At 40.9% G+C, this 135700-nt stretch overlaps 4 protein-coding genes across 6 annotated transcripts in view; 3 read left to right on the top strand and 1 right to left on the bottom strand.

Moving 5' to 3' along the window:
• dse (dermatan sulfate epimerase) overlaps positions 1-9910 on the top strand; it is a 24885-nt gene extending 14975 nt beyond the window's left edge. For both annotated transcript variants that reach the window (XM_030404546.1, XM_030404547.1), the window contains 3 exons: positions 599-838; positions 5357-5564; positions 6525-9910. In XM_030404546.1, the coding sequence (XP_030260406.1) occupies positions 599-838; positions 5357-5564; positions 6525-8271 (2195 nt within the window). In that variant the 3' untranslated portion in view covers positions 8272-9910. The remainder of the gene's footprint in view (positions 1-598; positions 839-5356; positions 5565-6524) is intronic.
• Positions 9911-14723: 4813 nt separating this feature from the next.
• ndufaf4 (NADH:ubiquinone oxidoreductase complex assembly factor 4) lies at positions 14724-20052 on the top strand. Its single transcript, XM_030404554.1, has 3 exons — positions 14724-14912; positions 15060-15181; positions 17888-20052. The coding sequence occupies exons 1-3, from the start codon at positions 14756-14758 to the stop codon at positions 18191-18193; spliced, it is 585 nt and encodes a 194-aa protein (XP_030260414.1). The 5' UTR covers positions 14724-14755; the 3' UTR covers positions 18194-20052.
• A 1740-nt stretch (positions 20053-21792) lies between these two features.
• gpr63 (G protein-coupled receptor 63) lies at positions 21793-33016 on the top strand. Of its 2 annotated transcripts, XM_030404553.1 has the most exons (3): positions 21793-22308; positions 28307-28363; positions 28518-33016. In XM_030404553.1, exon 3 carries the CDS (start codon positions 28633-28635, stop codon positions 29863-29865), a length of 1233 nt encoding a protein of 410 aa, XP_030260413.1. In that variant the 5' UTR covers positions 21793-22308; positions 28307-28363; positions 28518-28632; the 3' UTR covers positions 29866-33016. The 2 variants fall into 2 exon arrangements, with proteins under 2 accessions (XP_030260413.1, XP_030260412.1); XM_030404552.1 differs by lacking the exon at positions 28307-28363 and having other exon boundaries at positions 21794-22308.
• A 12424-nt stretch (positions 33017-45440) lies between these two features.
• ufl1 (UFM1-specific ligase 1) lies at positions 45441-59449 on the bottom strand. The gene is made up of 19 exons (XM_030404548.1): positions 59373-59449; positions 59022-59167; positions 58861-58889; positions 58680-58777; positions 57929-58043; positions 57660-57790; positions 57400-57458; positions 56814-56960; positions 56209-56384; positions 55928-56107; positions 51049-51175; positions 49853-49975; positions 49508-49628; positions 49251-49417; positions 48390-48520; positions 48103-48183; positions 47927-48012; positions 47612-47792; positions 45441-45902 (listed from the first exon to the last, which is right to left on the bottom strand). Exons 1-19 carry the CDS (start codon positions 59447-59449, stop codon positions 45684-45686), a joined length of 2394 nt encoding a protein of 797 aa, XP_030260408.1. The 3' UTR covers positions 45441-45683.
• Positions 59450-135700: the final 76251 nt, after the last annotated feature.

The raw sequence follows: 135700 nt of genomic DNA, 5'->3' as shown, positions 1-135700 counted from the left end.
TATGTGCCTAAAGTCTGATGCATTTCAGGTATTTGATATGTAATCTGTACAGATTTTGACAACCTATAAAAATCATACCAACTGTCAGCCAATCATATTTCTGTTTTGATTCCACACTATTACCAAAGGTCTGTCTAGACCAAATTATTTACAAATGTGGATCTTATACAGATTATTTAGATTAGTGAGAATCTGCCATCAGGGTGTGTTGAAGATGTAGTATCAGGCCTGAGGAAAGAAGCTGCTCTGTAGTCTGGTGGTACGGCAGCAGATATCTCTGTATGTGTTGCCGTGGCAGCAGGGTGAACAGGCTGTGGCTGGGGTGGGTGTTGTCTTCTAGCATCCTTGGGCTCTGTGCAGACATCTCACCGATATCACTGATGCTCTGTAGATAGTACCACTGATGTTCCGGGCCGTGTTAATCACGGACTATAGAGCCTTCCAGACCTCGAACTAACCATGCCAGTTTGTAATGTTACTGGTCAGACTGGTCATGCTTTCTATTGCTCCACTGTAAAAGTTGACAGGAACTTGGCGCCTGGTAATCTGTATTCAGCCTGTATTTAAACTGAAACCATTTCAACTTCCTGTGTTGCAGGTTATCTCCAGGAGGCCTACCTGTGGACCAAGCAGGTCTTGTCCATCATGGAGAAGTCCATGGTCCTTCTGCAGGATGTGACTGATGGCTCGCTGTATGAAGGAGTGGCCTACGGGACCTACACCACCCGCTCTCTGTTTCAGTATATGTTCCTGGTGCAGCGCCACTTCGCTATCAGCCACTTTGACCACCCCTGGCTCCTGAAACACTTTGCTTTCCTTTACCGGACCATCCTGCCCGGTAACTATCACGTCACCTGCTGTGGCCTACACACATGTTCACTTTTTAGAAGCGGTGAAGTTTATGTGATCAGTTGGCTCTGCATGGATATACAGTGTTTAGGCAGCCAAATATAGAGCAGGTCAACAGTCTGTACATAAATGTTTTCTTTCCTATGAATGGCTGACTCAGTCAGTTAGTCCCAAAAGTTGGATACATTAGATAAGATGTGAAAATAACCTTAGGCGGCCACATTGGCGCTGATATGGGGTATGCATGCGTGTAGTCATTACCTTCCTGGATGCCTTTCAAAGCTGAGCTGAGACCTGCAGGGGGTGGGGATCAGGGGGAGAGCAGCAGTGGAGGAGGGGCCCTAGGTCAGGCTTGGACATTTCACAGCCCCCTGCCAACAGTTCTGAATTGTGGCTGGGCAGCACTGCTGCACTCAGAAAACACCTCTAATTACAACACCCAGGAGAGCCATGATTCTGCACACAGTTGACACAAAGCAAATGGTGATCACAGAGTAAGCAACACTAGAAAAAGATTACATTTTCTTTAGAAAAATAATGTGTTGCTAAAACATTGCAGTTAAAACACTTGAAACAACTTAAAAGTTGAAATGTATATGTGAGTAACAAGTGTAAGTTAAAGTGTTAAGGGGGAAGGAAGTGTGAATGCTGAAAGAGGTTGCTGTTAGATCCAATGTCAGTTCACTGGTGATAAGATGATGATGCATTCAATCTATAAAGTTACAGTAACCACAGCTAACAGATATATATATACCTTCATGGTCAAAAGTTTTCATAAAGTTGTAAAGAAAATGTATATCCTGGCAGTCTTGAGTTCGAATGATTGACCAAATCTCAAGTCAAAGTCAAAAACTGTACATACATTAGTTCTAATATTTGGTTAAATGTCCGTTGGCAGTTCTCACTTCAGGTGCTTTAGATAGCCGTCCACAAGCTTCTGGTCATCATCTGGATGAATTTTTAACTGCTCCTCTTGTCAGAATCAGTGAAGTTCAACTTCATTTGTTATATTCCTGGCACAGACTTGTTTCTTTAGCACAGTCCACATGGTCTTGATGGGTTTCTATTCAGGACTTTGGGAAGCTCATTCCAAAAGCTCAGTTGTAGCTTGATTAGTCCATTCCTTTACCACTTCTGATGGTGTTTGGATCATTGTCCTCTAGGAACACCCAAAAGCACCCAAGAGCCAATCTTCTGCTGATGATTTCAGCTTTTACTGAAGAATTTAGAGATAATCCTCCTTCTTCATAATTCCATTTACTTTCTTTATAGCAGTAGATCCACTGGCAGCAAAACAGCCCCACAGCACAACACTACCACCACCATGTTTGACAGTAGGTCTGGTGTTCTTGGGGTTAAAGGCCCCACCTTCTCTCCTCCAAACATATTGCTGCTCACTGTTGCCAAACAACTACATTTTTGTTTCTTGTAACCACAGAGGTTTCCTCCAAGAGATTTTTGTTTTGTCTATGTGATCAGCAGCAAACTTCAGTTGAGATCAGTGTGCCACATCTGGTGTAACGACTTCTTTCTTGCACCGCAGCCTCATGATCATGTTGATGCAAATCACACTTGACTATGGACACTGTCACCTGTATTCCAGCTTCTTTATTGGTTTTTGGTTGACTCTTACTACTGACCAGTTTTCTCTCAGCAGCAGGTGATAGTTTGCGTTTTCTTGCTGATCGCGGCAGTGACACAATTCTGCCATGTATGTTAACGTTGCTTATGCTGGTTAACATTATGTCACCGGTACAGTAAAGTATGATGGGCACATACTTTAGAAGTCAGCTATTTTTACATTTTGTTCCACAATATTGCAACTACAAAGAAACTTGATGCTGACAAAAACACACCGATACCAGGTGATACCAGTGACATTTTACTATTGACTCTCAAAACCAACTCTCAGAATTCTTACGCAGAGATAACTAAAATAAAAATCTAATCATTTAGGAACAGACACATTTTTTAATTATTGACTCACAATCACGAAAATGTTTTCAGGAATAGAGATAATTTTTCCTCTGCAAGCTCTGTAGATGTACAGTGCCTTGCAAAAGTATTCACCCCCCTTGAACTAAACCACATTTTGTCACGTTTTAACCACAAATGTAAATGTATTTTATTTGGATTTTATGTGATAGACCAGCACAAAGTGGTGCATAATTGTGAAGTGGAAGGAAATTGATACATGGTTTTAATTTTTTTTTTTTTTACAAATAAAAAACAGAAAAGTGTGGTGTGCAAAAGTATTCAACCCCCTGAGTCAGTACTTTGTTGAACCAGCTTTCACTGCAATGACAGCTGCAAGTGTTTTGGGGTAAGTCTCTACCAGCGATGCACATATAGAGACTGATATATTTGCCCATTCTTACTTGCAAAACTGCTCAAGCTTAGTCTGATTGGATGGAGAGTGTCTGTGAACAGCAATTTTCAAGTCTTGCCAGAGATTCTCAATTGTATTTATGTCTGGACTTTGACTGGACCATTCTAACACATGAATATTCTTTGATCTAAACCATTCCATTGTTGGCTGTATGTTTAGGCTCGTTGTCCTGCTGGAAGGTGAAACTCTGCCCCAGTCTCAAGTCTTTTGCAGACTCTGACAGGTTTTCTTCCAAGACTGTATTTGGCTCCATCCATCTTCCCATCAGCTCAGACCAGCTTCCCTGTCCCTGATGAAGAAAAGCATCTCCACAGCATGATGCTGCCACCATCATGTTTCATGGTGGAGATGGTGTGTTCAGGGTGATGTGCAGTGTTTTCTGCCACACAACATTTTGCATTTAGGCCAAAAACATCAATTTTGGTCTCATCTGACCAGAGCACCTTCCTCCACATGTTTGTTGTGCCCCCACATGGCTTGTGGCAAACTGCATGGCTTTGTTTCAACAATGGCTCTCTTCTGCCACTCTTCCATAAAGGCCTGATTTGTGGAGTGCATGACTAATAGTTGTCCTGTGGACAGATTCTCCCACCTGAGCTGTGGATCTCTGCAGCTCCTCCAGAGTTATCATGGGCCTCTTGGCTGCTTCTTTGATTAATGCTCTTCTTGTCCAGCCTGTCAGTTTAGGTGGACGGCCATGTCTTGGTAAGTTTGCAGTTGTGCCATACTCTTTCCATTCTCAGGTGATGGATTGAGCAGTGCTCTGTGAGATGTTCAAAGCTTGGGATATTTTTTCATATCCTTACCATGATTTAAACTTCTCCACAACTTTATCCCTGACCTGTCTGGTGTGTTCACTGGGCTTCATGATGCTGTTTGTTCACTAATGTTCTCTAGCAAACCTCTGAGGCCTTCACAGAACAGCTGTATTTATACTGAGATTAGATTACACACAGGTGGACACCATTTACTAATTAGGTGACTTCTGAAGGCAACTGGTTGCACTGGATTTTATTTAAGGGTATCAGAGTAGGGCGGCTGTAGCTCAGTGGGTAGAGCTATCCTTGAGCAAGATACTGAACCCCAGAATTGCTCCTGATGTGCAGTTGGCACCCTGTGGGGCAGCCACTGCCATCAGTTAGGGTCCTGCAATGAGCTGGCGACACATTCAGGGTGTACCCTGGCCTTCGCCCATGAGTACAACTGGATTTGGCCCCAGTAAGCCCCGCAACCCCTCAGGGGGATAAAAAGTGGCAACATCCCGCAACCCTCACGGAAAAGCGGAAAAGAAAACGAACGAACGGTATCAGAGTAAAGGGGGTGAATACTTTTGCACAGCACACTTTTCTGTTTTTTATTTGTAAAAAAAAAATAATAATAAAACCATGTATCATTTTCCTTCCACTTCACAATTATGCACCACTCTGTGTTGGTCTGTCACATAAAATCCCAATAGAATACATTTACATGTGTGGTTAAAATGTGACAAAATGTGGAAAAGTTCAAGGGGGGTGAATACTTTTGCAAGCCACTGTATTATTTGTGAAAAATGGTTTGTCTACAAAAATGTTTTATCAATATGACCATTAAGTACAGTACTTCAGTAAATGTGTTTGGTTACATTCCATCAACTAAATGTTGGCAGCGCTGCTCAACATTGCAAATAACCTTTGCTGAACCTGCTATAGCATTACCTTCTTTTCTGCAGTACATTTATCAAAGAGTTTGTTCATTGTTTAGCCACTGTGTTTGTTGTCAAAGTGAATGCTGACCAATGTGTGACTGTGATTGGATACGGTAGTTTCTAAGAACTCTCACACCCCCAGAGCCCAGTGTTTTCTTACATAATTACAGACAAGAGTGAATAGTGTGAACAATTTGCGCATGGTTTGGGACTGAGATGGGTCACAGCAGAGGGGACGGAGGTTTATGTAGGTGGGAGCCAAGTTTCGTGGCATGTGGTATTGTGTAGAACTTAACGAAGAATTCACATAGCGGTTAATTACATGAGCACACAAGCATTTTATTTGTGTGACCATTATTTAAGATATTCAAATATTTCTGGATGACAGCTGATCACCACTGAAGTTGTGCTCTGTCTTTCCACTGTCTCACCAGGATTTCAGCGCACTGTGGCCATTGCAGATTCCAACTACAACTGGTTCTATGGGCCAGAGAGCCAGCTGGTCTTTTTGGACCGTTATGTGTTGCGTAATGGCAGTGGAAACTGGCTGGCAGACCTGATTCATCAAAACAGGGTGATGGAAGGGCCAGGGCAGGCTGGAAAAGGCCAGCGATGGTGTACTCTCCACACAGAGTTCATCTGGTGAGCTTCTTAATTTGGTTTCATAATGTTTAAAAAAAAAAATCACTGACAGCTGTTTTTTTTTTTCTTCTGTTTAGAGCTGTTATTAAAATGGTGATCAACCAAAAGCTTTTCTGTCTCACAATATTGTATGGATGACTTTTGGTACTTTCACAAAATATTAACACAGTGATATTTTTGATCAATAATCATCAGTCATATGGGTATAATGACTAAGTGGGGCAAGTATTGGAACAACTAGAGCATCTAGTAAGTTCAAAAATGACACTACTTAACTGAAATGCAGCCTTTAAAACCAGGAAAAGTCAACCCTTCCAGATATATATAACAATATTCAAAGTCTAAGACAATATATAGTCTCATATCACAATAAATATATATAGTATATACCGCCCAGCTCTATCCTCTCACTTATGTAGCTACCTCTTATCAAGAACATGTCTGATAAAAACTTTCAAATAGCACTGGTGAAGAAAAACACCACACTCATTAATCATACACAGTCATGGACACTACAGTGACAAGTTCAAGGGGCTTTCCTTTGTTTCTATTCTTGTGCACTGATTTTATTAGCTGAGGAGCAAATCAGAGGGATTTCTCTCACCGACTGGCTCGGCCACAGATTCTACATGTGCGGGTGGCCAAAAAGCTTCACACAAAGGCAGACTCACTTCAGAGAGGACTCACTGATGGCTCCTACACCAGGTGTATCAGCTGCCTTTAGGTTCAGTTACACAAATTACCTTGTGCTGCAGACATAAGAGAAGTATTGGGGTCTTAACCTGTTGTATTGAAACTGTGAAGTGGCAATGATACAGCTGCTCTCTCTGGGTTTTTAAAAAAGAATTCTGGAAAAACACAAGGAATCACATTACTATGTTGGATGTAAATAGGGTAGGTTAGTATGGCGAGAAAAACATCTAATCGATCTGATATCTCTTCTCTTATGGTATTGTGCAGGTATGACCCAAGCCTGTTTCCCAAGCCTCCATCAGATTTTGGGACATCCCAACTCCACTACTTTGAGGATTGGGGCGTGGTGACATATGGCAGTGCATTACCTACAGGCACCAATCACAGCTTTCTCTCCTTCAAGTCAGGGAAGCTGGGGGGTCGCGCCATCTTCAACATCGTCCACAGGAACAAGTACAAGGAGTGGATCAAAGGATGGAGGAACTTCAATGCTGGGCATGAGCACCCTGATCAGAACACTTTCACTTTTGCACCCAACGGTGTCCCATTTATTACTGAGGCACTGTACGGACCCAAGTACACTTTGTTGAATAATGCCGTTTTGTTCAGCTCAGCCATGTCAGGGAGTTGCTTTAAACCATGGGCTGGACAAGTTACTGAAGCTTGTGATTCTAAATGGTTGAAATACAAGGTGGGGCTGGCTGCTGATACCCAGGGCAGAGTAGAAGCTGCTATGGAGAGACAGGGAATGGTCTTCATACGTGGTGAGGGACATTCGGCTTATAATCCAGAGCTGAAGATCAGGAACTTCCAAAGAAACTTACTCCTTCTTCATCCACAGCTCCTGCTCCTCGTGGATCACATCCACCTGGATCCAGACAGCCCAACGAGGGCAATGAGTGCCTTCTTTCACAACACAGAACTTCCATTCCAGCGTACAAAGATAGATGGTGTTCATGGAGCATTTGTATCACACAAGGAGGATAAGTATAAAATGTTCTGGATGGATGACACAGGCTACAGTAACAAGGGATTGGTAGGTTACTGGAATTACCCTCGAGGGTACCCGTACAATGGCTCAAACTATGTGAACGTCACAATGCCATTGAGGTACCCTCACACAAGGGTGGCCTACATTTTTTTTGGACCAGGCGTGGATATACAGAGCTTCAGTCTGCGTGGCGATGACACGAGAGTGGATATTTATCTGGCCACCAAGGATCACACCTACACCATCTACCTGCTGACCGGAGAGGCCACCAGCAAGCCTCTGTTTGCCATGGTGCTGCTGGACAACAAGAAGATTGTTTTTGAGAAAGCGGCGGCTGTGATGGACAGCTCGCCTGAGGAAGTAGAGGAATACGTCAACGTGATGGAGGATAACCTCCAACACGTCAAGCCTGTCTTCCAGCAGATGGAGAGGCACATCCTCGGGCGAGTTCTCAACAATGCCAGCTTCCGTAAGACTGCAGAGCGCCTCCTTCAGTTCTCTGACAAAAAGAAGACGGAGGAGGTCATTGAGAAGATGTTTGCTATGTCCAAGAAACAGGGCAAGAGTAAAGGGGGGAAGAAAGTGAACCTTGGAGAGAAGCTTTCTGAGAGTCTACCTGACATTTTTGCACAGATTGAGTTGAATGAGAAAAAGGAGAGACAGAGGACTTCAAAGCGTACTTATGAGGACAGTCCAGAGGAGGGAGATGCAGAGTCAAGGGCCTTTATAGATTACACAGATGGCCGCAAAAACAGGAAGGGGGCATTTGTGAAGGGCCGCAAATTCAAAGAGGTTCACATGATGGCAACAGCAGGGAGCGAGGGTCTCTCGAGCACAGCCTCCTACATTAGGCTGTTTCTCCTCCTGAACACTGCCACCTTCTTTCTGCTGCTGGCTGTGATACTGACTCGCTTTCAGAGGGGTCGCAGCCTGCATACGCAGAGGTGTTTCTACACCATCCTTCTGATCGACTGCTTCATCTTACTGTACCTCTACTCCTCCTGCTCTCACACACAGTGTTAACATCATGAGCTGTCTTTGTAAAGATCAAATGAGCTGTTGTTAATGTTGTAAATGCACCCCACACCTCAGTCTGAGCCAGATCTTATGACAATATATTTGGGTTGCTTTTAGGAAAAAGAAAATCTGAGATTTTAAAAAGCTGTCACAAGGATATTTTGAGAAAAAGGTTGTACATTTTCCAGAAAGAATTTTAAATGCTAGGAGATTAAGTCATAATCATATAAGAAATAACTCACAATAATTCTGATAGTCTTGATGTTAGAGATGCTTCTTCAAATGTTTAATTCTTCGCTGTCTGCACACTCTTCTCATAAAATTGTAATCTCTTATAATATTTATATTGTTAAAATTTTGAACTGTAACATTTTTACTTTTCCCTGAAATTATTACCTTTCACTGATAATAGAATTAATTATATTTCAGAATATTAATTTGTCTTATTATTCTCAATTTTAAAGTTTTGAGTTTTTATTTTAGTATCCTGACCTTTTCTCGAAAGTACAGTATGACTAAATACTCATAACAGTGTGTCTTTTATCGGGGCAAGTCTTTTGCCTTCTGGTGGATCACCATGGGATCTTACTTCAGAAAAAATATGATAGTGAATGATCCTGTTTGAATTGTTTAAGGAATTACAAATGTGTTTTTCTATGTAAAAGATCGTTTTTCAACTTCAGAAAGTCGCAGTTTGGCTTAAAGTGAATCAAGTTTAAGACTTTGAAAATACCGAATTATAAAGACTACACAATGATCAGTTGTGTATGAGACATAATCTCATAATCTAAACATTGTAGATTCAGTCCTGTACATTATCTAGCTCACAGAACTGACTACCTCTCCTTTTGTATAACTGCAGCTGTCAGTAAGGCCAGACTTTTTCAGATTTTCACCTTTTTCAATACTGTTCCTGTACTAAGATGATGGCCATGTTCTTGTTGGTTTTACCGTATATTATATATATTTACAGAGCGAGACAGTGTGGTTCACTGAGAGGTTTTACACTTAACTAAATGGTATTTTACTAACTCAGTGTAAGGGACTTTCGTGACTTGCAACATTATCTTTAAAATGGCAAACATCATATGTGTAATTCACACAGCGTTTACAGTAGTCAATGTCTCCATCCATTGACTACTGTACATTTTTTTTTTTTTTAAATAAGGTCCCATTGGGCACAGTAGAAGGGGATGGCCGTGCCTTTCTAATTTTATCTTACAACTTTTTCCACAAAAAATTATGACTTCAGAAGATATCAGATTATTTTTCTAACAGTGACCCTTATACTCATAATATCTATTGAGATCCTAACGGGTGTTCAGGAAAAACAACTGATTCCAAATAGGAATTGATGAATTGCAGAGATGAAACCAGACCTCCTCTGATGTAATAAGCTTCTGTGGAGCTTGAGAACCGAGTCTGTGTGAAGTTTGTTCTTTGTAGTTTTCAGAGGTCGTGCCTTGTATCAAAGATCTCAAGGTTAGCCACTATAATACAGTTGCCTCATCTGTACTTGAGATTTGTCCTGTCTACATAGTTCTTAGAAATACATTTAAATGTATATATGTGAAAGCAAGATATATTTTTATGGTCACTTTTTTTTACCATTTGTAAATAAATTTACTACATGCATAGATATGTATCCAGTGTGTGATGTGTCAAGTGAATGTGAGAACTGAAAAAATAGATTAATAATGCAACGGCCAAGACCAATCTACACACTGCAACTTCAACTAAAACAAACACATTAAGAGGACATCTTCACCACTTTGACAAGACATACAGTTCATTCAATATTTAGGTTATACACAAGGTCAGTAATCTGACAAATACTGTGAATTTATGGACCCTTTTCACACAAGACATTTTCAAGTCTGTCAGGACCAAAAGCACAGTTGTTAATATTCGGATTGATGGCCGGATTCCATTTATTTGCTTCTGTCCTATGGTCCTGATGTTAAGTACTGGCTCACTGTCACAGCTTGAATAGAAAAGAGCCACTCTGTCACACCAGTACTTTCCTATGAATAGTCAAAATGTCTGCTGTGAAAAAGCACCTAGCACTAGCCTTTACTATAATTACTAGCATGCTTATCTGTCCTCCTTTATGTGTAATATATGGCCATATTTATTTCCCAACATTTAAAAAAATGATCAACAGATTATCAACAGAGTGTGAGGAAAACAACAATGTTAATGTCTGTGTGCTGTGTTGCAGTCATGTCTACAGAAGTGTGCATGCTAACCAGTGAGCCCCGGCCTGTCATGTTCCATTATATTACTTCGTACCTCAGATAGTATTTTCAGTCTGGAGACGTAAATGCAGCAAGTCTGCTACTTATTCTAATCAGTTAACAAAATATACTCACAAATTGTCAAAGAAGGAAATAGTTACATGTATATTCCTTATCAAAAAGAAAAATACACCCAATACATTCAAGTTTCTCTCTTATTACCATACTAAGCGGATTGCTGCATTAACTCATCATAAAACACACAATTTAAGCGTAAATGAGGTCAAATCTTTTTTTTTTTTTTTTTGGCTTTATTGATGGAACAGCTGAAGATATGACAGGAAACAGGGAGAGAGAGGGGGGGAGTGACACGCAGCAAACGGACCCAGGCCGGGAGTCGAACCCGGGTCTGCTGCAGAGCCACAGCACATGGGACACGCGCTCTACCCACTGAGCTAAACGGCGCCCCATGAGGTCAAATCTTACCTTAAAACAGTCCTGTTTGTCTTTTCACAATCACCTCTGGTTTGGTTGGAAAAAAAAATTCCATCAACAGTAAGATGTAAAAATATTCCAGCTCTACACACCATCTTCCCACGCTGCTGATGCCAGACTCCTGCTTGCACTTCATGCCTCTCCTTTCTCCACCAGCTGTGTCTTCTCATCCCTGGAGTCACAGTCACAATCAGAGCTGCTGTAAATCACCTCTCTACTGTATTCCCTGTCTTCAAACTGGCATCTGAGGCTGTGTTCAGCCATGTTCATTGGAAGGTAGTCGAGCCCAGTTGACCCTAACACTGTTGCCCGTGGTGAGACCCTCTACCCGTCACCTGAGGTTGTGGTACGGCAGACCCCCTCAGTTTATAGAGCCACTTGGCTCCACAGCTAACTGAGCTAGATGCTAACAGCAGCCACAGCAAAAATAGCTACAGCGAAGAGTACAGTGAACAAAATGAAAAAAATAGTATCGTCAGTTTGGGGATCCTACTACTTCAGAATTACTGAGCAGGTCAGAGGAGCTCAAGGAAAAGCCTTTCATATCTCATGGAATCCAAACAACAGTGAAAATATGCCTATGCATTTCAGCCACTGAGGCCTTCATCAGGGCAGGTCGAAAAATGGCCGCCTTTGGCCTGTTGATCTGAACAGGATGTTTACTGATGTTGTCAAGACGATGGTGTGTGTGGGGTTAAATCAGAATAAGCTGCAGTATGTGTGTGTTAGTGGAAAAGAAAGAAAATGTCACCCAGTGTGGCTCATTAATGTGTTTTAATAGTTTTGGACAACAATGGGACTCTGTAGCACAGATGAAGAAGAACATCTGTTAGTAGATGCATTCATTGTTGGTTGTTGAAAATTATAGACTATCACTGTCTTTTGCAGTGTGTTGAACTCTCGTAGCCACCAAACTTTTTAGACGTAGAACATGAGCTAATATGGTTTTGAAAGGCAGCTCAGAGATCACTTATAGTCACACTGGCTCTCAAATATTGTTGCATCCTCTATAAACACACCCTAATTGTGTTTGTGAAACACTTACGCAACTTACTGGTGGAATCAGCGCTACATTACAATAAATGTTAGAAATCTGTTTGCAGACAAACAGATTTTATTGGGAAATTCTTGAAGCCTGTCTGGGCAGTGATGGATTCCTGAACAGCACACTTTTTTTTTTTTTTTTTTAATTTAATGACAATGTTGATACACATCTGTTGTAACTCTGCAAGTCAACACAGTCTAGACAGTGGACTCGCCCTTCAAGCCTCACGTGCAGAAGAGTGCCTTGGAGCAGTCTTATTTAAGTGTTTCTCCAGGCAGTAAATAACATTGGATTGAAATCATAAACAGTAATCAAAAACACTCCCATGCAAACAACCAATCGGGGATCTGTATTTTATCACCAGTAGAATAAACTCATTTTCACAGCAATTTGGTGTTTTCTGTTTCTTCATTTTTTCTTTTGATTTGAAAGTAACATAATTCATGTCTACCACTGTTTGGTCTTGTTGGGTTTTTTTCTGGGTTTTTTTTGTCACTGAGGGAGCCCTACCGTGTCCAAACTCCTGCTGTAACTGAGAAGCATCATTGGCTGAGAACCTTGGCCTCTTGTTGACTTTGTGACTTTCATCAGCTCCTCACTCCAGAGTCAGTGCGCCAGGGAGTGAGTGAAATGAGAAGAATAGCTTTCCATTCCTTTCCTCACAAAAATGCTGTGGGTTGTTTTGTTTTGATTGAGCAGATAATCACTTCCAGATGTGCTCCATATGGCTTCCCTTATATTAAAAGTGACCTGTTGTCTGGCCTGGTCAAACACTTGAGGATGGACGGAAGTGTTAACAAATTCATGGTGGTTGTCTCATTCAGAAACCTCACTGTGACAAACAGGCGGATGCTCAGTTTGCATTTGTGTATGAGACCAATGCTGATAAAACATGAACCTCAGCAAGAGGCCCACCATATTTTAACGATGAGGCCTTTTTGAATTTGATGTAAAAGGCTGCCCTCTGCTGGCTGGCCATGTGACTGTGCATAAACTGAAGATTGTAAGAATGTGTGTTTCACTTGCCGTCTATCACTATAGACAAAACTCAAATATTTCAGATTTTAGTTTATTAGATCATTGTTCTTCTTTTGTTATTTTGTTGTAAGCAAAGAGGGCCTTTCCCAATGTCAAATCATGGCTAGACACAAGGGGTTTGTGTTACAGTTTGTGCATGCTGTCCAGGAAAGACAGTCACTCAAATTGTTAAACTGATGCATCATTTGTAATGACAAAATATTATCATTATTACATTCATAATACGTGCAAAATAAATAAATAATAATAATAATAATAATAATAATAATAATAATAATAATAATAATAATAATAATAATACAAAAAAACATTTAGAAAAGACAGACCATCTGATAACACCTACACCATATGCGACCCAGAACCAACCCCCGGGTGTCCCAGTCTGTGGTCCAGCCCGCCTGAATTGAAGAAATGCAGAGGGCAACTCGTTTCGTAGACGTTTCAAGTGTTTCAGGCCGTGAATACAACACTCCGCGTAGTGTGGCAGGAGCCTACCCACAATGCAGCGCGTTGTTTTGAAGCATGGCTGGCGGTGCTGTCAGAGTGCCAAGATACCCAGTCTGAAACACGTCCTACTCAACTGTGACACGTAAAGTTGACAATGAAAACCGCAGACTTAACCCTGTCCGGACTGGCTAATACTTGTTCATTTTTCTATCAAATTCAAACGCCAAACCCATGTGTTTAATTTGCCATGCTCAAAGATTACAATGTCCAGAGGCACCACATCGACAAACACCCGACTTTCCGGACAAACTCCTCGCGATGGATCTGAGAGATCAGAGACAGCGCAGAGTTGGACTGCATCTTCCAACAGGAGCTGAACTACGATGGTGCGGACATGCACCACTCAGGAGAGAAACAGCTGCTTTGTGGATTTTGGAGAAGAAGAAAAGGCCATTCACTGACTCTGAAACTGTTACAGATTGTATGCTGGCCATCATGGATGAAGTGATAAATGATGACAAAATGAAAACGAGTGTGACATCTGCTATTAAAAATGTACCCCTGTCAGACACGTCAGACATTCGCAGGGTTGAAATTCAGGCTACAGATGTATTTGTTATGCTGTTGAATGAAGTGAAGAAAGATAGATGTGCACATTTTGTTTTTATGCACTATGAGTTATGCCTGGGTAAGATGTGACCAAAATGATTATTGACACAATTTCATTTTATTTTCTCATTCTATTTATTCTATTTTTATTTAAGTGAAAAAATATTTCCACTACCACCTCTGTTTAATTACAGCTTTGTTATTGTGTTTCTATGCACTTTTTGATGTGCCTTTCTCATGTTACCAATTTTAAAAGGGAGACTATGAATAAAAAGTGCATATTTTTCATCACATTGATCTGTATTGGTTTGAAAGTTGTCATTACCAGCTGCTTACTGGGCGTTTAACATGTCTGGCCCGGCTACATTTTTCTTGATTTTTAAATTTGGCCTAACTGAATTTGTAATTGAATAGCCCTGCTCTACTGTATACAGTAGGCTCTACTGTGAGACAACAGAAACAGACGGTTCTGTAATCGTGTACTTTTAAAGCAAAGAACTGAAGAATGTTCATTCTTCCAACCACATGGTGTCGCTGCTAATTTTATATCCGCCTTTTTTGTGGAATGGACCTGCTCGCTCACCGTCGACAATTTGAACAAACTTTATTGTCAGTGTCTATGCTTGGTATCATTTCGAACATGGGGGCACGCGTAGCTCGTCTGTTCAGAAATGTCAACCTAGAAAACAGAGTTCACCGAGAAATCTCCAAGGAAAAGCCGCGAGCAGCCCCCCGACACGAGCCCACCGGCCCGCCCTCCGCCGGCAGCACTGAAGGTGAGTGACTGTAGATCCCGCTAACTTGTGTAACTGTCTCCTCGAGGGTCATGGCAGGCCGATTCATCCTCCTCAGGGATACGAATTAAGTTTTGGGTGAAACGTTGGACACAGTTTCCCTGTTAACGAGCCCGTTCTGTGTTTCAGAAGCGGACACAGTGAACCAGAAGAGCGACCCTCTGCTGGCTAACCTGCAGTCTGTGTTCGTGCAGTCTACAGACCCAGCAGCAGCAGCAGCAGCAGCATCAGCGGCAGCGGCAGCAGCAGAGGTCAGGCCGGGACACGGACTGTGTCCATCTGCATGAATTGACTCATTAGAGATTAATCCCGTTCTATGGTTGCTTATTTGACTAAAGTCACACTGTGACGGCTGTTAGTCGTTAATCGTTCACTTTTTCATAAAAGCCTGAACTGGGTACAGCTGTACAGTTAGAGGGCGTGGACATTTTCAGAGATGGAGCCATCGCAGTATCGTATCATATATCATATCATATCATATCATATCATATCATATTACCTAAACCAAACATAACACAGAAAAGCTGATGTCTTCATCTGTGTTCTGCTGGTCAAGGATAACAGCGATGACCTACATTATAAACTGTTCAGGTGACAGGGTTCTCCCCAGAAATTCTTTGTATAGCGGCGCACCGTCTGTCGGGGGGGGGGGGGGGGGTGCGCGACCGCTCGTCAACGTCAGTCCGGGGGGGGGGAGACACGGACGTACGGACAGCCGGTCATCAACTCCGTCAGCCGGGGGACGGACGGACGCTCATCGCCGTCAGCAGGGAGCTCCTAGCCGTCAACCGGGGGACGGCGGACGGACGGACGGACGGACGGACGCTCGACACTGTCACGCGCGGAGTATAGCGGCGCTGACCGAGCGGTAGAGCGGCGCAGCGCCGCTGTTCCACCGTCTGGGGAGAACCCTGGGTGAAGTGTTAAAGCTCAACTGTAGCAATGGGAACACACCAGCCACGATGCCCATCGACCTTACTACTCACTCATCATCATATAATCATGATTACATGTGTACACACACACATAAACACAAACACACTTCCAAGGTGAAACATAACCAGCCACACTGTCATGTGATCACAGTATCAGAGAAACTTGCACAGACTTTTTAATAACATTGTGAATGAACCATGACGATACACCGACTTTAAATATATCCATTTCAATATTCAATGTGAACTTGGCAACTCAGCTAAAAGCAGCTACAAAGAACTTTTATTTTTTGTTGATTCTGGCCCCTGTGGACAAGTGGGTTTGAGCACGCCCTCCTTGTGTCCTAAAGATCTTGGCCTGACCCTGATCCTAGACATCATTTGGTACTGCCCTGGTTTTACCCCCACTGCCCTCTGCTCAATGATGTTGTTGATGTGATGCTAGTAAAACAAATATCAAAGCCGCGTCAAGGGTGGCTGCTCAGTCACGTCATCCAGAGATTCAGAGTCTCGTCTATTTCTACCATGACACGCTTGGTTCTTTGCAAAAATCAACCTGAAAACGACCTGTAGACTGTCATATCCATATCATGCTAGCGTTTTACTACAGTGTTAATGTCTGTCTGTTGGAATATATCACAGACATGAAGAGAATACACAAAACAGGTGAGGAAGACTTTCTCCCTCTCCGTCTGAACCCTGACTGCTCCAGTGGCTGGAAGATGAGACCGTGGTTGTACTGAGGAGCTTCCAGGCCAGACTGGGCACCTGTGAATGTGATCAGGGTGTTCCTGGAAAAAGCTTTGCTCTCAGTGAAACTGCCCAAAATGAATGAAAGTTAATAAAAGATATACTTGGAATATTGCCCTACATTTTAGTCACTGTGTTAACAGGTTTCTTGAAAAAAAAGGGTTAAAGGTGTAGCCATTGATTAAGGGAACGACTGTTGATATTTGAATTAGCTGCCAAACAGACACACCCGTCCATCATCATGGTGCGGTGACACCTGGGCTAGTTGCTGACCGAAAAAATACAACATGCAAAAAGGACAAGATTGTTTCCCAGAACCAGCACGCTAGCTCCAAACACCTGTACTCACAACTCCTCTGACACTAAAGCCAATATTACAATAGAGCTAAACAGGGCTAAACTGCACACGCTCTATGAGCACGATGCAAAAGCTGTGGAAGATCATTATACACCCGGGAGGTCGAACCTTTTGTTCTTCATGCACCACTGAGCAGCTTTCATAGGAATAAATGGGGCTCGTCCTCTGATGCTGTATCCCGATTTTCCCTAGTGTCATGCATTTGACATTTTATGGCCTCATTAAATTGGTATAGCTTGCATGCTAGCAAACAGTTGCCTATTCACACGTGCAGCAGACAGGAAGGAACACTAGCAGTCATGATGAATGAAAGTCCAATATTCTTTTAGCTCTGTTGGGGCTCCACCAACCCCACGGAAAATATGTGTCTCTTCAGCTAATAAATGCTCCTCTGTTGACCACCAGTCGCTTACTGTAGCCATCTGCCATTTGGGGCTGAGTAGGTTGTGTACAGAGCTTTCTTTGCTGAAAGCAGTCTACTTCAGATAGAAACCAGGTTTATTAGAGCAGTGAGAAAGAACAAGAAAAAAGTCCACTCCTCAATTGAAATTAGGACTGGATAATATATTACTATTATATCATTATTGTGATAGGAGAATACATGTGGTCTTTTTTGGATATTGTTATATTTGATATAAGTGAAGTCTGTTATTGGTTTTTAAAGGATGCATCTGAACTTACTAGACTGTTCTACTTGTTCTAATACACTCACAATCCACTTTTGAAGCTCTACTTGCAACCTGGTTACGATCCACCACCAAGAAATGCAAATACTTGTAATTTTCCCCCATCTTAAGATTTTGTTCAGGAGTACTTCCCTTTATCCATTTAGTTATGACACACAGCCAAGTGTGACTATAACAAAACAGTAGGGTTTTCTCAGTCTTTATTCCCTCTGCTTAATCTTCCAACAGGCATCAAAGACAGTGGCGGTGAGTAAAGAAATGGAGCGGCGGCCGTTGAAATACAGTTTACCAGTGGACGGGTATGGCCTGGCGGAGCTCACAGACGTTCCTAAAGGCAAACTGACCATCACTGAGGCTCTGAAGGCCCTGGGCAGTCACCAGCAGCAGCCTCAGGCATGGACGCCAGAAAAGATCGCTCAGGATTATTCTCTGGACTTGAAAGACACAAAAGCTCTTCTGGAGTTCTTCATCCCCTTCCAGATTCAGATCATACCACCCAAGACAGACAGTGCCAAGCAGATCAAGGCTTCTTAGGACTGGACTGTTGGAAAATGATAGACGATAGAAAAAATTTGACCTGATATATTTATGTACGTCAATAAAATGCATTTGGAGTGTGACCAGATGGAACTAATAAGGCAGACTTTTCAAGCCTGGGGTTTGAACCTTTATGTGTGGCTGTTTATGTAGGAGGAATCAGGGGATATCATAAATCTTAATGTATTGATATTTATAATGAAAAATGAATATAACAAAATGAATAAATCAGTCGAAATATGAATCTTAATTGTGTCTTTATAGATTGAAGATTCCTATAACCTTTTATCAAATACCAGAGTATCTGGCATAAATCACTTCAGTTTTTGAGTATTTAGATTCACTGTCATAAATTCATATCCCAGGTCATATCAGTTTGTCAGACGTAGGTGCAAACTACGAACACAACTCATTATGTAATAACAATGTTATGTCTTGAAAACGTATCGTATCTAGAAGTGAACATGTATCTAACAGTGTGATCCTACCCTCTCACTGATGGTACACAGTACAGAAACAAACGATGGGGGCAGATCAATGATTTTGAAGGTAAAAAAGTTGTATTATGTTGCTTCAAATTGATAGTTGAACATTTTGGGAAAGCTTTGAGACTGAGATGGAAAGATGGGCACCTGTCTCGTATGATACAACAACAAAGATATGGTTAGCCTAGCTTAGCATAAAGACTTAAAGGAAGAAATAGTCCAGCACGTAACTTCCTCTAAAACAACAAATGATTTACCCTCCAGTCCTGTGTGTATACAGATTAAATGAATGAGTGCTGTTAATTAGTGAACTTTAGTGTTGGTTGGCGTACTCATTAATTTTGGACAGAACTTGGCTTTGGTTTCAGTCAACTGAGCAGTCTTTTTTTTGTGTGGTAGAGGTTTGTCATATTCCGACTCCATTTCAATATAGTTGTTTGACATCTGTGTGTGTATGGCTGTTAGCTTAAAAACCGAGCATGTCTCGCTCTCAAGGCAAATATTAGCATTCAGCAGAGAGAGAGATTTCAGTAAGGTAGTTGTTTGTCCTTCACACAGCAGTCTAGCAGTGACATATTTTGGAGGCTAAAAAGATGTTGGTGTTGCTCCACTCAGGGTTCCAATGGCAGATTTCTGATTGATATTCTGTGCTGGGTTTTGGATAAAGAAAGGATGTAAGGTCTGTAGCTAGCAAAGACTTGATTGCTTTTCTGTTATAGATGGCACTGTTGTGGGGCGATGGCAAATAGTGGTCTTTGAGTAAAATCGAGACTGCCAGCAAAAATGATTTGTCTCCTTGACTTTGATGATTAGTCATGAAACTACCAAAGCTAACAGTGGAGCAGATAGCAGGCTCACAACAAACATTTTGACTTGATTTAGGAAAATTACAGGTGTTGCTTAAAACATTAACAATGACTCAGTTCTATATACGGCAAAGGCAGGACATGTTTATTTATATAGCACCATTCAGACATGAGGCAATTCAAAATGCTTTCCAGGGGCATAGACTCAAGTGACTCAGTAAACCGGACAGTGAGCCTGCATGAACAATTTCAGGAGCCTGAAACTGAAGCAGCTAACAGAACTCAGCCATCTTTATTTATTTAACTTTGCCTTTTGTATTGTGACATATCAAAAGTCTGTTGCATAGTTTCTCTCACAGAGAGCACCAACAAGTAGGGCTGGATAAAATATAAAATAAGATATAGCTATCGATACATTCCTGAACAATCCTTTTTTTCAATACCAATTCTGTTTAAGTAAAAGATTACATGACAGATACACATGGTGAACCCTGTCTCTGGGTGTAACCTATAATTTTTCCTGCATGTTTTAAGTCACCAACACTATTACATCTTGCCACACCAAGCTTATTATTATTATTATATTGGCTCGGTGCTGTGATGAAATTAACTCCTTTCAGGTGTTGACATTTGGTATGAAATTACAAGGCATTTTTGATACTTGGTAGTATCAAGGCTAGCTTATTATGTGCCATAAAAGTATCACAGTTTGATACCAAGCCCTACAGACAAGTGAACAACGTCCTGCCCAACACATCTTGGTCACGACAAATTTAAAGGGTCCTCATCAAAAGGACATATATACGGAAAAGCATAAGGGCCACTGTAAAAACATTTTAAGAATTATTCACAGTGGCTCTGATCTCTTCTCTTTAGATACAAATTTCTTTAAATCAATTTATTAAAACTCCTATATATATATATATATATATATATATGTATACAGCCTTAAGGCTGTAATGCACAGTCATTGTAATTTATGCTGAACAAATGTGAAACACATTATTTTCTGCATAAATTGAAAAGCCTGGTGAAGTATTATGAATCCTAGTGCATACAGTGTACAAAGGGAAATCCACTAAGGAAGAATACAGTAACCTTTAATCACTTCAGTGTATGATCAACCCATGATCATTCTGTTTTCATTCTTACGTCAAAGTTAAATATAATTTTCTTTCAAACATTTTGTAGCTGCTGTTCTTCCCAACAGCTGAAGTAGCCTGTATGAGTGGAGCTCTGTCTGAATTTTAAGCATTTATTTATATGCTTTCAAAAAGCTGGAATAACTAGAGCTTCAAGAAAACTGGAATGAAATATGAAAATATACTTGTAGATGATAAGAATGATCTTGTGGCATTTATTCAATGAACATATGCACACAAATAAAAGACTGTTGTTATTTTGGGCATTGCATTCCTTGATTTAAAGTACTTTTCTGAGATGTGTCAACAAACACTGTTTCACCTAAAACCTGTGAGTCAACCAGGAGTCCTTCATCAAAGTATTTCAGTATTGTAACCAGTCAACATCAACATTGTGTTGAAATTTTATTAAAATTGTGTTCATTTCTGTAGCCAAAGCAGACCAAAACACAGTTATAAATACTGTGATAACTTCTGCAATAACATCATCATAACAATAATAAGTTCCTCACGCATCCACAAGTGCCCATAAGCAGCGCTTCCTCCAACCAAACCACGCCCATTTGCGTAGAGTTGTCGTTTCTATTGGACGGTGGTGAAAATGGGGCGTAACCCACAAAAAAGTCCACTTTTTCTCATGCAACTGGCTTCTGTAGGTGTCACTTATCACTCAGTACAAAGCTGCGTCAAGGTAACTGCAGAGAGCACGCATGCTGTCTGAAGCGGTGCTGCTTTGCCTTCAAAATAAGACAGCCACTTTATAACGGGAAGAACTTTGTTCAGATATCAAAAGAACAATATGTGTAGTAGGTATGTGTTAAAATAAATATATTTTTCATTATTAAGCCCTTTCTGACGCACGGATTCTGTAGTATTCTTAACTTAGTCTTAACTTGCATGATTACTATAGCCAAAAGCAGCATTTTGCTCCTTTTACTACCCAAGCAGAGATTTTTGCACTTAAACTTACCTTGCAGGAAGTTGGGGGGCAGCATTATGACTCCTGCCTTCGTAGCTATTTCCCTGTTTCGTCCCCTATGTTTTTGAAATATCTATTTAGCTTAACGTTGCAGAAAGTTTTTTGAAAGAGGAATCGCACACAGAAATGCACTTCTTCTACCGACCGCTCATTGTATTTTATTGTGAAAGCCAAGATAGGAAGTGGTATTTGTTTAGTATCGGTGCCTTGCGGCAGCCAGCCCACGGTGAGTGTAGTTTGTAATAGTGCAGTGTTAATTTGGGCCACATACATACATACAGTACGTAGGTTGGTTACATTAGGTGCTGGAGGATGGGCCGCTCGCACATCACATCTGTATGAAGGACGGGGATGAAGAGAAGCCTCGAGCTCTCACGAGCCCCTCGCTGCCCGGCCTCGCTCCTGCTCCTGCTCCTCTGGGAACACAACGAGACGTACAAAATGCGGATTTTACTTCACCCACGGGTCCAGTTGTGTGGGTACTGGCATCGCCGGCTGTCGCACTGTTGATTAAAATGACCCTAAACAGGGCCTGAAAAGCTTTCTTGAAAAAGCATCACTGGCCGACTTGTATGGTGGAAGAACTGTTTCGACTACACCGAGGACGAGAAAGCATTTTGGGCGGCGAGATGCACCATTTGGAGGACTGAGCCTCAGCAGTTCAGCCGCCCCTGAGCTCCAACATGGGAGAATGAAGCAGGTAATATCAATGGAAACCGTCTGAACGAGGCAATTCATTTGTTATTTCCCATAAATGTTGGCTAAATTCCGAAACGAAGGCGTAAACGTAGGCTCTCTCCTACAAACACCCACTGCCCTCGTCGTCTACAGAGATGTAACTCTCTATGGACTCTCCATGAATCATTCTGTTTGTCGTCTCAACCATTTTGGTGACATCTCAGCGCTACAGTCCAGGATGTATAATCAGCGCAGTTGTTGCAGAATAACCTAGTTCACATTCATATTAAACGACAGCCAGTGAACTGCTGAGATTGGCCTGAATTGCTCTTATTTGAGGGTGATGAAGTGAAAGTATGAATGAGGTGTAATTCTATTAGCCATTGATTTTATTTGCATGTGGGTCAATTTTCAGGACACCTCAAAGCTCATCTCACAGATGGGTCCATCTCTTGTTGAGGAGCTCTGATGTGCAACTGGAAATGTAATTACATCTCTGAATGCTTAATGCTGAGATTGAACTGCCACAGAATCCATAGCATTGAAATGTTCTAATTTGAAAAAGCAAGTTCTAGGCCTGTGTGGTTTGGATTCCTTCAAATTTCCAAAAGGTAAATAGCAATTTCAAAAAACACGATTTCAAGCACTTGAAGCAGGCCCACAATTCATGGATCAGTTACTGAAATCAATTTTTTGTATCTAAAAATTCACATTAAAGGTGCTATTTGTAAGAAAAGTTGATTTTTGATTCTCATTCCCAACTTGTCAAGAACTGATGTTTCGGGTGGCGGCCCACCTGTCCTTCATCCCAGAGCGTCAGTTTTTCTCAGTTTGGGAAACGCAGAACAGACACACACTTTGGTAATACTGTTTGAACTGTGCCATGCATTACACATATTGTGTTTGTCAATTTAAAAGATTTGAAATAATTTTTAATCTTGAGATAGTTGCAGTTTTTTAAAAACTATTCAAGTATCCATCCGTTCCATCCATGGATGGATACTTGAATAGAGACTGGGAAATCATGTTTTTAGAAAGACTACAAAACCAAAGTGACTTTATCTCATTTCCTTTTCACTAAAACTCATAAACGAAACCCGTTTTTTTTTCCTTTCCTTTAGTGTGCTATGTAGGTTCTTGTGCATTTTAAATGTCTTGAAAGTAAAAAAAGGCCAAAAACAGGAGCTCCTCTAACCCACAAAAACACCTCATAGGTAGTTCCACCTTTAATTCTGCAACTTTTTGACATCACACTATGTCACTGAATTATGCCTGCGTACTATAAGTGAAGCTAACTGTAAGATGAAAACACAACAGAGCTGACCAGAGTCAGGGTGGATTGTGCTAATCAGACGTTTGTGAGTTTACCAATCGAGAGATGGGAGTGTGTTTTCAATACACATAGATTATTTCACAATTTCAAACTCTCTGATTTAATTTCTGACATTGACAACTTCTCCATAGTAATCCAGCCAAACTTGATTCAGGTGGGATTATCGCAGATTTGCTGTATTGTTTCAATGCAAGTTGGTCATGTCAGAAGTTTAATCAAATTAGCTCAGAGAGTTTGAAATTTATGTGACAGAACAACATTAATACTCCACAGAACCAACATTTGGATGCAAGAAAATAAAAACTAGTGGAGAAATTATTTTTTAAAAATGGGAGATTCTTCATTTTGGTTAAAAGAAGAAAAAAAAGACTTCCTATTATTAATTTGATAACTGTAGCCATTCAGCAACAACCATTGAAATGAATACATGTTGCCAAGTTTCCTCAGGGTCTCTTGGATGTTCAGGACCAATTTCAATCCAGTCCAGTGAAAAAGTAGCAATTGATGAGGTTTAAAATATAAAATGTTGAAATTTAGCTCGGAGGGCCAAATAAAAAGAATAAAAGAATAAATCACAACAATAACCATGTTAATGCATACATCAAATAATAACTTGGTGGCCCCTGAAGTACCTCTGAGGACCCCTGATGGTCATAGACCCCCTGTGTGAGACCCAGGCTTTAAGACTTTTTAAAAACTCACACGACTTACCATTGTTTGCTCAGCGCAGCTTTTAGATTGGTTCATTTTGCATTAGCAAACAACAGTAAGATAGTGTACTGATAAGGTAACAGGGACATCTCTGACTGGATAAACAACCCGTCTCATGTTGCAATTATAAACTGTGAATTTGGAATTCATTATTAGAATGTGTTTTTTAAAAAAAAAACATTTTGAACATTATTCCAAACTTTAAACAAGGGACATTTTTAGGGTCACAAGGTTCTCCAGCTTGGATTTAACCTTATCCAGTTTTAACCCTTCTGTGTGTTACATTTTACAAATGCATTTATTTCCACAGATAATGTATTATAGAATCTCCCGTAACTACTGTATCTTCATCAACTCTTTACTTAACCTAATAGGTGAGGTTTTTCTCTCAGACACATCACAAGTGTTTAATAAAAGCACCTGAAATAAATAAGGTACACACTTATTGCCATAAACTTCTCATCTCATCATTGTGGAGGTTCTAGGCAGGTTTCCAGCACACCTTTTGTCTCTTAAGTATACTTCCTAATGGTTCAAGGTTATGACATTTGGCTCAAAAGCTCTTTGCATTTTCTCTTTTCTCTGTTGCATAATTGTGTTGTGAAGAAAAGTATTTGAACAATTCCCAGTCTTTTAAAACACCAGTCATCCATTTTTACTGCAGATTCATTTGGAGGCTAAAGTGGCTATTTTAACATTTGAGGTCACACCAGCCCTAAAGGAAGGAACATAGATGTGGCATTACTTTCCCTGTAAAGGTGCTCTGCTGCAGAGTAGGTACAGTATTGTGAAACACAAAGCCCATGTCCTTGGAAAATGTAGTGTATGAGTGTAAAGTGAATGGAGCAGTAAGTAGGCCAAGATTAAACCAGTTTCTTATTTGCTCTCATTCAGCAGGTCTCCATTGTGATGAAGCAGTGGGTAATCGCAGCAGACAATACGCTTGTCATCATGATATGAATAAAGCAAAGTCTTCCCAATTTCACTGCAGCCAGCCTGTTTATCTCCTTACAACAGCCTTTTCTCTCTTGACTGTCTCGGTGACATTTGATAACACTATCTGTCGAATGGTTACATACTGTATGCAGTTATCAAAGCAGCATCCAACCTGTGTTTTAATACACACACATAAAAGGATAACATGCACCGGTTCTCACAATAATTGCCTATAATTATATTTGCTTGATGTTTACACCCACACCGGACAAAAAAAATAAACTAATGAAATAGCTTCATTTATGTGAAAATTAATCATTTTAAGTACTTACAAATGGACTCTTTTCAAAGCACATTTATTATTTGACCTTTGCTGCTTAGCCATTGTAAAGGATACCAGGCAGTCTAAAATAACAGTGTCCAGTGTTTACACATGTGATAAGGGTTTTTATTGCTGTATTTGACTTGTCCCCAGTTGAACACTGGCTGTTGGTTACTGGCTGTGATTAGGAAAAACACTTTAACAGGATTTCTTATCACATTATTAGGCAAACAGAAGAGATTTTTATATCTTTTCTTTTTCTGACAAAGGTTTTTCCAGTTGCAGGCGCGGTTGTATTCTTTCATTTATATTGTAAACTTAGAGTTTTGAGAAGTATACTTATTCTTTTTATTCCTGAGATGACATAAACAGATTTGTGTATTAAGTACTGAGCCGTTGCCAGGATAAGACTAGCCTAGCTTTGCACAAAGAATGGTGGAAGGCCTGTCTCTGTTCAGAGTTCAAAAGTGTGTCGACCAACAAAACCCCAAAGCTCACTAATAAACCTGTTGGATCTTGTTTGTTAAAGCCTTATATTAAAGATGTAAATTATATAATGTGAAAGTTATCCCCGCGCCTGCCACACACGTTTAGTAGTGTGCTACTTACATGTGAACCTAGAAGTGATGGCAAGCAAAACATCTTCGAGAAAAGCATGGTTTTGATAAGCTTCATTACAACGCACAAACATTTCTTTCTGTAATGAAAGTCAGCTGAGGTTTACTGTTTAACAACAAAGACAATTGTACCAACAAAAATATTCTGTTGTGTAAGAAAGGACTCAAGACAGCTAATCACTCCAATGATACTTGAGTGAAAAATTTGCATTGCAATAGCCTGTTTAAGGTGATCATTTATCAATTTACATGTATTTATTACCTCTTGCCATATTGGAGCAGATTGTAACATGACATGAAAATTGAGACCTTCCCTGTCTCATTCTGTTGCCTATGCAAGCCTGTGGATGATTTGTTGAAGTTGTTAAATGAGCCTGTGACGTTCTCCTGGTCTTGCTGTGTCAAAGTACTAGGGCTGGGACGATGCGTCGACATAAGTGGTAGTACCTGCGGAGGCTGAGAATAGCCTTTCTCACACAGAGACGCTGCATTAAAGCCGCAGCGGCAGTTCGTCAAATCTCCGCCGTTGGTCATTCACACAGAGCGAAGAACTGCTGGAATAAAGACGAACCGCCTTGTAATTCACACAGAAAGCTGCGCCGCCGCTCCTAAAGAGACGTGATGGTACACGTCATGATGATGACGTCGGGGTGTTTCCCAGGTGTCCCCCCGCTGCATTAAAGCCGCAGCGGCAGTTCGTCAAAATCTCCGCCGTTGGTCATTCACACAGAGCGAAGAACTGCTGGAATAAAGACGAACCGCCTTGTAATTCACACAGAAAGCTGCGCCGCCGCTCCTAAAGAGACGTGATGGTACACGTCATGATGATGACGTCGGGGTGTTTCCCAGGTGTCCCCCCGTCAATCTAAACCCGCGGACCGATAATAATGTGTAGTGATTGAGAACCCGGCCCCCTAAACATCCTGGATGGTGAAAGAGTTACGTTTTTCGCCGGCAGCCGGCGCTTGTGGAAAGCATAATCGCCATCAGTAAACAGGTGCTGCGTGACTCTGTCACTTGCGGGGACGGAGGCTGTTTTCTGGGGGAAAGTTCACTGAAGTCTCGGTCAGGAGGGCTGACCATCATGGTGATTTCTATCAACACAACCACTCGAGTGAGTTAAAGATTTGGGCCGGTGACAGACGCTGTTTTTCGGGCAGAAATGTGACGAAGAGTTGGTAGGACAGGCGGGAGGCCAGACACTGCTCCGCCTACAACTGCGGTATTTTTTTCCTCATATAAGTTACCAACGACAGTTCCAGTTACTACGTTACTTTTGTTTGGTCATGTAACGTTAAATTAATCGTTAGATTAGTCGACTAATCGAAAAAATAATCACCAGATTAATCATTTGAAAAATAATCATTTGGGACAGCTTTACAAAGTACCTCCCACAGCTCCGCTAACAGATAGCAACAGTAGCTCACAGTAGTTGTCAGCTAAGCTAATAAACTAACGACCAGCTTCCAGCACAACACAGAAGTTCCACAGAGCCCCTTTAATGCACAGACATAAGATTAGTTATGATCTTTTCATCCAAGGTTTGTAATCCTGAGGCCTTACTGACTTGGAATATGTGTTGCTTAACACTTTGTTTTGTCATCAAACTCATTCAGGCTGCACACATTTTGTGATGTGTTGAGTTGTAGGAAAGTCTAAACAAAGAAGGGGTGACTGTAGAGTGCTGCTTCCACAGTTAATTTGTATCTGTAATTAGAGACCACTTTGCAATGGGATTACAACAGCCACTACGCCCTTCAACTCAGAAGTCATTAAGACATTATTGCATTAAACCACAACCTTATTTGAACATGGCCTGCTTTGATACTCAAAGCTTCTCTCTTAGTTCCCACTGCAATAACTGTCTCCAGAAGCACATTTTATCACAATAACACAAACACACCCACATGTTGAAAACATTGCCAGCGCAAATTATGACAAGAATCTGCTAAAGAAGAGGAAGTATTTTGAATGTTTAATGAATTTGAGATGTCTGCAGTGCAAGTTCACACACTTTGAAACCATTTTAACTTCTGAAGACTGCAGACCAAAGACTTGTTTTTGATGGTACTAATATTTGGCACATTCTGGTTGACTGCAGGTTTGAGAGCGATAATGGAGGTGTGAATTATCTGGAGAAATGCAGGCACATCCCTAGGTGTGTTCCAGACCCACTGTCACTGTCAAGTAACTCCACAGCTCCACAGGGAAATTTGATGGAAATGATGCTTGTTTAATCTGGTTTTATGATGCTCTTTCACATGCCCCATTTGATTTACTTGGCACTCACTACTTTTTTATGTACATTTTAGGATCTTGCAGCCATGAAGACGCAGCCATATTGCATTGAAGTGGGAATATCTTCATGTACAGCGCCTTGTTAAGTGTGAGCTTACCATCAACGATGCCTGCTCACCCTGGGGAAGAATGGTTCACTCAACTACTGTCCCCCTTCCAAAGGCAGGGGACATTAACACCAGTCTCTGCTGCCTCGTTACGGTGCTGCTGAACCTTTCCAAGAGGCGGTCGATGGAGAACATCTCCATGGCGAATGTTTCCCTGGGCTCCCGGGTGCCTCCAGAGCCGGTCACACCAACAGCAGAGGCATTGGAGAGCTTGCCAGGCATCAGCCTACCTCTGCAGGTCTTCTTCTGCTTCATCATGGTCGCCATCCTGCTTTTGGCTCTGTTGGGAAACGTGGTGGTGTGCCTGATGGTGTACCAGAGATCTGCCATGCGCTCGGCCATCAATATCCTTTTGGCGAGCCTGGCATTTGCAGATATGATGCTGGCCATCCTGAACATGCCCTTCGCTCTGGTTACTGTCGTGACCACAAAGTGGATTTTCGGAGACGTTTTCTGTCGAGTTTCAGCCATGCTCTTTTGGTTCTTTGTGATGGAAGGCGTGGCTATACTGCTTATAATAAGCATAGATCGTTTTCTTATTATTGTCCAGAAGCAAGATAAGCTGAGCCCACAGAGAGCTAAAGTGCTCATAGTGGTCACATGGGTACTCAGTTTAATTTTCTCTTTCCCCCTAGCTGTTGGCTCCCCTCCCCTACAGATCCCTCCAAGAGCCCCGCAATGTGTATTTGGCTACAGCGTAAAGCCTGGTTACCATGCCTATGTATTGATACTAATGCTCGTCTTCTTCTTCATACCTTTCATGGTCATGCTGTACACATTTATGGGAATCTTGAACACTATCCGTCACAACGCCATCCGCATCCACAGCCACCCAGACAGCATCTGTCTGAGCCAGGCCAGCAAACTGGGCCTGCTTAGTCTCCAGAGGCCCTTCCAAATGAACATAGACATGAGCTTCAAGACCCGTGCCTTCACAACCATCCTCATCCTCTTCTCTGTGTTTACAGTGTGCTGGGCACCATTCACTGCCTATAGTTTGGTATCCACCTTCAGTGATGGCTTCTACCATAAAGACAGCTTTTTTCAAATCAGCACATGGTTCCTGTGGTTGTGCTACCTCAAGTCAGCCCTCAACCCTCTTATTTACTACTGGCGGATCAAGAAGTTCCGCGACGCCTGCCTTGATCTGATGCCCAAGTACTTCAAGTTTCTTCCTCAGCTGCCAGGCAACACCAAGAGGCGCATACAGCCGAGCGCAGTGTATGTGTGTGGTGAGCATCGCTCTGTGGTATAAAGGAAATATCCAACCTCTAAAACTTTAACAACTCTGTCAAGAAAAAAATCTTTATGTAACGTATCCTACAGTTCTGGGCCTGTTTTGCTGTTCAGTGGTATACTACTCTTAGCAGATGTTGAAAATAAAACAGCGCTGCTGGAGGCTGCATTTGTGGGGGTATGTTGCTGCAGGTACCAGTGAGAAAATGAAATACAATCCAGGAAGTTCAATTTCTGTCAAACATTAATGAATTATAAGGCTGCATACCATGGGTTCTAAAACCATTTACCAGGATTTTCAACTTTGGAATGGAGCTGGGTATCGTCTGAAGTTTGTGATACTAGTTCGGATACTATACCTAAGTTTAATCGCAAAAAAAGTATTTATTAATTTTTTTTTTATTATGTATTTTCTATAAAATCTTTGTTTGATTTACAAAGAAGCCAATATTGTTTAATACAATCCAGAATTCAATAACTTTGCCTAAATTAAAAAAAAATAAAAATTATTTATAATATATTTTCATATAAAACAATTACTTTATGTTGGTGATAAAATATTCTAAATTCAAGGTCCATTTACTAGATTTCTTTTTGGGTTTTTGACAGTATGCCTAGGTCTACAACTTGCTCAGGTGTAAGCTATACATGAAACTTCTGTCATATAACAAGTGGTTGTTTATAGTGGAAGTGGTACCCCTGTTACTGTTCAGGCTTTGGAATACAAGTGAAAGGTCCAGAAATAGCTAGTAGGGTAACCTTGAGTTTAGAATGCTATATCACAATATGTAATCTCCATACTGATGCTACTATTTGATCAACGAAAATAGTAAACAACACTACTGATCTGACCAGACCTTTGAGGTCAGCTTCTGGTGCTTGACAGATTTTGATAATGGTGCTACAGAAACGATAGTCAGCACCTTAGGGAATTGATACCCAGCTCTACTCTGGAAAGTTATAACAGCAGTCATTTTCTCCTCTGTCTTGACCATTGCAATGTACACAGTAGTACTGAGCGGTTTTCATTACAGAATAATCCACCAGTGCGTGCTTCATTTTTCATTGGCCAGTTCTTTGCTTGATGATGCTCCATTGTGGCAAAACACATTTTTTGAGCAGGACAACCATGCATTACCTTGCTGAAGCCCTCTGCTTTGAAAACCCTTAACAAGTCTGTGAAGATTATTTAATTCAGGTCATGGTTTATTAAGAAGTTTCCAGAATAGCAGACAAAACAACAAGTATATCTCTACGTCTCTGATTTAGTTTGTGTATATAAACAACCATACCGGTTGGGATGATCCTTCATAGAAGAAGTGAAGACTCTCCACTAGCAGCAGTTTCAGTAGAGGAACCAAGTTTTGTTTAAAAATTGTTGATACCAGTGCTGATACGTACCTAAGTCTTGGTACCTATACCAGAATTATTTTTTATTTTTTTCCCAGTACCAAAGTTCACACATGTCAGATGTTGTCTAAGCACGAGCAACTATACAACATTCATACATAAATACAGTCAAAGTTGGCAGAATTACTGTTAAAGTCACCTTTATGAAAAGTTCACATGTAGAATTAGCCTTTTCTCATGTGGGAAAGAGACGTAAGTAAAACACAGATAATTAACATTTGGAGAAAAGTGTGTGTTCACACACATGTAAGGGCAGTTCACATGTGGGACAACCAGCATGAAAACCACATCAAAATCAAGTTTTTTGCGAGGGCATGAATTTGTCATAGTCAACAAGACAACAAGAGTACACATTTTTTGATGCCAGCCTTTGATACTTAAGAGTAGGGTTGTGCAATGTCTACTGAATTGTCATATGATGATGTCCACAGTGATATGTTGCACTGGATTATGAATTGGGGATAGTTTGTTTTTCAGCGTTGCCATAAGGCTGGAGTTGCTCATTTGCACATCACTGTTTTCCACTGTTGCTTCGACTGCAACCTCCAACTGTCTCACCCAGCAGAAAAGAAACTGTTCCCCCTTAACAGTGAAGACAGTCAGATCAACTTTCACATCCCTGCCTGACGAGTGTCCAACATGCATCCCTGTGCCAGAGTCTTTGTATCTGCACCACATGTCCGTATCTAAGCTTGAAACAAAGTTAGCTGGCTAGCTATACCGAGGAAACCAAGCTAAGAAAAGGCAAATAACAAGGGCATGATTCTGAGAAAGGCTAACAGCGGCCTGCAGAAAAGAAACACCTCTGCCAAGGTAACCAAGTGTCTTGGGTTCTCCTAACTTGGCAGGTTTAATAAGAAAATGATAAATGTGACATGGAGACGCAACCTTACTGCATTGAGCCACCACAAACTTTCTTTTTCTCGTCTACATGTCACAAACAACTACTGCCTTGCAGCAACTCTGAGGTAACACATTCATTTGTTGTGCTCTCTGCTGGGAGGCCATATAAATTCTGATTTTTCGGTGGTACAGGGCTCAGTAGTCTATTGACTGTCAGCCAAAGGCCATAAACAATGGCATCAACCTTTAGCTCAACCCTACTTTACAGTTTGTAATACTTTCAACACAATTGATTTTGGTACAAGTTTTTAAATTTGATACCTAGCTCTAATTTGTATACCAGAATGCAGTGCAGCAACAAGACATTTCCTGCAAAGAGTAAAACCATTGAATAAAAAGTGCAGTCCGTAGTTCTCTGAAGGTGATACAATGTAATTTTGGGTACCGTAATTTTAACCTTTAAGTGAAGTAGTCGGCTGAAGGAAAATATAAAAGAAAGTCAAAACACTTTATAACTATTGGAATGCACTGAATGGCACATGTTGTGTGAAAGCATATAACGGGTCAATTTTTCCTTCTATATTGTACTAAGAAGGCGCTGCTGGGTTTGACTTGACCATACATCTTTTCTTGCCACTGGAATCACAAGTCGTGGGGAAAGGATAGTGTGTTTTAGCTGCGTAGAATTTGTTTTATGAGGCATGTAAATTAACAGCTTAAATGGAATTTGAATGTGGTCAGAAAGCGGCCACAACATTTGAAGGTGTGTATTTCTATTTAAATGTTTTGGATGTGCCTATTGATTAGTCTATTTGCCAGTCAGAATGCTGCTATATCTGGTGAAAATGTGCAATTTCAGTGTATTGTACTGTTGAATATAATAAAGAGATAGGCATTTCTTACCTTGTTAAACTATGTTCAATGGACTTTTTTTTTGTTTGTGTACAAATGCTAATGTCTCCTCTGGGATCGCTGCTGTTCCACTAACTACATTCATTCAAATTCTCATACAGTGGTTTCGTTGATCACATTTTTCTGTGGTTAACTATCCATATTGTTACAAGCCGGCTCATAGGTTGCAACAAAAAGGGTCACAATATTCCAAAATACATTAAGATCTACAGTAGCACTACAAAACATTTTCACACACAAAAACAAGACTTGGTCAAAACCTAGTATATGGCTGGACCTTGTCTATTTAAGGGGGGAAAACATGGCCAACTCCCTACTGGGGTAGTCAAGTACAATACATACAATACAATGTGAATTCCAAGATATAAAATAACGGCAGAATGTTCCTTCGTTAGGAATGAGTTGAGTTCTAACATTCAACTCAAGTTACATTCATAGATTTCTTTTTTATGTAGACTATATTTTACTCATGATTACAACAGCTGTAGCAGAAACCATATGTATTGTATATTTAATGTGTAGTTAATAATCGCCATTCTGAGTTACACATTTCAAGTTTCCCTTGTTGCCATTACCATTTACATTTCTCAGTTTGAGCGTTTCCGTTTTCAGCCTTTGCATTTAAAGTTTTACCTATTATTATTATCATCATTTTATTACTTTTTTTTTTTTTTTTTTAAGTTGTTCTGACCTGATTCTTATTGGACTTTGGACAACATAACCACTGTGACACAATCAGAAAATCATGTTTTATTTCTCTAATGAACTGCTTCCTCGTGATACTGCCGCTCGCTCACTCTTCATTCACTTGAAGGGAGGGTATATGTAAGGAAGCAGCTAAATGAGATTCAGCCATTATTCATTTGATCATTTATCATATTATTTGTGTATTGGTGAAAAGGTGCGTCTCCAGAAAAATGTTATAATATGTATGCAATTATACATACTGATGGTTTTACACTCCTAGTCTATGATATTAAAGAGGCTTTTTGTTTATCTATGAAAGCTTACAAGACTGAAGTGTTGGCTGTTTGGGTAAATTATATAGCTAATTCTTAAGTCAGGACAAGGAATGTCTACTTGCAGCTCCTATTAGAACCTGTACACCCATGCTACTGCTAAATGGCAACATGTTTACCTGAATGTGAACATCTCATTCTCAGGATACCGAAATATGAGGGTAAACTCATTCTCCTATAAGCTGGGATACTAAGGCATGTAAACCTTTCATCCTGTTTATGACTCATATTTGTGCTACAACTCAAACTTAAGGCAATTATATGTAAGTGCAGCAGACAAAAGGCTGTTGGATTCACATACATGTATGATGAATTTAAGTTCCCAAGTAATCCTGTATGCAATGTAATCCGTTAATCCAATGTGTGATTTATTTAGTTTTGGAGTATAATAGCAAATGTAATACTAAGGCCTTATGTTTGGCAGCCCAGTGTTTTAATGTGATGCCTCCGTGCAAGCTCTGCGTTAATTATCCTACTCCCAATGCATCACCTGTGTCTCCTCTTTCCACCCAGGGACTCCACTTCCTGTCATCGTCTCTGCTGAGTGCTTTTGCGAGGGCAACATATACGCTCTGTGCATTCATGCATCACTCCTCCACACGATGATTTTTCCCCTAAGCCTGCTTTGACTTTGACCAGACCTGCTTGTCATACGCTTCACAGTTGAGACGACTGCGTGTTGTGCAATGCAGCTGATAATAGAAGTGCCAGGGAGCTGTATTAGCTGCCGTGCCTGACAACCAGCCTGAAGTCTGTTTGCAGCCTCACAGCTCTGTTTGTTGTCAAGAAAGCGTTGGCTGGGATTTCTGCTTAAAGTTGCTCACACCACAGATGTCAAGTCAGCGTTTGATCAAAGTGAATGTATACTTTGTTATTCCTGCAGAAAATGCAACAAGAGGAGAGAGGTGTTTTTCTTTCAGTAATATTTTGGCTATGTGCAGACACCTCACTTCAACAATATCACTGATGCTGGAGAGATGGGTCCCAATGATGTTCTTGGCGGTTCTAATCAGTCGGTGCAGAGCCTCCTGTGCTTTGTGATGTTTCCAGTCAGTATGCTTTTTAATGCTCCTCTGTAAAAGTTGATTGGAACTTGGCCCCGGAATGACACCTTCCTAAGTTTGCTTAAGAAGTAGATAATAGATGATGAGATAATGCATGTAAAAAATGGTTAAGTGTATATTGGGCCAGTAAGTAGATGGGCTGTCAAATTTTTCACTATATGAAAATGCTCATATGTTACAGCAGCCTCAGAGTCTCTGTATTTTATTTGAATAGTTCAGATCGAGTTAGATCACACAAAATAAAATGAAATAAAACCAAAGTAACATAATTCAAATACTGCTTGTGGAACTCAATGGGTTTCATCATCTGGGCGTCGTTTCTAAAAATGTTCATAGATTGATACTTGAATTTAGTTTTAAGATCATTTCCAACGTGTGCTTATATTCAATTTGATTCATTAAAGATGCTGACATAAAATACCTTGCTTAAGCAGGTTCTTAGAAACCAATTTGTAATTCTCGTACCTGTGATCTGAAAATCTTAGAACAACTTAAGTTGAAGACGCCTGCCTTGTGATGTCCCCTTATACAATGCCCGGTCAAAAAGCTAAGTAAATAGGTAAGAGCCCTCCATCGGATAATAACTCCAGTGAATAATATGTTTCAGCTGGTTAAAGGAGAACTTCGGTCGATTTAAACATGCAGCTTCATTGCTCAAGCTACCCTTGACTTGCCAGTACCGAAGACGTGAACAAATTTGGTCCAGCCAATACAGAGCTCCGTGAACGGAGATGTAGCATTGAACGCTAACAGCATGGGGTCAGAACTTCACGCTGTGTTTTAAGCATCTTAACATGCTCCACATCTCACACCAGAAGTTATGCAACATCAGCAGACACCTTAGCACACAACACTGTAGCATGTATGACTCAAAATGAATAAAAAAGTAGTTAAAATAGTGTGTTTGTGCAAGCAGCTACTTACCTGTTTGTTGACATCCGCGTCTTCCGGTAGCTAGACCAAACTAGCGTATCCATCGAGTGTGCACTTAACAGGCTTAACAGGCTATTGTAAGGCTCATGGCTCATGACAGGCTGTAACATGGACATGTACATTATGAACATAAACACGAAAATGCTGGAATACGTTTCCGTCTCCGCCAGTGAGGGAGTAAGTGCACGCTCGACAGATTGACTAGTTTGGTCTAGCTACTGGAACACACGGATGTCAACAAACAGGTAAGTAGCTCCTTGCACAAACACACTGTTTTAACTACTTTTTTATTCAGTTTGAGTCATACACGCTACAGTGCTGTGTGTTAAGGTGTCTGCTGATGTTGCATAACTTCTGGTGTGAGATGTGGAGCATGTTACGACGCTTAAAACACAGCGTGAAGTTCTGACCCCATGCAGTTAGCGTTCAATGCTACATCTCCGTTCACGGAGCTCTGTAATGGCTGGACCAAATTTGTTCGCGTCTTCGGTACTGGCAAGTCAAGGGTAGCTTGAGCAATGAAGCTGCATGTTTAAATCGACCGAAGTTCTCCTTTAAGTTATTTAAACCTAAGTGATGCATTGATAGCTTCTCATTTGTTAAACAACATACCCTGTGGTCATGGGAAAAGAAGCTTCTTACTCTGGGTCAATTTATTGGCCAGCAGCAAGAAAAGAAAACATCTAAGGAGACAGCTGACACTATTAAAATTGAGTTTAGAACTGTCCAGCGCCCTATTAAAACATGGAAGGATATGTATATGGAAATGTGGTCGGAAAAATCACCTAAATGTTTGGTGAAATCAAATCGTAAAAATCAACAGTAGAACTCACAGCTATGTTTAATAGAGAGAGTAAGAGCACACAATGGGAAGAGAACTCAAGGGATTGGGACTTGTAGCTGTGTAGCATGAAAAAAAAACATTTATCATCTGAAAAAAAGGCTTCAATTTTTAAGGGAACATACAGACTGGACTCTGGACAATGGATTTTTTCTTCCCGGGTGTATGTTCCAAGATGATAAGGCCACAATTCGTCCGGCTCAAACTGTGAAAAAGTGGTTCAAGGAACATGAGACATCATTTTCACACATGGTTTGGCCACCACAGAGTCCAGATCTTAATCCCATTTGGAATCTTTGGGATGCGCTGGAGAAAACTTTATGCAGTGGCCCAATTCTCCCATCATCAATACAAGGGCTTAGTGAAAAATTAATGCAACTCTGGGTGGAAAAAGTGTTCAGTGTACAATGTCAGCACCAATGAGGGTTCAGTCAGGAATAGCCATGGACCAAAAGAGAAAATCCAACCTTTAAGAAGACAAGCCAATCATGCCAATTGTATAGCATGTCATTTGCATTGGCTTGACAAACAAAGCCAAACATGCAGCTTTACTGATTTATTGTCAGTTTTATAAATGAGTCCCCAGTTCCTCAAAATCAATTCAGCAAGATTTGAAAGGGAATTCCCCTATAATCATGGACAATAAAACAGTCACATACCCCTCGTGGTATCAAACAATGCAGACGGTTTATTTGACCAGGTTGGGATGAATCTGCCTGTGAGATTTCTGCCTCCACCAGAAATGGCTCTAGAAAACACGCTCTTGTCAACCTTGGACATTTACACACAAAAAGCCACTTGAGTAAGTACCACCTCCAGAAGCTCTTTGTAGAAATTAAACCACACTCTAATTTTAATAATGACAAGAGCATCTTCATTAGCAAACCTCCAATTTGTCAGAAAGGTTCAGGAGGTGAATATGATAACGTGTTTACACTGATATTTCTAGAAAAACAGAACAACACTGTCTCAGTGTATTCATGTGTATTGAGACAAGTATTTGGCTGCAAGTGTAATATACACTTTCTCTGTCAGGGATAAATTAAATGCAATTCAACCAAAACTACAATTCAGCTGTGACAGTTCATAACTGCAACACATTTGGGAATAAAACGTCCATGCATTTGCAGCTCAATCATGACAAATGCCAACACAACGTACCTATCCAGTGGTCATGACTACTGTTGACATGACACTCAGCAAGGTGCAACATTGTTTTCCCAACTTGGCAGGTACTTAGTTCAAAAGTGGAATTGAGCTTTTGTCTCGGTAGACTGTAAGCAATGTGACACATGAGATGAGTTGCCATTTGATCTCAAGAATAGGCTGACAGAGTGAAAGTTCAATCTGCCTGTGTTTTTCCTGGGAAATTCACATTATCTGCATTGCCCTCACTTTATTACAAATGTTAGACTTGTTTTTTTAACCACCAGCCACAACACCCAGACTTAACTGAATCACTGAACAAATCTTAAGCTATTGTTGACAATTCAGAACCGGATTTAAGAAACTGGCAAGCAATAAGAATTCTCAAATGACTATTAACACTTCACCCAATTTTCAATCAACATGGGGGTCAGGAAATGGACTGAATTTACATTGAACTGAATTGTTCGCTTGACAGCTAAATTTAAACTATGGGAGCACAACTACCTGCCCATTTCCTGTTGCTTGCGTAATGAAAACGATTGTAAGTCAATATTTAATTTGAAATAGAATGCCTTTCAAAGCTGCCCACCTTTAATGTCAGTCCAAGAGACACATCAAAGAGAAGTTAATCTGTGTGGACTGAGACATGAAAGCGGAGCAAATGAGGTCGCTGGCAGCTCGTAGCCGTGGAAAACACCGCCCGTCCTCAAAAGGGCTGCAGGTTGTTTTTCAAGCAGATATGAGACCAGAGAGACCTCCAGTGACCTCTGTGGCCCTTTGCAGCTGGCCAGTCACAGATCCTTCCAGTGAGCACTGAGACAAGATGAGTTTGATTCACTCCAGACTTGGGATTATAAAAGATGGCGTTCTTAATCAGCCTCCTCCCTGGGATTCATTATGCAGCCAGCAATGAGTAATGAGCGTGCCTAGAGCTTTGAAGCTCACTTTAATCATAGCACTGAAGACTATTACTAAGCAACAGGAACTTGCAGATATCTCAGGAGGATGCATGGTGACGGTGGATGGAGTGATGTTCACCTGAGGACAGAAGGTAAACTTAAAGAGGCACTTGTGTGTGCACCACTCTGCAATGTTGAAAATGTACATATGAGTGTGCAATAATAGAACCACAGGTAATATAAATAGATAAATAGACTTAAAAGAAACTAGAATGTGCAGATGTAAACATGTTAAAAACACAGTAAAAACAGTAGAGAGATCAGAGTTCTCTCTGTCAGGCAGAGGTGAGAGAGTTACTGTATTAGGTGATGGCTTGTGGCAGGAAGGATTTCCTGGATCTGTTGCTACGACAGTGAAGCTGGAGCAGCCTTTTGGAGAAGGTGCTCCGCTGTCTGACCAGTGTGAGGTGGAGAGGATTATCCATGATGGATAACAGTTTTTTCAGTTTTTTCTGAAACTGTATGTCATCAACATACACCTGATTTGTAAAAGAAAATTATAATATTACATTTCAGCCATTTAGTAGCCTCAATAGGTTTTAGATTTTTGTTGGGCCAGTGGTTGAATAGTAACAGACAGCAGCTCCACAAGGAAAACTAGAATTGCAGTCAGTAGAGTGCATACCTACTGGATACTGGAATACATACTGGAACTGAAGGCAGCCTCTGAGGTGAGTTAGAGGACTGCCGTACCTGTCCTCTAACTCACCTCTGAGGCTGCCTTCAGTTCAGTCTGGTGTCCATACATGTGTCCAGTGGTCCAAGCTCTAAGTCCCAGCAAACTTTGCGGCCACTGGTTCTATGACTAAATGAGCCATGAACTAATACAGCCAAGGGTAGCTGCCCACTTTTTGTAAATGGCAAAAAAAACATTATTTAACACTAATTAACTAAAGACTTATTAGCTTCACATGTCTCTGTTTGATAATATTTTGAGGGTCTATTGAGATACAGCTGTCTGTGATTAAGTACAGATTGTAACACTTTTCACACCACTGCATGTACTTTGTATGCATATGCTAGTTTGTAAAAGTAAAATGGCAATATGTATGATATCCATTAGTGTATTTAGTCTAAGGATGGGGTTTGACTTTGACATAAGTGTTTTCTATGGTATGGTTTGGTGTGAATCATATTCTGAGAGTAGGAGGTTCTGTTTTTAATCTGTCCTTTTAGAATGAAATTCCTCATTTGATATCTCTAACTTGCCAAAGGCCTCTGTGGAAAACAGAAAGCAAAAAAAAAATGAAAAATCCAGCTCTCTGCAAGGAGATGCTTGTTTCCATGGCAATGCGGAGCATGTGCTTGTGTGTATGATGACCTCATGCATGCATTTTCTCCTCGGCAGCCTCCTCTTCTGCCAGGATGCAGACAGACAGTGTGTCTGCCTCCACAAAGCACATGGTGCAGTCACATGTCAGGCTCCTGATTATGTTAAAAAACGTGAGAAATCCACCAGCTCAAATTTACCTGCCAGGATAGTGATCATTCTAACAACTCATAGTTTAGGTTCAGATACCTTTAAACAGGGTTTCCAGTGCTGATCTCGGAATTTTATGTAATTTCATTAATGAAATACATTAAACATGTTATGATAAAAAAAAAGTATTTTGTCTGCTAGAACCAGACCATTCCCTCTTTTCTGATTTTGCTGAGGAGCACAACATTGATAAACCGGTAAGAGGTAACAATATCAGGACAAAGAAGCACTAAATGTTTAATGAAAGCCACGGAAGTTTATCTGACTGCCACATTGGGAACCCTTTAAAAAGACTCAATACTAGCCTACTGTTTGTTTATAGTACTTTTATCCAAACAGTGGATATAATATAGTTATCTCACCATCAGTCAAGCACAACTTACATGGCAAGTTGTTTTATAAACAATACGACAAACCCTTGCTGAATTCAGTACACTGAGGCCACAGTGAAACCAAGTTTCTAGCCTTACTTGATCTGGTAGCTCATCATAGCTGATGTTAGCTAGTGTTAACCAACATAAAACACCATGGTAAAAAAAACCAAACAAAAAAAAAAACAAATACACATATCATCAAAACAATTCAGTGAAAATAGTTGCAGAAATAGTTGTACATGTGTATCACATCAACAAACTAATTTAAAGCAGTCACAAGCAGGTGATAGACAGTTACTAAGGTTTCAAAAGTGTCACATATGTAGAAGAGTTTTCTGTTTTTTTTTTGTTTTTTTTTTATAGTTTTGCAAGTGATTCCACGAGACTGCTGCACTAATACTAAAACCAAAATGTCCAAGACCAGTTCTGTTCCAAGGGGCTTGAAGAACCAGCCAGTCACTCCACGAGTTAAAGTCAGCCTGGGTTCCAATGCAACGCAGATATGATTTATGACGCTAGTTTTCCAGCCACTGTTGCCAGGTCCTTCGTAAGGAAAGTCACTGTTGGCTGTCCTAAAAGTTGCTAGAAGTCGCTAAATGATGTCATCACCCAATTTGCATAACTGGCCATGTGCATTTAATTGTAATGGCCGCTGTAGGAGAAAGGCATAGTGTTGTGGGAGAGACAAAAAGTGAGTAAAACCACCCTTACTATGTAAAACTACAAAGTAACTTATTTTAGCACAGTGATTTATTTTAGACAAAGAACATTTTACATTTACATCAGCCAGCGGCTAACAGTTACAAAGTCAGCCTACTATCACTTTAAGAATATATCCAGGATAAGAGGACTTATGTCTCAACAGGATTTTGAAAAACTTGTCCATGCATTTATCTTCAGCAGACTCGACTACTGTGACGGTGTCTTTACAGAACTCTGATCCATCCATCTAAATCCATCAACCAGCTGCAGCTGATTCAGAACGCTGCTGCAGAATCAAATATGAGATCACATCACTCTGGTTCTCAGATCTTTACACTGGCTTCCTGTCTGTCAAAGAATACATTTCAAAACCCTGCTGTTGGTTTATAAAGCACTGAATGGCTTCAGGCCAAAGTACATTTCTGATCTGCTGGTACGTTATGAACCATCCAGACCTCGCAGGTCGTCGGTGCAGTTCTGCCTTCAGTCCCTAAAGTCAGAACTAAACATGGAGAAGCAGCGTTCAGATATTATGCACCACATATCTGGAATGAACTCTCTGAAAACTGTAGGTCTGCTCCAACTCTCACCTCTTTTAAATCAAGGCTGAAGACCTTTCTGTTTGCCACTGCTTTTCACTGAAGAAACTGTAATGCTTTGAACTGCACTGTGACTTTTTAAAAAAAAATATATTATTGTCTCATTTAAACCTTTTTTAAAACTTGTTTTAATATTTTGTTTCTTAGTGGAATGTACTTGTTTCTAATGTATTTTAATGTAACCCCTGTTAAGCACTTTGAGTTGCCTTGTGTCTTAATTGTGCTATACAAATAAACGTACCTTGCCTTGCCTTACCAGTGTGTTATAGATACACAGGCATATACAGTGGTGAGTGTTGTAGCTATCTCCAGTGCTAAACCTCAGGCCCTCAGATTCCATTTATTATACAGCCCTAAGTGTAGTGGCAGCACCTGGAAATGACATCCTCATTGTCCAAAACTGATAAAAGTTGATTCACCAATCCTCTTTGTACAAATCAATGGAAATGTGGTTTTATTTCTGTATATAAAGCCTGACTTTTGTTGCAATTTTGCTTGCCAGCAAGGTTCCTGATATTATGTTTAAATGTGACTTGTTGTCAAGCCAAATGCCCAAACACTTTGTAAACTACAATCGTTGCAATATTCAAACTGTTAGTAGTTGAGATATGCAAGCTGAGGTACAGTAAATTCTTAGATCTTTAGAAAACCATGAATTTGTTTTTTTCTGCAAGTGTAAGCTTCAGATAAATCAGCAAAACAGTACATCATAGTATCATCCACATACAGGCGAATTTGGCAAACGTGTAAGGAAGAGGCTATTTCATTGATAGTAACAGAGGCCAGCCGCTGATGGGACAAGGTTGCCACAAGCTGTAAGGCTGAACCAATAAGTGGACAGTAAACCAAAAATAATGAGCTCAAGAAGCTAAGTGCTCTAGAACTGCTGAAATGCCAAGTCCAATACAAACTATTGTATAGTTGATCACTACCAGGAAACCCCTCTCACGTGACACATAGTAATAATCAGCCAAAATCTTCTCTGTAGTTGCTGAACTGAAAGCATTAGCTCTCACGCCAACCGCTGCTGAGAGAGTAAATAACATCTTTTCAAATCAGTTTGGGATCTTGGGTCTTCCAGAGACATGGTCTATATCAAACAAGCTGAGGCATCTCATGTTTCTTTTGTTCTTTGGTTGCTTTTTACGTTTTTAAACCTTCCAACATTATTTTGCTGTGAAGCTCCAGAAATGTATTGTGGATACAGAACTTCACCTGACTTTCCATCAGCACTGGGCTAAGGAGGTAATAACTAAATGATAGTTTTAATTTTTGTGTTAACTTTTCCTTGACTCCCTTTCTACTTTCGCTACTATTTAATTATTTTATTTCCCATTGCCCTGTTAATGTCACTGGTGGTGACAGTTGTTGCTTATCTGTAAAAGTGACATCACCTAAATATGAATGCACTATAACAGTTTGCATTGAATGAAAATCATTCAATGATTTAAGATACCAGTGAGTTTCCAGCAGCAGCTTTGGGAAACCCCTTTCCAGTTTAACATGACAGTGCCTACATTAAAAAAAAGAAAAAAAAATGCAGATTCATAAAAAAATGTCCTCCCCAGTTTGTGTGGACAAACTTGACTACCCTGCACAGATCCCTGCCCTACTCCCATACCAGCAACACAGACAGAAACTGCAGTCAGTGGTAAATCCCTGAAGAAAGGGTCCAAAATCTGCAAGACCTTCCCAGAAGGCGTTACAGCAGCAGAGTAATGCTGTGTTTTGGAATGTGCATGTGTGTGTAATGTTAGTGTATTCACACACTTTTGACCATATGTTATGTGTATCTCTACTGTTGTTACCATCTTTGTGGTATGATCCACGTTTATTAAATAGCCTTCTAAAAGTTGATCAATATCAGTCACTGGGTTACTGGGATATTATTTGACTGTTTGGTGCCCCCAAGTGCTACAAAGGAGAATTACACATAAAAAACAAACCTTCTGCTTAACAGTTATATGCAGTTTCACCATGTGCCACGAGAGGGAGATAGTATGTCATATTTTGATCTTATTCTGATGTGTAATTTGGATGTCCACAATGTTTAGATGAGAGTTACTCACAACTATGAAGATCAGTGAAATTCACCAATATTCCTAACATTCTGTATGTATAATATAGAATTAGGGCCACTGTGAAAAATGTATTTCATTTTCTTAGAATTCTGACTTCTTTCATGGCAACTGAGCCTCAGCTGATGCAGACTTTTTGGTGCCCGAGGTACAAAGGGCAAGTCAAACTCTCAAGGCCCTCACATAAAGCCTCTATATAACCTCTCTTTCCCCATCCTCCTCCAACACCCATGTTGCGACGGGCATCTCAGAATGTTTGGCAGACATCACTTGGACAGCTGCGCATCATCTCAAACTCAACCTCAGTAAAACTGAACTCCTCTTCATCAAACTCATGCAACTCCTGGTCCAGATGCTGGTCATCTCCCGCCTGGACTACTGCAACTCCCTCTTGGCTGGACGCTCAGCCTCTGTGACTAAACCATTGCAGCGTATCCAGGACACTGCAGGGCACCTTATTTTCAATCTACCCATATTCTCCCATGGGACCCCCCTCCTCTGCGGCCTCCACTGGCTTCCTGTTGTGGCCCGCATCAGATTCAAGACGATGGTGCTGGCCTTCAAGGCCATCAATAGAACTGTACCTGTCTACCTCCAGACACTGGTCAGACCACACGCCCCAGCGTGAGTACTTCGCTCCACTACATCAGCGGGCAGGCTGGTTCCTCCATCACTGAGATCAAACAAAGCCTGCTCAGCCAAGTCGCGACTCTTCTCTGTTCTGGTGCCTCAGTTGAGGAACGAACTCCTGACCAATGAGGCCTCTAGTAAAATGAATGTGTACAAAAGGACGATATAGTGACTAAAAACATAATTACTACTTGTATAGTTGTATATTGCAATAATTATAATCTGTGGTTGTAACACAATCCTGCGGCACACCACTGGGTTAGACAATAGTTCCAACCTGTAAAACAAGTGAGTAAGGGGACCTTGAGTTGAGGCCGACTCCTGTTTTCATTGACTGATTATTTTCCTAGTTGCCATGGAACTGTACAAGCTTTAATGTCTCGTGATTGTTAGCACCAGTAGCGCTTCTTTTCCAAGCTGAATTGAAAAATGAATCTGAAGGTTCAATTTCACCTGTAGGTCCTTACTTGCTCGTTCTGGTGCTCAAGGTTCTCATGCCAAAACAAGTTGCCTTGTCAGCTGTTACTTGACAAAAAAATAAAAACATCCAGCACAATTTTCCAGGTCTGTGTAGGAACGTGACTGACCAGGGACTCACACACACGAGGCAGAGGGGCGCTTTATTGAACCTCATTGAGGATTTTCAGATTAATTGGGTTTACACAGAGAAATCCGGCACAGGAATTTCACTTCAAAATGTAGAATTAGGTCCTTGTTGATACTCACAAAAATCCAGAGTTAACAGCTGATCTAGCAGAATTATACATATTCATCTGAAAATTAAGGACCATGAAAAATTTAACGCGGATCAGTCTAGACAATCATTTCTCAAATGTTTAAAATGTTATTCCTCTATGCCAGACGTCTTCCTCTGAGACAGCACGACATCTTTGACCTGAGGAGTCAGAGCCATGAGCTGAGTGCGAACGCTCCCGGCCTCCTCGTCCTGCTCCTCTGTCTTGTCGGCCTCGCCCTCAGCCTCCTCCTGCTTCCTGCTCTGACTCTGGCTCACCAGCTGCTTCACCACCAGGCTCTGGTAGGAAGACAACAGCTGCTGCTGCTCCTGCATCGGCACACACAAACATTTCAGCAGTTTAACTCACCAAACAAATGCTCTGTTACGCTGACAGCAGCAGATGGAGATCACCCCCAGCTGCTGTGTCTGAAAACTGGATGTAAACAATCCAGAAATGAAGCAGTGTGTAGCCAACACTTGCTCAAGCACTTAGAGCACAGTGAAGTACAAATAAACATGTCTTTTATGTCTGAGTTAAAGCTGCACTGTTGTACACACCTGTCTCTAGTTCTCAAACTGGGGTGGCTACACAGAAAATTAGGGGCTGTTCAGACCTGTGGTAACCATCCATCCTCAGTGATCCACACCTCAAAGTCCATCAGTTCACATTAGGCATTAAAAATGTGTCTTGAGTGGTTAAATCTTACTGCGCTGCTCTATATGCAAATAAACACATACATCACCAGGGCAAACAGACTCCACTTCCTTTAACACAAAGACAGAAAGGACTTCACGTGTAACATTTGCCAAATTAACAAGACAGGCCAAATAGTTGTGGACAGCATTTCAGAAGGTTTATAAAGTCTTTTCCTCAACTCACAAAATTGAGCATTTTTTTTTAAGGGAGTCTGGAGATTTTCTCAAAGGGCAACCAGGAAGCAGCCAATACTAGTTCTGGTTTACTGCATCAGTGAATAAACACAGTGTGCAATCCATTCTGTCCGCTGTTGTGGCTCCTCCTTCTCCTCGTTCTTTGTTTCGCTGAGAACGTCGGTTGACTGGATGGTCCTAAACAGCCTCTTAGTTTCTTAGTTTCAGGCGTTTGGTCCCTGTCACTGTTCTCTATCAACAGTGTTGTAATGTTCAAATGGACCAAAATGAAATAACTGGCTGTCCTTTAGCACAAAGTGACAATTTTGTTATTTCTGTTTTTGGACTGTGTTTGTGAACAGCCTCCATGTTTGCCACAGGTGGTAAGCTCGCCACTTGATTTTCCTGACAGACAGCTAAAGCCACATATCTACTTCAGTTTAGAATGTATTTTGCACTGAAGCAGGTTAGAAAAGGATCTCTTCACAGCCAGAATGAAAAGAACAACATAACTCTTTTACTACAGCGCATTAACAGGCTTGTGAGTGTTTTAGACTAGAGATATATGACCCCTTTTTTTTCTACCATGTTCATTATCACAAACATGCGAGGAGAAGAAAAAGGGACTGGTAGAAAGCAGCAGATCATAAAACTCATCAGACAACACCCAGAAGATTTAACTTGTTATGAAAAGTCTTGATCTTTCTGCATTGTTTTTTTTCCAGCAGTGATGATGGAAGTTGCTCAGTGAAATAATCACGCTTCTTGAACATCTCTGTTTAGAGCTGTACAAACACAGTAGCGATCAGGCAGCTGACAAGGCTCTGCTACTGACATGGAAGCCACTGGTAATGTAACTGTGGCTACCTTTTTATTATATTTGACTTACATCCTCTCTTTTAAACTTGAATACGCCAGAAGGAAAACTTTTAACAAGCCAGCAGCTTTAATACACACGTCATAGCAAAAATGTGCATGTCCACCCAGGTGATGAATATCAGTCACAGCCAACCAGAGCTGGAGCTGGTAAACACCCAGGGTGACTGCAGAACCATTTGACACTGGCGTGAATGCTGATGGTACCCAAACGCATTACAGATGAAAGCCAGATGTTAGTACGTGTTCTGTCCAGAGTGAAAGGGGTATCAGCAAGAGTGTTGACATACTGCGGGTATTCGTCCTGTGAGGGTGCCGATGATCTGTGGAACGCAGCGTCCAGGAGCATGCAGCATGCACTGGGTGCTGGCCTGGAACAGCAGCACGCTGGTCAGATGGAGGACCAGGGCTGGATCTTCTGTCTCCTTCAGCTGCTCAGTGAGAGCCTGACGGTGCACGAACAGGGCCTGTCTAAATGACACACATTCACAAAACCTCAAAACTCAATTCAAATGCATTATTCTCTGGATATATACTCGTATATACTATTTTTTTTTTTTTTTTTTCAAAAAAAGGCCAAGAAAGATAATCTGCATTGTCATTACCTCTCCTTTTTCTTGTCCCCCTTCTTCAACATGAAGCCACACACCTCGGCACACGTCTCTATGTTGGTCAGAAAGTCTTCAATAGTCTGTGAAGCACCAACAGTGAGGAAGTTACATCCCTGTAGCTCAAGCTAACACCACAAGCTTATGATGTAGCTATCAGGAAACCAACTCACTTTGCCGTTCAGGCAGTTGTGTAGCTTCATCAGAGGTCCTTTGGTCTCCTCTGACAATTTGCCCAAAATCTTCACTCTGACCTGAAGCGACACATCGCAGATATTCATTATGAAGTCCAAGGCCTAACAAGTCCCGCAGTGCATTTCAAAGAATGACACAGTCCTAATTATCTCCTACTTGATTTAAATGTGTTCTCGGCCTCTGAGGCTGGTTGTCTTTTCCTGGAATACAGACATTATTTAAGACTGCTGGGAGGAGACAGAAACAGAGCCGGAGCTTTTCTAACCTCGTTGCTGATGTTGCTCGGGTTCTCCACGGACATCATCAGGTCAGCCGCCAGGAAGTTGACCAGGATGTTGGTGACATCTGTGCACAGGGTCTTCAGGACGTGCTTAGCAATGTTGACCTGGGTTTCATCTGCACCATCAAAGAATTTCCATTAAGCGTGTGCATTTTAACTCACACACTTAATCCAATAGAGCTGCAACAATTAATAGACTAGTACTGAGCTATTGACTATTGAAGTATTGTCAAATGGGTCGGTGCCCAGCAGCTGAAGCATTTCAACCTTTTTTTTCATTCATTTCTTAGGAAATGATGCCTGGATCTGGATGAAATACACCTGTCAGATTAAGGTGTCTGGTGTCTGTGAGTGATTACAATTTGATGCAGATCCCAAACAATCCAGATCAAGCTAACATGTTTTATCGGAAATTGGATTAAGCTTGACTGAGTTAAAGAGGATTGTTGGGCCTTGGCGGAGGTGTGCACTCTACTGAGTCCATTCTAGTTTATGTTGTGTTGATTTTATCTTGACTGTTTGTACTGTTTTTATCTTTAAAGCTCTTTTTAACTGTGTTTTGAAAATCGCTATACAAACACATGTTATTATTCTCTGATTCCAGCTTCTTCATTGTGAACATTTTCTGGTTTCTTTCCTCCTCTATGACAGTTCACTAAATATCTTTGGGTTGTAGACAAAACAAGACATTAGAAGACAGCATTTTGTTTTTTTTAACACTAATGGGAAGAATGAAAATAATCATTAGTTACAGTAATTTAACTCTAATTAACTGTCATGCCCGTGTTGATTGACAGGCAAGATCTAAGTTAGCAGGAACATCTGCTTTGTATAAGCAGTATTTACCAGAGAAGAACTTGGTGCCTTTCTCAAAGAGTCGGATGTTGTTGTACAGGTTAGTGATCTCCTCCTGTAGATCCTTCATACTCTTCTTCTTGTTGGCCCCTGAGGGAGAGCTGGTGGAGGACATGAACACCGCCCGTAGCACCTCCTGATAGGCTTTACTCAGAGGCCTGCAGAGATATGAACAGTGTGAGAGTCGACTTAATGTCCTCCAAGTATTAGCAGAGAAAACTAACTTCCGACAGAAACCTGTGTATTACCTTACTAAATGCTCTGCCAGCTCAGAGAGGATTTCTTCTGGGCAGTCGCTCAATTTCTCCTCTAAAACAGCTACGATCTCCTCCTGGGTCATAAAGAGGGCTGCAGTCTGTTTGCTGCGATCTTTGCAAAGGTAAAACACAAGCTAATTAGTCTCACAGGGATGCTGGTGTTACCTTTGTCTTCCATGAAAAAGAAAAACCCCTAAACAACCCAGAGGATGGATTTCTATCCAACCAGCCATTACACTCCTGTAACGGTAAAATGCCTCACTGAACAGGTTTATTGTGCATCTAGAGACACGATGTCCCTGTGAACATAAAACTGCTTTGTGGTCGTGACTCTACTTTGCTGTGAAGGTCCGGTTTCCTCATCGCTGTCCTCGTCTTTCCTCCCTTTCTTCTTGGTTTTACGGATCCGGATCTCTCTGGCGTTGCCTCCACCGCCTGCTTTCACACTGCCACTGCCCTCTAAGAGACAAACAGTTAACGGACAGAAAACACTAAACAAACACCTTTTTCAGACCGCCAGTCCAAATTTGTTTTTTGAAAGTCTGGACAGCAAAACATTTACACCATGATTGTTTCTAAGGCAAGATGATGGATCTCAATGTCTCATGCTTCCATGTTGGAAAGCTGTGAAACCAGCATAGGTAGTTACTGATGCGTATGTAATTACCACAGCAACCCGTGCAAAAAGGTTGTTGATGTCAAAAATGGGTTTGGATCACTTGCAGGTAACAGTGTTGTGACACTCCAGGAAAGAAAACCCCAAAAGCGTAAAATAGTTCCATGCAGCCCGAGATCCCAAAATGATTTGAAAAGATGTTAATTACACCCTTTGTGAAGCTGAAACCCTGACTGCTATGCTAAAAGTGCTAGCATGCACCCCCTGTGAAGTTGGTACACAAATTTGACCGTGAATCGAGGGTGTAAATACTGTCTTTTCAAATCAATTTGGATTACACCAGATGTATGGAGCCTGTTAAAAAAAATTAATCTTAGTCTTAATCTTAGTGAATGCTGCAATGCTGTTTTGCCGTGAAGCTCAAGAAATGTTTTATGGGCTCCTAAAGTTCATCTGACTTTCCATCAGCATGGGGTGAGTAGATGATGCCTGAATTTCATTGTTGGGTGAATTGTTCCTTTAAGTGCACTCCTGTAGGGTTAGTGTCCTAGTAAAGGTGAGCAGAGACTACAAGACTTGTAAATTCCCAGAGTTACCATGTTGCTCCCACCACAAAACACTTTTTTCCCCTATATTGTTGTCATGATGACACAAACTAGAGATCTCAGACCTGGTGTCCAAATGACTTTACTGGTGTCCACTTGTAGAAATCTTGACAGCATTGAATTATTGTAATATTCTACCTAAAAAGTTGCTTGTTTTTTAGGTGGGGATGTGTTATATTCTGCTTCAGTTGCAAGATATTTGTCTGGAACAGGCCAAAGCCTTGTAGTCTGCACTAGATTTGACAATTTGTGTGTGTGTGTGTGTGTGTGTGTGTTTGGTCTCAGGGTTAACTGGGGAGTACTGAACCTACCTGTAGCCTTCTTTCTGCGCTCTGCTTCCCTCTTTTCCTTTTTAGATAGTGCTGAGCTCTCAGTCAATGTCGATACGTGCTTCAGATCATCTTCAGATATTAAAAACACTGGATTGTTCTTGACTTCCTAAGAGATGCATCACAAAAAAAACAGATACTGTAGTGTTTTAAACTTCAGTTGTACATGTTCCTGTCTGCCTGCCTGTTACTGCGATGATGACATTTTGTCACTGGCTAACACACTGATGACACTGGTCATACCTGGTACACTGGCTTCATACAAGAGATGCTCACTCTCGTCAGAGCGTTGTGTTAAGGTACTGCTTTACAGTACATTTTCAACTGCTTCAGCTTCACATTAAAAACATTTACCTGGTGAAACACAAGCCGACTTTTATTATGAAGTAGGATAGTCAGAGGCTATCGTTCCACAAAAATACATCTGCAGAGCAAACAACATGCAGAGTTTAACCAAAATATAAATGGAGAGGAGAGGAGAGGAGAGGAGAGGAGAAGGAGAGGAGAGGAGAGGAGAGGAGAGGAGAGGAGAGGAGAAGGAGAGGAGAAGGAGAGGAGAGGAGAGGAGAGGAGAGGAGAAGGAGAGGAGAGGAGAAGGAGAGGAGAGGAGAGGAGAGGAGAGGAGAGGAGAGGAGAGGAGAGGAGAGGAGAGGAGAGGAGAGGAGAGGAGAGGAGAGGAGAGGAGAGGAGAGGAGAGGAGAAGGAGAAGGAGAAGGAGAAGGAGAGGAGAAGGAGAGGAGAAGGAGAAGGAGAGGAGAGGAGAGGAGAGGAGAGGAGAGGAGAGGAGAGGAGAGGAGAGGAGAAGGAGAGGAGAGGAGAGTGTATAGAGGGCAGTATTTTATCTCTGCCATTATATCATTTTGTGCTATGGACGCTTCATATCTCAGTCAGTGAATAGACCTGTGAGTAATAGCGGGTGAAGGACTGGGAACACAGAGGAGAGGACTCGGTCTAAACTTTAGACACTAATGTTACATCATTATTTTCCCTGTCCCACATGCATCGTGCAAATATTATAAATATTAACACTAAAGCAAGCAGTGCAGAACATGGAGTCAGGATCATCATTCTCACAGAATAATGTTGCCTCAAGTGAGCATCTTACAGTAACATTACAGCAAATACAGACATTTGTTAGGAATGCTCCAATAAATACTGATCCGTAACAAGAATTAAAATATTTGAAAGATCATGTTGATAAAAGACAGTATGTATTCCACATAATCCAAATATTTTCTTCATCCTGGCCTTACTGTGCACGAGGGGCATCGTGACGCATAACAGCTGTCAATCAAAGACGATGGACAGATTCCCTCAGTGGTAATAAAAATTATTTAGACAGGATTCATAAAGGATAACCATGAATTAGGCCTCCCATCCTGTGAAAAATATGATTGTCTCCACAGTACATCACTGTACACACAACTAGCACAGTGTTTCCTCTACATTCAGCGGCCCGCCACTCCTTAAAATTATTATTATTTTTTTTTTAAATTGTCGCAAATACACCACCGCCGCATCATATCTCCACCTTCACAGCAGAGTCCTGCACTGGGTCGGGTGTCGCGAGTGCTGAGGTAAACTAGATAAGTATCTTGCTCAGTATCTACTCTTTGGAGTAGATCCCCCCCTCCCCCAAGAACTTACTGGTGCCATCGACGTTAATTACTCGCGAGAGCACGACCTTGAAAGTGACATCACGTCAAGCACCCAGGCACCAGGTCGGAGAGTCAGAGGAGTGTCATCTTGAAAATAGGGCAACGACTCACCGGAGAAAAGGTAGACTTATTAGCTTAAGAAAACTTATAATAGATTTTATAAGTTCAATAGACATTCGCAAAATATTGATGGCCAGCTAAGGTTACGTAACATATCAGTAGCTTAATTAATTGGCCCGGTGCCAACTCAATTCAGTGTCGCTAACGTCATTCAAATCAATATTACGATATATTGAGCAACTCACCTCGATAACGATAAATGAACGATAAGTAACCCCCCCCCCCCCGCACCTAAAAAAAGGAAAAAAAATCCTCCTTTAAAGGACTGTAAAACTACATTGTAGTTAAGATTTATATTATTTATTTAGTAGTTAAGGACAACTGATAGGCACACAATTGAACAGCTGAAAAGCACAGATTACTTTTAACAAGTTTAAAAGTATAAAATATACAGTCCCTTATAAATAAATTCTAAGCTTCTCGCTTTTTTTATTTCTTGGAATTGAATCACGTGGTTGTACTGCAGGTGGTGGAAGAGGTTGGATGTAAATAAATAAACATTTTGAGGACTTCAGAATCAGAATCTAAGACATGAGACAAAATAGTAGAGAAGTTGACATTGCTGCTTAATAATATGTTAACCTCTTGAGCATTAGAGAACTTTTTTTTACCACTATTTTCTTTATCATTATGTATTTTTGATAGACACAGAATCTGTTTCAGAGGTCAGAGGGTCACATGACATGGAAGCTATTGAGAAAAAAAATCAAGATTTCTGCATATTAATATTCATATAAAATAGAGGAAGCACTAAAGTACAATAAACATAGCTGTGTCTCATTCGTCCAGTTTACTAATACAATCTACTGCTGGAGTCACTGGGTCACATGTCATGGAAGATATTGAAAGAACTGCAATTATTTTGTATTAATATATTTATGCTAAGTAATTTGATGACAGTCCCTAAATCAGTTTCCAGCGATTTAGTGCCATGTTCTGGGAGGTGAGCTGACCGTCCTCCTGCTGCTCACACTGGGTGAACCTCAGTAAAGTCACGGCTGGACCCGAGTAGAGCTTAGAATCAAGCCCGACCCGAGCCCGTGCACGTTGTGTCCGAGCCCGGCCCGACACACTGAATGTAATTATGAGCCCGAGACCGATTTAAACCCGACAGCTGTTTAATACGTGGGCTGTTATAACTGACGTTCTCGACTACAATTGCGAGTTGTTTGAACTACAGAAATCTTAATGAATATTGCAACAAGTGCCGCACTTAATGCACTCGACAAAGCCGACAAATGTTATTATCACGGCCCACGACTTGTTTAAAATGGGTCCACACCTCCGACTTTCCTCCAAACTTGCTCAAAGTTAATTCTACTGTTTTTATTTTTTTCTTTACATCTTCATGCTCCATGTTGCACTTAAGCTACACAATCAGTGATGCCGGTAAGGTGTTACTAGTTTTGTCATTTTCCTTAGTAAAAAATATATATTTTTGCTTTCTTCTTGCGTCTCGGGGAGTGACGTTACGTACGCGAGAAGTCACGTTTTCCAGCATGAGGACACTCACGTGTCAGACCACGCAGAAACACAAATGCAAACAACAATGGAGGGAGGAGAGAGATGCGCGTTTTCTAGCTGGAAATACAGTCATTATTTTGAGTGAATAAAAAACAAAACACAAATGTTTGATCAATGGACCGGCCCGGCCGAAGACAGTGGCCTGTTGCAGCCTTTGAACGCAGCATCACTACACAAACTGTCCGCGACTCACAGCGAGAGTGGGTTCACTTGATTACTAACCTGGCATAGCTGGTGTTGCATCAGCGGGCGGAGTTTGCCATCAAATTCATGTAAAATAAGCACATCGGTATACGCCGGGGTAGATTAATCAAGTGGACCTAACATGTCCCCTGTCCCTAGTGAATGTTATGCCTATGACACCGAATATACTGACATGGCCAAAATGACGTCGGTTATCGTCGTAAATTTCGGTATAGGTAAATTTTTGGTTTATCGCCCAGGCCTAATACACACCATGATGTCACTGCTGACTGCACTTTCAGATTAGCTTGTTCAAATATTTCTCAAAGAAGAGAAAGACAGCTGATGAAGATGACGCTAGTCAGGCATCATTAGCCTTTTACTGACTCAAATCATGATGGTTAGGTAAAAAATTGTGTTCACACTTGTAATCAGATGTGATGTGAGTGTAAATTATCTAACGTTAATGTTTTATGTAATCGTATAAGAAAAGTAACATTAGACAGGGAGGAGCAGTGGAACAAAGTGAAGGAGAGCAGAGTACAGCAGGGGGAGAGCCGAGTGAAGGAGCAGGAGAGCAAAGTGATGGTGCAGGTGAGAGAGATGAGAGTAGAGGAGAAAAACCTAAAGGGAAGCACAGGCTATCAGGCTGGGACACTAAATTAAATTACATTTAAATTAAATAAAAAAATTATATATATTTTATTGTTGTATTTTTTGTTATCATTTTTTATTTTTACATTCAGCCTTTAAAAAGCAATTTTCCATGCCAGCCATTGAATAAAATGGGGGATTATGCTGGGCATAAAAGTAAAATCTGCAGTCAAGTGTCATTTGTTTACGCCGCCACGGCTCCCGGAGAGCCTGCCCCCGCTGCTGAAAGAAATCCTAGAGGAAACACTGTAGCAGTGTTTGCAGTATTAATGTAGTTGTTCTTATCTGGCAGGGTGTCGGACTGTTTGACACCACTACATTTGGTGTCCTCTTCAATTTGCTCTTTGAGAAAATTTCATGTAGTTGTCACAGGTGATATTATATTTTCGCCTGTGCAGATTTAAAGAAATTTCAGATGAGTTAAAAAGACTGGCCCATCACACCTCTGCTGCCAGCAAACACATAGGAACCTCACGGACTGCGTACTTTGCAACTGTACAAAACATTTAGTGAGCATGTGTGACACCTCCGCTGCTACAACTTCATCTGAGGGGAAACACTGACATGCAAAAGATTCGACATTTGTTGACAGAGGACAGATTTGAAATATGTCAGGGAGTAGTTTCATACAGTCTGTGGGAGTAATGGCAGTAGCCCTGTGTAAACTCTGACTAGCACGGCAAGCTTACTCAGTAGTTTTCAATGGAGACAGGAGGCCTTACCTTCTGAGCTTTCTGCTGCATGACTTCATCAAATACAGAGAGACAGTTGCTGATGAACTTTTCACTGACGACCACTGTCCCTCCCAGCACTCTGGCAGAGGACTGGACGTTAGTGTTTCTCATAGCCTGGTTGATCAACATCCCAATGTCCTCCATCGACAGGCAGCTGGGCAAAATTGGCTGAAACAGAGTGAGAGCAAAAATGAAGAGCAGAAGAAATACATATTTGGACCATAATTAGTCATTTGTGTAATGACCGGTACAGACAGCTGTGTAGGCACCTGTATGTCGGTCCATGTGGCAGAGTTGACAGCTTCCTCAACGGAGGCCTCCACCTGGTCCACCAGAGCCTGACCCACACAGGCTGCCCGGAGGAACAGCAGCTTGTTGGACTTGAAGCGCTTCTTAATGTAGCTGAGGGGGTCGGGGATCCCCAGTCTGACCAACGCATCAAACTCTGCAGTTACAACACAAAAACAAACGTGTGCAGGGATTGAACACGACTATAAGCTGTTAAACATCCCAGGTTTTACTAACATGTCTATGAATATTTTGTCATTTGTTCTATACTGTTCATCTTGCATCGTGCAGCGGGGGGACATGCCCATTTCACTTGACAGAGCTGGGGATTATTCAAGTGTATTCACACTCAGAAAAGTATGAAAGATACTGGAGTTCTGAGTTTTTTCTCAAAAAAGGACAGAACGGACATCAAATATAATGTTCACAGTAGCCTTTACCCACTTCTATAGAAAGAAAGGTTCAAAGCTGAAAAAAAGAAAACAGGATGTGATAGAAATATTGATATGGACCCTCTGTGAGTCTGAAATAAAGTTTGAATTTAATGTCATCATAATGACAATAATAATATTTCGGAAACGCTTACCTAAATATCCATTCTGCTGGAGGAAAGAGTCAACCCAGGTGTTCTGTGTTTTGGAGTAAATATCAGGGATGTACACAGCTTTGTCCTGCCGACCTCCAACCACACTTCCTTTTAGACGTCCAGTGTTCACCAACTCCTCCAGGACAGCTGGCAATGGGGGAATATCATTAAATACATTTTCAGAATTACATAATGCGGCGTTATTACATAATGTGGCGCTACATGCCTACATATTATTTTGAGTTACTTGTACTTAATAGGCACATCAACATTTTGCTCTATACCTTTACTTCACAATATATCAGAAATAAAATACTTTTCAGGTCACTTTTATTGACAGCTTACTGTTACTCACTGGTTACTGTTCAGGTGAAACCTTGACATAAACAATATATAGGCTTATACAATACAGCATATGGTAAAGTCTACACCAGCGGTCCCCAACCTTTTTAATTTGTTACCTCAAAACAACAATGATCTAGAGATATTGTGTCAGACAAAGTGTCGTTCCTATCATGTCTCTCACTTGTCTGTTGCGTTGCAACACCTGATAAAAAAAAAAGAAAAGAAAAATGTGTCTCCTTACAGTACAGAAGATGCTCCTGAAATCCAAACGCTCCGATCATGCTGCTGACAGGTGTTGGCCTACAGAACAGGTTAAACAGGAGGTCACCATCTGGTCTCACGCAAAAACATTTTCATGCTCGTATCCTAAACCTCTAAAAACTCTCCCCCCAAATGTTTTTTTGGGTCGAAATTGTTTGTGCTAATGTTCCAACTCAGATTCACCAAACTTAACTGCACAAACTTGTCATCGCTCACTTGTTTCATCTGAACAATGTTTACCTTGTGATGGCGCTGAAGAGCCCTCGTATCCTGGCTTTGTGGCGAGCAACAAAAGCTGGAGTAAAGATGACCCCCCTGTTGTACTGGTCCATCTCTCCTTGGATAAGTTTGCCAAGACGCTTTGACAGCTCCTGAGATACACAGAGAACATGAAGTCGGCAAACAATCGTGGACTCGTCTGAATACAAATATTATCTACTAGTATATTATATACTGTGTAGTTCCTTGTGAGAGCTCTTATATGGTCAACATATGCAGGTGTGACTCACCTCAGACAGGACATCTCCTGGGAGGTCATAGTTTTTACACAGTTCTGCAATGCTGATCAAACCGGCCTCCTGCAGTTTGTCATTCACCTCCTCGGCCACACGGTCCAGGTATGTGCTACATACAACACAACATAGCAGCATTTACTCTTGATTTCATAAGACTTCGTCATTTAATGAGGTACAAACAGGTTTAATAATTAGTCTTTGTTTAGCTATGTGGCAGGCAGCGGCAAAGCTTTTTATGAAATGTCACTGTGTTTTGTAAAAAGTTGTATTTCTAACCCTCGGGGCAACCATATTAGTCCCTTTTTTGTTATATGGACAGACTGACTAACATTCAGGGTTCGTACACATTTTTCAAGGTCAAATTCAAGCACTTTTCAAGCACTTTTAAGAGTAATTTTCAAGATTTTCCAGCACCTTTTTGCTGGGGATAAAATACGTATCTACAGGAATATACATACTCATGATTTTTTCTTATCACAATTATGTACATTGTATTATGCTGTAAACATCTAAAATTATGTTTCATAATAGCAAAAACTTCAGAAATTAATTATCCAGTCTGATCCCAATTTTGTGAAAGACAGAGTTATAATGTCAAGCACTTTCAAGCACTTAAACTAAAATCAAAGTACTTTTGTAGACCTTGAAAACACAACATTTAAATTCAAGCACTTTCAAGGATTTCAAGCACCCGTACGAACCCTGAACATTGCCTTAAAAAAACAATGTCACTTATAATACTCACTCATCAATAAGCTGTCCCAGCACAAGTTGAACGCCTTTATCTGATTTAGCAATGTCACTGGCTCTGTTTTCAACATGGACCCAATCTACGTTGAGGATCTGAAAGGAAGAAGATTGAGATGTAAGAAGAATGACTCAATCTAACATGAAAAGTCATGAATGTGTCACGTGCAAAGACGCACCTGCTGCAGGTCCACGATGTTGATTCGCCCTGATGAATTAGAACGGCAGGATTTATTTACTGTTCAGCTGAAAATATTCCATCTGTCAATGATTTAATACTTTTGAGACTGACATGGTCATTCCAAGAACACCGACAGCTTCTATTGACTGACAAACTGACCTCCATGGACATACAGTTCATCTCGGATCTCCCTGCTGATTTGTGCTGGAGTGATGTACTCCTTCCCATCAAGTGTGTGCACCACATCTAACTTCTTGTCTTGGACAAGTTTGGAAATAATTTCGATGCAGTTCCTCTCCGATAACCTGTGAAAAGACAGCAAAAGTGTCGTAGAGGGACTTTTTCTAGTAACAAAGACGTGTGTTTTCCCCCTTACTTTTATTGCTACCAACAGCTGTAAACAGAAAGAAGGCATTATTCATCTAACAGCGTTACTTCTGAATGAAAGTTTAAAGTTAGCTAACATTAGCGTTGCTGCTAACAGCTGCTTGGAGTGTACGGAGCGGTTACCTTTGCACTGTGTCCGCAAACTGCGCTCTCTGAAAGTCAGCAGCAAGCCGTCGAATCTCTTCCCAGTCAGCGGCCATTATTAAACTTGAATGTTTGCAAAAGCAATCGGCTTTCAATGCTTCCGATAACCATAAGCTGTCAAGAGGCGACTGTCCAACTAGCTGGTTACTGATACAGCAGCGCTCTGTCTAGCCACACGTCAACATGAAGTGACGTAGCACCGTGAGCCGTGAGGACCAAATCTCCTCCTCGAACGCTTCGCGCTACCGAGAAATAGTACGTCATCATAGCTCAAACTGTTAACACTCCGTCATGTTTTCTCAGAGACTCACCATTTAAACAGGACAGGCAGACCTGGAGCAGGGACGTATTAAATATACTACATATGTTTCATCACATCTCATATCAGCTACAGGCTACAGGCTTTGAATCCCTATTAACATTGTACAGGAAATAATCGCAGCAGAAACAATCAATCAATTGAAATTCAAACACATTTTAGATTTCAAATTTACTGACTATTTATTGACTTTCTTGCATAATTAAATAGGGGACTTATTATTGATGTTATTGATTAGTTTATTGACAGCCACGCTGTGACACAAGAGCTTACAAATGTCAGATAGAAGAACTAATACGAATAATAGGGACATAGTGGTGTGCACCCAATATTACTGTTCTCTTATTTTATTACTCCGTTCTTTTTGAACTGTGTAATCATTTTAAGTAGGAAAAGGATGTTCACACAACAATCTGTGAAAGAAGTGAAAGTGATGGAATGAGGTGAGCAGTCTGTTTCTACCATTCATAGTAGAAACAGACTGCTTATAGGATGTTAGCATGTTTGCTATTTTATATAAACACTGATGTGATTTTGCACTGAAACTGGCAGCATGCATACACTTGAAGTGCTGCTTTAGCTTTTCTGCTTTGCTGACAGCTAAAAGTCTGCATTCATACACTGCTCGAAAAAAGTCAAAACACACTTTAATCACACATCAGATCTTGATGAACAAATCATTTAAATTGAAAATCCTTACCGATGTATATTGTGTAATTTGTTGAGAACAAATGACATAACAAAATCCAAGTAAAAAATATCAAAGTAAAAAACTGAAATCATAGGAGGACTTGTTGTGAATTTATCATCTCATATTGGGACTCAATAGTGTGTATGGCCCCCCTGAGCATTCCTGACAACATCTGGGCATGCTCTTGATAAGTTGGGGGAACTCCCTGACAGTCTGTCGTGGTACCTGGCTGCATCAGATGCACTGATACTTAACGTTCTATACGTGCTCAATTGGATTTAAGCCATGGGAGTGAGAGGGCCAGTCAATGGCATCATTGGTGTTGTCATCCAGGAACTGCCTACACACTCTGGCCTCCCCAGGAGGAACCCAGGCCCCACTGCACCAACGTAAGGTGGGCTATGACAGGAGGTCTGTATGACCCTCCAAGGACATGCCTCCCCAGACCATCACTGATCCCATACCATTCACTATGGCCTCTCCAGGCTCTTTCATGCCTGTCACATGTGCTCAGTGTGGACCTGCTCTCATCTGTGGAGAGAAAGGGCCGCCAATGGTGGAACTTGCCAATTCTGGTGTTCTCTCGCAAATGCCAATCAAGCTGAATGGAGCTGGGCTGTGAGCTCAGGTCCCACTAGAGGACATCGGGCACTCATGACACCCTCATGGAGTCTGTTTCTGACAGTTTGGTCAGAAACATTCACACCAGTAGCCTGCTAGAGGTCATTTTGTAGGGCTCTGGCAGTGCTCTACATGTTCCTATGCTCATTAAGGAGCAGATGCTGGATCTGGTGCTAGGTTGGTGCCCTTCGACTGCCCTTTCCAGCTCTGCAAAAGGGCAGTAGAACTGGGAAACTACAGGTACCGCCTCATGCTACCAGTAGTGACAAGGACACTAGCAGAACTCAAAAATAGAGAAGAATCAGTCAGGAAGAATAAGGAGAGACTAATTGTCTTTGGCCACCACAATCAAAACCTTTCCCTTTTTGGGGGTTGTCTTGCTTTTGCCTCTCCATTGCACCTGTTGTCACTTTCACTTGCACCAAAACCGGTGAAATTCATTCACAATCACTTTTGCTTCCTAAATTGACAGATGGATATCCCTGAACTTTAACTAACTTGGTGTTAGGTGTTCCCTTAATTTTTGTTGAGCACTGTATTAATGTTGGTTTGACATTGGTGTGTGCCAGTAAAACAAAACAAAAGTGATCAGTCCAGACAGATTTGATCTAATGTTTTCCTGGTCACAACCTTTTGCTTCTTCGTGAAGGACATTTTGTACTTGGCTTATTGATTATCGGAGACATACTGTTGATTATTTGCTTTGATGATAGGCTGCTGGATATCTGGTGAGTGGCACTGTCTATAGCCCCTTTTACACATACATTGTAACTCTGGATTCATCCAGAGTTTCATGGAGGAGTGAATTCACAGGCGAGTTGGTGTGTTAACAACGTCTTCCATGTTGTGCTGGGTATAATCAGCAGTTACATATACTCCAATGTACACCGGGACATGTGAACATTGCGTCTACACTGCTCATCGTCAAAGCATTCTCAAAACATCTTCCCAGACTATTTCCCCACTTCCCCACCATACAGAGAATTTCCAGTATGTGTGAACAGATCTGATGTGCACAATCTCCTGTTGAGAGCTGCATGTGTGAACAAGCAAATGTGGACAATTTCCTGATATGATTCTCTGGTTAGTTCATATGTTAAATCGACATATTTGAGGCAGAGTCGAGGATGCAGAGAGCGCACAGTATGTATGAATTCATGTGCCAAAGGGCAAGGGACAAGCTTATGTTGTGGGATGAGGTTCAAATAACCCAGAGCCGCACACACTTTATTTCGCTTTATGACAGGTGCATAGTGTCACTAGGTTGGTGCGGGCCTGACATTTGGCTCTCAGGGGCTGGATCTGGCCCGCGAGCCACTAACTGGGGGTCAGCTGCTGCACTATCTGCCTCAGGAGACCTCAGCTACCATTGTTGTCATTTTTTACACTCCACCGTCTGCAGTGGCAGTGTGGGCCTGTGACATCATTCACTGCACCATTGCAGACTTGCACACACAACCTTTATTTCCTCATAATAAATGGAGATTTTAACAATGTTGACATCTCAAAGACACCGAGCAGCTTACAACAACCCATTTTGTGACCTGCAACTATCAGGGGATCTATAGTGATGACATTGAGTGTGTCACTGACTACATCATGTTCTGATCCGAGGAATGCTGTCCCCACAAAGGTTGTTCCCCTCCCCTACTTACCTGTCCTCCTCTCCTCTCCTACTCCCACCTACTCCCTCTCACTCTCTCAGTTGACCACTGCCTCCCCTACCATCTCATCTCCACCTGTCCTCCCCCTCTCTTGCTTTCCTGTCCTCCTCCCCATACTCTCCCTCTCCTCTTTTTCACTCTCCCACCCCCGAGCCCCACCCTTTCTCTTCCTCTTCCCTATCCCTCTTCTCTGAACCCCCCATCCACCCCTCCTTCATTCCCTCTCAGCCCACCTTTCCTTCGCGGGATGTTTTATCTCTGCCCCAGTGATCAGGACCAGCCAGGTGAGATGGCAGCCCTCCAGGACCAGGACCAACAAAGCCAGAGGACCTGACAACATTAACCCGAAGGTGTGTTCATAGCAGCTGGCGGAAGTATTCTCGCACCTTTTGACCTCCCCCTAAGGCAGAAAAATGTGCCCAAGATCTGTAAGACATCCTGCATACGGTACTCCTTGTGCCCAAGAGGGGATGTCCCAATAACCTCAACCACTTCAGGCCTGTGGCTTTAAAGTTACATGTTATTAATACCATTTGAGAGGCAGAGCCTCAGGCCACTGGTACGTGACTGCCTGGACCTGCTGCAGTTTGTGTATCAGGGTGACATTGGTGTAGAGCAAGGCTATTCAATTACATTTTCAGTTAGGCCAAATTTTAAAATCAAGAAATGTAGCCAGGCCAGACATGTTAGGCACCCAGTAAGCAGCTGGTAATGACAACTTTCAAACCAATACAGATCAATGTGATGAAAAATATGCACTTTTTATTCATAGTCTCCCTTTTAAAATTGGTAACATGAGAAAGGCACATCAAAAAGTCCATATAAACATAATAACAGAGCTGAACTTGAACAGAGGTGGTTGTAGTAATATTTTTTCACTTAATAAAAATAAAATAAATAGAGTGGAAAAATAAAATGAAATTGTGTCAATAATCATTTTGGTCACATCTTACCCAGGCATAACTCAAAGTGCATAAAAACAAAATGTGCACATCTATCTTTCTTCACTTCATTCAACAGCATTTCAAATACATCTGTAGCCTGAATTTCAACCCTGCGAATGTCTGACGTGTCTGACAGGGGTACATTTTTAATAGCAGATGTCACACTTGTTTTCATTTTGCCTTCATTTATCACTTCATTCATGATGGCCAGCATACAATCTTTCACAGTTTCAGAGTCAGTGAATGGCCTTTTCTTCTTCGCCAAAATCCACAAAGCAGCTGTAGTTCTCTCCTGATGTTATGCCCCGGCCGAGGGACTACCAGAACATACATTATGATCCCTCTCTTTTTCCCACTCACAAGAATAAATCAACAAAAACCAACGGATGCAGTCCGCTGTGCATGTCCGCACCATCGCAGTCCAGCTCCTGTTGGAAGATGCAGTCAAACTCTGCGCTGTCTCTGATCTCTCCTGAGATCCCTCTGGGAAGTTTGTCCAGAAAGTCGGGTGTTTCTCGATGTGGTGCCTCTGGACATTGTAATCTTTGAGCATGGCAAATTAAATACATGGGTTTGGCGTTAAGTCTAATTATTAATTCAGCACCGAAATGTGTTTTTCCTGAGCCTGTTACCTGCTTGACTTTACCAATGCAGCTGGGGCTTCACTTACTTTTGCACATACACTAATCAGTGTTTAATGTGGTTTTTGGTCTTCTTCAACAAGTAACAAGTCCCACCAAACATGTAAGGGAGACAGGGGTAAGTTGAGCCAAAGGGTAAGTTGAGCCACCCCTTGTTACTGGGAAATGGTAAAAAACATTGATCATGTGACCAAATATTTATATTAGGAGGAAGGCATCATTTCATGGAGTCTGTGAAGGTAAGAACCACATGGGTAAAGTGGTTCAACATTTATTGTCAAAAAAACATTTTTCACTCTTGAAAGTGAATTTAGTCTATCATAAGTTTCATGAGAATTGTGTTTAGACCAAAATAGATCATTTTGAATTTTTTTTATACATCAATTGTGGTATCTATGAGCTACGACATGAGGTCATAAACCTAGCATAAAAGTGTACCATTTTAGCTGTGGGGACTAATAAAGTCAAAATGGTAGCTCTGGGGTAAGTTGAGCCATTTGGCCAGGGGTAAGTCGAGCCACCCAGCAGAGGTGGGAGATGGATGGATTGAGGAAGAGATGGGGATAGATGGAACGAGAGGTAGATGGAGGGAGGAGTTTGAAGATGGAGAAGAGAGGATAGATAGAGAAAGGAAGGAAGGATGATGAGAGGATGAGAGTGTCAGTTCAGATTGTTCAGATGTGTTACTAGTTTATAACTGACCTTACTGTCAGCAAGGACACCAAGAAACTATGATTCTGAAACAAGAATTCAGTTCTAGTGTTTTCTTTCCAAAAACACAGCTGTTCATGTTCTCTTCCCAAGCGCACTTTAAGGTATTCTCCCATTAGAATGTTTTTTTTTTTTGTTTTTTTTTACAAAACAGCTGTTTAGCAGTAATATGCAACAACTGTATGAATTTAAATGAATTGTGTATAATAAATAAAAATATGAAATGTGAAGAAGTGACTGTTATTTAGGGAGGGAGAAGGTGAGGGAGGGGTGGGGTGGAGGTGGGGAGGAGGGTGGGAGGGAGTATTGTTACGGCTCAACTCGGCCTGCTCCTATGCTCAATTTACCCCATACATGGGGTAAGTTGTGCCACAGGACCACTTTTTTTGGACATGCTATATTATCGAAACACTTATGTTTACACTCGTTCTGTTTGTTTGAAGGGATGCACAACATCCTGAAATATATGCAGATATATTAGTTACCGACAAAACAAAGTTTGCCTTGATGTAGTGATCCTAAATATAAAAAATGGCTCATCTTACCCCAGTCTCCCCTACATGCAATCGATAAACATAAATCTGACATTTCATATATTAAAACTAGTGATGATAAAATAAGAAAATCATGGCAAAACAACAGAAACATCTAAACTGCTCAAGGGGTTCACATACTTTCAAGCAGCACTGTATAGTATATACAAACAGTTTATATGATTGTAGACTCATTTTATACACATTTTATTTCCATTGTACATTTACATGAATATGCACGGCATATGCACACAGATCCATCTAGTGTGTATAGCATTTCTTTTCTACTGTACTATATCTTTTTGATCTCATGTATATTATCTTCATCAACTGATACCTCTTGCTGCTACTTTTTGTATTGTATTGTTTTCACACAGTTAGGTCCTTTTTGCTGCTGTGCCAAATTTAATTTCTCCTACGTCGGCTGAAAAGAGATACATCTTATCTCATCTTGTTCTAATCAGAGCTGATGACACACACACACACACAGACACACACAAAACAGATTTAATCTGACTTTTGGATTATTGTGATTAACAGCTGTTGTTTGTTGTCAGAGGCATTTCCATTGAAAACCCTGACATGAAAACATTTGGAAATATCCTACTTAAGTCATCTGGTCTGCCTTTGCCTTACACTGTAATATGATATCCGAGGCAATGGAACAAGCTGCAGTGCTAATCTGTAAACTCTAGGGAGCAGTAGACTACAAGCCATTAAAGTCCTTCCACAGCGCTTAACAGATGGTACTGTATTGTATAAAGCACTCCATCATGCCAGCAAAGACCTGGTAGGACTGAAATAATGTAATTATATGTCCTATGCATATTCACTGCAGGCCTATATGTAATTAATAGTAATTTGATTAAAATAAAATCAAAATCTCAATGAGGAAACTGTCCCCCTGTGTCTGGCAAAAGTGCACTATGTCTCACAGCCATGTATGCTTTTATAACCTGCTGCTTAGGAACTCTTTCAATACCCTCTCCACAACCAGCCTGCATATCAGTACATAGTGTGGCTGCAGTCCCGTCTACCACTTTGATGAAATACGCACTTTCTAGAGTAAAGAAGAAACTAACCAGTAGCCCCAAGCTACGTTTTTAGAATCAGGAGAAAAGTTGTAAGTAGATTTGTTCAAACTTCAGGATATATTATATTATTCTCCTGCTATAATTTCTGCCTTCAAGCTCAGATTTAAATGACCAGTCAAGGTAAAGGGAAATGATGAGATTAAAGTAAGTTATGGAGGGGTTTTGTCTGTTTTGAGATGAGTGTGTGGGTTGGATACACCTTCTCTGGAAATGGAGCTGAGGCGTGTTCTGGTCTGACCATTCCAATATTAGATCATTTGTAAAAATCAAAAAGGTGGGCTGATGCAAATCTCTCTGTTCGGGGCTTAAAATTGAATTTTTCACACAAGTTTGAGTGTGCAGGGCCCAGTGTTTTCCATCAATAACAATAATAATAATAATAATAATAATAATAATAAGCACCCCATTCCAGTGCCAAAGTGCAGCCAACAAACATAACATTGTACATAATATTTTATAATTACATTTTCCCCAGTTACATATATACAAAAACCTCATAACTAATAAATATATTACAATCAGGTCAGAAAAATAAACTGTTCATGGTGGAGTGATGATGATGATGACTTCAGGAGACTCACAGCCTTAGGAAAGAAGCTTCTCCATAGTCTAGTGGTATGGCAGCAGACATGTCTTTTGTCAGATAGCAGCAGGGTGAACAGACTGTGGCTGGGCGGGTGTTGTCTTTTATTATCCTTTGGGCTCTGTGCAGACACCTCACTTCACCGATATCACTGATGCTCTGTAGATGGTAGCGGTGATGTTCTGGGCAGATAAAAAGATGAAAGTGTTAACCAACACATTGCTGGTGTAAATTGGGAGTTACTCCTGGTTTAAAATGATATGTTTGTGGTTGTGTGGATGTATTAATCTTTCACAGGGACCACAATGGAAAAAGAGATTTTGGCTTCATTTTTTTTGCTTGATAATTTTGATACAAGGATGGGTAATTGCATTCCAGTGTTTCCGTTTTTTTTTTCTGGCCAATAAATATGTATCTTACACCATTTGTCATCAGATTTAAATGTAACTTTGATCAAGAATCAGTCATGTCAAACATGATCAGGTGCTTTCCATGAATTTTACTGTAACAGTGTTTGTATTTTGTATTTATTTTCTTGCTCCTTGAGCACTGCTGGACAAAATATAAATATGAAATTGTGATTGTCAACAAGACTTTATAGTCTTAGATTGAGGCAGCACCTCGGCCAGCTCAGTCGTCCTCCTGGATCCAAACTCTTCACATATATTTTACTTTTCTAAGACCTCACAAATTTCTTTGTTCAACCCTGTGTGTCGTCTTTTAGCAATATTAAGAGAGAAAGATACAGAGAGAGAGAGAGGGGGGTAGGGCATGGAGATGTATAGAAGTCACAACAATAATAACAGCTATAATAATAATAATAATAATAATAATAATAATAATAACAACAACAACAACAACAACAACAACAACAACAACAACAACAACAATAATAACTAGACAATTCCCCGCCGGGAAATCGCGAGAGTGGGCTGTGCGCTTTGCCCCGTGACGAAAAAGCAAACATGGCATCAGCAAAGTTTCCTCACCATCAAGCGGGAAAGGCCTTAAGGAACACACACATTAAGTTTTCTGGTCCTAGTTTCAGAAATGTGGTAATAGGAGCGAGTTAAAAAAGGCCGCAGTTTTGCAAATCCTCTTCCCGATTTACATTGGAGTGAATGGAGCAGTTGAGAGCTACTCTTGTCGGTTAGAGGCAGATCAATCCAAAACCATAAATCCTACCGATAAAGTAGACACATTGGGAGAAAGAAGAAACGTGTGGCTACAACTCTGGAAAATATCACTGTTTTTGAGCCTAATTTGTGGCAAGGATCATCACGGAAAGAGAAAATGTCTGAGCAAATTTTTGAAGTTCTCTCACTCTGTCAGTTGGCCCTCTCCACTCTGCTGCACGAACATTCCGCCATACACAATCATTGAAAACCCAGAATTTTTCCAAAATCACTCACCGTCATTCAAGGATCACAGTTCAAAAACTACACATCATAGGAAAAAAGTTCAAATACAATTTAAATACTCAGTACTTGTGCCTACATTTTAAAGCTGAAATGGTGTTTCTACGTGAACGTATGCCAGAGCAGGAGATGTTTGAAAAACGTTGCAGATTTGCGACTTTTTTGGCCTCCCCCCATTCATTCCTCATGGGAAACTTTATCGCAGTTTTCGCGACTTATGTCGTGAAAAATTAACATTTCGTAAAGCTGAATAATAGCAACCTGAGTCCGATCGAGCCGCACATTGAATGAGCAAAAAAATAATCATTAAATGTAGTTTAAATGTTGGGAAATATACTGTGTGTGCGTTTGTGGGCATGTGAGTGCACGCTTAAGCATTGCTGTGTGTGTGTGTGTGTGTGTGTACATGTCTCTCTGTCTGTCTGTCTGTCTCATGTGTGTCTCCTGTCTGTCTGTCTGTCTGTCTGTCCGATGTGTGTCTCCTGTCTGTCTGTCTGTCTGTCTGTCTGTCTGATGTATGTCTCCTGTCTGTCTGTCTGGCACTCTCTCTCTTTGCCCAGCTGATTTCGGTTGCTAGGTGACAGTTGGCAGGGGCCGTAGCAACGAACTGTGAGGGAGTCAGTTGGCCCTCTCCACTCTGCTGCACGAACATTCCCCCATACACAATCATTGAAAACCCTGAATTTCTCCAAAATCACTCACCATCGTTCAAGGATCACAGTTCAAAAACTACACATCATAGCAAAAAAGTTCAAATACAACTTAAATAGTCAGGACTTGTGCCTACATTTTAAAGCTGGAATGGTGTTTCTAGCTGAATGTATGCCAGAGCAGGAGATATTTGAAAAACATCGCAGATTTGCGAGTTTTTTGACCTCATCCCATTCATTCCTTATGGGAAGTGTATCGCAGCTGTTCGCGTCTTACGACGCAAAAGATTTATATTCTGGAAAACTGAATTATAGCATACAGAGTCCGATCAAGCCGCACATTGAATGAGTGAAAAAATGATCGTTTAATGTAGTTTAAATGTTGGGAAATATACTGTGTGTGTGCGTCTGTGTGCATGTGAGAGCACGCTTAAGCAGCTCTGTGTGTGTGTGTCTACATGTCGCTCTGTCTGTCTGTCCATCTGTCTGTCTGATGTGTGTCTCCTGTCTGTCTGTCTGTCTGTCTGTCTGATGTGTGTCTCCTGTGTGTCTGTCTGATGTGTGTCTAGTGTCTGTCTGTCTGTCACTGTCTCTCTTGGCCCAGCTGTTTTTGGTTGCTAGGTGACCGTTGGCAAGGGCCGTAGCAACGGTCTGTGAGGGAGCTGATTTGAGAGCAATTTCTGCCTCACATCTCGGACGTCAAACTAGTGCTATTTGGTCAAAATCATACATGATATCGACAATTTTTTTTCACGATCGAGCCAGAAAGGCCTTAAAGAACACACTCATTAAGTTTTGTGGTCCTAGCTTCAGAAATGTGGAAATGGCAGCGAGTTAAAAAAGGGTGCAGTTTTGGAAATCCTTCTCCCGATTTACATTGGAGTAAATGGAGCATTTCAGAGCTACTCTTGTCGGTTAGCGGTCGATAATTCAAAAACCGTAAATCCTACCGATAAAGTGGACACATTGGGAGAAAGAAGACAAGTGTGGCTACAACTCTGGAAAGTATCACTGTTTTTGAGCCTAATTTGTGGCCAGGATCGTCACGGAAAGAGAAAATCTCTGAGCGAATTTTTGAATCTCGCTCACTCTGTCAGTTGGTCCTCTCCACTGTGCTGCACGAACATTCCGCCATACACACTCATTGAAAACCCTGAATTTCTCCAAAATCACTCACCGCCATTCAAGGGTCACAGTTCAAAAACTACACATCGTAGGAAAAAAGTTCAAATACAACAAAAATACTCAGGACTTGTGCCTACATTTTAAAGCTGGAATGGTGTTTCCACGTGAACGTATGCCCGAGCAGGAGATGTTTGAAAAACATCGCCAATTTGCGAGTTTTTTGACCTCGTCCCATTCATTCCTTATGGGAAATTTGTCGCAGTTTTTCGCGACTTACGTCGCGAAAAATTCGTATTCTGGTGAGAAAAATAATAGCAACCCGAGTCCGCCCGAGCCGCACGTTTTGATATATAATTCGTTTGTATGCGCTCAACGGTGCGGGGTGAGTTAGCGACGGAAAAAAGTGGGAGGAAGAATAATAACTAGACAATTCCCCGCCGGGAAATCGCGAGAGTGGGCTGTGCGCTTTGCCCCGTGACGAAAAAGCAAACATGGCATCAGCAAAGTTTCCTCACCATCAAGCGGGAAAGGCCTTAAGGAACACACAGATCAAGTTTTGTGGTCCTAGCTTCAGAAATGTGGAAATGGCAGCGAGTTAAAAAAGGGTGCAGCTTTGAGATTCCTCCTCCCGATTTACATTGGAGTAAATGGAGCATTTGAGAGCTACTCTTGTTGGTTAGCGGTCGATAATTCAAAAACAGTAAATCCTACCGATAAAGTAGACACACTGGGAGAAAGAAGACAAGTGTGGCTACAACTCTGGAAAATATCACTGTTTTTGAGCCCTATTTGTGGCCAGGATCGTCATGGAAAGAGAAAATTTCTGAGCCCATTTTTTTTGATCCCTCTCACTCTGTCAGTTGGCCCTCTCCACTCTGCTGCACGAACATTCCGCCATACACATACGCAGATTTGCAACTGTTTTGACCTCGCCCCATTCATTCCTTATGGGAAATTTATCGCAGTTTTTCGCGACTTACGTCGCGTAAAATAGATATTTCGTAAAGCTGAATAATAGCAACCCGAGTACGATCGAGCCGCACATTTAATGAGCGAAAAAATAATCATTAAATGTAGTTTAAATGTTGGGAAATATACTGTGTGTGTGCGTTTGCATGTATGTGAGTGCAAGCATAAGCATGGCTGTGTGTGTGTGTGTGTGTACATGTCTCTCTGTCTGTCTGTCTGTCTCATGTGTGTCTCCTGTCTGTCTGTCTGTCCGATGTATGTCTCCTGTCTGTATGTCTGTCACTCTCTCTCTTTGCCCAGCTGATTTCGGTTGCTAGGTGACAGTTGGCAGGGGCCGTGGCAACGGACTGTGAGGGAGTCAGTTGGCCCTCTCCACCCTGCTGCACGAACATTCCCCCATACACAATCATTGAAACCCCAGAATTTCTCCAAAATCACTCACCATCGTTCAAGGATCACAGTTCAAAAACTACACATCATAGGAAAAAAGTTCAAATACAACAAAACTACTCAAGACCTGTGCCTACATTTTAAAGCTGGAATGGTGTTTCTAGCTGAATGTATGCCAGAGCAGGAGATGTTTGAAAAACATTGCAGATTTGCGAGTTTTTTGACCTCATCCCATTCATTTCTTATGGGAAGTGTCTCGCAGCTGTTCGCGTCTTACGACGCAAAAGATTAATATTCTAGAAAACTGAATTATTGCATACAGAGTCCGATCAAGCCGCACATTGAATGACTGAAAAAATGATCGTTTAATGTAGTTTAAATGTTGGGAAATATACTGTGTGTGTGCGTCTGTGTGCATGTGAGAGCACGCTTAAGCAGCTCTGTGTGTGTGTGTCTACATGTCGCTCTGTCTGTCTGTCCCTCTGATGTGTGTCTCCTGTCTGTCTGTCTGTCTGTCTGATGTGTGTCTCCTGTCTGTCTGTCTGTCTGATGTGTGTCTCCTGTGTGTCTGTCTGTCTGTCTGATGTGCGTCTCCTGTGTGTCTGTCTGTCTGTCTGATGTGCGTCTCCTGTGTGTCCGTCTGTCTGTCTGTCTGTCTGATGTGTGTCTCCTGTGTGTCTGTCTGTCTGTCTGTCTGTCTGATGTGTGTCTCCTGTCTGTCTGTCTGTCTGTCTGTCTGATGTGTGTCTAGTGTCTGTCTGTCTGTCACTCTCTCTCTTGGCCCAGCTGTTTTTGGTTGCTAGGTGACCGTTGGCAAGGGCCGTAGCAACGGCCTGTGAGGTAGCTGATTTGAGAGCAATTTCTGCCTCACATCTAGGACGTCAAACTAGTGCTATTTGGTCAAAATCTTACATGATATCAACAATTTTTTTTCACGATCGAGCCAGAAAGGCCTTAAAGAACACACTCATTAAGTTTTGTGGTCCTAGCTTCAGAAATGTGGAAATGACAGCGAGTTAAAAAAGAGTGCAGTTTTGGAAATCCTTCTCCCGATTTACATTGGAGTAAATGGAGCATTTCAGAGCTACTCTTGTCGGTTAGCGGTCGATAATTCAAAAACCGTAAATCCTACCGATAAAGTGGACACATTGGGAGAAAGAAGACAAGTGTGGCTACAACTCTGGAAAGTATCACTGTTTTTGAGCCCAATTTGTGGCCAGGATCGTCACGGAAAGAGAAAATCTCTGAGCGAATTTTTGAATCTCGCTCACTGTGTCAGTTGGTCCTCTCCACTCTGCTGCACGAACATTCCGCCATACACACTCATTGAAAACCCTGAATTTCTCCAAAATCACTCACCGCCATTCAAGGGTCACAGTTCAAAAACTACACATCGTAGGAAAAAAGTTCAAATACAACAAAAATACTCAGGACTTGTGCCTACATTTTAAAGCTGGAATGGTGTTTCCACGTGAACGTATGCCCGAGCAGGAGATGTTTGAAAAACATCGCAGATTTGCGAGTTTTTTGACCTCGTCCCATTCATTCCTTATGGGAAATTTGTCGCAGTTTTTCGCGACTTACGTCGCGAAAAATTCATATTTTCCTGAGAAAAATAATAGCATACCGAGTCCGCCCGAGCCGCACGTTTTGATGTATTTTTTGTTTGTATTCGCTCAACGGTGCGGGGCGTGAAAAGTGCCAAAATCGAGCGGGAGGATGAAAAATAACTAGACAATTCCCCGCCGGGAAATCGCGAGAGTGGGCTGTGCGCTTTGCCCCGTGACGAAAAAGCAAACATGGCATCAGCAAAGTTTCCTCACCATCAAGCGGGAAAGGCCTTAAGGAACACACACATCAAGTTTTGTGGTTCTAGCTTCAGAAATGTGGAAATGGCAGCGAGTTAAAAAAGGCTGCAGTTTTGAGATTCCTCCTCCCGATTTACATTGGAGTAAATGGAGCATTTGAGAGCTACTCTTGTTGGTTAGCGGTCGATAATTCAAAAACCGTAAATCCTACCGATAAAGTAGACACATTGGGAGAAAGAAGACAAGTGTGGCTAGAACTCTGGAAAATATCACTGTTTTTGAGCCTAATTTGTGGCCAGGATCGTCACGGAAAGAGAAAATTTCTGAGCGAATTTTTGGATCCCTCTCACTCTGTCAGTTGGCCCTCTCCACTCTGCTGCACGAACATTCCGCCATACACATACGCAGATTTGCGACTGTTTTGACCTCGCCCCATTCATTCCTTATGGTAAATTTATCGCAGTTTTTTTCGCGTAAAATAGATATTTCTTAAAGCTGAATAATAGCAACCCGAGTACGATCAAGCCGCACATTGAATGAGCGAAAAAAATAATCATTAATGTAGTTTAAATGTTGGGAATTATACTGTGTGTGTGCGTTTGTGTGCATGTGAGTGCACGCTTAAGCATGTCTGTGTGTGTGTGTGTGTACATGTCTCTCTGTCTGTCTGTCTCATGTGTGTCTCCTGTCTGTCTGTCTGTCTGTCTGTCTGTCCGATGTGTGTCTCCTGTCTGTCTGACTGTCTGTCTGATGTATGTCTCCTGTCTGTCTGTCTGTCTGTCTGTCACTCTCTCTCTTTGCCCAGCTGATTTCAGTTGCTAGGTGACAGTTGGCAGGGGCCGTAGCAACGGACTGTGAGGGAGTCAGTTGGCCCTCTCCACTCTGCTGCACAAACATTCCCCCATACACAATCATTGAAAACCCTGAATTTCTCCAAAATCAATCACCATCGTTCAAGGATCACAGTTCAAAAACTACACATCATAGGAAAAAAGTTCAAATACAACAAAACTACTCAAGACCTGTGCCTACATTTTAAAGCTGGAATGGTGTTTCTAGCTGAATGTACGCCAGAGCAGGAGATGTTTGAAAAACATTGCAGATTTGCGAGTTTTTTGAACTCATCCCATTCATTCCTAATGGGAAGTGTCTCGCAGCTGTTCGCGTCTTACGACGCGAAAGATTAATATTCTAGAAAACTGAATTATTGCATACAGAGTCCGATCAAGCCGCACATTGAATGAGTGAAAAAATGATCGTTTAATGTAGTTTAAATGTTGGGAAATATACTGTGTGTGTGTGCGTCTGTGTGCATGTGAGAGCACGCTTAAGCAGCTCTGTGTGTGTGTCTACATGTCGCTCTGTCTGTCTGTCCGTCTGATGTGTGTCTCCTGTCTGTCTGTCTGTCTGTCTGATGTGTGTCTCCTGTCTGTCTGTCTGTCTGATGTGTGTCTCCTGTGTGTCTGTCTGTCTGTCTGTCTGTCTGTCTGTCTGATGTGCGTCTCCTGTGTGTCTGTCTGTCTGTCTGTCTGTCTGATGTGTGTCTCCTGTGTGTCTGTCTGTCTGTCTGTCTGTCTGATGTGCGTCTCCTGTGTGTCTGTCTGTCTGTCTGTCTGTCTGTCTGATGTGTGTCTCCTGTGTGTCTGTCTGTCTGTCTGTCTGTCTGTCTGATGTGCGTCTCCTGTTTGTCTGTCTGTCTGTCTGTCTGTCTGTCTGATGTGTGTCTAGTGTCTGTCTGTCTGTCACTCTCTCTCTTGGCCCAGCTGTTTTTGGTTGCTAGGTGACCGTTGGCAAGGGCCGTAGCAACGGCCTGTGAGGGAGCTGATTTGAGAGCAATTTCTGCCTCACATCTAGGACGTCAAACTAGTGCTATTTGGTCAAAATCATACATGATATCGACAATTTTTTTTCACGATCGAGCCAGAAAGGCCTTAAAGAACACACTCATTAAGTTTTGTGGTCCCAGCTTCAGAAATGTGGAAATGGCAGCGAGTTAAAAAAGAGTGCAGTTTTGGAAATCCTTCTCCCGATTTACATTGGAGTAAATGGAGCATTTCAGAGCTACTCTTGTTGGTTAGCGGTCGATAATTCAAAAAACCGTAAATCCTACCGATAAAGTGGACACATTGGGAGAAAGAAGACAAGTGTGGCTACAACTCTGGAAAGTATCACTGTTTTTGAGCCTAATTTGTGGCCAGGATCGTCACGGAAAGAGAAAATCTCTGAGCGAATTTTTGAATCTCGCTCACTCTGTCAGTTGGTCCTCTCCACTGTGCTGCACGAACATTCCGCCATACACACTCATTGAAAACCCTGAATTTCTCCAAAATCACTCACCGCCATTCAAGGGTCACAGTTCAAAAACTACACGTCGTAGGAAAAAAGTTCAAATACAACAAAAATACTCAGGACTAGTGCCTACATTTTAAAGCTGGAATGGTGTTTCCACGTGAACGTATGCCCGAGCAGGAGATGTTTGAAAAACATTGCAGATTTGCGAGTTTTTTGACCTCGTCCCATTCATTCCTTATGGGAAATTTGTCGCAGTTTTTCGCGACTTACGTCGCGATAAATTCGTATTCTGGTGAGAAAAATAATAGCAACCCGAGTCCGCCCGAGCCGCACGTTTTGATATATAATTTGTTCGTATGCGCTCAACGGTGCGGGGTGAGTTAGCGACAGAAAAAAGGACGTAGGGAGAATAATAATAAGAAGAGGCGCGAGGAATAACAATAGTGGGCTGTGCTCCGCACAGCCCACTATGGACACCTATAGCTCTGCTATAGAGGTGTCCATAGTGGGCTGGCGAGCACAGCCCACTAATAAGAAGAGGCGCGAGCAATAACAATAGTGGGCTGTGCTCTGCACAGCCCACTATGGACACCTATAGCTCTGCTATAGAGGTGTCCATAGTGGGCTGGCGAGCACAGCCCACTAATAAGAAAAAGAGGCGCGAGCAATAACAATAGTGGGCTGTGCTCCGCACAGCCCACTATGGACACCTATAGCTCTGCTATAGAGGTGTCCATAGTGGGCTGGCGAGCACAGCCCACTAATAATAATAATAATAATAATAATGATGATGGTGGTGATAATAGTAGGGGTCAAGCAGAATCACAGCAGCAAGGGACTACCATGATCAATGAGAACCTGCAAGAGCAGAGACTCAGGGGAAGAAGCCAAGTTAGAAACATGCAATCAATGAGACATGAATGTTTACAGAAAGAGAGGAATAGAGAGGAGCTCAGTGCATCATGGGGAGTCCCCCTAAGCCTATGGTAGCAAGGTTAAGGGCCCGTGCAGGCCCTAACTAGTTTTATGTCAAAGGAATGATTAAAGCCTACTCCTAAAGGGCCTATTTGTAAGATTTTTCTTTTTTTTTTTTCCTTTTCAAATACTGACCCTTTAGATTGTACCATCCCAGAATGTCATTATTTAACGACTTGGGAATGAGACTCAAAAACAAACTTCTCTTACAAATAGGACCTTTAAACATACAGAGGATGTCTGCTTCCTGAGCTACTGCTAGAAGATAGTTCCACAGGAGAAGAGCTTGATAGCTAAAGGCTCTGCCTTCCATTTTACTTTCGTAGACTCTAGGAACCACAGGTAATCCTGCACGCTGGGAGTGCAGTGTTCTTGTCGGGTAATAGGGGACCATGAGCTCTTTAAGATGGCAGCTGTGCTTGGCTATTAACAGCTTTGTATTTGAGGAGGAGGATTTTAAATTATATTCTGGATGTAACTGGAAGCCAGTGCAGAGACTAATATGGGAAAAATAATGTAAATAATGTTTGTTCGTATCAGTACAAGCACATCAGCATTCTGGATTAACTGAAGAGACTTAAGAGTCTTGAGGGCAGCCAGATAAAAGGGATTACCTGATAGTAATCAAGCCTTGAAGCCACAAATGCGTTGACACATTTTTCTGCATCTTGTGGGGACAGAATATTCCTGATATTTGCAATGTTCCATAGCTGAAAGAGGGCAGTTCTTGAAATTTGTTTTATGTTGGAGCTAAAGGACAAATCCCGATCAAAGATAATTCTTAGATTCCTTACTGCGGTGTTGGAGGCCAGCAAAATGCCACCCAGAGTGGGTATGTTGTTAGATAATGTAAACTAAGATGTCTAGAGATCAGCTAAATAACTTCTCTTTTGTATGAGTTCAGTAGCAGAAAATTGCAGGTCATCCAGTTTTTATGTCCTTAACATATGATTGAAATTTAACCGACTAATAAGTGTCATATGGTTTAATGGATAAGTATAATTGTATCATCTGACAAATTTTGGTATGATATTAGGATTCAATGTAAAATTGTACGAACTGAGATCAGTCTGTGAATAGGACTTAAACCAGCTCAGTGCAATTCCTTTGATGCCAATTGAATGTTTCAGTCTAGTCTGGTCTTCAGTTAAGTGATGTCATTTTCTGAACTTACTAGACTTTTTTACTTGTTCTAATACTTGCCTTATGATATTTATGTAATTCACGATGGTCACCATGTCAGATTAAGCAATCACAGTGGCATAAATTCTTGCCGTGTCTTAGTCGGGAGTTCATAGGTCATTGGTGAGGCGGGACAGGAAATTGTCAATCATGGCTACCAAAGTGCTATGTTTGATGCTAGCGGTCTTTTGCTCAGACACAAAAAAAGAAAGAGAAAAGGAAAAGTTAAAAGAAAAAACAATTATGGTCCAATTCCTGGGTCTCACAATTTTTCTTTTTTTAGATGTATTTATTTAAATTTATTTAGTGATATTTAAGATACTTATTGTTTTTTTTTTTATTGTTCTGTGTTGTTTTGTTTTTTGTTCTTTGATTGTGCGTATGGTCATGTATTATATGTTATCATTTTGTGACAGCAGAAAGCTGTGGTCATATGTTGCTCTCTTAATGAATATTTGTTTTGCTGTCTCAAAATAAACATTAAAAAGATAGTTAAAAAAAAAGAAAAAAAGAAAAATAGCCACTGTGAGTGTTATATTGTTCACGTACTTGGATTAATATTAGTGACAATGATTGTGTCAGCATACACACACAAGCATAGAAAAAAGTCTTTAATCATTGATATGAAAATACCTGAGTAATCATTTACTTTCAATAAACTGACAATACATAAGGTAACTGTTAACTGACTGACAACTCTGCTGTGACAGAAGTCTATTTGGCATACAGACTAGAAATATTAGAGACATATCATATAGCAGGGCAGAAAACATTCAAGTTGAACTGTCCAGTTAAGTCTAAATATATGGAAGGGATAACGCAGAAATCCATGTCCAGTTCATGGTGGCCTTGGTGGCAGCAACCGAGTTTGCTTATGATCCTATGGTGAGCCTAAACACAATTGTTCATTACTTTTCAATATGGTGCCTTATTTTAATACTGTCCTATTTAATCCCTATGATTCTTTGATTTGGTAAATAACAATAAAAATGTAACTCTCCACACCATGCTGTATTACAGCAGTGAAACCAGAGTACTCTCCTTAACAGATTGTAGTCAGATTGGATTTATAAACATACCCAACAACCAGCTCCTCCATGGTTTATGGCGGGAAACTGAATGATGTCACTGAGAGAGCCTTAACTCTTTAGAAAACCCACTCCATCCTTATGCATCCTATGAGATGGTGGCCAGAAACTCTACTTTAACAGCTAGTTTATTCCACTCACCATCTCCCATTCTGCTCTATATGATCCTAAATCTAACTTTAAAGTGGCTTGATGACAAGACCAGAGATGTTGCTAATTGAGTCTTCAAAAGCTGCGATATTAAGTATTAAATGAAAAAAAGTGTTTGATAAGCTGCCTTCTTCTAAAAGGAGGAATAAATGTTACCCAGTTTAATTTCAAACTTCAAAGCATGACTTCCCTGACAAAATGTGGGTCAAATTTCCACAGTGAATAAGCATTGTGAGACTGCCTCTTTGAATTGTGATCAAGCTGAGGTCTGTAAGCAAAACGCGTTTGTCTCAGCAGCGGCGAACACTTCCCTCCTGTGACTTCAAACAACTGAACTTAAGATGTTGTGATGTTGATTGTGTGAAAATATGCTTTGAAGATATTGCTGAAAAAAAGCAAGATTCTTGTTAATATTAATAAAAAAAAAAAAACTTAAATACTGAAAGTGTCACATTCCCTTGGTTTACAATTACAAAAGAAACCACTTGCAAAATTCAGGTTATACTGATAACAGGACATGTTTGTATGTGCTGTACAACACATTCTCACTCCCAAATCAAACAGAAGGAAACATAAAGAAACTCTCACCCATCCAACCACCTGCTCCATCACCCAACTTGGACTTTCTCACTCTTTACACAGCACAAAAAGGAGGCGCCTTTATAAGTGATGGGTAACAAGGGCCACTGACCAGGTGGCTGTATCCATAACACTTTTTCTACTCTACCCCTGACTATATTTTGAAACTATGGGTAACTTATTTCAAGAGTTAAGGGAGAGAGCAAAAGACACTGCGTCCTTGTCTGATGGCAGAAGTGTTTATACCTGTTCCGAATGGCCACACTCAAGCCTGCTGTCACAGACAGGGGAAAGACTTGATGTTATGTACAAATGGGATAACAGCATGCACTTTCAGACAGTCTCTCCTTGAAGGCATTTGCAGTGTTGCACCCGTTCAAACACAGACAGAAGTTGTTGTGTGCAGAATGATAAAAAAGCTTGAGAGAAAAGTTGAATTCCTGCCTACGTTTTCACCTCTGAACACCTGGACAATCGCTCAAGTGGACATGATGGTTGCTTTCAAAAATGTAGGAGAAAAGACTCTGTTGTCAGAATGCTGGGATGGGAGGGGGTTTCAGACACCGTTTGATGATCCGACAAGCACTTTGTTTGAAGCAAGCAAATGCACAGTGTTTCAGTATTAGTCAGAGTTTGAATTAAATTATTTCCAATCCCAGGATACACTGCTAATGATCTTTCTTTTCATCCTGCCACATTGCTGCCACTTAGATACACTCCTGTCTGAAGTATTTGTTGTCCACATGCACACACATTAGAATTAGAGGCCTGGCTGTGCATAAACATGGCCAAGAATGTGGTATTTTCTTAGAGAAATGTATTTCTGTAATTTCCTCCCTCAACATGGAAACCAGGCATTCATATAAATGACATACTTTAAACTAGCTACACAAGTCATTTATATTCATATTTACAATGTATCAAATGACTACGGTAATGTGAGCAATGAGGCACTACAGAGATTTTTTTGTGTCTTTTAGCTCTTTCTTCCATTCCATTCAATCAGATAACATTCTCTTTCAAGTTAGTGGAGGGCTAAAGTGTATTTAGCCGGCTTGACTCGAAAAAGTGTTTAGAGTAGCCAACACTATGCAGACCCTATCAGTAGCCCCATAGGCAAACTTTTCTAGCTCCACGCACCACCAGCTTTGGAATGGAAGGGGTCCTGCCTCAAACATTGGATCCAATTCTCATTATATGTCCATGGTGCATAACATTATCTTTATAGTTGATCATTTATCAATGTTTTGTGCAGTGCCTGTTGCACTGCTCTTAAGTGGCCTGAAAAGCTTGAAGAGATCAGGTTACCTCACAAAGTAGACAGTAGCTTGTTGGTGGACTTTGGTTTCATTTTTGTACCTACCAGTCATCAGTTTTAATTTTAGTAGAGTAAGGTACAAGAAGTCAAAATGTACATAGGAAGTCAGGCTGGAAGCTATCGTGGATGTTTACTGAGGAGAGTTTAGTTGAAAATGCGACCATACCCTTGGTTTTCTGTTTCAAACTCTCCTAACCTCTGTTTCAAAATTGTACTCAATATACAATTTGTTTGATCATTTGACTGCTCGTGTTGCCATGTTGGACCAATTTTGAGTTCAAGACTGCTAACCAATGGAGATTAAAAAAATCAAACACAGGTTGTAATAAACTAATTTTCCTCCAAGTGTATGTAAACAAAGATTTTACATGATGGTGTTGTCATTTATTCAAGTCATGGAAGTTCAGCCAACAAAAATCTCACTCATCTTGCACCCCATCAACACATAGCAGGTACAGAAGCAGAGATAGCATGAGGCCTGATACTGACACCAGGCAGCTGCAGGTGGATTCTTTGACCTCCTCTGCCTTCCAATGGTGTTGACACCTCCGTTCTAATCTCTCTCTGATTTCTCCAGGTGGAAGTGGGTGGTGAGAGCTCTCTAACAGAATTAATTTAATCAGGCCAAACAGTCAATCTGTTTCAGAAGAGACACAAACTGCATTCATTTCTGTCCAATAAAACACATATTTTGAAGTGTTTGTTTCAAATGATATTTCCATGAAAGACTGAGTTCTTACCAATGTTGAATTTAGGTGCTTTCATACCCACTTCAAAAGACAGAAATGTAAAATGTTTGCTGCCCTATGGGTAAGAGCAGCAGTGAGTGCAGAGTTTTTAAAAAAAGCTTCAGAGTGCCTTTAGCCCTGGGCTAATTTCACTGATTGCAATTCAAAAAGTTGTGTTGAGGTCACAGCAAATACAAAGAGAGCTTTCTTAGAGGAGACTTCCTACTATATACTTAACTAATTCAACAGTATTTTAATCTGTGTAGCATATCTGCAGAATCAGACAGAGCAACGGCAGTGGCTGGCAAGAGAAGAAGCAAGTGGGACTCCAAGAGAGGGGAACAGGGGGAAAGTCAGCTGAGAAGTGGTGCTAAAGCTTCAGAGGTTATGGGTGTGTACACTACTGCCAAGTGAATTGAGGGTGCAACACAATGACCACCAATCCACAGACACACATTTCACTAAACTTCCCCCAGTTTAGGAACACACTGTGACCTAATAAAGCAAAACATAAGTGCTTCTACAAGATAATTTCATATGACAATCAGCCAAAATGACCCACTGATTCGAAGATGTCAAATAATCAAATAGTTTTCAGTCATCCCGCCCACTAGCTACTGATGTCATCTCAGCTGAAAAATTATACAAGTACAAGTCCTAGAGGCAGGCTAACATTTCTGTGGGAGATTTGGGGGATCTATGCTGTATTTTAGACAATATACTCTGAAGACACATTAAAGGTGTGATTCCATTTCTTGCTGTCCTCAGTTCCTATCATTTTAGAGCCATGTTGTGTTTTTACAATCTTCTTTCATCTAAAGCGATTTAGGTATGTGCAAGTTTGTATTTGTTTTCTTGCACAATTACTATTTTATAGTGAATCAGGGGGATGGGGAAAAAAAAGAAGGTATGGAATTATATGTAAGGAAAAGAATAAGAAAATAGAAGATATGGAAAGGAAAGAACGAATTGGACAGTCGATAGGAAGGTGACGGAAGAAAAGGAAAGGAAAGATGTTGTATGGAAAGAAAGAAAGAGAAAGTCAATGGGAAGGAGACTGAAGGAATGGAAGAGAAAGGAAATAAAAGAAAAATGAAAGTAAAGAGACTTGTGGATAGGAAGAGAATGCAAAAGGACAGACAGGGGTAGGGAAGGAAAGGGAGGGCAAATAAAAGGAAAAAAAGGTGCTGTGGATCAAAAGAAAGAGGGAGAAAAGGAAAGTACTATATGTTAAGGAATAAATAGACAGGCAAAGGTAAGGCAGCTGAAGGAAAATTGATGAAAGAAAAGAATAAGAAAAGATATGAAAAGGAAAGAAAAAAAGGAAAGAAAAGAAAAAAGAAAAGAGCAGGGAAAGAAAGAATGAAAGAAGGAAAAAAGAAACAAACAAAGAAACAAAGAAAGAAACAAATAAAGAAAGAAAAGGAGGGAAAGGTTTTGAGATGTGATTTGCAGTTTCAGTCCTAGTTCATGAGAGGATAAGTCTATCATCCTCCTTTGGCAAGGTCTATGTCATTATATGTCCTTGAGCTCAAGATTGCTTGGATCTGTCACACTGGGCAAGAGACGAAGTTCATCTGCAGATGTCAGGGCACTGTTATGGGTATGAGACCTTGGATGATGGCTACATATTATTGTGCTGCACATACTGCCCACTAAAAAGCAAGCCAACAGTGAACCAATTGCTTGAGGAAAGCAGGAATAACAGCTGATTGAATGTCTAAACAATCTACTGCAGATCAATTGTGATAAAGTACCCAAGCAGTGAGGAGCATGCCATCAACTGACCACCAGGCTGGATTATTAGATCACATTCAATATCAATATAATGCCTGAGCTGAATGGGAGTTGATCAATAAATCCTTAAGAAATAAAATAGGCTGTATTTACTGCTAACCATTCTTAACCTCTCAGATCCCCAAATATAAATGTTCCTCTTTTTGAGACAGATTTTGCAGCATGTTCTTTACCAGAGAAAAAGTAAGGCATTTAGGATTTGATTAGTAACTCCGGTACAAGAGCCTCTTGTACAAGTTCATAAAGTAGAAACAAACACCTCATACCCAAATGACTGAATAGGTCGATTGTCAGCCCTTTTCATACAGAGACTCCGCTTTACCTCCGCAGTGGAGGCTCACCAATTCTCTGCCTTTGTTTCACGCTCTCAAAGGGCCGTGTGAATGGGGCAAGTTACTCCTAAAATGACATATTTCACCAGGTGTTACAGAACTGTGTTGTATGCTCACAGTTTGGTTAGGTTTAGACAAGAAAAGTACTTGGTTAAGTTTGGGAAAACATTGTGATTTGGGTTAAAATATCGACATTACTTATTTAACTTCAGTTACATAGCTTGAACTATGCTATTTACATGAAATACGTATAATACATTCGGAAGTTAAAATAAATCACCGTCGACTTTTGGTTTGACACTGCATATGAACAGCTGTGTCCTACATGGAAGTTCTGTGCTTGTTTAACCCAACCGTCCACCCTGACCTTCCCCCTATGCAGACTTTGTTGGTCCTTACTGTACAGTAAATACAACACATTTATGATTAGTTGTTTCTTGTTAACATGTCTGTTTCCTTCTGCTGATGATAGTCTGGAATTACAGCTGAAAGCTATCTGGATCTACCTCTTCTTGCCCGTTCTCTATGCTGCTGTAACAATTGATCTCTCCCCCAGGATCAATTAACTCTTACCTCAGAGAAATGATCATTATTTGGAGAAACTCTATGTTTATATTGCTTAAATAAGACCAGGTTAACAAAGGCTGGTTTGATTTATTAAACATTCATTGGAAACCACTAACTTTAGCACCTTCAGTGACTTTCTTCTGTAGAAGTTTAAAGGGAATACACGCTTCCATAAGATTCAAGTTTCAGGACCTGTGGCAAGGTTTTCAGCAGTAAATCCTCTTGTCATCTTCCTCTAGAGACACACATACTGTAGAATATTATGCCAATACTTAAAACATACAGAAACCTTACAGGGCAGGTACAGGGTGCCAAATTGTCTTTTCAAATACTAGCTAGTTAGCATTAGCAATATAGGAATATCATCTTTATTGTGTTACTACATTCATCATTATAAAGGGCCACAAGAATGAGTACCATAACCCAGGAATAAGGGCGCTCGATTAGACGCTTGAAATAAGGTATGTGGTTAACACAAACTAAAGAGATTTTCACACTTTGTTCTACAACATGAAATATGTCAGTACATACCCAGTGTTTGAATTTAGTGTTTATGTGTCTTCAAAAAGTTGGTGACAAACAAGTGGCTAGCAAGTGCTTCAGCAAGCTGGACAGCTCTTCAAGTGCAACATGTTGTCCGGTCATTCTCCATGTGCGCGAGAGCAGAGGGGGCGCATTTAAGCATTACAGCATGGGAACATGAGCAGCAACTGCTTTTAGGTCCCAAGCCAACAAACTATTAATATATATATATACATTTAAATGTGACATGTCCAGGCTTTGCACACAGAGTCAGTTAATATTTACAGTGGAAGAATCAATACGACAAGACTTACAGTGCACAGCAACAGCTTTGAATAAACAAAAAATATTCTCATGGTAAATCATAATCATGAGAGCAAAAGCCATAATCACAAGATAAGAGGTGGAAATGATAAAATAAAGAAGTCTGTACTATGATATATAAAACAATAATTGAAATTCTGAGATATAAAACACAAGTATGACATTAAAAGTTGAAATTATGAAATTGAAAAGTTGGAATTGATAAACAAAGTTCGATTAATTTGGACTTTTTATGTCATATCAATTACTTTTAATCTCATAAATCACACTTATCAGCTTCAATTGATAAAGTAATCAAGTCAGTACATTTATCATGAATTCAGGGTTATTCACTGAAACACTAATGGATAGTAATATACTGAGGGATTTTCAATGGGTCAGGTTCATGGCAGAGTTAAAAATGCCTTAAAATGTAAGAAATAGCACCCTTAATAGATTATTTGAATGCTTTCACGTTATTTGGTCTTTTTTTTTAACCTCTCAAAAAACCTTCATTATTGCATACATTATTAATAGAATTTTAAAGTTAAACAGTGAGGGATTCAGTGATGCATCGTGAGCAGCGTTTGACTGCCAACAGAAAATAAATCCACCTGGCAACCATTTTATTGAAGGCCTGCCCTGGTTTGCTGACAAGCTTTCCAGTGTTTCTGTAGCTCTCTAGTAGAACATCACGCTGATGGGGTTTCACCCATACAAACTCCAGGGCAGCGTCAGCCACCGTGACACCCACCTCTTATTAGTGCACAAATAACTTCAGGGCTGGGAATGAATTTGCATGCAGACACATAAGTTGCACTCCTGCTCCTAGTAACCTTGTGTAAAGTCCCCTTATTGTTTATATTGTTCATTTTATCTAACCTTTATCAAACAAGGTAGACCTCCAGAGATTTTCCCTTTTTTTTACGTTGCCTTGAAAGCACCATCATATTTGAAATTCCAAGAGCAGTGCACCCTTATCAAGACCAGAGTATTCCTTACAAGATACAATGTATTGGCCTTGTGTCTTAGAGGCTCAAGGTTTTAAGATTTCATTATGCTTTGTGTAGTGTACTGGGCTAGGTGCACCAGGGACCACAGCCACAGGAATCCAGCTTTTGTGGCACTGTACTGACAACAAGTCTTTTCACATGTTCCACTGGCATACCTGCTGACGCCACTATTGCCTCTGTCTCAGCATGTGATTGCTGTTCTTCCGCTACCTGCTGAAGGATTCTCTTGACTGGCCATGTGAACAGCTAGAAAGACTCCGTTCACATCTACTTCCTTGACAGACATCCCTATCTTTTCACCTGTTCAGTTGACAGTGAATGATGTTGACTTTTTTTAATGTATAAGTCATATGGCTCCCTGGCTTGTCTTTTGGCTGGGTTTTAAAAAGCAAGATTCGACCCTCTTCTCACAAATGAGAAAAACAAGTGGCTGCTCATGGCACATGATTACTTTGTGAGTCATTTACATTTTGCAGTTGAAAAAAACAACTGAGGGAATTAATGGAAAACTAGCATAGTCTGCATGGGTCAAATTGTCCTTGTGTAATTGGAGCTGTGAATCAATAACTATAATTACTCTCACTGTGCTGCTCGTGACACTTAGCCCTGCAGTTAGAAGGAGAGCTTTTGTTGTGGACCCTGTTGGATTGGTAATGAAATACAGACAGGAATATGTAGCATTTCAGAGCCCTAAATTAGTGAGGGTCAAAATCCAAATTTTAGGATTATTTTGAAATGGCTGTTATTTTACTTTCCCTGTGAAGTTCTGATATCTGAACTTAAACTAACTTATGCAAATGTGAATCTAAAGTCACGATGTTCACAATTTTCCCTTAAGGTCCAGGAAAAAAAACACACTCACATCAGGCTCTGTCCATGCTAACTTGCAGTGTATTTGACATGTGGAGCTGCAGGCTAACTATCACAAATGAAAGGGGGCAGCTCTCAGAAGCACTTTGTTTCCCCACAACCCTTGTGTCAATACATAAAAATGTGGCAATACTTTCAGGCTTCATGTTTATGCATGACCGCGCCTTAGCTAAGATCTTTTTTGCATGGCGAGAAAAGCTTGTGGTTCAAGGTTCCGTAAATAGACTCTTGGCCATCCTGTGTGGGAGGACCGGTGGAAGTCACTGAACCCAAAAAGCATGTTGGGCTAAATGAAATGTCTTGTGCCAGTCCACCTGATTCACATTTAAACCATTATCTTTGGTCATCCACTCAGCCTGGATCTATTATTCATAGCTGTTACATCTGGGGATAGAGTGGCTATGGATCTGCTATCTACTGTGAAATAGAGGAGCTTTAATGTTAGGATTATGTCAGGTAGGCAATTATGGAAATCAATTGGATAATATTTGAAGGATTAAACATTAGTTTTCAGAATACTTGAGTTTAACTAGTTTTGCCCAATTTAAAATAAGCAAAGAGCTCCAAACGCAATTACAAATCCGTATCCCTCCCATCTCAAAGGAGCCTATCCCTTAGAACTATGAAGCTTTTTATTTGCTTTCAGTTCATTGTGTTGGTTTTCCTGTCGGTCAGCATCAATAAGAAACAAAGCAACCCTTGCACTCTAAAATGCTGCCCTGTGGAATGAAGACAGACATTGCGCAGACCAAGCTGAGGAGATCCTCTGTGTGTGAAGACTGTCCTAAAGAGGCTCAGAACTTCAAGAAGCTGCTGTAAAGCAACCAACAGAGAACAATCAATCAACCAATCAATCAATCAATCAATCAAAGGGTAAAGAAAACAAAAGGGTAAGGCTGGAACGAGTCACCAATGTTGTCTTGGACAAGGTTAAGGTGAAGTCCAAGACCTTTGTTCACCTCTATACTATACTGCCATGTTGTTAGGTATTCGTTTCGTTTTCTTCCACTTTTTCCGTGAGGGTCGCGGGGGGTTATTAGGTATAAGGTACAAAAGCATCCTCACCCTAAAAATGTGACAGCTTTGTGCTCTTGGTTTGGTTTAGGCACAAAACCACTTGGTTAAAATAGCTGTTTTGGTTGACATTCAAATGTCTGGAGATGTTCATAAGCCTCATAAAAGATCAAGTGGTTTTGCACATTTTTGCAGTCATTTTTGTTCTAAGCATAACATTTTTGGGGCTTTTTTTTACAGAAGGAGATGAATGACAAGCTTCAAAGGGCCACAGGTTGGATTGAAATCCTTGGCTTCTGTAGGGAGGACCCAGCTTCTGTTCATGGGGTGCATGCTCCATGACTTAAGCCACTGGGGTAACCCCATATTCCTACGCACAAACAAAGCTGTGCCTGCCCCACACTGTATTATGTGGCTGTCTCTGCTAACTTTATTTTTTCTCTTTTCATTATATTTGTAAAACATTTTTTACCATCCCTACAGCAATCAATAAATATAAAAAATATCTAGTATCTGTGGCTAATGTAGGCCTCTAAGCCCACCCATGGTGTCATTTGGCCTGTATGAGAAGATTGGGTAGGCTACCTGTCTGTGTACCTATGTACCTGCCTGTCTCCGCTTAGGCTGCCCATTCACTCATTGAGCATGACTGGAGTTTTCCTCAAGGCTTGGTGGATATGTTGCTAAAGCTCTTAGCATGCTAGTCACAAGAGAATGGAAGAGAAAGTGCAACCAGAATGTCCCAATACTAACATGCCAGCCTGACAGGGGTGAGTTCTAACAATGACTATATTTGTAGTTTGTGTTCATTATACAATTCACGCTCCAAGGAAGATCACCAGGCTTTAAAGCCATCTTCATAGTGGCCAAACCATGAGATTACAACCTCATGAAAATGACAAATTTCACTATCATTATTTGAGCCATTTGGTCTTGAATTGTCTAGAAGAACCACAAGATTACATTTTCAAATTAGCTGGATGCTAAACTGTAAGTTAGCTGGCCCGGTTGGCGGAAGGTGGGCCCCAGAGTGCAGAGGATACCTGGGTATTTTTACACCCAGGAAGTAAAGCATCATTATGAAGCTTTCATAGGAATGAACAGCTTGAGAGATGACAGGAAACAGGATGAGAGAGGGGGGGATGTCATGCAGCAGGGGGCCTCAGGTCGGCACTTGAGCCCTGGGCTGCTACAGCGAGGACACCAGCTCTGTACATGCGATGTGTGCCAGTCAAGACTGAAGGTCTTAGCTTTTTGCTCTTATGAAAGAGCTGAGAATAATGTTGCCTCCAGAGCAGTTGCCTCCAAGAAATGTTTGCTGAACTAACAGTCAGCCCGCTCTAACTACAATCATTTTACTTTACTACCAACCCTGAAATTACCTGTAACTTGAGTCTAATTCTACTGCTTTCCACTGCTAACCCTCAGAAAACATGCACACATGTCGAAGCTCATACAATCACAAATACTGTATGTAGGAGGCAAAGGAGATTGACTCCCCACTCTGCAGTTCAGGGAGGATCTCAAAGGGAGTATGAAGAGTTCATTTCAATTTATTAAAACAAAAAAAAAAGATCTGGTGTGAAGAATAAAGAGATGCATGCCTGCCGCGACTTGTATCTTCAACTTAATTTCCATAAAAGGTGTGTACATCAAAAGTCATGGATGCCCTCTCTAAAAAATTCAAAGGCAGCTTTGTACAAGCTCCATTGTGACTTCAATCAAAGACAGATGGAGGCAGGGAGAGAGCCAGAGAGTTCTTTTTTCCCCACTGGTCAGCTCCACTGTTCTCCTGCCTGCAGGCCTGAAAGACTGTCATTCTAAAGGAAATCCCTCCCTTATCTCCCAGGAGAATATCATGCTGACAAGCAATAGCTGAAGTGAGCATGACAGTGGACGTGTTGAGGAAGATGTTTCTCCGTGAAAGAAGAGGTGCACGGTCCACACTGAGGAGGGAAACTGCTGCTGTGGCACTTCAGCCTGTGTGAGAATGTAGGAACAGATGAACTGGCTCCTTGCTCTCCCATAGTGTACATAACATGGTGTTTCTCTGCTGCAGCTAGCATGTCAAAATATTTAAAGCAAATCAAGGGAAATGAATGACATTATTTGACTACCACATGAGGCATGAAACATAATCATGCTAGGTTTATTCATACATCTTTGTGTGGTTGTGTGTGTGTATGCGTGTGTGTGTGCCAGGTGCTTGTCTGTGAGGGTGTGGACTCTTTTAGCCCTCACATATGCTCAGACTAAAACGCAATAAATCAAATTAAAAAGTAATACTTCTGCTGTGTTTGTAGGCAAAGCAATCTCTAGCATGTATCATTACCACAGATTGCTCATTCATCATGCACTGTTGTAGGTTTAACAGTACTGTCAAATCGACAAATATCAGGTAAGGAGTGAAGTTAGACTGAAGCCTTTTACTAATGAACATACATTTAGAAAAATAGATAGGCCTTGGATGACTCTCCAGAATATTATTACAGCCGGAATGGCTATTTGGTCATTAATCATGCTGATTAATCAGCTGCAATTAACTTTAAAGAGCGAGCTGTATTCTTTATGGGATGCCTAATCATTTTCCTCATTGCTGTGAATGTTAATGATAAATTCATTGCTATTTGTATCTCATTGCTTCTGTGTCTCACAGGGTTTAATTTTAAATGTCATCATGAAGTGTAAAAAAAGGTAAAAGGTCAGCCAGTACACCAGGTTGTTTTAGCTCAGTATGTCAGTGAGCAGTCGTTGAAAATCTTTAAATTGTCACTCTGTTGAAAACACAAAAAAAGGTTGTATAAGGTTCTTAAAGGGCCACTTAAACCAGATTGCAAAAAAACATACAACAAACATATTTTTTCACTTACCTAAACTCATAGCATCTAGCCAGGTAACCATATTACAGATCAACAAATTGCAATCAAAACATAATAATTAAACTTTTGTATTGCCTCAACAGAGTGCTGATTTATCAAAAACAGGTGGAAAATAAACACTAACCAGCTCCTTACTCTTCGTTTCATTGATAAAAAGGGCGCTGTCATTATACCAATTAGTAAGCACACCAACATGGTGGAAATATGCCAACTATGTCCCCTGCCTGTATAAGATCAACTAACACATCACATAACATCACATCATACTTTTACAGTTGACAGAATGACTTCATAATATACATTTCATTAGTGTACAGAGAAAAAATAAAATGGGTATAAGCACACAGCCTTGGGGTGCTCCTGTATTGAGGATAACTCTGTTGGAAGCAACAGCATACACTATCTGTGTACTATCTGGAACGCTTTTATACACGGTATAAAGTGGTTTGTCAGGATCACCATTGCAATTGCAAAACATTTACCAGTCTGTGTAATCAAAGCAATCCTGCAGCATCTCTTCACTTCTTACATCCAACAGCCTAATGTCCTTAATTATAGGTTTCTCTCGCTTTACTTTAGCTCTTATTTCGGGAGTAGGTGGGTAACATTGTGATTGGACCTCCCCAGTGGCACAACATAGTGTCCTGGATGTGTCTGGTATGTTCCCACAACACCGATCCAACATTCTGTGTGTCTTGTCAGACATTCAATGTACTGATGAAGCATGGTGGTTGGCTAGATAACAGTTATTAGGACAGTTAGTCCTTGACAATGATCACTGGCTGATCTGGTGAGCTTTTTTTGTTCACAATGTTTTGTTCCTCGGTCTGTACAGTCCATGGGAAAATGGTGTTTGAAACTCCTGACACAAGCTTGAAGCATCACCAGCTGATCTCTCGTATAAGTTTGAAGGACGTCATGGCCTTGGGCTGAGACACCACTCAAAAGCAGGAGCAGCGTGATGTAAATTACAATCCAAACATTGTGAAGTTCAATGCTCAGAAACCGATTTCTCAGTAAATCGCAAGAGGTTAGACAAAAGATTATACAAGATTAAAAGTGACACATGAAAAAATGGCAAATGTGAAGCACTGGGTCAGTGCTCACACCGCGAACCCTGAAGCTGAATCTAGCAATCCATAGTTTCCAGAAATGTACGATATGATAATAATAATAGTGCATGAAAATACATGAAGTGTATTTTGATGAAGCATGGTGGTAAATACACTTCATGAAAATACATGAAGTGTATTTTCATGGGACTGAAACACTTCTTTTTAGTTTGCTTGGTTTTTAGAAGGAAGGAAGGAAATTGCCACAAATAATAAATGGATTTGATTTTCAAAATTAACGAGTTATGTGTTCCACAGTTAGAATCTAATGATCGACTGATCAGTCACATATTTTCTTTCCAATCAGGGGGCGTTTTATTTCATCTACCTCTGCTTATCTGGTAGAGGTCTGAAGCTCACTGCTAAATTTAACAATGTATTTAATCTCTCAGACTTCACAGATTTTTTCAATGTCCTGTTAAGATTTATGTTCACCTTGGGCCCAGTGTGCTGCACCTCATGATTTGCACCTTGAGCAGGGGGGCAGCAGTTATGCAAGTTTAATTGAGGTAATATAGTATTGATTCCTGTTCCCTTTTTTCGCAGCTGCTTGGCTTTAGGTGTTCAAGTGCCTGGCCAGATGGTAACACTCACAAGCTTTAATGCACCAAGAACTGTGTATGACTGTATCTGCACAATAAACACTTTCTGGTCATTGTTCACCTTGTGCAAACCTAACGGACATTGACAACTATTGCTATCTGAAGGTGTTAAGGGGACTGTGTGAGACAACATGCTTATACACTGAATAGCTCTAAAATGATTTTCTCTTAACACATTTATTGCATATACCATTGTCTTGACTTGGACCAACTTGGACCAAGTTTTTATATCCAGGATGACAATGGTTGCTCTCCCTCTTTTATGTGTGTGTCAAACAAAATGATCAAGGCTTTAATTTATGCCTATAATATTATAGATAATAATTGACCTTGAGTGTAAAATGAGAAGTGCTGGGAGCAGCCATTCATCAAATCCAATTGAGGGACATTTTCCTCCAAGTCTCTTTAGTCTGGGGGGTCTGTGGCTTAATTGACTTCTTCCTGTGATGTTTGATGGAGTAAAAATAGCTTCTGTGAGAGTTATGGCTCAATGTTAATAGTAAAAAAAATCAGTAAGAATAGAATAGAATAGAATAGTCTTTATTGTCATTGTACAGGAGAGTACAATGCAATTGAGGAGAAGACCATAGGAAGTATTTTTAAAATGTATACGTATTTAAAAAATTAAACACTGATAAAACAAGAACTGCACAGACAGTTTGGACAGTGTACAAACAGATTTCATGCTTTCTAAAGGTGCATTTCATAATCTTTAAGAACATTCTGGGTGAGAGTTCAAGGAGGAAGTTTTGTTGGAATCTTAAATCTTGAAGTCCATGCGAGGATGACTGCAGATGATAACACTCTGATCTAACATTCAGTGACCCCCATTGTATTTTAAAATATATTTTGATGGCAAAATAATGCCAAGAGGTCATACCATGCAGAGTTTAACTGAGAATATTTAATACTGCTTTATTCACATTTTCATTTTTCATCACATCTGTGTTTGCTTATTGTGTGTCTGCTGGATTTGATTCTCGCACAGCAGCTTGTCAATAGAATGCTGTTCAGCAGCCAACTCTCATGATTCTCACATTTCAGAGCCTCATACCAGCACATGAATGCAGCATAGGTCAGAAGTGCACTTTCAAATGGGTTCGTTTTGATGAATATATAAATGCATTTATTGTAATGGATTACCAAGGTCAAGTAAGGTTTAATTCTCTGGAATGTGAAACAAAACAGTGAAATAAATGGAAACCAATGGAACATATTCATCAATCTACTAGACAGTAGAAGAAACAATATTAACCTTGCAAATAGAAACATTTTCAATCCACTTCCCTGTGGTATTGCTGTTGTCTTCTTCTGCAGCAATACTGCTAGAAGTCTGCTAGAAGTCTGCCTACTGAAAAAGGCACAAACAATGGGTAGAAGTAGGCAGGTTTCGTCAGCTACTGACAGTGCTGGGCAAGATACTTTCAAAATGGAATATATCACAAACTACAAGTTACCTTCATTTTAAACTAGTCTATGATGTTACAATGTAACTGTGTAGAGTAAAAGATTACTAATTACACTACTTTTAGTTACTTTCAACAATATGCCCAAATAACAAACAAATAGCCTAGATCTTATTAAATAAAGGAATATCCTTTGACACAGTGATGAGCAGGAAGACAAAGGATCACAGAGATAGGAATAAATAGTTTTAATTGTAGGCTTAGACATATGAAATATAATAGACCTATACCTTCTTTAATGCAGCCCATAATGACATGACAGGAAAAAAATCTTAGTTTTATGGTCCACAGAACAAGGAATGTATGAGCATATGTGATTCAGGAATGTAAATTAAAGTGTGCTAAAAGGATTAGGCTTTGTTATTAGGCCTACAAAATACAGCTCATTTCAGCCACATGGCGACTTAAAGCACTCACTTTGTTCAGTAACGCAGATTGTAATGCGCCACATGACATTATTAGAAACACGTTAAATTAGCTCTGTTACTGCTTAAATAATTATATTATTGGAACGCGTTTTGTAATGCCAGCTAGACCTACGGGGCAGTTGGTGCCGGTTTGTCTATGTGATTTGTGGGAGTGACTCTGGATGGAGGCCTCTAGCTTGCTCTTGCAGATTTTTCTTACCATACCCAAAGCTTTATATATATAGAATCGGAAAATAAATAAATAAATAAAACCTTGAGAGAAATCTTCTTCAATATCACAAGCTGTGAGTAGTGATATTGCCTATAAAAGTGGTTAAAATCTTGTATGGTCTTAATAAGGTATACAGATGACTAATTGTAGTCTTCATGGACAACAAATAATGATGATTTCCAAAACTCTATTATGATGTAATAACAACCACTGTGTTTGCAGCTTTTCCTGAAAACATTCAAATGTAGCATAGGTTTAGTGCCAATAAAGTGTTAAGCATTAAAAGCTGGTGTTTGAAGTCAAAGTTTTTTTGAATTACAGAAAATAGTCATCCTTTTTCTCGATTAATTAAAAAAAAATTGCAGTCACATAGTAATTATCTTAATCAGTAAGATTTATCAGAGCTTTGGAAAGCTCCCTTGACTCTCTGCCTGCACGCTCATGGCATGGGCAGGCCTTTGAGCTGCTACAATTACAAGCAGATTGAGACTTCTATTCCTACATCCAAAGGGGATAGGCTGGCTCCAAGAAGCACTGAAAACCAGAGAGCCCTGTTGGCCAAATGCAGTACATCTACATCTGAAGCTATTCTACTGGGAACCATAATCATAGCTGCACACTCAGAAATCAGGGTCAGCAAATGTGAAAAATTCAGAGGGGGGCTTGAATTGAAGGCACTGAAGTATAAATTCTGGAGATCTCTCAATCCAAGATGCCTCCTAGAGACCTTTCTCTGAGGGACGTCACAGAGCTGGTTAACACAGAAGCGACCACAAAGTAAAAAAGCACAACTTATTTGCATAAAAGTTATTAATGTTTGTCATGTCCTAAATTTAGAAGCTGATTGCCTATAAAGATAATCTTACTTTGCTTACATGATAAAATATATCTTATATTTAACTCTTTAATTTACCCTGCTTATGTTGGCCACTGACATTTGTTTTAGTAGATACATGTAACTACTGATATGGAATATCCAATTTTATGGAGACCTTGACATCTCTTTGTAAGAGAGAGGTTTCGCCAGACTGTGAATCCCCAAATTTCTTTGAATCTTTAAGAAACACAGAAAGGGAATTCAATTCCCTCAAGCCTGTCTGTACAAAACAGATTTTTAACCAGAGACATATACACCAATCAGGCATAACATTATGACCACCTGCCTAATATTGTGTTGGTCCACCTTTGCTGCCAAAACAGCCCTGACCCGTCCTGTAAGCTGCAAGGTGGGGCCTCCATGGATGGGACTTGTTTGTCCAGCACATCCCACCGATGCTCGATTGGATTGAGATCTTGGGAAGTCAACACCTCAAACTCGTTGTTGTGCTCTTCAAACCATTCCTGAACCTATGTTGCTTTGTGGCACGGCACATTTGTCCTGCTGAAAGAGGCCACAGCCATTAGGGAATACCGTTTCCATGAAAGGGTGTACATGGTCTGCAAAAATGCCTAGGAAGTTAGTATGTGTCAAATTAACATTCACATGGATGGCAGGACCAACGGTTTCCTAGCAGAACATTGCCCAAAGCATCACACTGCCTCCACTAGCTTGCCTTCTTCCCATAGTGCATCCTGGTACCATGTGTTCCCCAGGTAAGCGACGCACACGCACCTGGCCATCCAGGTGATGTAAAAGAAAACATGATTAATCAAATCACGTCAACTTCTTCCATTGCTTCGTGGTCCGGTTCTGATGCTCACATGCCCATTGCTTTTAGCGGTGGACAGGGGTCAGCATGGGCACCCTGACTGGTCTGCAGCTATGCAGCCCCATACACAACAAACTGCGATGCACTGTGTATTCTGACACCTTCCTGTCACAACCAGAATTAACTTCTTCTTGAGCAACAGTAGCTCGTCTGTTGGATCAGACCACACGGGCCAGCCTTTGCTCCCCATGTGCATCAATGAGCCTTGGCCACCCATGACCCCGTCACCAGTTCACCACTGTTCCTTTCTTGGACCACTTTTGATAGATACTGACCTGCAGTCTTGATATGCTCTGACCCAGTTGTCTAACCATCCCAGTTTGGCCCTTGTCAAACTCGCTCAAATCCTTATGCTTGCCCATTTTTCCTGCTTCTAACACATCAACTTTGAGGACAACGTGTTCACTTGCTGCCTAACACATCCCAACCACTAACAGGTGCCATGATGAAGAGATAATCGGTGCTATTCACTTCGTCTGTCAGTGGTCATAATGTTATGCCTGATCAGTGTATATTTGTGATGTAGCAGGTAATCTGCAGCTCATCAGACAAAAAGTAAGGTTACCGTTCAAATTTGAACCAATACTGGTTCTGATACCAGTATCAAATGGTACCTTGTTGCGGGACTTCAATCTATCTGTGATAACCAAAGTTTTAATTCAGTTCCACTTATGGGAACCATTGGAAAAGTTACACAATTTTTATCATTGTTGCATATAACCTGGCAAATAACTGTAAACTGTGACATTTAGCTGTTTCTGCTGCATTCAGAAAATTACAGGCTAAATAAAATAACATGTGAGGCATAAACAAATAGATCCCCTGAAAACTGCGCACAGCACAAATGTGAGCCTTGAAATAAACATCTTCACATATGAAATTGAACTTGTAAACTGTCCTTTCAAAACCCAACCCCCATAAAGTTGAAATAAAATGTACTAACTTGTGATAAAAATGCCCAACGAGATTTTTTTGGATTAAATTATGTTTTTTAACCAGGTTTTTGCTGTTGTTTTTGTGCACACCAGGAATATTAATCTAACTGGTATTAGGTTGCTCCAATAAAATAAATACAATTACAATTAAAATATATATATATATTTTACATTTATTCAATGTGTTTTTTTACTGTGCGCACAAAGGAATATCAATCAAACTGGTGTTGTCGATTTTCTAAATTAAGGATGTCTTTTATCTGTTTTCTGGAGATCAATTAATTATAATAATATATACTTTAGGGAAAAAACTGCTACAAACTGCTGGGGACAGCTTTGACTTAGGAGGTATAGCCGGTAGTTCAGTGATCGGTAGTGTCCTTGAACTAGATACTGAGCCCCAAATTGTCCCTGATGAGCAGGTCAGCACCTTGTACGGCAGCCGCAGTCAATGAATGTGTGTGTGAATGTGTAAATGTGACGTAGTGTTGTATGGCGCTTTGAGCGATCAGTAGACTGGAAAAGTGCTATAGGAATGCAAATCCATTTACCTACATTTGATTGTTCACGCAAGTGCTATGAGAATAAATATACACTAATAGAAAACATCATGCTGTGGCCTGTCAGGTTCTGTGGTGGACTTGTGTGCTTTTGGTGTCTGTTTTTGTTTGTTGTTCCTGCAGAGGAGCAGTGAGAAGCTGGGTGGAGTTTCACATCACCGGCACTGTGGACGCATACACACCTGTGGCAGGTTGGCCATCAGTGCCTGCTTAAAAGCCTTAGTCTTCATGCTACCAGCTGCCAAATGATCACGCCACATCGACGTGGTATATGGCTCCTGATAGTCGCTTCACTAAGCCTCTTGTCTGTATATTTTATGTTACTTGGAAACCTGATTATCTTTTGTGCTAGCAAACTATCCCAGCTACCAGTGGGTTCACACCCCACAACCCAGCTCTTAGCACCTCTGCAGCTACAGCCTACTCACGCCACCTGGTCCACCAGCACCACAGTGAGCAACCTCTCCTCCAACATCTCTCCCCTCTCTGATGGACCCTCCAGCCGCAGTTTGCTACATCCTGCCCTGCATATTACACATTACAGTCAACCTCTGCCTCACTGTCCGCTTTTGGGTTCTGCCCTGCACCACAAAGCATTTTAAAGTTCTTTTACTAGTTTTTAAGTGTCTTAACGGTCTTGGGCCTTCTTACCTGTCTGATTTGCTTTTACCTTATCAGCCGCCGCGGACCCTGAGGTCCTCCGGCACCGGCCTTTTAACCATACCACAGGTAAAGTCAAAAAAGCACGGGGAGGCGGCTTTCAGTTGTTATGGGCCCCGACTGTGGAACAGCCTGCAGGAGAACCTCAGGGTCGCGGAGACTGCTGAGGTTTTTAAAAAGAGGCTTAAGACCCATCTTTTTAACCAGGCTTTTAATTGAAATCTTAACTCTTTTTAATTCCTTTTAGGCTGTGCTAATCAGAGCACTTTTTATCCTTTTTTACTGTTTTATTCTCTGTGTTTTAGCCTTTATGCTTTTATTTTTTATAGTCTCTCATGTCTTATGCTCTTATGCTTTTATGTTTTAGTCCCTCATGTTTTTAGCCTCTATGCTTTTATGTTTTAGTCCCTCATGTTTTTAGCCTCTATGCTTTTATGTTTTAGTCCCTCATGTTTTTTAGCCTCTATGCTTTTATGTTTTAGTCCCTCATGTTTTAAGCCTCTATGCTTTTATGTTTTAGTCCCTCATGTTTTTAGCCTCTATGCTTTTATGTTTTAGTCCCCCATGTTTTTTGCCTCCATATTTTAACCAATATTTTAACCCTTTACTGTTATAGACTATCAGTTTTTAATCTCCAGTGTTTCCTCAGGGGGGCCTGCCAGATTGGGAGTTGTCTCTGGTCTGGCCGCGGGGGGTGCTGTCCCGTGGACGGTTCCAGCCTGGGCGACTAGAGGGCTCTGCACTTTGGTGCGGGGCCTCCTGTCTGCCCGGGTTGGGGTGGTCTCTGTGGTGGGGCTCCCTGCGACCTTGGACTGGGATCTCTCCCAGTGTGGTTGGCCCCCCAAAGGTAGCTTCCTAAAGCTTCCTCTGTACCTCAGGTCTCGCTGCCCGGCCATGTCTCTGTAGTGACAGCTAGTGTTTGTGTAGGTGTGAGTGTGTGTGTCTGTGTGTCTGCGTGGCTGTGTGTGTAGGTGTGAGTGTGTGTATGAGTGTGTATATATTTGTGTGTGTCTCTGTGCATGACTATGGGGGTGGGAGGGTTGGGTTCTTTTAAGCTTCTTCTCCTGATTTTATTTGCTGTTTCTCTTTTTCTGTATGAAAAGCGCCATATAAATAAAGGTTGATTTGATTTGATTTGATAACACATCAAGATTTATAGGCTACTGTAGCTATATATGTGCTGCAGCTGCCCTCTCCTGGCATGCAACCTCTCCAATAGTGGTGGCTTTATTTTAAATACATGAGGAATTTTGAGTTTGAGTTTTTACCCTTTACCCCTTGCTGTAGCAGTTGAGTCTTGAAGCTACACAGAGGCAGATTGATCTTAACAATGTGAAGTCAGCAGTTATATGTTAAGTGTTCAGTAAGCTAAGCATATTCAATTACGCACAGGTACACGTGCCATTTAATGTACCCACAGGTAGCAATACCTGCAACACCTCTTAAACTTCCTAAATCTGTTGTGAAAACACTTTTATTACAGTTGTGGGCCTAACCACCATTAGCACTAACAATACTAATGGGAATTAGCACCTTCATATAGAATTAATATCAACAATTCATTATAGAGCACCAATAAGCAGGGACCAATAAGCAGACTGTAAAATAACCTCAAAAAATAGTTTACTTTAAATGTAAATAATCATAAAATATTTTAAATGAAAGAAACAATGAAGGAAATGAATCTGAGCACTGACCAACACATCCAGCTCTTACCATAAAGCATACACATAACTAGAAAAGTCACAGAAAACTGCGCTGTGCAATATAATAGATCTGATTACTGTTAGCAAATTGATGAATAATCAATCCCACAATATGTATGCTGTATAACTTCAGCAGCTAAACTACAAAACTTAAACACTAAGACAACTCAAGCAGCAACAGACAAACAAACAAGCAAACACAGACACACACACCATATGTGTGTTTGTGTTTGTATGTGTAGGTTAGTAGAGAAATAGAAAAAGGGCGAGCGCTCGGAGTGCAGTGAGGAGGAGGAAACGGCCGTGGAGACACAATACTTGCCTTGTTATCACTCAGCGGCTGGTGGACCAACTCAGGCTCAAATCACCTTCTGCTGATCCTGGTTCCTTGATAGAAATGCGGCCTATTGTGCGCTCACACGGCAGTCAAGCTTACACTTAGCTCCACAAAGTGGAGAGGCCTGAATCAGCTTGTGCTGAGCACAAAGAAAAGCCAACAGCAAGCAAAGTGTTTTACAGGGTAAAACAGCAAATTGGACTCTGCGAATATAAACTCACAAACCTTGCATCTTAAAGCATTCAAATACATGCTAATCTCTCGAATCTGCCCAGAAACTAAATAAGCCTCACTTGTGACAGCATTCCCGTTGTGTCCGTTGTGAGGAACTGTAACAACTAGGTGTTATTTAATGGAAACTGACAGAGGGCACACTTTTCCCTTTGTGTACAGTCTTTGTTAGTGCATAGATGCCGCATCTTAGGCTTTGGGTCACATGCAGGCCACTTTATTGTTAGGACCATGTGGTGAGGTCCCATCAGTGTCCTTTTGATGCATTTATTGCATACAGATCCCAGCAAAAATCTGTTTTTGGATTGTCTGCTGACAAACTTCTAAACTGGGTCAATTTGATCAAAGCTGGGGGTGTTTCGTGTTGAAGTGCTTCTGGAGGTTGTAATCCTTTGTAGTGGAGGTGCGCTCATTGCAGAGTAAATAATATGGCTTGCCCTCAGCAGTTTGAATTTACACATATTTCTCAGTCCAGTTGCTGTTGAATTTCCGGCATCAACTTTTCTTTTCTTCAGCACTGACATTGACGTATCATTTTTCTGGATACTATTTCTAGCTAGCTACATGTTTGTCACAATAGTGCTGTGTGGATAGGCGGTCTTAATTCATCATCAATGTACTTTTCTGATAGGCTGTTGCTTACAGCACAGGACCATAGATCTTCTATGTGACAGGAGTGATTTGCTGGTCTGAAGGATTTATTGTGGCAAAAATGTCAATAATTAAAACATTTGTTTTTCCAGGTCTTAAATGTGATTGCATTGTAAACAGAACTGATTGGTGGGGAAGTCTGATATGTGGGAGTCAAATAGGCCCGCTTTATAGCATGTTGGTAAGTAATTTTAGAAGCAACCTGGGGCTGCATTTTTAAGTGTCAATCATTGCTGTAAAGATGCGCTTTAAGGTAAAGAAATTTGGCACTCGAAAGTACCAAGTTCGACACCCAACCCTACTACGGAGAGAACTATGACTTTGTTCAAGCCCATAATCAGCGTGAATTTCCCCTCTCTGTCTCAATATCCATTTCATTGCTCTCACTTTTATTCCTATTTGGATGTCAAGAGTTTTTCCTCACATCAATCAATGTGCAGACTGCAATAACTACCATTACATGCCTTGCAACCTGTTCTTCCCTTCCAATCCGTCATGATGAAATGCAAAAAGAACCACTTTAAACCCTTAGAAACAGGCTACAATATGCTATGTATCCTGTTGGAATGAGTTTCTCACCTCACACGCAATAAATCAAATGTGAAATTATGCTGAAGCTAGCACTATCAAATGGGAAAGGATGACAAGAATCACCAAATAAGCTTCTCTCACATAGCAGTGTCACATGATACAGCCTGGGTAAATATATAAGAATGAAATAGTTTCATGGGCACATTTATGAGCAACAGAGCAAAGTGTTTAGTGCATAATAGAGTAGACTGTCAAATGATGAGATAAGCCAGTAAAGCTATTATTATCTTAGAGCAGTCTTTTGATAGTGACTGATACAACACATCATAATTCACGCAACAATCCCAATAAAGGAGTTACAGATAGGAGGTTGGCACCAGTCATCTAAATGCCCATCCACTTATCCATTTTCTACCAGTTATCTAAGGGCGTGTGCAGACATCGCTCTCCCCAGTAACCTTATCCAGCTCAGATCCCAAGGCTCATTTGGGGCCCTGAATATTTTCAGATATGGAGCCACCATAAAAATGCCATGTTGCGCCATTGGCTGTCATTTTACTTCCCGCCATAACTGAATTATGTATTATGTGAATCATAACCAAACATGATAACACAGAAAAGCTAATGCCTACCCCTATGCTTTGATTACAATGATACCATATACTTCATAAATTGTTGAAGGTGAAGAGGTAATGATACATTCAGTTACTTTGTGAGAAGGAAACTAGAGACCATCTTGCAATGGGAACACACCAGCAATCATGCCCATTAACCTGTTGACATATGACACATTAGTAGTCGCTATATTATTACTGAGTACTCAGTAATCATGGGTCATACCAATCCCATCCTCAAACTCAGCCTTCATTTTGACCTCAACTACAAACCTGTCAAGTGTCATGACCGCATGCATGTTGTATAGAACTCTTTATTAATTATCCCTGACAAAACAGCGACTATTAACTAAACAGTATTCAATATGAACTGGGCAACTTAGCTGAATAATGATAATGATATACGAACAATTCGTATTTGTTACATGTTAGCCTAAAGCCAACAGATCTGGCTGCTCAGTAACAGCAATTATGTTGAGAAAGCTAAAGTAGTCACACACATGCATCTCGCAAAAATACGCAATTCAGCTATAGCAGAAGGTTAGATGGCCGCCCTGGCCTCCATGAGGCTTTTTTGCTATGGCTCCATATCTGAAAGTGCTCAGGGCCCCAAACTATACAACTGTACCACATTTCATGCTTTTATAAATTAGGAAAAATTAACCTCCCTGTAGTTTCAGCTTGAAAATGTAGAAGTGGCAAGTTTGCAAGATTTTCATAAGCTCTTTTAGACTTTTGTGTATTTTCCTTACTATAAAGAAAAATAAAACCATTCATCTTCTTAATTCAAGTTTCCCCCTTTTCCAGAATTAAAAGGGGGAAAAAAGGGAAAAGAGGCAATATTGAATTGCCTTGTTAACTCATCGTAAAATACACAACACAATCAAACACAACATAAACAAAGTATGTATGGTAAGTATGGTTTGTCTTACCACAATCACCTCTGGTTTAGTTGAGATAAATCCTCAATTCAACTAGTAAGATGCAGAGATGCTCACAAGTCAATATTTGCAAGTCCAAGTCAAGTCTCAAGTCTCTTATGGGTGTAATGAGCATTCTATCATCTTCTGCATCCCATCTTGTCTGCTTAGAACACTTCTATGTCCTTTTCACCCACTGCTGATGTCAGACTCTCTCTCTCCTCTGACGCTTCACGCCTCTCCAGTCCATACCTGTTGTGTCTTCTCGCCCCTCGTGTCATAGTCCTGGTAAGAGCTGCTATGAATTTCTTTTGTGCTGTAACCCCTGTCTTGGAGGCTGTGTTCAGTTCCAGTTCCCCCTTGACAGTGGTGGACAGTAACGGTGTAAATTTACTTGAGTACTGTACTTAAGTACATATCCAGAGGATTTGTACTTTACTTGACTATTAGATTTCTTTGGTACTTATTACTCTTACTTGAATACATTTCCAAGACAAATATTTTTACTTTTACTCGAGTTACTTTCTAGGAAGGCTGAAAAGTACTCGTTACTTTCAGGTCTGCTCTTTTTTTTTTTTTTTTTTTCTAAAATACTATTGGACACAAGCTGTGTTTGTCAAAGAAGGAAACCTATCACAGTGCACGCTCTCCACTGGGATCTACGTAAAAGCGGATATACGTCATCCCTCCCCATAAGGATACCACCAAAGTAGCCACGCTCTCGACTGTGTTTGTCAACACAAAACCGCGACAATGGCTGCATCAGATGTAGTTTTTTGTAAAGCAGTGATTCTCAACCAGTGGTCTGGGGACAACATTGGTCTTTGAGGGGGTTCCAGTTCCCAACTTAGCTAAATGATAGAGAGTTAGTTGGACAGTGCATGTTCATTTGGTTACAGTTTTAATGATTGTTAACAAACATCTGCATCTGCAACATCTGCTGTCCTCCTGTGATCCCATTCATTTTTTTTTGTTTTTATAGGTGTTTCTGCAGGCTTTATATAACATTGTGGTTCTAAAAGCAAGCACATCAGTGCAGGTGGTTTCAAAGAGTTAATTCTCAGAAACAAGAGTTAAAAGGTCCTTAAATTCATTTAGAAAAAATTATAGTTATTCATTGATGTGAAAAATAAGAAATTTACTCTTACTCTTACTTTTACTTAAAGTAAATTTAAAAGCATGTACTTTTGGATACTTAAGTACCTTTAAAAGCAAGTACTTTTTTACTCTTACTCGAGTAACATGTCGACTGAGCTACTTTTACTTGTAATGAAGTAAATTTTGACCAGTAGTATTTGTACTCTTACTCAAGTACTGGGGTCGAGTACTCTGTCCATCTCTGCCCCTTGATCTGAGGCCAAGGTTCGAGGCAAATCTAGGGCCACTCCGGAGCTAGTTACAGACAAAGATAGCTACCAAAGAGCAACATTTGTCAGTTACTCTCATGATACGCTGCGCCCTCTTTTTTTCCGAGCTAATGTCTAATTTTGGCCATATTTTAGAAATTGCCCATCTAAGGGGGATACCTGCATTATGACCTGCCTTTGAGGCCCTATGTTGTAGGTGGGCCTTTGAAAATTCAGTTTTAAAGCCCCTACTATTTGAGTACTCATTTTTGCATACATGCTGCATATTCCAAAATAAAGTGCAACAAATGCCCTGATTTAGACTGCTATTTCAGAGTACAGTGAAAACACAGACCATAATTAGCTTATCCTCTATTTGTTAAACTCTGTATTGATGCATCAGTGATGTAATTGGTTAGTCAATCTGCCTTTTACTGATTGGTCATGTCACAGAGTTGTACGGTTCAATATACAAATGCACATGTAATTCAACAGTGGCAGTGGAGGCGGGTGATCAGGGATCAGGCCTACTTGCAGCTTCATGTGCCAGATTGTGCGCTCCTGCGTGCTGCGCCTCCCTGCCTGACTCTCATTGAAAATGAATGATTACCAGGCGGCTGTCGTGTCTTGTCTAAAAAGCCCTTAAAGCTGCAATCTGCTTGATTTCTGGAGTCTGCTGGGTGTAAATCTGTTTCGTCTGCTGGTTGGGTGCTGCTCTGAGGAAGCTCGCCCATCAACACAGCTCATTCCCCGCTGAGCCGCAACACCGGAAAAAAAAATAAAAAAAACACCCCACAACTTAGTCATATCCCTCTCTGACAGAATAAATGGCAGCTCCAAAGTGCAACAAGCAAAAACCACAACTTCACTGTGACCATAGCAACCAAGTTAGGGAGCGCACAGCAGGGTTTGCTGTCATAATGTTGACTGGAAAAGGACAGGCAGAGAGAGAACAGAGCCGAAGAGTGGAAGAATAATGCAGCTGAGGACTCCTTTCATTCCAAAACCAGAGTGTGTGGGGGCTGTCGAACACACTACTGGTGACCTGAATTTCACCCCTTGTTGAAATATTCCCCAAAGCAGAATTATTCCTTCTGTGACACATTCATATGTGCCAACTGATGTGACATATATCAGCGGATTAAAAAGTTACCAAGCAACTTTTCCCTCAGCAGCAAACCCATATTTTAGTGCTATTTCCATTCATTGTGTTGTTTTATTGTAAATTCCTGTTACGTGTTAAGCTTCCTCCTTCCTATTTAACAAGCGTTCCAGCTCAACCGTATTGTGTTTGGCACACGTTTAAGGTCAAAAGGGCACGAGGATAAAAGTTCATCAAAGCAACATAAGTTTATAAAAACAGCCTTATCTAAGAACTCTTTTGATGTCTGGAATTGTATTCAAAACGCAACTATATTCCTGACACACATTTAAGGGTAGCATCACCCCGGGACCAGCACTATGAAATTGACATTAATGAGAATTGAGCTCGGGCAGGAAGATGGTGCTTCTCAACTTTCCCTGACTCCTTCTTTCAGGATGCAGCTCCAGACCGACTGTGTTGGCTTATGAAAGTCAACTTTTTTAAAACACAATGCTGTTGACCTGATGCAAGTGGTTATGTACTGTGGTTAGAGTGTATTTAGTATCCAAAAGATGGCGATGTTGTTCCAGCCGTCTGTCAAACTGTTTGGTTCAGCTCTAGATATCACATTAGCTACCGGCCAGATTGCCCGAACATTTGTTATCATGATCCTCAGAGAATTATTCCTGATGATTTTGGTGACCACAAGATATATTGCTATCAAAGAGTGGTCAGTCATGTGATGAATCTGGTGATCACCAACGATTAAATGAAAGTATTTTTCTTGACCTTCTCCCAAGTGCCAGGGTAACTTCTCAACTTATCTCAAAGAGTAACAAAAGGTATTTGTCATGCCAATCTGTAAAGATATCACAGAAATAGCTCAAAGTAGGTTTTTTGAAGGGACAACTGTCTGGTAGATTGACCGTGATCTTCAAACTAGTTAACTGATTAGTTATATTATCTTATATTTTAGATATCGGTATACCCTGATACAGCATAAGGGCTATCCTTTTCTGGTTTTAAAGACTGCATTTCAGTAAATTGTAATCTTAATTTATCTGTAACTTATCTCAATGTTATACTTGTTGTAATGTTTGCCTGTATACACTCAGTCACTTCTATCAACATTACTGGTGATTATTTATTAGAATTGTGTTAATGTTTCTATATATATATATTATATTGTGATTTAGCCTAAAAATATTACAATGTTATACAAGGCCATATTTCTTAGCCCAAACTCAGGGCATCATGTAAGCCAAAATTATGTTGGGGCACAATAAAGAAAGGGCAATGGGCTCACTCCCCAGATAAGAATGGAATAATGATGCAATTTGAGACATATATTATTAAAAAATTTAGACAAAATTAATTTGTAAAACATATTGAGAGAACAGATACTAAAGCCACAGATGAAAGGAACATGGTAATAGCTGTATTTGTGCAATACACAACACAATAGAGTCCCGATGTCAGGTGGGCTTTATCGGCCCTTATTTCAGGAAAAAAATGGTAAAGAAAGTTGTCAGTGAACAGAGACAAATATTTTTTGATTTTTGTTTGAATTAAGCCATGAATCACACATTTGATGTTTGTCAATTAAAAAGCTAATTTTCCAAATCAATATAGTGTCATGGCTCTAGGTTCATGTTCTTTGTGTTGTGTTGTTGTGTCTTGTGTTTTGATTTCCATACCCTCTTGTGTCCTTTAAGTTTCTCCTCTGTGATCTTCCCTCTGTTTCTCCCCTTCCTCCTTGCATGTTTGTCTCCCCCTGTCTGTCAGCATTGTTACCTCCATGCTTTCTCCTCTGTGCCTTCCCTCCTCTCTCTCCTCACCTACTCCTCGTCCTCTCATCAGTGTCTTGTATTTAAGCCTTTGTTCCCCATTCTCCCCTTGTCCGTTCATTGCTTCTGTTGGTCTGATGTTCTGCCCATGTCTTCTCGTGTTACCATTCTCCCTGTGGTATGTGTTCTTTTTGAATTGTGAGTTCTGGTTTTCCCATGTTTGATTTGTACTTTGCCTTTTTCTTTGCACTTTGTTGAACTGTTTTATTTTGCTACTTTGTCTTGCTGTTTCTTTATTACTTTGTTTCTTGGTCTTTGGAATTTCATGCTCCTTGGTTTTTTGTTGCAATCAGCTTTTATTTAAATAAAAACTTTAATAAAAAACCCTTTGTTCTCCCTCAATCCTGCCTCTTGTCCTGTGAGTAACTGCATTTGGGTCCACCTACCTTCTCCTCTAACACTCTGTGAACTACATCATGAAATCTGGTAATAATGACAACCACAGTTCTGTAAAAGAAGAGTTTGTCAGTTCTGTGAGCTGCTAATACATGGGTGTAGCTGTGCAATGTTTAAGTTACAGGTTACGGTGACTAGTCTTTCTAATTATGTGTTTTCACATTGGTATATTGTGACTTTCTTGAGTTGGAAAATGATCTTTTAAACTGACAACATCAAAGGGGATCATAGTGTTATTTGTCTATCTCCATTCACTATCATAGATATTTATATTTTTATATACTCTCCCATGGGGTCCACCTGAAGGGGCGTGACCTGGGGCCTCTGTGCAGAGGAGGCATTATGACTGCCAATAAAGCTCAGACTAAGCAGTAGTAACCTATCCAAAATGCTCAGCCTCCTCCACTCTCTGCAAGTTCACTTGCCAACGCCTCTCTGCCTGCAGTGACCATCTATCACAAGTAATGACTAGCTAGCCAGTCAGAAGGGTGAACAATCAGATTGAGGGATGGCCACTTACCTTAGTTGGCACTGGCCAATTATCTTAGAAAGCAAACTATGACAATATCTTCTGAAATTAAATTGTGTATAACTAATTGCAAATTGTTTTCACCTGTTTAATCCTAGCTGGGGCAGGGTCTTTCTGTGTGGATGCACGTTTCCTCTGGTTGCCGCACAATAAAGGTCTGTTACTGGTGTAGTTGTGACGCTGCAGTTGTCTTGTTGTTTGGTAACAGTGATGCTTTCTTTTGGTAGACACTGACTATGGACCTATTCAGTTGTCTAGGTGTGAGGATGTGTTGGATCTGTAGCATACAACTGCTACTAATATGATAGTTTCGAACTGACACGGTTTTATTAGGATATACTTACTCATTGATGACAGTTAGCGTTTTTTAATCCCACAAATTGACCACCAAAAATAAAAGTGCCGTGACCTGAAGGTGATCTAAGCACTTTCGCATCTGTCTCTATGGCTATCATATTAGTATGCATAGCCATAGAATAATCTCTAAGGCATAACTTGATGAATCTCTAAGGCATAACTTGATGAAGCCCTACCTGCTGTGACACCATGCAGCTAATTTTCCCTGTCAGTTTCACATCCCTGCAAGGAGCTCACACCCACCCACACTGGACTATCTTTGGTTTCAATTTCTGCACTAATCTCTCTCAGTATTATGCAAGCCCTGCTGCTCACTTACCCGAGACTATCCCAAGGAGCTTTGCTTTAACGAGATAATCATACTGACGATCAGATTGACATTTCAGACACTCTCTCCACTCTTTCCATCAATAGGGAACGCTACTTCTATCACTAGATCCATATTAGATTTGGCAGATTATCATTTAGAGCAATTCACACTTCACTGTGAAGTACTCACAGATGATTTTTGCATTCAAGTTTGCAGCCTTTCTCGGAATAAGATTAACACACATATAATTTGAATTCAATTAATTTCTCCTCTTTTAATCCCACTGAGGGCCAGAGATACAAAGATTCTCTATTACTCTCCCTCATTGTCAGTTCCTTAGTGGCGGTGGCTTAGGAAGCAAATCCAGTTATTTTACTTAATATTCACTGTAGTGTGCCAGGGATCCTGTCTGGGTGTCCTTGCTTGTGGTCATTTAGAGAGAAACTGGTGAAAAATTATCCATTATTTTATTTCTGTCGCCAGGCTGTGCTTGTAAGAGAAGTGGCTGCAGGAGAAAAGTGAGTCTCTGTGCTGTGATCAAGTACCTGACAATGTGACAGGTTGATTTGCTTTTCAATCTTTTATCTCTTTATTTTTTGGAGTACATAAACATAATTTTCAAGGCAATCTTTTCAAATGTTCTTAATTTGACAACTGCAGACCAGCCACAGCGGGAAACAATAAAGGCAGCCAGAGCGGATGAACACAGGTAGGATTTTGTTTACACATTGTTATGAGATTCATAAAGTCTGGTTGCAATCAATTCATGATGCAAATATGGGTGACTGTACCAAACAATTTAAGCGATGGACAGGGGCGACTCCATGATCAGACCTCTCAGCTCCCACATGTACATTTTTATTGTGGATGAAATGTTTATTTTAGTTAAACAATCTTCCCTATCCACTATCTCATCTGGTTCCTCTTTTTCTCTTTCTCTCCATCCTCCTACCTCTCTCTTTTCACTGACAGTCACACAAACACATATTGCATCTGTGCAGCTAGAAAATAACATAGGCCTGAAAAGAGAAGAATGTACAGTGAGAACTATTGAGATGTAGCGGATTTAGCTGTCGTCAACATGAGTAACATCGTAACCTCACCTGTGTCTCCTCTGCTCTGCTGGATGTGTAGGAGCCCCACCCGACCTGCACCCATGGTAAACACACAGAAGATGGGAGAAACTACTTGAACACCCCTAAAGATGGTCTAAAATGGAATTGCCCATGGCAACTGAGAAATATAACTGTCTGAACTGATGATATGTAACTGGGGTCAGGGCTCATTTGTGAGCCAAAACTTTAATTTGAGACAGAGAATCTTTATTTGACTGATTTGATTTGAATCTGCAGACACATGCACATTCTCTTTATACTACTTCACCTGAATTTCCCCCTTTGCTGCCATAGTTCTAAATACAGCCACTACAGGTTGCTACCCAAACATAAACACCATTGAGCTGCTGTCACAGTCAACCTTCATATGTTTTTTTTTTTTTCCCTGAAAAGGCTGACCTTAGGATAGTGTAAACTAGGTGTAAAGTTTGATAAAAAGCTTCTTAGAGCAGTGCTGAGAACTGCAGTTGGTTTTTAATTCTGTGGGTTCATCACTATGAGCAACTCTTCTTCCTGTGCACATAATCATTTCAGCCATTGTTTTAATGAAAACATTTATCACAGAAACTCCACACTCCACATTGTAAGCTTACGAACATCATTTTCAACATCATTTCATCTGTTTTGCTCTAACAAAGTAAAAGGTAAGGAACATCATTTTATCCATACATGTAACAATGTTTTACAAGAAGGCGTCGATTGGTATTCATGGCGACTAAGGTTTTAATGTCACATAACTGATATAATGTGGCTTCTTAGATATGCTATGTTACATTAGAATCTTGATTACATCCAGTGTTTATACTCTCGAGCTTAAATAGTTGTGCCAAAAATGTGCATTTATATTTCAAAATTAATTTATGCCTTTTTCGTCATTGCTGCTGGCTAGTTGAATGGCAATGTTAGGTCTAACAGTAGCTAATAGGTTATCAATTTGTTGTTTGAATTTGAAAGATGGACCGACGTCGCTCTGGATTTTCAATATCCATTGTCTTTACATTTGCATGAACATGGCAGTACGTTATTTGAGCTTCCAAGAAAGAAAGTGGTCTATGGTGGAGAGTGAATCCACTGTAACTTTTATACTGATACCCTTCTCCTTACTGTGACACAGAGACTTCATATGTAGTGACACAGTAGTGAGGTAAAAAATGTTTTGGGAAATGGCCTGTAAGTGATGCTGCATCTTAGGACACTGCTGCATTCCCTCAGCTGTCAGTCATGATGCAGGCCACTTGGTTAAAACCTGTCAAGAAGAAGTGTACCTGCAGCCAGTAGTTGACCCAGAGTGATCTCTGGTACTGCTCCACAGTGTGGTGGCATGTCAGTTCAGGATTGTTATCAAGCCACACAGCCACACAACCATAAAATGTGAGCAGGATCTCAAACATATGTGACAGCATATTGACAGTAACAGCTACTCACTTCCATTAGCTGATATCAGCCACTCGAGTGGCTGTTTGGCTGCTGGAGTTGGAGCAATCAGATTGTGGCGACACAGCCATTTCCTGAAGCTGATTTGTCGGAGCATGAATCTGTCTGCTGTGCATGGTGTCAGGAGATTACAGACACTCCCAGACTGATGTGGGCAGCCAGCCTTTTAATAGCTCACAAGGCCCTTAATTTATTTACACAGATCAAATGCTCAGACTTGCACATGCACTCATTCACATAAATACACACATAGATATGCATGCAATCACGCATTACAAATGTTGTGTTCAAAGATCTAATTATTAGAAAGGAGAGCAAAACCTTCAAACCTTTACGTCATGTATATGTAAATCACAACACATATTAAAAACACACATAAAAATGTGGTACTGCTTTCTAATAAAACCCATTATAAATGGACTCGTATTTCTATAGTGCTTTTCCAGTCTACTGACTGCTCAAAGCCGCTTTACAACACTTGTCAGATTCAGCCATTCACACACACATTCATACACTGATGGCAGAGGCTGCCATGCAAGGTGCCAACTGCTCATCAGGAGCAATTTGGGGTTCAGTATCTTGCTCAAGGATACTTCGACATGCAACTAGGAGGAGATGGGATTCAAACCAGCAACCTTCGGATTACTAGACGACCCGCTCTACCTCCTGAGCCACAGCCGCCCAGTTTATACTATAATGGACATTGAATGCACATTGTTTTCAATTATACAACAGACCTACTGTATATAGAGCATTAATAAACAATGTTTATGTGTTATGTTTCATTACTCTATGATGATTAGTATAATGATGATTATATTCACACTTTCTAAAGGTCAATTCTGCAGTTATAAATGTTAGTACTCATTAGGAAGGCCCACTGGTTTCACACTTGGCAACAAGACAACAGCAAAAGTAAATAAATCATCTGCAGTTATGAATGTCAGTAACAGCCCTTCAACTTTGCTGTTGGTGTTGCACTGCCTGACTACAGTGACTGCCCTGTAGCTTTTGCTGGTCAGCTGGGAGATATGTGTGATCGGTGGCTAAACAATAATTTCTATCCATGTCAAACACATCTTAATAAAAGAAAAGCTGTAAGAACAATTAGAATCAAAGACCCTTCATGTTGTGTTGATGCAGTTTTCCTTGCAAATGGAACCAACATTTACAAGTCTTTAATTTTTGCTGTTTAATCTTAAGTCATCACAACGAGCTCATCAAGAGATTTCAAACAATATACAAAACTTGTTTTTGGTTTCCTAAAATGTCACTTTTTGTACTCTGAATGCACAGTGATCAGAGGCAGCATGGTGCCTGAGTGGTTAGTGCTGCCTCATCACAGCAGGGTCTCTTTGTTTGAGTCTTGGCCCTGGTCCTCTGAATGTGCGATTTGAGTGTTCTGGCTGATTTTGTGCCAGTTTCCTGCCACACTAAAAGGTGCTTTGTGTGTCATGCTTCATGTGATAGTCAAACAGTTACCGTCTGAAATTATCTTAACATGGATATAGTTGGTTTTTCCCAACTATTACATCTAACCATCCCCCTTTCTCCACGGTCCTGGAGAAATGGTTGCCTTTCTACATAACAACGGCTTATATGAGGATTCCAATCAGGTTTTAAATGCATCATAGCACTAAAAGAGCATTGGTTAAAGTTACAAATGACGCCCTAATTGCATCTGACAAAGGACTTGTCTCTGTGATGGTCTTGTTAAATCTTAATGCTTCATTTGACACTATTGACATTTATATCCTACTACAAAAACTGGAGCATTTAATTGGCATTCAAGAGACTGTACTGAGCTGGTTTAAGTCCTGTTTAACAGATCGATCTTAGTTTGTACAAGTTAACTATGAATCCTCATTGCATACCAAAGTAAGTCACAGATTTGCACAAGGTTCTGAGCTCAGACCAATACTACTCACTTTATGCTTCCTTTAGGTAATGTCATTAGGAAACACTCCAGATGTTTTTATTGTTATACAGATGATACACAATTATACTTAACCATTAAGCTAGATGACACTAATCATTTAGCTAAACTTTAGAAGTAATTGTGCTTCCTTAACATCTTAGAGACACTTTATCTAATGCAATAGCTACTCTCGATGACATTGCTCCAGCACCACAGTAAGGACTCTAGGAGTTATCTATCTAGGATCAGGATCAGGAACCCTAACCCTAATCCTAACACCTTTAAATCAGAAGTTTTTTTGTTTATAAGAAACTGTAAGCTAACAAGCTAGATTTAGCAACAAGCTACGTAGCAACATCTGCAACATCGTCAGCCATATGCGCTATTGCGAGTATTACTGTAACCGCTGCCACCATAGCCTTGTGGTTAAAACACAGAATGAAACATATATCAAGCAGGGGTCCTTACTTGTCAAGCAGAAAAGCTGCTAACTCTGTCGCTTTTGAGTACTTACAAATCCCGCAGCTCCCTCCACCTCTGAAATAACACTTGAATATTTCACCTTGTTTTCTTTCTGGCTCGGTCAAATCATTTGTTTTTACACCGCTTTTCTTCATCAGTCTTCTTATTTCTTCTCTTTGACGTGGGCAATGGGGGCATTCTTTCGCTCTGTTGTTGTTGTCTGTTCTCCACCATTGTGTACAGTTTGGGCTTAAAGTATCTCACAAGATTAGAGCAGACACTGCGCCTGCGTGGGGGAGAGGCACAAGAGTGACTGACACTTCTCAGACACTCCCCTTGGCTCTGATTGGTTGTACTGAGTTGGGAGTGGTGGATTCTTGCAAATCAGATTAGGGCCACCGGGTGGAGCCACAGACAGTGGATATTTACACAGCTGACCTGTATCTTTTTCTACTGTCAGATCATGATGACAATTTTAACAAATATAACAAAAAAATTGTTTCAGACTACAGCTTTAATACACTAAAAACTGAAAGACCTTGTGAAATGTAGCAAACTCGAAAAAAACTAGTGATTACAGGACAGGATGGGCAGGGAATAGTTTTTTTTTTTTTCCATTTTGTTGGTAATTCCAATTATTTTTTCATTTCAAAACCTGGCCATACATTACATATTGACCCTTATTATAAACATATTATAAACAGTCTTACAAACCAAGTAAGACTGGACCTATTCTCTTTGGACAAAGAAGAAAGAAAAACTGGAAGAAATTATACATACACTTTGTTTGACTGACTGAACTAGCTAGATCTAAATCATAGTGTGCAGTTGTCACTTGTCCTCATCATGGCATATGGGATCAATCACAGGCTGTAAAGTATGAAATTTACAAGACTGCCTTTTGTCTACTGAATAGCTAAGGTCAGCGTTATGCCATATGAAGCAGAGAATATTGAGAAAATGGAAAAGAGCCCTCTGGTTGATGGGGCTGTATTTGTCGGTACGGTTCCCAGTCTCCGTGGATACAGAAGAAGCATCAAACACTCCCGCTGTAGCACAATGGGAAAGTCTTTAATTTGCTCTCATTGTGCAGCTAAGACGTCTCCCCATGGATATAAGGGGATTAAGGCAGTGGTATTGCTCAGTGTGAAGTAGCAGCAGGTAGATAATCAGATACTGTACCACTTAACATTTACTTTGCATGTCTAATGTTACGAGCCTCATCCCTGTATCATATTGTTTCGACATGCCATGTGAAGGCACCTCCTCACTAGTAACCTGGCTTTTGAATGGCCTCAATGGTTGCCTGGGGGGGCAACAATGGCTAGCAGGTGGTGGCTTTATTCAAGGGTTTAACACTTTCCTCCAGCCAAAACAGCTACTTAACCTAAGTATCTCCGGATGATAGGAATAGTAAGCAGCTTGCTCGATTTGATGAAGTGATGGGTGAGAGGAGCTATGGAGCCAGGGATTTCCAAGATGATACTGCCTTGCTCTGAAATATAGAAAAGCCTTGAGTATTTCAGAATGCAGTGTTCAGTATGTTCAAGTAGATTGTGACTGATGCATGGAACTCAAATTGATGCAATGCACCGCATTGAACAGCGCTTGTTTTTTCAGTTCTTTGTTATGGTTGTCAGGGGAGACATGATTAGCAAAGCTTCTTAACAACATGCTCAGCCTTTCTCATAACTGCTAATTAAGCGCTTTTTCAGTTTTCTTTCAGTCAAGACTGAAGAGGGCAGTACCAGTCCAGGGGCGGACATGTAGGTCTGTGATCGGAAAGTTGCCAGTTTGAATCCCAAAATGACTCAGAGAATCTCGCCAAGGAAAGTAAACGATCTTCATTTGAAGCAGCTGTCAAGTTGTCTAATTAAACCCCACTGATCTCTTTAGGGTTAAACACAAGAAACAGCTAAGGACTGTGTCTTTAGTGAGCAGCTGCTGCAAAACTAATGGTGATTATGGAATTCAGGAAAGCTAAGGAGTACATTAGCTCATTTGGTATTTGCCCACTTCAAACTGCTCTTATAATCCTTCTGTTATAATTTCTTATTGCCAGTAGATCACCTGTTTTGGGGTGTTACACAACAGTAATAGAAATAGAGTTAAATTTTATCAACAATAAAAGATAGCCAATTCAATAATTCAATCTCATAAAAGGTACTAAGCTGTCAACTTGTAACTCTGATTAACTATTAACTTAATAACTACAGTACCATACCAGCTAATAATGGTTGAAGGAGCTCTTAACAGAGTAGAGTTTGGCAACATTCACTCACTTGTGCAATATTAAATAGACAGCATGTCTATTTAGATGACATCATTGTGTAGTGATCTTGCTGTGCTCATGAAATATGCCTGAAAGCTGTACTCTAAAAGCTACAGGAAACTGGACTTCTCCTCCTTCTATCAGAATAAGTTGACCTACCTTGCCCACACCATAAGTAAAGAGGTTCTGCTGCCTAATGGTGAAAACATTGCTGCTATCCATGTTGCTTCAGTACCAAGTGATGCAAAATCTCTCAGCTTCTTCCTTGGCCTCACAGTGTGGTCTTCTACATTCGTACAGATCTCTGCCACCGTTGTGGAGCCAATGTGAAACATGGACCACAGCTGCACATAATTGTTTCCAGTGTAACCCAGGTTATTTTCCAATCCATACCCAGGTTATTTTCCAATCCATGCCCTTTTTGAAATTGAGGGAGCTGGTGGACACACCTTGGCCATATAGAAACAAATTTTCTCAGACTATCACTGGTGAAGAAGAAGAGCTAGCTGAATTATCATTTGTGTTCCCAGAGTGTCACTTTAACAGCAGAATCCCCCTGCTTATTGGGACTAATGTTCTATTCAGACTCTATGAACATGCCCTTGAGTGAGATGGTCCAGAATTCATTTGCAAACTCAGCTCCAAAGATTTTCCAGCACATAGCCTGGACCCATGAAGTTGACAATAGCACATGTCTTGTCAAATTACATGGAAGAAATCCCATCACTATCCTTGCAAAACAAAAGTGTTGTGTTATGCTTGATATTAGACTGACATGTACGTGTTGACATCTGCCAAGTTTGATGCTGCTGGACATCGCTGGCTGGCTGCTCTCTCCACTCACCAGTTCACATCAAGTATTGAGCAGGGCATGCCAATCGTAATGCAGATGGTGTTCACAGTGACCTCAAGCCCCTCCTCATAAGGATGAAGCCTTCATCAAAGAGAGGAGGAGAATTGATGACATGAAGAGACGACTTGTAGGCACTGGAGACAAAATGGGTTGTGAAGTGTTCTCAGCCTTGTGTCAGCGTCATCTTTTGACATTCAAAGGTGATATCCCCCCCTGACCCAGAACATCTGGGCGAATCTGCTGAATCTCTTGAAGTCAGTCCATCAGTCGTAGATGATGTTTTCAGTGAAGATATCTTACCATCAATGACAAAATATGACTGGTATAAAGCTCAAAGAGATGATCCATCTATCTCACGTGTCATCAGTTGCTTGGAGAGAGCTCTTAAACCCAGCTTCAAAGACAAAGACACAGACAAACCTTGAGCGTCCTGAAGTCAAGTTTCTTCTTAGGGAATTGTAAAGGCTTGAGCTTAGGGATGGTGTTCTGTATTAAAGGTGGACTGACAGTCCAGGTCTATCAGTTGGTTTTACCTGAGCAGATCAGAGAACGAGCACTACCGGGCATGCACGACGACGTTGGCCACCTTAGAGATGAGCGTGTGCTACATCTTGCTCATGCCAGGTTCTATTGGCCAAGAATGGCCAAGTAAATTGAAGAAAAGTGCAGAGAGTTTCAACGTTGTTTTCAGGGGAAGGCTGTGCCTCAAACTGCTGCACCTTTGCAAAACATTTCTTCCACACACCCACTTGAACTTATCTGTATGGATTACCTTTCCCTTGAGACAGTCAATTGAGACATCAAAAGTATACTAGTTAACACTGACCATTTCACTAAATTTGCAGTGGCAGTGGCAATTAAAGACCAAAAAGCCAAAACCATCACAAAAGCTTTGTGGGAAAACTTCTTTGTCCACTATGGGTTTCCCAGTCGTCTGCTCAGTGACCAGGGCAGAGACTTTAAGTCCAAAACAATCCAAGAACTCTGCACACTGATGGGAGCTGAAAAAATTCATACCACCCCATACCATCCCAGAGGAAATCCAGTGGAACTATTTAATCGAACACTTCTTGATATGCTAGGGACCCTGGAGGACAGAGACAAATACCAATGGTGTGACTTTGTCAAAACCCTGGTCCAAGCATATAATTACAAGCGAAATGACACAACAGGCTACTCATGTTATGAGTTACTGTTTGGTAGACAGCCCAGGCTGCCAATCGACCTGGTCCTGAGAACCTACCCTGATAAGGGAAATCACCAGACCTACTCAGAGTATGTCAAAGGCCTACGTCAGTACCTGCAAGAGAGCTATTCACTAGCTGCAAGACGTTCCCAGAAAATGGGAGACAAAAACAAGGCAAGGTTTGACAAGAATATGAGGGCAGCAAAGATCTTTGAGGGAGACAGGGTCTTGGTGAGGAATGTGAATATCAGAGGAAAGCACAAACTAGCGAATAGATGGAAGAAGATCAATGTGATTGTCAAATGGATTGGAGACAGTCCTGTGTATGTGGTAAAACCTGAAACAGGAGAAGGACCACACCGCACGTTGCACAGGGACCTTCTTTTCCCATGTGGGTTCTTCCCTGGGGGGCAGATCAATGAACACAGTCCCCATTCTTATGTGCCAAGGAAAATGAGGCTTAGGTATAAAAAGACAACAGACACACAAGAAAACACAGAGGATCAGGGAGATGAACTCTACAGTGATGAGGATGAACTATATCCAAGTTTGCAAGTGCCAGAGATCATCACCACCTTTCATCACCACCTTTCATTCAAAGGCAAGAGATTGTAACCCTGGTTATTTTCTGCAGTTTACTATGGAATTGGATTTGTGCCAAAAGAAACAAACAAAACTTCTTAAATGTCAAACAAAAACAGGAATTTGAGAGAACATAAAACTAATTTCAAAAATAAAACTTACAACTTGCAATCAAATAATTTGTCAAATAGTGTAAAATATTGGTCTTTTACTCTTCTAATAATGCATTATTTTGTTTACGGTTCCCTCTGCTGGTCTCTCTCCTCTCAGACTTTTGCGCTGACTCTCAGCTTTGCGCTCTCTCTGCAGCTCTTTCTCGTTTGCGCTCCCTGACTTTTTGTTTGCAGTGTCTTTTATTTCAGAGAGTCGTAAAACAAAAAGCAGTCAGGATATTGTGTGTAAGTTAGGTACTGAGTATGCTGTGGTTGATATTAATGAGCTTTTTAGCCGCCCACGTTGATGGCTTAATTGCAGAAGCTAAGTGCTACATTCACAGCTGCTGATGTAGCTCAGGTAAATCTCACAAGGTTTTTGTGTGTATTTGCAATGTTTAAAGCTGGTGTGTATGCACTGTAAAGTGTTAATGTGTGTTATTTTGATATCCAGAATGTTGAGAGTTGTAAGAAAGACACTGAAGTAAGTTCATTTCAAAATTGTTATTGTACTTATTGTAAGTTATCATTTCATTTCCATGATTAGGGGAAGAGAGACTATTGAACTGAAGAGTAACTGCTCTGCACGCTTGTGTGCAGGCTGTTTTTTTTTTTTGAGGGCAGATTCAACTGCAGTCCAGACCTACACTGCTCTTGGGTGCTGCGGTCCCACCTAGATGCCGATGCCTGCCCTTCCAAGGGGGTGGTAGGAAGCATGAGACCTGGAATTTGACTGAGAGGATTTCTAATTTCATTTGTACTTTTTTTTCAAGGAGATCTGTTATTTATTTATTTTTTAGTCTCAACACTGACTTTGACAACTGCTACTGCCGTTTAAAGGAACACAGACCAATGCTGCAAAGCAGCTTATAAAAAAAGGTGAAGGGCATTTATTTAAAACTTAAAACTTTTAAGGTGCAAAGACTTTAAACTGAAAAGACCGAGTGGTACATTTAGTTTTGTTATATGGACAATTAAATCAAGTTATTTAGTTTACAATGTTTGTGAGACTTGAATTTGTCCTATCTGCACCGATTCGGAAGTGGTAAATTGAGGTATTCAAGTTAAAGTTATATGATTTATGGATAATTATGTAAAGAAAATGAACTGAACAGAGCTTCTTTACATATATATAAATGTTTTTTTTATCTTTCATAAACCTGTGTGGTGTGTATGTTGTGTGGGCTGTAGGTCTTATCGCTCTTCATAAAGTCTCTCCTTAAGAATCTAGTAGATGAAGAAACCTGTAGCTGAATCAACCCCTTAGTTTTGAGTTTAATGTATTTCGGTAGACCCTAAGGACTGATACCAAGGATGTTAGGGCCAGGATTGGTGCCATAGGCTTTCTATAGATAGATTACCCCCTCTCTTGGCTTACAAGCGTTACACCAGCAAGTCAAATGACTTATTATTGACAGTCCAGGACATTCCCTATTTGACCCCTCACTGCCCACATAAGTATCTACATATGCCTCAAACTATGGCATTGGTGGCATCCTGATACAGTGTTACATGCCCCCCCTCTTCTGGCCAGGATGTGTCACTATGCCTGATGTTTGGCCTCATGCCTTTCCAGGTGATGGTGCTGATTAGACATGGCCAATAAGAAGGGGTAGGGCACTAGGCTCTCTCTCTCTCTCTCTCTCTCTCTCTCTCTCTCTATCTGTTTGCTGTTCAAGTAATAACCTTCCCTTCCTTTAAACTGCAACTTGTTGTTTTGCCTTGTGTTAGACCTCACTTGGAGGAGGGCATAAGATAAATTGGGGGCTCGGCTTAACTAAAATAAAGGTAGGTTTTGTGTACCTTCTAAATGTTGTCTTAGTGGCAGTAAGCCTGGGTAGCCTGTAGTTGCTAGCCAGTGGTTATGTGTGTAACTTTGTGGCAACAGTTTTGTTGGTTACTTGTATTAGTGCTTGTTGCAGGGCAGTGCTTTTTGTACTGAGGTGGCAGTGACTTGCTGTTTAAGGCAGCAGGGTTTTTGTGCCGTAGGCTCTGTTACCTTTGTTGATTGAGTTGGAGTTGGCGGAGTCTGTTGATGCTCCTACACTTGAGATATTTGATCTGTGTACTAAAGATAGTTTGCTCTTAATTGCCGACCATTATTAAGTAGCTGTGATGAGACAGTCTAGGAAGCGTATTATTAAGGCGGAGGTGTATGCTGTCTTAGTAGACAAGGGGCTTTTGCCGCACTTTCAGAACACTCCTAAAATTCCAGAGCAGTTGAGTCAATTTGTGGACGATGCGGTAAGAGTTGGAGATTAAGCTGCAGTGACTGTCCTTGAGGGAGAAAGAGCTGCAGCTGCACAATGACCTGCAACTAAAAAGCTTGACTTTTGCTTGCCTACTTCCTCTTTTAATGAGGAGGAAGTCGATTAATATTTTGTTTTGCTTGAGCGGGTGGCTTCTACACTAAAATGGCTAAAAAAAGCTGTGGATACTGTTATTACAGAGTGTCTTGATCGGTAAAGTGCAGAAAGTGTACTTGTTACTTCCGGTGGATGACTGTCAAGGATTTGACAAAGTAAAAGCTGAGTAAAAGAGCTGGTACCGGGAAGCTTACTGCCAGTTCCATAAATTGAGGAAACAGGAACATCCGAGTTATATGGAATTTGCTTTGGAGAAGGAGGCTCTGTTCGATCGTTGGTGCAAAGCTACTGAAGCAGGGAATTTTGAGCAGTTGAAACAGTTGGTGCTGAAATTCTGCCTTTCAGTAACGAGACTGCGACTGGTTTAAATCCAGTTCCAGTTAAAGATTTTGTTATGAAGTGTTGGGGAAGAAATATGATTCTCCCAGGACATTATGTCTCCCAACAACAGGAGGTCATACAGTGTCTTGCAAAAGTATTCACCCCCCTTGAACTTTTCCACATTTTGTCACGTTTTAACCACAAATGTAAATGTATTTTATTGGGATTTTATGTGACAGACCAACACAAAGTGGTGCATAATTGTGAAGTGGAAGGAAAATGATACATGGTTTTAATTTTTTTTTACAAATAAAAAACCGAAAAGTGTGGTGTGCAAAAGTATTCACCCCCTACTCTGATACCCTTAAATAAAATCCAGTGCAACCAACTGTCTTCAGAAGTCACCTAATTAGTAAATGGAGTCCACCTGTGTGTAATCTAATCTCAGTATAAATACAGCTGTTCAGTGAAGGCTTCAGAGGTTTGCTAGAGAACATTAGTGAACAAATAGCATCATGAAGCCCAAGGACACCAGACAGGTCAGGGATAAAGTTGTGGAGAAGTTAAAAGCATGATTAGGATATGAAAAATTATCCCAAGCTTTGAACATCTCACAGAGCACTGTTCAATCCATCACCTGAGAATGGAAAGAGTATGGCACAACTGCAAACCTACCAAGACATGGCTGTCCATATGCATGGCAGAAAACTGCACATCACCCTGAACACACCATCTCCACCATGAAACATGATGGTGGCAGCATCATGCTGTGGAGATGCTTTTCTTCAGCAGGGACATGGAAGCTGGTCTGAGTTGATGGGAAGATGGATGGAGCCAAATACAGGACAATCTTGGAAGAAAACCTGTTAGAGTCTGCAAAAGACTTGAGACTGGGGCAGAGTTTTACCTTCCAGCAGGACAACGAGCCTAAACATACAGCCAACAATGGAATGGTTTAGATCAAAGTATATTCATGTGTTAGAATGGCCCAGTCAAAGTCCAGACATAAATACAATTGAGAATCTCTGGCAAGACTTGAAACTTGCTGTTCACAGACACTCTCCATCCAATCAGACTAAGCTTGAGCAGTTTTGCAAGGAAGAATGGGCAAATATATCAGTCTCTATCTGTGCATCGCTAGTAGAGACTTACACCAAAACACTTGCAGCTGTCATTTCAGCGAGAGGTGGTTCGACAAAGTATTGACTCAGCGGGGTGAACACTTTTGCACACCACACTTTTCTGTTTTTTATTTGTAAAAAAAAAATGTATCATTTTCCTTCCACTTCACAATTATGCACCACTTTGTGTTGGTCTATCACATAAAATCCCAATAAAATACATTTGTGTTGGTGGTTAAAATGTGACAAAATGAATTCCCGACTAAGTAGGGTGGCCTTTGTGATGGGGAACGATTTGGCTGGGGGTAAGGTGTTGGTTATGCTGTAGGTAACGCTGCTCTCGAATGAAGCTTTTGTGACGCCAATTCTCCGCACCCGCCTGTGTGAAAGTTTCTAATGCGAAGAGGGGGGAAATTTCGCTCCGGCGCTGATCCGCCTCTGGAGGTAGTATCAGGGCCGCATTATTGGTGAGCCGTCCCAGTGTGAACGGATAATCCGGAGGCGCGGAGCGAGGGCGTGTCGGTCGTGCAGTCTGATAACTGCACAGGTCCTTCACTCAACTAAATACAGAGAAGTATCCCACAAAGTAACATTACAGGACCGAACAAAAGTAACGCAGTAACTGTAACTGTCTTTGGCAACTTATATGAGGAAAACAAATACAACAGCTGTACGTGGAGAAGCGTCCGTCCTCCCGACTCTTCCTCACATTTCTGCTTAAAAAACAGCGTCTGTCACCGGCAAAAAACTTTAACTCAACGAGTGTTTGTGACAGCCTCCGTCCCCGCGAGTGACAGAGTCAGACAGCGTCCTGTTTACTGATGGTGATTATGTATAATTATGTAATTTAGCGCGAAAAACTTAACTCCGTCACTTCCCAGGATGTTTGGTGGGTCAGGATCTCAATCACTACACATTATAACAGCATCCATATGATTATAAACTGTCCGCGGGTTTAGATAGACAAAGGGAACACCTGGGGAAACACCGACGTCATCAACATGACGTGTACCGTCACGCCTCTTTAGGAGCCGCAGCGCCGGCTTTCTGTGTGAATTACACACGTGAAGGCGGAGATGCTTCGCTCTGTGTGAATCACCATCGGCGGAGAATTGGCAAACCACCGCTCCGGAGATAATGCGGAGACGCTGTGTATAAAGGGCTAGTGTTTGAGCCGACAAGGAGCTACTCTGTGACTGTTTCTGTATTATGTGCACCCTGCTATGACCTGCCATTTAAGTTAGCTGTCAATATAAGTGACACCGGTGTTTGTGCTGTCATCCTCCAATTTCACCCAATTTCTTACTTTTTCGAAGAAGTTAAACTGTCACCACAAATGGTATTCGGTGATCGAAAAGGAGGCATTGGTGCTTGTTATGGCACTGGAGTATTTCGAAGCCTCCTGCCTTTCCAGGTGATGGTGGTTTGGCTGATTAGGAATGGCCAATAAGAGGGAGTACGGCACTAGGCTCGGTCTCTCTTGCTCTTATTCCATTCCACCTGATGCTGACAAGAGATGCAATCAGTCAACCGGGAGGCTGGCTGGGCTATTATGTTTGACTTATGATTATCTGATGGGTATGGTAGTCTAGTTTAGGTGGGTTTGTTTCGAATAGGTTTAGTTGTTCTTTTGTGTTAGGGTAGAGGGTTAACCCCTCTCTCTGACGGCCCTGGTGGGTTGGTCTGGGTGGCTGCCCTTTTGTTTCTTTTGGCCCATCAGTTTATTTGTTTGTCTGACTGTTTAGGAGTTTTTACCTTTGCTTATTTGCTGTTTAATTAATACATTTTACTTACTGCAACTTGTTGTTTTGTCTTGTGTTAGACCTCACTTGGAGGGGCTCGTAACACACAGTTACATCCAGACAACTCTGAAAGAACAATGGCTTTTGTGCGGCTGAGTGGAGATACTCATTGGTGGAAAAACAGCACTGGGCTACAGAGCGCTGGTGAACCTACTAATGGGGAACAAAATTCACCCTATGAACTGAACTAGGCTTTTACCACACTCCTGGCTACTAGGGCATGGGTAGGGCTGGTAGATAAGATAAATGATACGCAGCCCTCATTATTTTAAAAAGTGTAATAACTGATTAAGTATTTTGAAGGCAAATTGAAGTCTCCTGCATGTGGAAGCCCAGAATTCTTTTTTTTCTGGTGCTCCACTTTCTAATTTCTAAAATGTTTCTCATGTGTATAACACAAGTCTTGAAGTTGAACTCAGCCTGCATCAGAGACTGCACTGTCTCCAGTGCGCTCTGTGCAGCAGAGAGCTCGGCGCAGGGTGTGCGATTGCGTGTCCACTGCAGTGATTTCACACCCAACAACTACATCAAACCTAAAATCGTACTTGATGGAATATGCATAGTGGGCTATTCATTATTCAATGCTATTTGGTTTCGTCTTGGATTTCTACCATCTATTATGATAGCTAGATAAGTCAGTTACCAAACAGTAGTAATTGGCCTTTCTGGTGCGCTCCAGGAGAGGGAATTTGATGATGGCCCAGTGCTGACTGATACATTGTTTAATATTATTACGCTTCACTACAAGCACAAACAAACAAGTGCAAGTATACGGCAACACTGCTGGTTTGAATGTTTATGACAACATGGATCTATAACATTTGATATGAAGTGAAATTATTAGTTATTATTATTATTATTATTATTATTATTATTAATGAATTAGTGAAATTATTTCTCGACCGGAAAAAGGTGGCCTGCTCCCTCTGGGTTGGGGGAGAGTTCCTCCCTCAAGTGGAGGAGTTTAAGTATCTTGGGGTCTTGTTCACGAGTGAGGGAAGGATGGAGCGTGAGATTGACAGGCGGATCGGTGCAGCAGTCGCAGTAATGCGGTCGTTGTATCGGTCTGTCGTGGTGAAGAGAGAGCTGAGCCGAAAGGCGAAGCTTTCGATTTACCGGTTCCACCTCACAGTTTGTCCAAGTTCAAAGTTCTGCAGTGTGTGTGTGTTGTACAGTCAGTCTTGTTTGTTACTGCTGGAGTAGAAGTTTAAAACACACTTCATGTTCATCTGGCAGTGGCTTTTATTGATTTGTTAAACCAAAACAGGCTAGCAATCACTGCCTTTTTGAAGATGAATTACATGATAATTGTGGCGCTGTAGATTTTCTGGGTGCTGCTCTGCCTCACAGCTGAGTTCCACCTTTTTTGTTGCGTTAACATCATAAGCCAACATTTAATTTTCAATTTTCCCCAAATGATCAATGCTCAGACCTGGCAGGACACGGCACCTGCTATATGCTGTATACACTATATATAGGTCATACAGTGTGTGTGCAACATATTAGATTCAGCTGTCATTGCATGCCCCTCTCCGGGGGTCCACATGGTTGCATGGAACACATCCCCTCAGCTTCCGTGTCCCCAATAGCTGTGAGAAATGGTCAATATCAGCTGAGATGGAAAAATCTATCAGCATCATGGTAATGGTGTCCACAGCTCAAAGGATCTCATTCTGTCCTTGAGCAGGCAATGCTTAACCCCACTGAACAGTCTGTGCCTTTGAAAATGACCATTAAAATGTAATATATTGCCTGATAGAAATGCTGAGTTATTACATAATGCAGTCCTTCTCTGATTCATTGAAAAGCAATCATTGATTTCTGGTTGAAAATTAGGATAAATCCCTGAAGTAAGCTCCACCATGCTGGAACATATACTCATCCGGAGCAAACAGACAGAACAAGTTGCTGTTGGACACTCACTAAAAACACTACCAAGGTAAAAAGTATCTGTTTGACATCTGTAGAGGGTGCTGCTCTTTTGGATTACACTTTATTTGCCTCTTCAGGGCACAAATCCAAAATGAGATACACAAATATATCTTAAAAAATATGATTTATTTTGGTAAGGCAGCTATTTACTTTTTATTTAGTTTGTGATAATGTCATCTTAAATGTAATCTGAGTGATGCAAATCAGGAAATGTGGTCTCAGAGACATTTTGGAAATTACATTTTTCAGTTGGGACCAGTAAAAAACAAGTCACATCGTAAAACAGACAGGGTGACTAGAAATCCATGAAAAAACTGACTTGTTCACATGAAACAATGTCAGTTGAGAAGTTTTTATAAACACATTATTGGGACCTTCATAACCAGTGCTCCATTCCTATTGGCCGAGCAATTTTCTTGAGTGGGACTAGCATCTGATATGAGAAGTGATTCAAGCTGTGAGCAGCATATGGGTATCAGTATATTGTCCAATATGTGCTGATATATTTAGACTTACAGAACATAATGCACTGTCATTTTAAGGAAAAATAGTTACATAATGTTACTTCAACACAGAATTGGAAAAATCTCAGCCTGTCCTTTAAATCATGAAGGGGAGGGGTGGCTCAGTAGACCAAGGCTCAAACTGCCAAGGGCAACAAAATGTCTTGGTCTGGCACTGACAACATACTCAGGCTTTCACTGTGAAACTTACTGTTGCCTTTCTTGTCGAGGAGAATCAAACAGCCTGACTGCTCTCCTGACCATGAGCAGAATGTGTTTTAGTTGACCAGTGTGTGTGTGTGTGTGTGTGTGTGTGTGTTTCTGTGTGTGTATAGGTTTGGACACTCAGTCTGGTCCACAATCCTCTCCTATTATCGACCAGCAGCAGGGTGTCTTTATCTCCTGCCATGCACCGAGCTCTTCACTCTGGCAGGCTGTTGGGCAACCCAGTTGCTCTGGCACAGCATCACAGCCTCAGTTTTGGAAAGAGCTCAGCCGCCCTGACACTCCTGGGTAGTGCTGAACTTGTGACCCCGTCTGTCTTGGAGACAAGTGTCACTGCTCTGTAATCCGCTAATCCTTTTTCTACAAGAATTTATCATAATGAAACATGCAAAGTGTTGGAAACAGGTACAGCCCTGTTTCTGCATCTGCTGCAAAGACAGCCAAGCTCGTCTCCATTTCAGAACAGACAGGATGTATTTGAATTTCAGTTTATAGTGGAGAAAAGATGAGTGGGATCCTTTTTTTTGCCATCTCTACTTACCATCTGTTGTATCTGCCTTATATTGCCTGTGTGTAATATAAGCCTGTTTTAGCATGTAAAGCTGCGAGAACAGGCGGAGCTGAATGCAGCTGAGCGAGTGACCGACTAATCCCCTTAACACATGGGACAGTGCCTGCACCAGCTCTAATTGATTCCAGAAAATGGCTGGGGCTGAACCTGCGACGAAAATAAAAGGTCTGAGATTCCTGTGTGAGTTGAGGCTTCCAGCAGAAGAAGCAGCAGCAGCAGGCGCCAGGATCTCCAGGTGCTGCTCATCTCTATAATATATAATCAGAAGATGAGAAATGCAGATTGCCACTGTTGAACATAAACTCACTTCCATGCATTACACTCTCCACTCCTTTAAGGCTGCAGACATGTTCAACTTCTGACTTTCCAAGCAAGCAGATTTTTCGATTTCTTTCCTCCCTCTTCCCTCTTGCTCCAATCATATATTTATAGAATCTCTTTCAGGGGTTGGGAAGGCAAAAAAAGAGATTATGATGGTTCCTCTGAGGAAGGTCCTTCTGCCAAACTTCTCTATTTTTTCCCTCCTTTTGCATCCAGACATCCCTCCTGATTAGGCTGTCAGATTTTTTTCTCCCAGACATCTCAATTTGTAAACATCTGAAAACATTTCCATCTCAAGCTGTGCCATTCTCGCAACAGATGCAAGCAGACACGGCAAATGAAAGCACCACAACATTACGTTACCAAATGTCAGCACTTGGCCTTGGATATTTAGCGCTTACAAATAGAAATTCATACATGTGTGCGCTGAGTCTTTGCATGTGTTTAGAAGAGAAGACCATCTTCAAAATGTATTTTCTCTTTCATTTGCAGCATTAATAGTTGTTGATTGAAAGTTTCTGTAATTTTTTTATTATCATTTTTTTTTTTTTACCATTTCATGTGATTTCCTGATGCTTTACAGCAGGTTCAAATCTTTAGTACACATGTCACGTGACATACAGCCTCCGGATGCACTGCCCCAATTAGCAATGACTGCACATAGTCATGGATCCAATAGTGCATGATACTACTGTCCTACATTCTTGTATACCATCAATGTTCCTCTGAGACCAACTCAGTGAGTTACTGCATGTGTGTTAATAATAATACTACATTTATTTTATATAGCACTTTACAGGTTGAAAAGCAGAATAATAAAAACACACTAAAAACATAAAAAAGAGACAGGAGTTATAGATAAAAAAAAGGTGAGTTTTGGTGAGTCAGTCTCTGATGTGTTTGGGGAGGGGGTTCCAGAGGGTGGGGGCAGCTACTGAGAAGGCTGACTGTCTGTAGCAAATGGGTAGCTACAAATAGCTGCCTCAGCACAGCCATCCTGCATGATCTTTAACCCCTTCCTACAAGGTGTACACTAATCAAGTCTCAAGTAAGGAAAGTCTCTATAATGAGCAAGAAAAAGATTGTAGATAAGACATTAACTCGAAAGCTATGGTTGGTTGCTGTTACAGCTTTATACAGTATTATGGTCAAAACAGCTACTATTGAATTTTTTGTTGAGACTGTGATCAAAGGTCAAGAATGAACTATTGAATTGTCAATATTTCAACATCTACAATTTCATCAATGGGCAAATGCATCTGCCGAGAAAGATTATGTGTTTGATTAACTTTTACTGTTACAAAATGGATGATGGTTTTTGTCAACTTTAAAGCAGCACTATGAAACAATTTGTAGCAATTCACATGTATAAATCACTTTTTTAGTGGTCCTATGTAGGAACATTATAATGTGACATAAAAAAATGAAACCTTCCCATCTCTCTTGGTTGACTATACAGCCCTGTGGATGATTTGTTTTAGTTGTTTATTGCTGCTGGACTGTTGATGTATTCCCCTTGTCTCAGTGCCTCTTTCTGCTTTGCTAACAGAGAGGAACAGCAACTTAACGTCGGTCTAGGAATGGAGTCCACTTACATAAACTGATAACTGGCCCCCAGCACAACTAACAAGAAGTTGATGGAGGCATCGAAGTGTGTTTTTATGTGCGTAAGTACCTCTCGTATTACAGCAGTTAGTTATTTCCTCCGGTTTTCCTTCAGTGCTGCTAGAGATGTTTGGTTCCCGAAGTAGAGATTCATGTTAGAGAGCAGAATTTCATCAAATGTTTCCTTTGTATAAAGTGGCTAATCTTTTTAATCCTCCAGTCAGATCGCCCTTTAAATAGAGTGACAAACAGATAGGGTGGATTAGGAGGGAGAAAGGGCAGCCTGCTCTGAGCAGAAAACCACTTTAGCAGAACTCTGAGCACCAAAGCAAGAGTGCAGTGATAAAATAGATGGTGCTTGCTATAATAATGCTTCGCTGAGGGGATTTGGAAAGATGGAAGTTCATGAGGATCTTAAGTTCTGATGTTGGTCCCTAAAAGTCAGAACATGTGTGTAAGAAGCATTTAAAATGTGGGTTGGGCTATTTTATTGGAGGATTCAGCGTTCTCCCCAAGAACGTTTGTGTATTCACATCACAGAGCCTATTTGAATATATTAAATGCTAAAAGTATGTGAACTGATTCAATGACTAATTTATCATAGCTTTAATAGCTTCTAAAATGAAAATGGCGGTGAACTGAACTACAAGGCACTAAAATAAATGTTCTCCCTCATTGAAATATTCACAGAATTAAATTATGATTGCAATATATAAACTTCCAAATTTAATTGGATTAATTAAATTCATTAATGTGGTATACTTAAAAGTTACATTACATTTTACTACCATGCATTTAAATTTTATTATAAAATTATATATATGTAATTGAGGAGTAACAGTTTTATATAAGAGGTATATTGTATTAAATTCCCATCAAATTATTTTCATTAAAAAGTGAATGTGTTTGATCACTACAGGTTTTAAAGTCATTTTCTAACATCCACTGCACATAAAACACAACATCAACCCATCAGAACCATACTGAACACACAGTTGGGAAAGAGCACGTTAGATAACAAATCCTTGTCTCCGTTGTATTGATTCAACATTAAATCCACTGTGGGCCACTGGGCTCCCTCCCTCTTTCTGGTTGTACATTGGACAACCAGGTCACCCAGGGGGGTGGACACAGAAGTATCGCAGAGACAGGGCACTCTGCCGTGGGCCCCACTAATCTCCCTCTGTCTTGTCCAGTGGACTACTATGGGCCATGAAAATCTCTGCCAACTGCATGTTAGTGGCTGTCTTGTGTCAATGCACTGTGCTTATGTTTTTCTCCCAGTTAAGGTTAGGTTGAAACGAACAGACAGTGGCAGAACTAATGCAGCTGTCATGATTGGGACTTTTGGTGTGGCTGTGTTGTGTGTGTTTTGTGCTTTTCTGTTCTCAGAGATGCTCTACAGGGTCTGGGTGTGGCTTTCCTGCTGGTTGGAGCTTCCCACTCTCACGCACCTGCTGCGCATCTGATAATCAGCGCTAGTTTAAATACCCTGGTCCTCTCTATTCTTGCTGCCAGATTATTTATACCATATCACCCTGCCTCCAGCACCACTGCAAACCTGCCTGCACTCAACTGTGGATCATCAGTGTTATACCCATGTGAGCTGCCACCTCTACCTCAGCCCACACCACTGTGAGTCTCCACCGCCACACCTACTGGGCCACCAAGCGTTTCCACCTGCCAGAGCCAGAGCCTCAGTGTTTCCACCTGCTAGAGCCCAAGGCCCAGCACGCTAGCTAGGCCACTTTCTGTGCTGTCTACCTAAGCCTGAGCCAGAGCCTCTCCCTCTACTTGTGTACTCTGCATTTACAAATACTTATTCAACTATCTCCCTATCTTTTCCACTTTTGGGTCCGACAAAAGTATCTGGTTCAAACCATAGCACAGGGGTACTCAAATACAAATCTTAAAGGGCCACAAAGATTTTTTTCAATGACTCAAAGGTCCATGTATTGAGGTCGGTCAGGCCACATGCAATAATACCGGAATATTCAAAACAAAATGTCCTTTTCATTCTAAACAACAAAATACGAACTAAAATAAAATGTGATTTCCATTTTAACATAAATTAAAATACATAGTTGAATATTTCCTCTTTTTGTTTGCCTTCAAACATTGTGTCCATCACTTCAGTCATGCATTATTTTATTTCATTGTGACATAGATGTGACAAGAATCCTGCTTGCAGCTTGATATGACGATTTCAGTGCATTTATTTGTGTTGTGCTTATCTCTGAATTTTGAGGAAATGTCTCTTCAAAATTCCTATGCTTTGTCTCATAATGCCGTTTCAAATTGGAAATCTTCATCACAGCTTCTCCTGGCATATTGTAACGCCCCTTGTGGACTGTGGTGCAATGACTCTTGGGTATTCTGTTGGTGTTGGTGTAATTATGGTTCATGAATGTGTTTGTGAATAAGATGATATGTAAGATGGTTGTGGGTTAATTCACGTCATTTGTTCTTTGATTAAATGGTGTTGAGTTTTAACAAGGATGATAAACATTTTGGCACTGTGAGTAAAAGGGTGTTTGCCGGGAGAAACTCCCCGTCCGTTACAATGTTCGTGTGTTTGAAAATACATGATGAGACGGGGTAGAATTAGTTACTTTGTTACCTTTGTTACCGCTGCACTGTCAGATATGTGGGGCTTGTCCTGTCAGAGGGAGAATGAATGCAAATTTTAAATCCCTATTTCTCTGAGTTGCGGATTTTCACTGTTCACTTTGTAATAGCAATTTACTAGGAAACACGCCATTTTCAATCTTTTACCACCAGCAAAATGTGAATACGCGAACTGCTCCGAAAACGAAAGTGAAAGTTAAAAGTTGCGCTCGCAGCGGTGAGTGACCCAGCTGTCTCTGTATCGTTGGCATGGAGACAAGTCCCGGTGCACACGTGCTGACCAAACCAAAACACATGGTAGCAGAATAATCTGGCCAAACAGACCCTGAGACCTTCGAACAGGCATTAAGTGCTCAAGGAGTTCTAGTTGGCAGACATAAACTCATGCTCCATGATGTCATGGAATCCCTACAAGGACTCAACTTAACTAACTTAACTGCTACGCCCACTATGATAGGTAACCCACCTGTGCTTCACCCTGCTCATCCCTCTTCCCTTCCTACTACAGAGCCCTTTGTTCCGCCACCAGAACATTACTCAGTTGATCTGGGCACCTGTGGCTGTTTCCTGCTCCAGGTTTCTTTTGTATTTGAAAGACAACTGTCAAGCTATCCCTCTGACAAGGCCTGCATTGCATATGTTATGATGCCTTGAGTGGGGTACTGCATTGTGGGAAAGCAAGTCTGTTGTCCTAGACTCATTTGCTACATTTGTATGTGAGTTACGGAAAGTTTTTGATCCCCCAGTTGGTTGCCCTAAGGCAGCTAATCGCCTGATAGCACTTAGTCAGGGATCTCAGTCAGCTGCATCTTACTCCATTGATTTATGCATTCTTGCTGCAGAGAGTGGATGGAATGAGTGAGCCCTCTTTAGCATTTTTGTTTGATGATGACCTGCAGGACAAGCTATCCACTTGTGACCTACCTGAGTCCCTAGAATATTTTTTCTATCTATCTGTGTGGATAATGCACCAGCACCAAGATCAGAACTTCACTCTTCCCCTGAACGTCTCACTCTACGCTTGGCCATGGATTTTGAAACACCCCTACTACATAGGAGGAACCCATGCAGTTAGAAAGGACTCGCCCGACCTTTGTGGAACACAAACAATGTTTCCAAAATAAACAAAATAAATATATCTACTATGGCCAACCAGGACACTTCCTCGCCTCATGCCCAGTGTTCATAACAACAAAAAAATGTCCCACTGAAAACCATTGAAAATGCCAATTTTGATCCCACTATTATCTTAACATAAACTAATGCATTCCATGTTAAGATTTCATTTTGGACAACTGGTCTTCAATTTTTTATTTTCATATTTGTCTACCAGATGGCACTACTTTTTCCCATTCAAAGCATGCAGCAAAAATTCACACTTTGTTTTCTGCAAGGGTGTCTTGCTACTTAAATGGTAAGTGTATGTCGCAATTGATGTTGGATAATGGTGTGTGTGTGTGTGTGTGTGTGTCAATAATAAAAACGATGAGAAGCATGAGAACGAAAACAAAATTGCTCAGGTTGTGGTAAGAAGTATGAGCAGTGGTGCAGGAGTAGCCATTTTGGAGATGTCAACACATTACAGCACACAGGAGGCTCTGGAAGTGATCATGCACTCTTGAGAGCGAGGATAGCTCCTTAACCTCCTCCGAGGACTCTGAGGCTGACACAGGGGAGGTTAAAATCCCCCAAATATAATTTATATTTGATATGTATATTTCAGGCTGAAGTAGTTTTAAAAGATTGACTCATTTCAAGTTGAAAAATAATATTTATATATAATATTTTTTACAACAGTTTTAGGAAGCTGACATTTTTTGTCTCATTGGGGACAAATGCGACCTCTAAAGGGTTAACTTTCTGGTAGATTGTGGTGCTGATGTCAGTTTTATTGACAATGCTAAGGTTGAACAGGCGAACATCCCAGTTGAGGCCCTGGAGTCCCCTTAAACTGTTAATGTTTTAGACAGAAGACCACTAACAACTGTCACTCACCATACTGTTCCTAACAACCTGATTGTCTCTGGCAATCACTGTGAGCCGATTCATCTGTCATTCCCTCGACCACTTCACCTGTGGTACTACGTCTCCCATGGCTTAAGCTCTACAACCCAAACTATTCACTAAAGCCTAAAGTGGTCTGAAGCATCCTCACCCCTCAGCCGTTCTCTCTCAGCATGACACCGGTTCTCAGAAGCTCCACCCCTGTGCCTATTTCTCTTGCTGTCTCTCCCCAGCAAAGGGAAATTATAATGTTGGTTACTGGGAGTTGTTGGCTTGGGTCTTGGCTCTCTCGCCTCCTGTGGATTGAACACTGCCATAATTCACTCACCAGCTCGGCCACAGGTACAGTTTTCAACCCCAGCTCACATCTCCCGCTGTCAGGAGATCTGGAAGACCACCCTTTCTGCCCTCAATTGCTTGGCTCTTTGGAACCAATGATCTTCATTGCTCCCCCGCTCCTCACCAGCCTGGACAGAGGGTTTGGCTTTCATTCTGGGACTCGCGTTACCTTTCTCCTCAATACATTGGCCTTTTTTTCAAAATCCAAAAAACTATTAACCCCTCTGCCATTTTCGCTCAAGCTCCCTGCAGGTTCATCCCACTTTCCATGTCTCCCTGTTGA

This window comes from Sparus aurata, chromosome 22 (assembly GCF_900880675.1).
Source record: "Sparus aurata chromosome 22, fSpaAur1.1, whole genome shotgun sequence".
In the NCBI taxonomy this organism is placed as follows: domain Eukaryota; kingdom Metazoa; phylum Chordata; class Actinopteri; order Spariformes; family Sparidae; genus Sparus; species Sparus aurata.
Note: the sequence above shows the minus strand (reverse complement) of the source record. Positions and strands in the feature narration are given on the sequence as shown.

Bases quoted from the DNA above. Each gene is read 5' to 3' on its own strand.
- ufl1 (XM_030404548.1), bottom strand. From the start codon at position 59,449: ATGGCCGCTGACTGGGAAGAGATTCGACGGCTTGCTGCTGACTTTCAG. The intron at 58,778-58,860 runs GTGCGTCTTTGC...TCTTCCTTTCAG, and splicing joins ACATCGTGGACCTGCAGCAG to ATCCTCAACGTAGATTGGGT. The intron at 56,961-57,399 runs GTAAGGAGACAC...CCCCATTGCCAG, and splicing joins TCAGGAGCATCTTCTGTACT to CTGTCCTGGAGGAGTTGGTG.
- ndufaf4 (XM_030404554.1), top strand. From the start codon at position 14,756: ATGCTTGGTATCATTTCGAACATGGGGGCACGCGTAGCTCGTCTGTTC. The intron at 14,913-15,059 runs GTGAGTGACTGT...TCTGTGTTTCAG, and splicing joins CTCCGCCGGCAGCACTGAAG to AAGCGGACACAGTGAACCAG. The intron at 15,182-17,887 runs GTCAGGCCGGGA...ATCTTCCAACAG, and splicing joins CGGCAGCGGCAGCAGCAGAG to GCATCAAAGACAGTGGCGGT.
- gpr63 (XM_030404553.1), top strand. From the start codon at position 28,633: ATGGTTCACTCAACTACTGTCCCCCTTCCAAAGGCAGGGGACATTAAC.